Source organism: Lagopus muta, chromosome 5 (genome assembly GCF_023343835.1).
Source record: "Lagopus muta isolate bLagMut1 chromosome 5, bLagMut1 primary, whole genome shotgun sequence".
Lineage (NCBI taxonomy): Eukaryota > Metazoa > Chordata > Aves > Galliformes > Phasianidae > Lagopus > Lagopus muta.
Genome location: NC_064437.1, coordinates 52,856,914 through 52,965,536, shown reverse-complemented (window position 1 = coordinate 52,965,536; position 108,623 = coordinate 52,856,914). Strand labels below are relative to the sequence as shown.

Sequence of the window (108,623 nt, the reverse complement as noted above, 5' to 3'; positions counted from 1 at the left end):
TATTTCCACTGAATCCCATAATTGCAATGCTGTTTCATGGGGCCATTTTTTTTTCCTGCTTCTTCCTGGCCTCTGGTACCTCTGCGGCCATAACAATACCAGGTGTGGTGCATAGCTTATAGGGTGAGAAGACAAATTTCGGCTCTAATGCCTTCTTGTGTATGTTCTGTTCCTATGGCAGAACGGATGTTGGAGAGACTTGCTGTAGCATCTGCCTTGAAAGCCTTACCTCTGAGATGCCAGGCTCTGCTCGGTGTTAAGTGAAATTGTCTGCAGCTCATTAACATCAAAGCATTTTCTCCACTGGTCTGGGCAGCTCAGTAGTAACCAGCAGATGAACCAGAGAACAGATACGCTCTCTGCTAAACTTTGCCTGCAAACAATTAACATCAAAGGGGAGCCACTGTGAAACAGGGGGAAAACAATGCTTCTACTGCAGTGAGCCTCATATTTAGTGCGGAGCAGGGGGAGGCCAGAGCCCCAGCCCAAGGCTTTGTGCTGAGGTGTCTGCAGGAGCGAGCAGAAGAACGGCCACTGGCAGTATTGCCCACAAATGTGGAGCATTCACTTTGGTTTGAACAGAGCTCCCCAGAGCTGTTTGGAGCAGCATGATACAGGCCCTGGTGTATCAGAGCCCAGCCAGCCTAGTTTCAGGATCAACTTGGATCTGCTGTCACCTCAGCACGCCTGAGGCTTTCACCACATTTCACCACATTTGCCATCACTCTTGAAGACTCTCCTGAGAACAGTTCCACAGTGCTTCATGCCCCTCTCTACTCTTCTGAGGTCTTGGCTAGTGATTCCAGTGCTTCTGCCTCTTTCTAAAGCGGACTTTGACCCTCTGTTTGCCTTTCCTCACAGGAAGCCTATGGATTTAAGCCATTTTTTTTGGCTGCCAGACCATTCCCTTCCTCTAGCTCTCTAGTTCATGCCTTCCTCATCTTCTTCCTCTCTGGTCTGGCAGTGGATAAGAAAACCAGGCTGCTGGTATTTACCACACTAGCAGTGTGTGATTAGCGGTGGGGAACAGGAGGGGCTTGAAAACAAATTAAATCTCTGTCTCACTTTCTGCTTGTTTGACCACAGCTCTAACATGCTGCAGCTGCAGGTCAGAAGCTTTTTGTCAAGTGTTGCACCAGCACAGAATAGAAACATGGGGCTATCTCAAAGAGTTTGCAGTCTAAACATTGATCTAGAAAGAGAAGGTTGCAAACAACAATGACAACAAAAATGCCATTATGCCAAATGGTGCCTCTCTGATAATAAAAGCTGGGGTCAAGATCACAGACGATGCAACTACAGCGAGATGTGATCAGCCAGCACGTGCTTCCTTCCTGCCAGCTCTTTCATGGGAGTGCTCACTGCCAGCCACAAGCAGGGCAGAGCACTGCAGGGCACAACTGAAACAGTCAAAGGTTTGTGAGTCAAAGTTGTAGGAGGTGACTTTCAGGCACTCTAGGGCTAGGTACTTTCTCCAGAAGGCAGGCACACTTTGTGAAAAGCTCGTGCAATTCTGTCAATCAATGCACTGACAGATTTCTAATATCACCTAGGCAAGAGCCAGACCATTACAGAACTGTGGGAATTCGTCTTGTCCATCCTACAAAAAGAAAGGCATATGGAGGCTATGCACAGAATGGTGTTAGGATAGAGTAAGGGTTAAAAGCTGCAGGAGCAAGATGACAAAACTGCTTTGAACTGGAGATTCAACAATTTAAGACCAGCCTCATATGCATACCTGGGCCATCTCTGTCACAGCAGGGATGTGATCTAAGGGCAGAAGAAACAAGGGGTTAATGACAGCTCAATGGCCAAGGCCATGCTGCCACATTCATGAACACTGGCCATTGAATCTCAGGCTTCTACGACAAGATTGCACCAAACATATGCTGTGAGGATAAGGGGCTCCAAATGGCCCTGCACCCTATCAGAGCAGGCCTGGCCAAACTCTCGTTGCTTTACAGCTGCAAGGACACAAGCTGAAAGTTTTTCCTGCAATGAATTAGAAACCATCCCCTAATTTTGTGTATTAAAGGCCAGCTAATAACCTTTTCTTTTGCTACAATTTAGCTCCAAACAGCTCTGTCCCTTCCTTGAAATTTATCTCCTTTCTCCACTCGAGCTGATAGAGCAATCATATTTCGTCTTTGCTTTCTCTCTGCTGGACAAGCCAAGCTGAGCTGTCCTGGTTTCCTTTTGTAAGGCAGGCTTCTAGCTGCATGCATCATGAGCCCAGAGCTCTGAAGCAGGATGGACAGCACATCCCAGATGCGAGTGCTCCTGAATGGGGCACAAGCACTTCTCTGTCTCCACGGGAAGCGTCACCTCTGGGACATCCTACTTCCAAATTTGCATGCCGCCAGCATTGACCCCTCTGTCTTCCCAGCTCCCTAATTGGGTGCAGCTCGGCAAGGTCACGGGAGGGAAGGTAATGATGCTGGTGGCTGGGGTGGGGAAAAGAAGGTCGTGACTCCTGGGTTTCATCTCTGGCCTTGCTGCTTACCCAACTGTATTTCTACTTGACAGCAGAGGAAGAAGACCGTCTGCTGAAAAGCTGTGGCTGCAAATCCCTCCCGCCTGCTTTTCTAGCGTAACACAAGGCGAGGTGTTTCCTCCCTCATGACAGAAGAGTGGACAGCAGCAGCTGGTCCTGCAGCAGGCTCGGGGCAGGCTCTGGGTTGCAACATTTCACCGTTCCAAGCTCAATGCCCCGAGCATTCATAAAGCTGCTGCTGCTGCTGCTCTCCTCCTCCTGTCAGCGCGAGTCCGGTGCGCTCCGGAGCCCAGCCACCAGCATTGCACGGCACCCAGCAGCACCGACCCTTCCCCGGTCCCTCCAGCTGCTCACCGCGCGCCATCAGAAGCTGCGTTACCCCACCACCCACCCCTACAGCGCCTGAGCTCACGCCGGAGCAGCTTTTTACTCGTGGCCTAAGGCTGAAGGGCTAAAACGCAGGCGGCGGTCGGTCGAGGAGCCACGGCTGCCAGGAGGCAACCGAGGCACGTCTCCTTTTGGTCGTGGGTCCGGCTGCTTTGGCCGCCCTCACAGCGGGAGCGGAGATTTCAGTTCTCGGCAGAAACGCGCGCGGCCCTGGAGGCAAGACGCCCCCCCCTCAGTGACAGGACGTCCCCTCGGGGCCGGGACTTCCCCTCAGGATGAAGCGTCCCCCGTGGGAGCGGCGGCCCTTCAGCATGGGGACGCCCCCGCGGCTGCAGCGGCGACCGCCCGCCGTCGCGTCCCTCGGACCCGCAGGGCCGGGCGCGGCGTCCGCCCGGGACGCGGCGCGAGAACGGCGCCCCCCCGCGGGGCCCGGCGGAGCCCCTCACGTGCGGTCGGACGGCGGGAGGCCGCGCGGGAGAACGCGCAGGCGCGCGGCGGGAAGGGGCCGGCGGCGGGGCGGGGCGGGGCGGGGCGGCGCCTGCGCGGCGCGGGGCGGCGGGGCGGGCGCCGAGGGCGGGTGGGCGTGGCGCGGCGCGGCGCGCGGCCCTTCCTTCCCGTCCCTGCCCCCCTGGCCGTGCCCGCCGCCGCCCCCACCCCCACCCCACCCCCGCCCGCCGCCCAGAAGATGGCGAGCCCGTGCGGGCGGCAGCAGTGCTCCATCGAGAGGCGCGGCGTCCGCCACCAGCTCGATTCGTGGCGACACAAGCTCATTCACTGTGTAGGTGAGGGACGGGCGGCGCGGCGGGGAGGCCGGGCCGGGCCCCGCGGCGGCAGCGGCGGCGGCGGAGGCGGCGAGGGAGGAAGAGGAGGGAGCGGCGGGGCCGCGGCCTGCGGGCCCTCCCCCGCTCTGCGGGCCGCCGCGAGGCGAGCGGCGCCGGGCCGGGCCCCGCCCTTCGGCGGGAGGGCGCCGCCCGGGGGTCCTGCCCTTTTGTGCGGCCCCTGTCAGCGCCTCGCCCGCTCCTCCCCGCCCGGCCCGGCCGCGGCCCCTTCAAACTTGTTTACGGGCGGGCCGGGCCGCGCCCGCCGCCGGGGAGCAGCCGCTGTCAGTGCCCGGGCGTGGGGCGAGGCGGGGGGCGGAAAGTTGCGGGTGGGCGCGGGGAGCCGCGGCTCAGGGCTGTGTGATTGCTTTCCTCCTTTTTGTTTTCCTTCCTTTAGTGTTATTTTTTTTCCCCCTCGTATTTTTTTTCCTTCTCACCGGGCGCGAACCCTCGTTTCATTTTTTACGTACGCGAACGCGGCCCTAAGCTCGCCGTAGGTAATCTGTAACGACGTTTGCAGATTCACTTCTGTTCCTTGTGCGCAGTTAAACCTCTTATTGTGGGTCGGCCCCGCGCCCTGCTTCATTACCGAGGATTTAAAGCACCATTTTTGGTTCCACCCGGAGCTGTGAGTGCTGCCGTGCAGGCACTGGGCTCCATACGTGCCTTAGTTTGTGTATATGGACCTGTGCGTTAGGTGCTTGTTAACTCCAGATTAATAGAAGCAATTAGCTTGCTTGGAGCATAAAGCAATCCAAGGGCAGCCTTTGCCTGAAGGTGTTGGGTCCTCCTTCCAGCCGGTTATTGATGTTTCTAGATCCAGTTTGCAGGGGTTCATCTTTATTTGAGCTGGTAACTTTGTCCTGTGAGGTGTTTTTTGTTGGCTTCCCTCTCTGCCTGAGCCGGATTGGCTTTACTTGTGTCTCCTTTTCTCATCTCCTCTTACCTTGCTGCTGGGATCACCTGTTCTCATCCTTTCTCAGCTCCCTGCTTGCAGCATGTCGTCTCATCTTCCCCTCTGTCCTGCTGCTTTGTGCTTGGGGCTGGGAGCCTCCAGCACTGCTGTCCTGTGGGTCGGAGCCTAATCAGAAAGCTGTGAGAAAGAAAGAGGGGACAGAGCACTTTCACCCTAATGCAAGGTCCGCAAACAGCAGCTCTGAAGCGCAAGAATTGCCTGTTCATTATGATGCTGCTTGGGAAAATCATGGGTAGCTGAAGAAGTTGGTCATCTGCAGACCTGAGGAGAACACGTTGTTGAAGTTCTTAGCAGCCCTAAGTATTAAAACTTAACATCAGTGCATCCTCCCCATCATTCAAACACTCCCTGTCCCACTTCCCTGAAGCCATTTAAATCGCCGTCTCCCAGAGGAGCTGCTTTCTCCTTTATCCCTTCCCTGCACTTAAATTTGATATACATTTGTTTCCCTGAAAGATTTCGCTCTGAAAGTCCCTCTGTGTGCTTAAACAAAAGGTGCTGCAGACACTGCTAAGCACAGACTTGCTTGGGATTTTCTTTTTTTTTTTTTTTTTTTTTTTTTTTTTTTGGAGATAAAGTACAATAACATTTTTAATAAAATAAAGTCCAAAGTTTAACAGTGCTGTGTGACTTTTATCTTGATGGCACTGTGTCATAAATAGTTTCAGCCTCAAATTGATCAGCTTTATGAGGTCTTGGGACCTGCCCTGTTCCTAGTATAGATCTTGCATAAATTGTTTGATGGTATAAGTGTGTTAATTGTTACCTATTTTTGTTGTTGAATTTTTTTTTCTTTTTCTTGGAGTTACTGAACGTTTATTGCACTACTCCAGGATACACAGATGGAATTATGCTGTTATCTTAACTGCTTGTTCCAAATACATCAGTGTCATTTTAAGTGGGTTTGGACAATGTTCTTTGAGGCTTATGGACTGGCCTGTTAAATGTGTGATGTGTTTTTTCACCTTGATCATTTTTAGAAGTCTTAAGAATTTCTCCCTGAGTGGGAGAAAAAAGAAAGGTAAAAATGAGGAGGTAAGGAATGGTAAAATTCTTATTCCTTCAGAAATACCAATTGCTGTCTAGTTCTGAAAGTAAATCTGAGATGCGTGGGGTTCTTTGAGTTAGCAGAGTTCCCTGAGAAGTGATATTTTAGCGCACAGCATGGTAGTCAGAAATCATGAAGCCTGTGCATTGAACTAGAGCATTTGGCTATAAAATATGGCTGAAGTAATTCGCTTTTCCCTCTTGTTTCTGCAATAGGCTGCCCTGCTGTGCTGGGGCTTCGTGACAGTTTGTCCAACTGAAGTTGTGCTCCCAAGAGGAGCAGAAACACAGCGGGATTGAAGAATAGCCTTTGCCCCCAGCGAGCCAATTCAGGGGGTCTGTGCTAGCAGAAATCACTGTCTTCTGGGGGAAATAAAGTCATCTGCCAGCACAGTGCTCTGAACTGGCTTGCTGAGGGGCCAAGCATGTACCTGTGCTAGCACAAGGATGAGGGTGAGAATGCATGGCTGATGGAGGGGAGAAGAGTGAGAGCACAGAGGGAGAGGTGCAGATCATCTGGAACTGTGACACAGTTGTGCCAGCACAGTTGTGGTGGGAGGCAGCTTAGGGAGCTGCTCTGGCTTCAACCTCCATTCCTCAGTGCGCATTTTAAGCCCCCATTTTCCTTTCTTTGTGGCTGGAGATGAGGTAACTGGTGGGGTACGTGGCGGTGCAGAAGAGGTTTCTCAGCTCACTGTGCAGTGCACTGGGCTGTCAAAGCACACAGTAGGGGTGGTGAGCAGCATCTCAATGCCCTCTTAGTATTGTGATTCTGGAGATGTGATCTACCAGGTGATAACTGTTTGATGTTCGCGTACCTGCTCTCTGGTCCAACCCCAAGTGTTAGTGTGTCTCTCTGTGTCCAAAAGCAGATGCCTAGATGTGAATGTATCTTGTGCTTTTTCTTTTTTTGTGTATGTGTCTATTTCTCTCCAAGCCTCCAGTCACTTGCTGTTCAGGCACTTGCTGAATTGGAAATGGATGGTGAGGTCACATCACTAAGGAGCAGAGAGTTTGATGGCAGAGAGAACCCACAGATTCCTGAAACCCTCCTGACAGCTTTTAGGCAGGCAGTAATGGCATTGCAGTGCTGTGTGGTTACTAGAGTGATAGTTTCAGGTATTCGCGTGCATTTCTACTAGCTGGTGATGCTTGGCCCTTTGTTAAATATTAGCTGTACTCCTAGAGACGCCCTGACTGAATTACAGCTTGTGCTGGGGGGAGGGAGAAAGGGAATGTGCTGGTTCTCCTTAGCTGTGATGCTGGTTTGCGTAACAAAATGATCTAAAAGGAAAACCTGCAGCACCCGCGTTAGGTTTCCAACCATCCTGAACTCTGTCAGTGTTTCATTGAGAGATTACTTCATCTTATTTTGACAGCTTATGCGTAAAGTCAGCTGAACGATTTCCACTTAGCTATTTCAAACAGTCCTTGTCGGCGATATCCTGCAACCCAAGCACCCGAATGGTGCCTGTTCCTGGACACCCGTTTGTTCAGTGTGGTCTTCCAGGGCTAAGGGCAAAAGTGTGGACTCCGTGGAGGAAATATGATGTATCAGGAAGTATTAGAAGTTAATATTAATCAAGTGAATGTGTATAACAGGGAATAATTCTGAAATCTTTATTGCATTTCCTTATCTTGGTGATTAGTTGGGTTAGTTCCAGCCGGTATTCTAGCTGATAGAAACTGGCTGCAGCTTCCAAATTACGGAGCAGTTAGCCCCATTATCTTTTAGAAGTTTAGAAGTAGGTTTAGAAGTAGGCTTGAAGCTCCGGGTTTTTAGTGTAGTTCTAGTTCAAAGGGCAGGCTGTATTTCTTTGATCCAAAATAAGAAAGGTTATTATAACCCTGATGGTGGTGGAAAATAGCAATAAAAACAAGTTAGCAGAAATCGGGCTGAAGTAAAAGTTTAAATATAGAGCCGATCTGCACTGGTGTCTGTCTCCGTGCCCACAGCAAATGTGTAAGTGGTGCTGTTTGCCTTATCTCAACCTGCATGTAGCGTCGATGCAGCTTGTGGCAATTTGCATTAATATAAATCTGTTGTACAGAAACTTTACAGTGTAGTAGCTAAAGGCTTGTGTGAGAAGATCTGCTCTGTGCACGTTTTTGCCTGTTTGCAGTAGGAATGCAGGGATGGAGAATTACTCTTCTGTGACAGTTATGCCAGGAAAAAAAAAATTGAGGCAGCTGTCATTTAAAAATAAAAATCTTTCGTTAAAAGGAATGAAACTTACAGCTTGATATTTAGTTCTGCTTTAAATGCTCAGGGAAGGATGGTGTGCATCTGAGAAGGTGAACTGCGGGGGACGAATCCAGATCTGTTTCAGATATCACTTCTGATTCTCCACGAATCACTTCAGGTTTACCCTCGTTTTTCTGTTTGTAAATGGGGAATAAGTGCTGCTCTGCTAGGGGCAGTACCAGCCAAACCAAAGCATGCTCAAGAAGTCCTGATGGTCGCTTTGTGTGGTGCCATCTTGCATTCTTCTGCTTGCTGTCAGATGAAATTTTGGACAAGGCCAAATGACTGGGTTTGTTTGGCATTTTAATGAAAGTCTGCTTTAATTTGTGCAAAGTAATGACTGTCACTGCAAGGTGGGAGGTTTCTTTCTTTAGACACGGACATCCTGCAGGAAGTACGGGTTCTTTTGCTTAATTTTTAACTAAGAACTTACGACACTCAGAGTCCATCTACTTTTAATAGATCTTCATCAAAATGAATTGCAGCACAAAATAGTCCAGCTCCATCTAGATGAAGTCTTTGTAGAATTTGCATACGTGAACCTCCCCGCACAAATGCATCCTACAGATGAGCAGTTCTGTGCTAGTTGCACCATTTAAGAAGATCCCCATGGGGCTGTTCAAATTCCTTAAGCCCCTTCTGACAGTTTGTGCCACATCCCAAAGTTACACTTCTGTACGCAGCAGTATTTGAGTTTACAGCTGCACTTTCGTAAAGGATGGATGATAAGAAATCAGCACTCCTTTGCTGAGGTGTGTAAATCTTTATCACACAGCTCTTAAATGTCTTAATGCTCTGCCATCTTAGGCTGACGAGCCTCGTGTGCAGTTTTTGTCTGAGAACCTGTGCTCTTCTGTTGCTAGTGGAACATAGCAAAGAGAATGCTCCCTACAGGTCCGTTTAGGCAAAGCTTTAGAAGAACAGGCATGTCATAGGGTCAGAGAGAGGTAGCCATCTCGTGCCGATGAAGGTAGAAATGACACTGCTGCAGCATTTCAAGTGGGACTTTCCAGTCTTCTGCCTTGCCCTCCTGTGCCTGCGTATTCTCACTGTTAAGAGTATGAGGCTTTGGTTCTGGAAGGTTACGTGGATGGACACTTTAATTCCCTGAGAAATACGAGGCTTCCAGGGTTGTCTGAGGACAGGTTAGACAAGTTGGTCTGGGCCAATCCAGGCTCTGCCTCTTGCCTGGCGGTGCTCGTTGTCGCTGAACAGAAGGCTCTGCAGAACCAGCCATCTTCTGGTGCTGCTGGGTGACCTGAATCTTCTCGCTTAGGAGTGAGGTGAGCACCCAGCTCGTCTGAAGCACTGTGTGGAATTGCATCTACAGGGTGAAGGGGAGGGAGCGGACACAGGACAGCCTCTTCCAACACCAATCAATTTTTGAGCCCTTCTTCTGTCTTTTAATGGCACTACAGACTGTGGTTATATTTGCCAGCAGAACCATGTGAGCGGGCTCAAATTGTACCCTTGTAATGCACATCTCTGTGTGGCCCTTAGTGATTCTGTGACCTGACTGCACCTGGCTGGGAAGCAGTTGATATTTTTTTTGTTTTGTGCCACAACGTTACAGGGGATGGAGAGGCAGAGAGTGATGTGTGACATCAGCCAAACCCACGTACAAGTCTTAAGTTGTCTTTCTTTGAGTGCTAATTTCTATGTGCATTATGTTCACTTGTGTGAAGCAGTTTCCCTGGTTCTGTCTCTCTTCAAAGCTCTGTGTCTCATTCCATGCTCACTCCCTAATAATGTGGGCTTTGCTTTCCCAGCCATGCTGGCTGCTCTTGTCCAGTACTCCCATTAATAAGTTACAGCTTTCTGCTGTCTCTCCCCAGGGTCTCTGCAGGCTTTTGGGGTTCCTTAGAGCTCCTTCTGATAAATCCATGTGGCCTCAGCTTCCTGTGGGAAATGTGAGAGCTTCAGCTTTTCTTTTTCTCTTGAAGAAACTTGTGGTAATTTTTTGTTATTGTCATTTTATGACTTTTGTTTTTGTTTGTCCTCAGAGCATTATCTCTTACCTCAGATTAAGCTTCTCTTCTGTGCTGCACATGGAAGTGCTCTTTTATGGAGAGTTGACAGAAACTCAGCTCTCCAAGCTGAGTAGGAGATTTAAGTTACACATCAACACTGCTTGCCCATTGAGATGAAGTGGAGGTTATGGTGCTCCAACGTTTCTGCAGGACATCGCTTCCTGTGTTGTAAAACTGCTATTAGACGAAGTCTCCATTCAATTTTTCCACTTCTGTTAAAGAGAAGAGAAAAGATGGTATTCCTGCTGCATTTTCTAGAAACGGCTGCAAAGTGGCTGCACAGGGAGGACTTGCAGGGAGACAAAGGATGCTCCTTATGCCCTGAGGACCATGATATTTTATGGAAGGGAGAAGGGACAAGAGCCTAGTATTCATTAACAAAGGAAGCTTTCAGAAGCTGAATCCAGCAGTGTGGAAAGATAGCAGAGGCCACCAGGCAATCTCTTAACTCTTGAGTTGAGTTTACTAATGAAAAATTTCCTGGTTCTCTTTGAACTTTCTTTTTTTAAAATAAATACATAATGTGTGCATTTCAGTATCTGGCTGGAGAATGGCATAGGTCAGTCTGCAGTGACCTTCCTCCCACCTCAGCTGCTGTTGGAGTTGGGTGGTAGTGGTCGTATTTCGGAAGTGGAGCAACCGACAGTAAGAAGAGGAAGATGTAATCAAGCTACAGAGTTGTTCACTTCTTGATTTCTTTTTTTTCTTTGGTTACGTTAACAGAAGGATGTGGAAGTTTCACCCCACAGCCTGCAGTTCCCCACACTGCTGCTTCCACAGTGCTGATGCTCTTCACGTCCTGGTGTTGGAGTCACTCGTGCTCAGCAGCTTGCTGTTGGGCTCCCACTGGAAGGCAGGCAGCACCTAACTGCATTACCTGTGTAACTCAACCTGAGATCTGCCTCCTGCCTTGCAAGGACAGGCTAGGCCTGCAGCTGTTCAACTTTCCAAAACAATTCATGTGCAAAAAACCTCTTGTGTACTCTGCCTGTGCTTAATGAACCAGCAACTGAACCAGCAGCCGTTTGGGTCAGTTTTGGGGTAGCCTCAGATGAGTGGGAGCAAGCAGCTTGTGCAGCTCAACCAGGAGTCTTGTGGCCAGAAGAGCCCCTTTTTGGCCTGTGTTTTGCAGGCTTGTTCTTCTGAAGAATATGTGTTGCAATATACAAAATGGATTGTGAGTAGGCCTTATTAGCTTTGTTTAAATGCTCCCAGCAAATGGGCTTGCTTGGCTTTGGCCTTCTTCTCGATGCATCCATTTATTTGTATGCTGTTTTGTCTGGTTTGTAAACCTGTGGAAGGTAGGCAGAGGTTATTGCAGACTTTGTCTCAGGTTTGATTGCCTTCTGGTTTAAGTTTTGTAATTGTGGCAGAAGTGATAAAAGCTGCTTTCTTGGTGGTCCTTTATGTAGCCTCATGAAGCATCTCTGCAAATGTGCTGTTGGATCATTGGAGTGAAGAATAATTTTTGCAGAGGTGATGTGTAGTAACTTCTATTTTACTCTGCAAAACCAAGAGAATAGAAGTGCATGGAAATCATTTTACTTCTTGACCTAAGGAAACTTAAAATCAATCTTCCTAAAGCAGTGGTTCCATTTACTTCCTTTAGAAAAGGAGGAGCGTATCTACCTCATCCCTTGCTTTCCATTGAATATTTTAAAGTGATCAGTAGAATTTAAGTGTTTGTGTGTGTGTGATACTGTAATATTTTGGGATTTCTCAGTTTTCTGTTTGTCTTTTTGAATAAAAAAGGGGCCCTCTGCTAGACCTTGCTTCCAAAACAGACAGTGAGAGAAACATCCTTTAAAAGAAGCATCTGCAGTTTCCTTTTGCTTCTAGTTTGTCAGTCTAATTGATCTCACTGCTAAGGAAGGGAAGTGCCCTTTGCTGGTTGGAAATGTCCATTGGAGGAGTTGTTCTCTTCAGCAGGAGGTGGAATGTTTCTCTGACCTCGGTGGTTATTCATCTGCATTCACCTGTAGCTTAGACAAAATTATAACTACAGTGCAGGCATTGCTGCTTCTCACTAAATGCTTACATACTGCCTGCAGTCTTTTTTCCTTATACTTCCCTGCCCTCGTTGTCATCCTGTGCATTCATACAGTGATGAAAAGCATCTTCTGGTACTGTATGCTAAGAGGACCTAGTTCTCACATGTTACAGGAGTATTTTTGTAAACCCTTCACAAAATCTGGGCCCTCTGCAGTTTTCCTGGAGCGATGCACAGTGATCTGGGAGCGGGCAACTTCAGTGCTGTGTTGAGACAGGCCTTGCTGAGGCCTTTTGGATAACGCGCGCTTGGATTCAGCAGGAATGCTGTGTTTATCTCTTGAACAAGCCTAAACTGTCGAGAGAACTTTGTTTTGCCAGGGCTCTCTCAAGTCACTGATTTTCAACCTGGAGCTGGCAAGAAGCAACTGTGGAAAAACAATCCTAGTGCCAGCAGTGTGAGTTGTGTGGGGTCTTCGTGTTTTTCAGGAGCCCGTGGTTAGAAAAATTACTGTCTTAAATGATTTGTAAACAAAGGCTGCTTTCTTTTCCAAAGTGGCTGGAGGTATCAGATGATATTTAGTCATCTGTTAGATTAGGCTTGAACTTTCTTTCCTTTCTCTTCCCATGTTTAGCTATTTTGAAGTCAATTTTATCAAAAAATGGGTATCACTAAAGAGGATCATCCTGGAAGACCTCAGATTGAAAGCTAACTTGTGGAAAAAGGTTGGAATGGAATTACGTAGGTCTGTTTAAGTACTGCACTGCCTGTAATCAAGGCTTCTGTATTCTTTCCCTTCCAAGAGTTGTGCTGCAAAGGCCAAATTCCTGCTACAGAACCTGAAGAGTTCATTAGTACTCCCTGGCAGGGCTGTGAATGAAATGTAGAACACATAGGCTCCAGTGCATGCTGGTGTAGTGTCAGCACCACATGTTGGCCGATACTCAGAAACAAAAGATAAACTGCCCTTCTGGCCTCAAGAAGGGTGATTTATTTATTTTAATGGGCAGAGTATGCTAGAAGCACAGTAAGGACAGGAAGCCGTTTGGTAATCCCCACGTTTGTTGCTCTTCTGGGCACCAAAGCCCAAGTCGCACTCATCCTGTCCTCTCCTGCAGCTCACTCTATTTTACTGGAACCGTAGCTGAGCTCACAGACTGAGTGCAATAACAGTACAAAATTGAATGTAGAGTTCAGAGGTTACTCCGTTCAGCAAGTTACTCAGTTTCAAATTAGATTAAAAATTGACTTTGCAAGTTAAAGATGGTGCAGAATGGTAGTCCATCCTGCCATGGAGGCTCCTTGCCTGTAACAAACAGATCGGTTCTTGTACCCAAATCATCTGTTTGCCTGTGACTAATCTTGAATACATATCTTCCTGCTGCTTGTACTTTGAACTGAATTCTGTGCTTCCAAATGAGAAGAGCACATAGGACTTGCAATTTTTTTTCTACCCCAGGTAGCCCAGGGACTACTGTGTTAGGAAATGCCTTATGCAGCTCGTGTGTTCTGAGTGATGGAGGGGAAGGCACGCAGGGAGAAGTCGGTCACAGCTTTTTGGTCTATACTTACTGGCATGTTGATGAACTTTAGCAGCTAAATGCACTTGTGATGACACCTCACAAACTTCAGAAAGTAAGCAGTTATATTTGGAAACTTTTCATTTGGGTTTTTCGGCACTGAAACTACTAAGCCTACTTTAAAAAAAAAAAAAGTCTTTGTGAAAATGTTAGCTCCCAGGAAACCAGCCTGTCCTTCCTGCATGCTTGTGGGCATTTCAGCATCCTAACTGTACAGCCTGCTTGAGGTCTTCTCCTTTCTCTCTTTCATCCAGTACTGAAACTCAGAGGGCTTTGCTTTGCTGTAAGGGAAGAGGAGAAATAGTTCTTTCATGCTCAGTCTCAGGGAAGAGGTGAGTGATTTTCCTGATCTCATCTTTAAAGCAGACAGGTCTGAGCTCTCAGCATGCCATGGTGCTGCCTAGAAGGGTTTTTACGGTTCAGTCTAAGCAGCACACAGAGCTAATTGCAGAGCTGGTTTCTACTGGCAGACTTACAGGGTTAAGAGTGTTGAATTTATAGCCTAGTTGTGAGATTCTGTTGTTTGTGGCAGAGCTTTCTTTTAAAAATAACTCTTGCTCTGAACACTGCGATTCGCTGCCCCTTAGTTTTGCCCATGCATTTGTACCTGGCTCTGTTTGTAAACCGGGTCTGAAGTGTCTCTGAGCTGCCTTCCTTTGCAGGGGCTGTGGGAGGGCATGGGTACCAGCTGGAGCTTGGCTGCTGGGTGGGCTGTCCTGGGCAGGGATCCCTTCCTCAGGGCAGGAGCAGTCTTGCTGCTGGCAGTCCGTGCTCAGCATGGTGTTAGGAGCAAAAGCAGGTTTGGTTGTTCTTGGGTTCGTGATCTTTCACTTTGAGTGGCCTCACTGAAGTCGTAAGCTTACACTAATTTTTGGGAATAGCATGCAGAATGCTTGTCTGCAGCCTTTGGATCTCCTTGGTGATGCATTCTTTTACTCAGGTGGCTCCTCCCCGTTATCTTGGTGTGAGGGGGGGAGGATGAGACAGCTCTGAGATAATAGGCATCGGAGCATTGGGGTATCCCAGGAGTCCTTCCTCTAGGAACCAGTGAAGGAAAGTGAAAAGCTCTCTAAAACCAGGTCTCTTGGAAATTCACCATTAGCAAAAGTGGGGGTCAAACTTCACAAAAATGCTTTTAGGAGGGGAGATAAGTGTCAATAGCTGTGCAGCTACCTGGTTTGTTTGCATCCACTGAAGGACAAAGGTGCATCTGGGGCAAAATCAGAAGTTTTTGTTCTGCTTCTGGCATAAGTGGGCTGTGAGTACCATGCTGAATGGTATAGTTTAGCTGGGAGCTTTGTCTGAAATCCAGAAAAGAAAGACGGGGAGGTCAGCCAGAGCAACAGGTGCTGTGCTTTGTGTTTTGTTGTTGTTTTTTGGTGTTAGCTTAGAAAGCCTCATAGAGATGATTTGGAAAAAGCTGTTCTAAAGCCTTATTGTCTTCAATTCCTGAGTTACGGTTAGGGCAACATAGGGCTGCATCAGAAAACCTCTATTTTTTTGGACAAACTACATCAGAAAATGGTCCTTGAGAATACTTGATAGAACACAGTGTTGGCTGTTGAGCTAGAAGCTGTTCTTTTTCCAAGCTAAACATAGTGCTATCTTTTTTTAAACAAACAAACAAACAAAACTAGATTATATTACAGTAATAAAAGCAACTCAGTAGAAAGTTAAGTTTCTGAAAAGGAATGGAATCATTCTCTGAGGCATCGCTGTTTTGCTGGAAAATACCAAAATATGTTGGACATTTACCTTAGGGTGCATCAGCTCCAATCAGTATCTGCAGAAGATGCTACAAGCAAAATTCAATGTACTTTTTTTTAGGTAAGGGGGAGGGATGTGTCTGAGTCACCTTACACCAAGCAACTGTAATAATGCATTTCAGCATGACTGAGGAAACTGCAAATCCACCTGCAGGCCTTGCTGAAGTGTGAATTTGCGTTGCGTTCATGTTAGGTGCAGGTCTGGGCAGTAACTTGGACACTGATTTCTGATAAATAACAATGTTTATGTTACTTAGCCTTAATGAGCAATATGGGAAGTTACAGATAGAAAATCCTTCAGGAAAAGTCTTTGTCCTGTGACAGGAAAATAGCAAGCATGCAGGCAATGTGTAACACAAGCAGATTTTCCCGTGACAACGATTTGTGGTACCGATCCCTGAACCACCTTGTCGTGTTGCCTTGCAAATGCGAGATGAGTGAGCATCTAGGGGGTGGAGAGGATGAGTGGGATCAGCCCTGTCAGCGGAGAGGTGGATTTATTGTGGATGGAAGTGCCAGGTAATCGGCAATAGTAGCCTCGTGACATTGAAGGCATTGTGGAGTTCCTCGTAGCGGTAGCCTTCAGTTAGCAGTGATCCATCTTCTGGGAACTCTAGATAAGTGAGCTGTGCAATTTTGAGCAGTCTTACTGTGCTTTTCATAGTTAACTTACGCACTGCATTTTGTACGCATGTATTTTGCTGCTTTTGTGGTTTTTTTTTGCCCTTCCTTTAAAGCACTTGAGCTGGACAAGCTTCATTTTGGTGCCTTGCCTAGTGCATGTGCATCAAATTGCAGTACGTCCCAGTGAGTAGATAAATCTTTAATCCACTGTGTTGATTTTAATAACATTAATAGGAAATTGTAGACAAATGATACTATAATGAAGATGTTAGAATCATCATCACCCATTGTCAACAAAAAGTAGCTTCCAGAGATCAAACCAGCTGAATCTCACTGTCTTTATGTCCCCTTGTAGGATGTCATAGGGATTTCTTCATTCTGGTTCGCACAGAACAATGGTAATCTTCTCTCTAACCCAAAAGTAGAAGGCCTCGTTGCCTTCTGTTGGACTTTGTGACGTGTGCTGTAGGATCTCCAATAGGAACCTGAGCCTGGTCTGTTTGCCTGGTCTCAGCACACACCAAGAGCTCCTGCAGCGTGTGCTGCGTCTGGCTCCAGCTCCTCTTTTTTTTTTTTTTCCCTCATGCAGTCCTGTATCTTCACTGGAATATTTGGGTCCCATGCTTTTCATGTGCTTTGAATCCAAAGGCTTGACTAGAATTTGCCTCTATGTGCTTTGTCTCATGCTGGCACTGATCTTTCAAAAGGGATGACAGGTAAATACATAGTCCATGTGTCTATGTGCAAAAAGGACAGGATTAATTTTGGTTATGTCCTAAGTTTTGCATTTTCCTACAGTGCATGGAGCTCTTCCACGAGACAGTGTGAGTCTCAGCTCTGACCTGCGCTCCTGCTTTAAAATGTGCTGCAGTACTGTTACGTTCTGTGTGGCCCTGGGTTGGAATCTCCATTAAAAACGGGAGAATGAGCAGTTTGTCAAAGATAGGGGAGAGCAGGAAGGACCGTTTCTTTGTTCTTGCCATCACATCACAAACAGAAGCTGTAGGATGCCATAGGATGACTTGCCTCAGAAATCACTTAGCTTAGCAGTTGTCAAGAGGAGGCAGGAGGGAAAGCCTTCAGTCTCCTGTTTGGATGTGATGATGGTGTGCAAACTGAAGCATAGATCTCCATGTGGAGCTTGTTCTAAAAGGCAGTGACATGATAGGCAGAAATATGGCTTCTATTGAAAGGGGTTTTTTGTTCTTTTGTGGTGTTTTTTTTTCTTTTTCCTTCCTTTCCCATTTTGATCTGCGGATTGCCCTGGGTATAGAGCGCTTGGTTCTTCACCGAAACCTTGTTACTGAGGGTAACAAGTCCTGCAAAACTAACTCTGTTCTGTTTATTTGGAATGAAGTAGAGTAGATGTTCTGCAGTTGGTTTGCAGTTGGTGTCTGGAAGCCTTCCTGAAGAGCAAAGGCTTTGACAGTCCTCAGAAATGCACACCGGTTACTTAACTTGCTGCGCTTGACCTTAGGAGGTGCAGGGGAGAAGGAAGGCTCTTGAAGGCCATCAACGGGAGGAAAGAGCCAACTCTGCCTTTAGCTTGACCCTACAGCTGGGTAGTGCAGGCGTCCGCTGCCACGGACGAGTGGAAATCCTTGTTGTCAGAAAAGTAACTTGAAGGCTGAAGCGAAGGGTAAAAGGTTTTAATTCTCTTCTTGCGAGTGGTTGAACTAGCTGTTTAGGTTTCTTTGCTCGGGGACCACATGAATAAATCTGAACAATGCAAGGCTGAGTTGCACCTGTAAGAATGGATTCATTTTGTTAGCTTCCTCCTGTTCGTGCACAAAGCCTCGCGCAGCAGAAGTACTGGAAAAACCTGCTGCGTAGGCTTATGCTAACCGTATGTTAACTTTGCTTAAAAAAAAAATTAAACCCTACCTCCTGCAGAACTTGATTTGCCATTGAGAAGAGCTTTCCACTTGCTGGGAGTGAAGGGGAATTTTTCGGTCCCTGGCAATTGTGTTAGGAAATGGCTATTGTTACCGACTCAAAAGACTGTAGAAAGAACTTTAATTTCCCTGCTCTGTTTGATGCTTCTGCAACTCCAAACTGTTTTTCACTGCAAATATTCAGCTGACTGTCCGCTGTTGCTGCTTCTAGGTTTCTTTCATTTTACTCTTTCCTCCTGTATCCCCCACCTTTCCTCTCCATCGAGTGTTTGAAGTTATTTTCCATGAGATTTTTGTTTCAAAGCTGACTTTGTTTTCTCTTCAGGGCATTGATGTATTCGCTAATGTTTGCAACATCTCCGAACATAGTATCCTCTGTGAATTAACTAACATGCTGTTTACCCTTTCTTCCAGATCCAGTTTCTGATCCTACTTCCACATTTGGGAGTATGCAAGGGACAAACGCATCTCTTTGCGTAGCTTGACTGGATATCCCAAGACTAGGATGTTAGTATACTTAAACCATTTTTTGCATTAAAATGTTGCCAGTATCTTAATTGCACGTAGATTATTTTTTTGAAATGTAATTAGCTTTATTGGCGTTATGCATATTCAGAAGCCTGCTGGTAGGAACAGTTTTTCTGCAGTCTGACTGCTGCTTATTGATGACTTCAAAATGGGTGCAGGAGAAGGAAGAATTTCCTGGTTGCCTTTGAAACGAGCCAGCTTTATTTAGTGTTACAGCTCTAGTGTTCATTCTTGAAAATCTTGGCTCTTTGTCTAATGAGATTAACTGTAGGTTAATCCAGGAACATACACAGTCTTTAGACCGTGTTCAAGATATTTATGAAAGTCCACTTCAGACTTCTGAATGAGTGAACACAAGCCTAGGAGAGATTTTGAAATAGTCAACTATCTGTAGAAATACTTGCATCAGGTAACTGTAAGATTTTGCACGCTGTATTTCTATATATATATTATATACCTATATTTTTAATCCTCATATTGCAGGTTATGTTACTCTGGAACTTGTAAGGAACTAATTATCTGGATGAGTAAAACCCTATGCTAAGATGTTTGTTGCAGAATTGATAGCACAGCTACCTTTAAAATGCATTTTGTGATTGTGTAGTTATTGTAAAACGAGAGATTGCATGCTTTCTGTTATGTAAGCAATTATCTGGTGGTAATTATCAGCTCAATGATTAAGAAGTCAGTGTTAAACTCGTGTGCTATTTTTAAAATATGTATTTTTGAGTTGATCACTTCTTGGAATGTCTTGTATTCAAGTTATGACCATTTACTGGAATTATTTATTGAAGCTCTACTGTAAGCAACTACTTAAATGACTGAAGTGAACAAGATGCTGATGGCAATCCTCACTGTGTAGCTGTGGATTCTGCAGGTTCCTCTGCAGGCTTTGTTTTCCCATGAGCTTCTGTTCTTGTCCCCCTTTAAAAGAAGGGACCTCTCTCTTGGTATGGTTTGAATTTCTTTTGTTAAAGCTCTTACCAGTATTTTTGGCTGACACGTTGAATTAATTGGTTACAGTTTCTGTGTTTTCATGTCTGCTGTCCAGCTTTGTGTGAGGATGATAAATTTGGGTAAGACTGCAGTTCTTCCTTGGCTTAGTTACTGCTGGCAGATGTTCTCTGAAGACCACGTGCTTGAGAAGTGCAGTGTTTTGCAACACTTTGGTATTTTGCTGCGTTCAGTTTCCATGGTCAGTTCCTTCACTCACCCTGCTGGTGCTACTCCAGTGGTTCTATGGGAAAGCAAGTTGTGTTCTCTTTCAAGTTTTCAAGGGAACTCAAGGTTCATTAAGTCCTATTGGTTATTTTAATTTCATAAAATCTGGAGCACTGCGTGTGTTAGAAGTCTGATATTCCTTGAGCGTGGAGACATTTCTGGTATTGAAGAACACTTACGAAACATTGGCTGTAGAGAAGTAACCTGCAGAGGTGTGAAACTGATGGTAGTGGTGAGTAGGCTACGTGTGTGAAGTTATCTTTGCTTCTTGCCCTTGCTGTCTCTGGCAATTCCTTGTTCTTTCTTCATGTTGTGTTTGTTCATTACATGTGTGTGATACTCTCATTTAATAATACATAATAAAATTATGTGTAAATAATCCTGTAGGGAAGAATGCACTTCAGGGAAGATGGTTGCAAAGCCTCACAGATGTGAGGTTACTTTGCAGCTTTGAATATCGGAGTGCCACTCTGGCCTTGAAATCATTTAGAAGCAGATGATTTGCATGTAAGCAGCAGAAGCAGTTTGTATCAAATTCCTCCACTGTTTATACAGTTGTCCTGCTGGCAGCTCCTAGCCAGGGATTAGGAAATCCATTTATGGGATTCTTTTCTTCAGGGATTGTCCAGAAGTTACAAAAAAAAAAAAAGCAAAACAAAACTGCTTTGGATACCATAGAAGTGGATGGTGACCCTGATCTGAAGAGCTGAAGCTTTTCCAGTGAAGCAGAAGCAGCAGTGTTCCTGTTGTTTCTTCATACTGAGGTTGTTACAGATGTTTCGGTCTTTGCTGAATCCAGATGCACAGCATGGTGTGGAATACCAAGCTTGAGAAGCTTTGTTGGTGTATTACCTGGAAAACTGAATTCAGATTTTGAACAGTTTGTGGTAGGTGGCTTCTTAGAAAGCTGAGTGTGCAGCCAGTTTGCATTCAGTATCTTACCACCAGAGAATCATTTGAAGATCTGCCGCACATCCTGAACAGGGCCTTCATTCTTTGAGCAGACCTGAGGCAGTAACCCATCCACTAAGACTTCTTTTTATTGAGATTCCAGCTGCAAAATGGAAACGATTGCTGTTTGGGAAGGCTGACCTGCAGATGTCTCTTTGTTGATGTTCCTGAATAGAAACCCCCTAATTTGGTTAACTGTGAGTATATTGGAGATTCTGCTGTAGTTTGAGTTTCAGAAACATAGAGTATGGAAGCTTAGCGGGACTGCTGCCTCCTCTCAGGTTCAGATTGCACATGTTGCTTTCAAGCATCAAACTTCAACTGGAAGGAAAATAAGAGTTGTGAGAAGGATGGGGCTGCCTCAAGCCAGGTACTGTGGGTAACATGACTTTCTGAATTACAGAAATCTGATTGTCAGAATAAGAGGCGTGATGGAGACTGAGCTTTGTCAAACTGCATAGAACTACTTGGATTGGTGGAGACTTAACGATGATAGTAGGAGCTGAAAGTGATGCATGTGTGACTCATCTAAGTGCAACTGAAACTGTTAAATATGCTGGTAGTCACCAAATTCACTGTAGTTGCCCAGGAAAAGATACTTGGATGTAACTTTGGTATCTTATGGCCATCATAAGGAGTGTTTCCTCTGTCGTGTTACTTCTGCATCAACCCAGGTGTGAAGATTTTTGTTCTGAATGTGATCCTCAGTTCTGGTCCAGTACCTGTTTCACACATCAGTCTCCCACCTGAAGAAGACCATCCCACAACAAGAAAGTCAAGTGGAGGTCTTGATTTCAGCAGTGTTGTTATCTCAGATGTCCTTGGTCCCGCCACTTGTTCCTGCTGGCATAACTGGACTACAGCAGGAAATTGTTTCTGTCTAGAAATAATGCAGGGGGAAAAAGAAAGGTGTTTTTTCTTCCTTTTTTTCTTCTGTATGCGCTTGTTCAGTTGTTTATATTGCCAGTGAAAGGGGAAAAGTGTGGATAGAAACAAGAACAACGTTAAGCATCTTATCTTCTATCCAGTGTTGCTGTCAAGGAGGAAGAAAAACTCGCTGTAATCCCACTTGTAGTAAAATGCAAAATACCCTGCAGAAACTGGGTGCCTCTCCCATGAAGCATATCTGCAGGAATAGCTTATGGAACTGATGATGTGTGTCTGAAGCTGAAAGGTTAGTAAGAATTGCTGTGTGAAATGATGGCAAACACCGCGTCTCAGTGAGAAGTGAGAGAGATTTATTGGTGACTTTCTTTGAGGAGAATTTCCACTGAACACCAAAGGTCAGACTTTCATCACTCCTTACTGCAAGTTTCTTGTATCTCTGTGTAGGTTTTCCTTTTCAAAAGAAAGCTCCCTGCTCCTGGTAATGCTCCCTCACATCTGGCAATTTCAGTTCCCACAGCTTATTTCAGCACCAGAAGTTTGGCTGCTATAACTTCTCCTTATGAAGTTGTCAGCAGCCCTGCTTACTTCTCAACATCTGGAGGAGGGTCAGGGCTCCAGCTTCTTTGTTACAGTGGTGCAACCTCAGGTGTTCGGTGAAGGAGGAGGAGGAGTATTTCTGCCCTGTTTGTTTTTCCTGGCAGGAGAGTGACTGTGCTCTGTATGAGTTACAGTGTGCTTACTTTGTACCATTGTGCTTTTGCTACTGTTATGCTACGGGCCCTGAAGCTGGCTGGGTTCTTAGGCTCAGCAGCGCTCCCTTTGTGTTTGCTGCTTGCTTGGTGGGCGCACAGATGCATCACTTAAGGTACATTTTGAAACACAATTCCAGCTCTGACAACTTGTAAGTTACAGAACACAGTATCACAATGTCTTTTGGTGTTACCAACCTTTTCTCCGTGTATGGATTTGTTTTTAATTATTTAATTTAAGGTGAATAGCTTCCCTTCTGCCCCCACTTCTAATGATCCTGCCTTGTTTCTGTTAGCTGCCTGGAACACCCAACGATTTCACCTAAATCATCATTTCTGCCCCAGTTGAGACTGAACCATCGGTCTGAAAGGGCTAGGGATTCTTTCCAGAGTTTCTGGGAAGCCTTAAGATGTCAGGTGTACTTTACTGTAGTCAAGATACAGCTTTGTTTCTGTGATGGAGATCCTTCTCACTATTGTTGTAGTAAAACAATCACTTGACTTGATAAAGTGGTGTATCCTTGCATGTCTTAAGAATTGTCAGGAAGCTGTCAGTTAGCTGGAGTCAGAAGGCCTATTCTTCATTGGGGCAATTATGTAATGGCTTACCCAGAGGTTCCTTTAGCATAACATAGACTCTTACAGTCACAGATAACAGAGTCAAATGGCTCTTGGCTTACCTGTAAGATAAAAGCTGCCTCTCAGTTCAGAAGCATTCAGCAAACTTTCACGGGTCCTTGCCATTTCCTGATCATCATCACATTTTAAATGATGGGTGATGCAACTATACTTAGTTTTCTAAGTGGAATCAAGCTTCCAGTCCACTTTGCAGACTTTGTATGTATTTGAATCTCTGCCTTTGTCATAGAGATAGAGACGGTGAAGGACTGTGTATAACCTGGGATCAAGACATAGGAAGAGATACAATGCATTGAGCTAAGCTAGTAATAAATGATGATGTAACTGATCTGTTTAAAAAAAGGTAAAACTAAGACACACTCCAAATGTTTTCTGGAGCACAATGATGGTTTAATAGATGCTTTTGCTGCTGGTGGTCTGTGTTTAGGTGGGTTCAGCAGCTTGTGCCTACCCTTCCTGGGCTGTTTTCTAGCTGAATTGTTTCATCTGCTCTGGTTTCACAGGGTGGCTCCCTTGCAGACAGAATGATGTGGGTCAGCATGGAGTTGCTAGGAGAAGGGAACCTGTTTAAATAGGAATGCTGGGAAATATGAAATAGAGCTATTGTCGCAGTCAGTTTAACTGGCATGCTTCTGTACCACACCAATACTCTGCTTGTGGCAGTCTGTTCCTTGCCTGCACACCTGACTTTGTGGCATGGACATTACTGTGGCCTCATGAAATGAAGCAGAGCAGTGAACTGACCCTGCTGTCTCTTCTGTGTGAGGTACTTTCCAGTCAGAGCAATTCCATCTACTGGCAGGCTGTTACTACCCTGTGCTGGGATAGCATGATGTATGGAGGCAAATGCTGGTAGGTAGTGATGTCCCTCTAATTTTGTCTGGCAGTGAAACCCTAACAGCTTGTCTGTGCTGGATAGGAAAAAATTGCTTTAAGATTGAGAAATGTTTGGGATTCTGACAAACTTCTGTTCTCTGATGTTTTGTGCTATTGAGTGCTCATTCTTGGGTAATTTGGCTCTTTGGATCTGTTAAACTTGTTGGTAGAGTTTCTCTCCATTGGAAGTTGCATCTGGTTATCTGAAACTTCACACTTGGAAGTCAAAGAAAAAAGAGCACAATTTTTGAATTGAGGTAGATCTCAGAAAATAAAAATGAGCAGTGTATGGTTTTTACTGAGTTGTGTGCTGCCACTGAGAGAGCTGCCTTTACTTCAGGAGGAAATGGTAACTGGGTAGTTATCTTTCTGTGATGTCTGTGTGCTCTGCTTTATTTCCCAGAGTAATAAAATGCAAGTATGCACATGGAAACACTTCAGATTTATGCCCTGCCTTGCTGGTGAGTGGCGATGGGGGAGACCAGGCTGTCTTTTAGTAAAGCTGGCAGTCTGCAGCTGACTTGGAAACCAAGAGCCCAGCACCCCGACCTGATCTACCAGCCAGATTAACGGTGCAGTATGTGCACAATGGAGGGTCTTCCCAGCCCTGCAAATCTATGTGGCAGTTCAAACTCAGAGCAACTGCTGTAGCTTGAGGGTGGCGTTGAGACAGCCATGGTGAGAAATCTTCATCTTGTCTTGAATTCTGCATACCTTAATGTTATTCTTGGCTTGGTAACAAATCCCAGAAAACCCCATCGGGTAGGGGTCAGGAGATGATCCATGTTACACCATTTGTGCTTTTGAGCAAGCTTTATAACTTATCCCTTCTGTTTATTTTATTGGGTTTTTCCTTTTCTGTTTTTCTTCTGTGAATGATTTTTCTCTTGCTGTGAGTGGTGAGCTCTCTACCATAACAGTGCTAATGTTGCATTCTAGAGAAGACCTATTTCAGTTTCTTGCACCACAAAACTGCTCAATAAGCAGTTTATTCTGCCTCTCAGTTCTCTCCGTACAGCAAGAGGGATGCACCTTCTTTCAGGTGCATCTTCTAGGAGATCTGTCATGGCTCTTTCCTGTTGTGAAGGCACGAGCTTTGTGGCTCTGTTGATGGATACATAGCTGTCTTACTGCCATGCTTAGCTCATTAACTTTTAAATGCCTTACTGCAAGTTTGATGTCCATCAGAGGAAATGCACTTAGGCTTGATTCTCAAAGGAAAAGGAATTGCTTGAAAGGGATGCTTGAAGAGAAGAACAGGGCTGGCCTGCTGCAACTTCTTCAGTAAATCTTCAGTCCAGTGGTGGAACGAGAAGGAAGTCTGGCAGAATGGGTGGTCAGAAGCACTTGATATCAGCAGTATTTCTCTACTGCCTGAGAAGTTCTTTGTCCCTTTTTTTTTTCCCCCAGCTTCCTACTATGGTAAGGTAAGGTAACAGTGAAGGGCTGTTGGACAGAACACGAGCCTTGTTGGCTTCTTCATGAAGCTTACCTCCTGGAGAAGCTGTTTTTCAGTGGAAAATGTGTTAGGGCAGGAGGATTTTGAGCTTCAAGGGCCTCAGCCAATGATACTGCATACTTTGTTTTGTGTTCCAAGGTCTTGTAGTACAATCAGAGAGCTAAGTGTGGTCATACAGGGCTTGGTTGCACTCCTCCTTCTCAACAGTTCCTACCTAAGCGTCCTTCAGCAGGTTGTTCTGTGTGCACGTGTCTGTTCTTACAGAACCAGGTTACTGGTGTGTAAGGTCCCTGGAAAGCCATTGTGTTTACAAAAGCATCTGTTGTCTTTGAAGCAAGGATGTCTACAGTGAGTTCCCGAGAAGTGGAACTTCATTAACAAAAATGCAGAAATGTTGACTTAGAAAAACTAAAGCATTTCAGCAGTTGTTCCCCAGGAAGCAGAGATAAAGTTGTTTTCACTCATAGTTTAATCTGACTCCATTCAGATAAAAAGATTTCTCATCATAGGTGAGAAATGTGGACGTTCCTTTATTCGAGCAGCAAAGCAACTTGAATAATTATATGTATGTCCTGAGACTTGGTGTATATTAATAACTGTCCTGTGACTTTTTTCCCCCTCCCTTGTTGCTTGGTCTTGCCTTTCTATTAAGATGCTTGTGACTGAAATGTTCAAGTTTAATAGATTTTTGTCCTAAAAGGGACAGAATTCCCGTGTTGCACATGGATTGTAGGGTTTTTTTTTTTTTTTTGAATTAATTTCTGCCTCAAATCCCATAGCTGTGGATAAATATATCCAGTCTTGACCAGAAAATCTTGGCACGAGAAATCCAATAAAAGCTTGATATGCTGGTAGTGACTGCTTCCTGCTCATTGATGAGATCCCAGATGTTATGAATGTAAGTAGGGGCAGAGTACAGAGGGAATGTTGGTGGTCAGCCTGTGCTTCCCAAAGTGCCACAGCCAGGGCCCTCGCCCAGGGAAAGCCTTGTGCTGGTCGTGTGCTGGGCTCTGTCTTGGTGTGCCCGTGTAAAACTGAGGGTGCCTTACATCTGGCTGAGCTTGACCAGCTTTCAGTTTTAGCCACTGGATCTCATCATGTCTTTCAGAAGCCATTTGCTCTTTTCTCTAGATTTGTTTTCTGGCCTCCACTATCTTTCCCCTTCCAAAGCAGTCTTTGATTGCATTTACTTTGCTGAGCAGCCCAAGTGACCTGGCTCCTTTGCTATTTACTGCTCTTCCCATCTTTGTATCTCCTGCAGATTTCATGACTGCTTTCTTCCAAGCCAGTGACCAAAATATTGAATGGCACAGGGCCAAGGTTCGATACCTGATGGACCTCAGTGCAGTAATTTCCCATTGACGTAACATTTCAGGAACTGTCACTTAATTTTAATCTATGTGTATTGGGCTGATTTTTATTTTTTGGTTGGTTACAGTCAAAATATTTGGTAATGTGCCAAAAATGTTTCATGTATTTGATAGCATTATAGCAAATCTGTTACTGCTAATCACACTTCCAGGTTTGTAACATTAACATTAGATACTTTTCATGAGCCCACATTGACTGACACCATTTCTACTGTTAACTCCTTAGTGAGCTGTTCTGTGGATCTTGAAAACCTTTAGCAAGTTGAAACCTCAGTACCTGTGTGCTCAGTGTTTTGTCATTTCAGAGGGATAACCATTTTTCCATTAAAAAAAGAACAAACAACAACAAGCAAGCAAAGAAACAAAATAAATCACCCACCTCAATAGTATTTGAAGGCGTTTAACTGAGGAGTGTGAAATAACTGATAGGTTTTGTAGCTGTGCCGTTCTATTGAAGGTTTATGTACCACCATATTCTTACAGACTTCTTAAAGCTAATATGCATAAATGCCTTCTTTTTGGTTTCATATTTGCTTACCTTAAATCCACGTGGATCTCTTTGCTCAGACCTTTGTAACGCTTCTGGGTTTTGACGTGTTCTCTACATTCCTCTGCTGCTCCTCCAGCCTGTTGACTGTGACTGTAAGAGTAAAGAGGAGACTATTTATTTTTAAGTAATACATTATTTCTTTTCTTGGTCATCTTTAACAATGTAAGTAGTAGCAAACAGTGAAGGCAAACTGTAGCCCTTTTATTTTCTTTACTGCTCTCGGATCTGGCTCCTGTTAAGTGGTTTATGCCTTACTGCTTTGACAAATTATGTGCATCTTATGTAGAGAGTATTAAATAACGTGTTTAAGCTGTGCTGTTTCAAGAGGAAAAAAGCTTTGTTTGAGAAGCAAAACTCATGACGACCGTGTCAGTGACAGCCCAGAAATGTACCCACACCTCCTGGCCGTCTCTGGCTTTTAAGGGGGAGAATGTGTGTTTGGTTAATCCATGCAGCCAGTGAAGTCCTCTCCTCAATCATCAGCTTCTCCAATAGCTTCTCTGGGAGCCTGGTAGCTTCTCAAGAGAGAGTCAATGGAAGAACTCTCTTCTGTAAGGCAGAAGGCAGTGTGAAGCTCCAACTGGATCTCTTCAAGGCTTGAAGATAAGCTGTTGTGGTCTTAAACTGTGAGCCAGTAAGCTTCATTTAAAGTTTATATTTGTGCCTTGAAGTGTTTGGTTAAAGGAGAGAGGATGAAAGTGTCAGAAAAGATGAAAATGAAGTAGTGAAATTTGACCATGCAGGAAACTGAATGCTCAACTTTCTTTCAGTTGGATTTTCTGTACAGTTTGAAAATGGCACATCCATATTCTGATTATTTTTTTTTTGTCAGAAGATATTTTAAAGAATAGAGTTCCTCAAATACTGCTTTACTTTTAGAGCCAATAATTGCCAAATTGTAAATAATGCATGTAATTATCTGTGAATTTAACAGCATATTCCACCTCTGCTTCAATACAAAGAGTTTTCTTTGTTCTCCTGGTTTCTTTTTAATTTTTTTTTTTAATTTTGCCAACTCTCCATTTGCTGCAAAGCCTACTAAGATGGAAAGCTTTTTTTTTCTAAAGCTTTGCTGATGTTTCATTTTTATAGAAAGTATATACATAATAATTTTTACACAGGCACCCAAAATATGTTTTTTCTTTTAGTGGGTCACTAGGAACATAAAAGTTAAAAGCGTGGCTGCTTTAATTGTGGTGCTGGAAAGCGGAAGCCCCTAAAATCTTGGTGTCTTTCCCCCTTTTGCCCTGGTGCCATTCAGTTGTCCTGCCCCTGTCCCACTGGCCCCGCTGGGAAGGTTGAGGCGCTGAAGTGCAGATGATGGAATTTAGGAATTTAGCAGAGGCAGCCATGTTGATTTGTGTTCCACTTGAAATGCAGGAAAATATCATCTGCCAAATGGACAATCGGTGGGAAATGTTCTTTTCGAGCTTCTAACAGTAGTGACAATGGAGAGAAAAATACTACAAAAAGTAGCAGCTCCTTTTTCAAGATTTTGTTTTCGATGTATTATGCATGATGAGCCACACAGAGTGCACAGTTGTTCTTTTGGAGCCCTAAGTGAGTGAGCATTACGAGGCAGGGCTTAGATTGTCCTTACTGCATTGCACCTTGCGTTTGGGGGGAACAGGGCTTGGCTTCGCGGCAATTTCACCAGTCTTTAGTATAATTTTTGAATACATTCATGCTTCCCTTATTTGCCTTTTTTAATGTCAAGCATTGCACATAAGATGTTCTGCTGTTGCTATGCAACTGCTAAATCCAATATTTAATATTAATAAAAACCGAGTGGCATTAGCATCACTGAGAACAGTGGGCTAGCAAACTATGATTGTACAACATCCAAGCTGTAGAACTTGGCAGGGACTTCAGTGTGCGATTGCGTGCATGGCAAACTGTGGGGCATGAGTCACTGGCGGTTACTATTTTAAGAGTGGTGAGTTTGAGTAAAATTCTGAGCTCCCTTGATTTTTATTTATTTATATATGCGCTCTATTTTGAACAGAAAGATGAGGCGTGAGGTTGGTTGGCTGTTTCATTTCAGGTACGAGTTCGGAGGGGTCGCTACACGTGGAAGGGTCAGCGTTATAAACCTCTGGGTCAATTCCCTGATTCTCCTGTTTTTCTTCTAGGTCAGGTTGGTCGCCCTTTCCCACTGTTGCTGCCACTTCCCGAAGCCTGAGTTGGCTTTTTTTGGAGGCAGTGCTTCTCTGCCTGACAAGGTGCTGTTCAATGGGGTGGATAGTTTTTTGGCTTCTCCTTTTCCACCTTGTTTAGTAGTGGTACCTCCCCTGTTTCTATTTGCTCTTGACTATAATTTTACCATTGCTCTTTCACTTTTTTCTTTGTTTGTCCTCTGCTCAGTGCTTTCTGAGATGAGATTTTCAGTGTCAGCCTCTCAGAGGTGTTAGATCAAGGATGATTTTATGCTCAGGCAGTGCTTTGGCTGTTGAAGTCACATTGCAAACTACAAATTCCACAGGGTCTTGCATCTTGTGTGTAGTGACGTAAGCGCACCGTAAGTCTTGCTGACGCCCAGAGGAATGTGATGCTGCTTATCCCTTTCTTTTGAAGCCAAGACTGTTGTCTATAAAACAACCATTAGATCTATATGCAGACTGAGTTACTTTATTATTGCTTTCTTTTTTTTTGCAGTGTAATAACTGATTTCCTTCATAGCTCGCAATCCTTTGAAGTGGCTTCTTAAAAGGGCATTTTCAGATAGTTTGTCTGTCCCTGATTCCCCCGTGCAAGTTTCTCTAAATTTAAAACTGTATTTGCATCTCTTAAGAAAACTCTTTTATTTCTTCTGCTGCTCTCATGCTCAGGCAAGTAGAAGTTACCCAGTTCTGTGCAAACTGTCGTTAAGCCCGCAGTGCAAATGTATTGCAGGAGTAGGGAAGGAAGCACAGTAAGTGATAATCCTGGGCTTTGTGGCCATGGTGGAAATGTGTTTATGTAAGGAGGTGGACTTGGTCTGTGCCACTCAAAATAATCCCTGTACTTTTCATTTCACTCCTGTTAACTTGACTTCTCCATAGTATTGGGTAGTTGATAGCTCTGTAGATTTTACTGCCAGCAGGAGTTTAGTGCAATATTGATTTAACGTTTCCAAATAATGGCAGTAATTTCAGTAAAGGCTTTCCCTCTTTTAGAATAAACTAAATTGGTTAGATTTATTTTAAGTGTGGCATCAATCATGGCATTGAAGTAAATCAGACTGTATTTTAGATGCAGATCTTTGACACGAGTGTGTTGGTGATTAGAATCTGGTTCCTTAGGGGCATGGCATTGCTGAATCCCTTTTCTTTTAGTTTTCTCTCTTCAAACCTGTAACTGCAGAAAACGTTGCTTACAGTATTTGTTGAAATGCAGGAAAGTAGCCAAATGCCACTCTGAGATGGAAGGATGTATTATAATGTTATTCCTAATTGCAAAAGCATACCTTTCTTCTGCTTTGAGGCTTAAGCAAGGTAATTTTTCCCAGTCGCAGTCACCTGGTGCTGTGAAGCACACTGTAGAACCTCAAACTTCCCATTTTCTTTTCAAAATGGCCTATGTCAGTGTCATAATGTTTTTTGTTTTTAACCCAGCTAAGTGCAGGAGTCAGTGGGCTCTAGATTCTGCTGTGGTTTGTCAATAGTTCAGTCATCACAATTGACCCATGCGTCTTGTAATGCTAAGAGAAAACACATTGAGCTCTGTTCTTGGAACAGATAAATATAGAACTGCTATTGTGAATATTCTTGTAGTGACGTACTTAATCTAGAAAGCTAACAATTCTTTTATTTGCTTTTAGGGTTTGAAAGTATTCTAGAAGGCCTGTTTGGACCTGGATTATTAAAAGATCTCAGTTTGTTTAAAGGTATTCAATCTCTATGTTTGTATCTTGTTCTGCATTTCTAATGACAGAAGCAGCCCCAGCTCTGCCTCTAGAAAATGTGTGTTACCGTGGTGATTTGTGCTTTTCCCCCTCCCCCAGGCAGTGCTCACAGTTAGTTTCATATTGGCTAAAATTACTAATGAGTGTGCGTTCATCTTTATGTAGCTGGGAGTGTATTTGGCAGTGCTCAGGAAAAAAAACACATTTGTTGTGCATAGATAAAATGTATACAGTTTGGTAATCTGGGGATTTAGAAATATGGCTGAAATGAAGCTTGCATCCTCAGAATGCAGGCAAGAATGTTGTGAAACAGGTATTTAATTTGGCATTTCTCTTTTGGCTCCAGTTATGTCGCGGTTTATGAATATGAAGTAATCTGCTATTCCTCTGATTTACAGACTGTGAGCCTGAAGGTGTTTCTGATTGGTCTTTTGATGAAAATTGTCTTTTCTGCTGCCTGAGAAGAGAAAAAGTGAAGGTAACAATGCAGATGTGTGAAGCTCGTAGTTGTAGGGGAGGGACAAAGGGAGGGAGTTTGCTGCTCCTACTTAACTGAGCACAGAAAACCTGCAGCCACCTACACCTCTCCCCTCCTTTGTAAAAAGACTTTCTTAAATTAATACACATTAATGAAGAGACTTTTTCTCTGCAACTTTTGCTTTGTGGTACGTGATGAAGACTTTTCAGTATGTGTGTGTGTGTAGTGACTTTTTATTTTTAATTTGGTTTACGGGTTGTTTTGTGTTTTTCTTGTTTTTTGAGTTCTTTATAAAAGACCTTGTTGGGATCATGTAACTCTTCCCAAGGGAGCCAAACTGTGGCTTGTGTATGTTTACCACAGTCAGACACTGGGCTTATCTTCAGTATGGAAATGTGGTCCATTTTAACCACCTAGAGGCTTATTCCCTATCTCGGAATCTCTTTCCCCGTGGGCCATATCCTTTTATTAAAGGGCTTGTGTGTATGGCAGGTTTGCTATTGTGCTTGTTTATAACCATGTCACAGCCTAAATGTGGGCAGGTCAGCTTTGCCAACATTTTACACCTGTAGTTTGTTTTCTTAAGCAGATTATAGCTGTGTATGAAACAAAGGTTACCACGCTGTACGTGATTGCTGCTCAGCCCGTGTGTTGAAATAGTGATTGCTCTATAGTGTAAGAAGGAAGGCTCATCTGTCTTGGGAAAACATCATTTCCTGGATCTCTTAACTGCTACTTCTTCCTGCACAATGTAACTGTAAGTGCAGAGGGGTTCTCTGTAGACCTGTGAATGAAACACAATCGCCCTTCCCTCTGCAGCAGCTAACGTATGACCTCATGGTTTGTTCATAAAGGAAGCACCTTCTTGTTAACAGGGGACTTGCCATGTTGCCAGTTTATGCTTATTTTTATATTACACTGTTTGTTGAAGCACTGGGAGGAGGATTAGAAATGCTTGCTTTTAGAATAGGCGTAGCACGTAACACTTTGTTGAGGCTGACAGCAGGTAAGCTCTGTGTGTACTTATGCTGCTAGGAGTTCTGTCTTATTTGACTTACGTCACTTCATATAAAGACAAAATTCAGCACTGAGCATAATTCTAGGTAAGTTCAAGAATGAACTTTATGGTGTGGTCAGTCTGCTTGTAGGCTGGGAGAGTCTTATGATGTGTGGGTATATCTTCAGAAAGACTGCCTACATCTCATCATCCTCATAGGCCCACAGTAACTAAGATAAAGCTTCTGAAAACCCATTATTTAGGTGGAGACTGGGAACACCATATAGAGTGCAGATTAGATTTGCTCATCTTATTCTCCTCCAACTTCTGCATAACCTTTTAGTCAAAAGCTGAGATACCACTATTTACATTTTCAGTGCACTCTGCTAGGCTTTCTGTCATTGAGAACCAGTGACGTTTTTATGCTGTAAATAGCTGCTCCTCTGTTATACTGTGTGATGATTTTTAAATGGACAAAAGAAGGACGCAGATTTGGTCGGATCTGGTGTTGCTCTATGGGGCAGTTTTGGCATTGGGTCTAAGGACGTTTTAGGATTGTGCACGTAAAATGATGCAGAATGCAGCAGGGGCATGCAGCATCATTTGCCAAAAGCATGAGGTGAGGGGAAGGAGGTTATACGTCTTGATCTGCCCAGAGACAAATGTGAGTTAACAAAGGCTGCATTAGTGTCAGTCACAATGGGTTTGGGTAGAACAAGTTGTATAAATAAAACCTATATCTGTCGCTTTACATTTCAGTAGCTAAAAATGCTTCTTTAAACCCTTTTACTAACAGCCAATTGATAAATAGAGACAGCAGAGAGTGCTCCGTATATATGCAATTTTGCTGTGTGTCCAAATATCACTGGCTGTTTGGTGGATGGAGGAGCAGGGAACAGAGGTGAAGCAGTCCATTCAAACCAGACTTGTGACCTCTGTTAATCCTGGTGATTCTTCTTGCACTGGGCTGAGAGATATCTGAGTCTGCTTTGCAGCACATGGAAGTTTCTTGCTCTTTTCCTGCTCTCCCGCAGTGTTAACATTTCTGTTGTGCTGCTGGTGGTTGGGTTTTGTTTTTTGTTTGTTTGTTTTTTGTGGGAAAGAGAGTGAAGAATATGGCTCCTTTGAGACCTTGTGAGTGCTTTGTGTGTTAGCTGTGGTGATGGCAAGGTGGGAATGTCTCCTTTCCTTTGTGGGCATGCTGAGTTGCTGCCCTGCTGGTCATAGCTTATGTCATTAGCTTGCAATATGGAGATAAATGCAGCTCTCCTATGGAGATCTTCAGGTAGCATGAATTTGATGTAGTCATCGTTTGAAATAAAGCCTGAGATCTCATTGTTACTCAGAAGTTGGTAACTCCATTTGATATTCAGCCAGATGATGAACAGGCTTCTGCTGGCGGCCTGATTTAAATTGGGAATGGTACCAATTTTATTGGAAATCTCTTCTATCCAACATTTGTCGTTTGTGATGATAACTTTAACTCTTTCTTTTGAAGGAGTTGAAGACTTAAGCTTCCAAAACTACTAAGACCTGTCTGTTCCTGTGTGTAATATGGTTGCAGTTGTGTTTTCTGTGCCTCAAATTCTGATCTGCTTTTTTGTTGTTGATGTGCTTCTTTTCAATTTGGAGTGTAAAGAACTGAGAGGATGGGCTCATCTGGGTGTGTGCCTACATAATAGTGGGGACAGATTTAAAAGGTGTGTCACTGATGGTGCAGCTGGGAGCAAGATAGCCACAGCCATGTAGTATTCTGTGTTCTGGGGCTGTGGCTGACACCTCTGTTGGTGAAATAGTCAGACAGTGTAATCAGCTCTCACCTTTGGGTGATATGGAGGCACTTGTTCTAACAAGTTGAAAAATAATAAAAATGGTGGGTTTTTTTTCTGGATTTGCTTGTAAGAAAGCCGTGTAACTCAGGAGGCAGGTGGCTGTGTTTAAGGAGACCTTGGTGCTGGACTGGAGGATGAGAGCTGGAGGCCTTGAGTAGTTTATTGGCTGAACCATTTGGGAAAGAAAACTGTCCTTATTCTTCCACCCCTTTCAGTGATGCTAATTCGTGCTTTTCCAAGCAATCAGATTCAATTACATGCATTCTTCAAAGGAGGGGAAGCCATCTGCTGAAGTATTCTGAAGAGATTAATTTATTTGTAGCAGTAGTTCTACTTGCAAATGCATGGAGTTTTTTTGCCAGCCAAAATACAAGATGGTATTTGATGGAGGGGTAGACTTGAGTGTGTTCACTGAAGAACGTCAGTAAAATACATACAAAGTTAGGAGCTAAAATCTCCAGTCCTATTTTTGCCCATATCCTAAGGGTTGTATGCAGTAACATTAGAATTTTTTTCTTCCATCATAGAAAGCAAAATAACAATATCACAATTGTTTCACTTGTATGATCAGAGAGAATAATTAGTTAACTAAGAAACTGCTTCCAGATCATTAACACATGTACACTGACAGCATGAAAGACAGAGTTAGCAGCTCCAGCAGCATGCTCACAGCGAAAGGAAACAGATCATGTTCTGTGGGGCCCAACTCAGTGAGCTCTGTTTGGCTGATCTGCAAATGTGGCAATTCCCAGTTCCCTGTGGGCTTCATCCTTCGTAGAGAAGACTCTATACGTGCTGTCCAAGCTTTTGTTTTTTTTGTGGCTCTCTAACTTCTAACAGGTTGTAGTGCAGGTAAGCCCTGTCCATTCAGATGAGTTGAACTTGAACTGCAACTAAGAAAAACACTTAATTTTTCATTGCTTCTCATAAGAAAACCAACAGAGCTATCACTACAGAAGAAGTCTGTGGCTCTATCTGCAGTGTTTGTATCCAGTCAAATGGTCTTGGCTGTTATTTGCTAGCACGCAGAGCTCAAGCCTAGTTCAAGATTTTTATTATTTTTCTTTTTTGGTGAAAAGCTGGAAATAGGTAATGTCAAAAGCACCAGAGGTGAGGAAACTGGGGAAAGAATCCTTTAAGAAGAATTCAGTTGAGTGTATTCCTTTGGAAGAAAATGGATTGTCTAAAGCTACCTAAAGAAATTTGTACACATGGGTTTTGTTTTTCATTAAAAAAAAAAAAAAAAAGCTGTGGGGTAGAGGAATGACACTAATCTCATTTGTTGGTGAGAGGAGAACAAGAAGGATAATACTCCTAAGCACATTAACTATTTCATAGATATATTTAAGCTATAGAAATAGCAAGAGAGAAAACAACAGGGAGCGTATTCTGGAGTCTGCTGCTGCTGGTGGCAGAGGGCTGAGCTGCTGCTTGGAGCGCCACAAAATAGCCTGGCTGCGCTGCAAGGAGCTCAAGCAGCTCTGGGAAGAAGTTTGTAGTGTGCAGCGTGTGAGAGCCACACCAAAGTGACTGTGAATTTTCAAACAGTGATTATGGTTAGTCAGAACAGCAGCCTCTGATGGGGTGTCCGTTCAGTGCATGTTTTGACTTCCATAAATTTGAACTGTTACCTTGGAGAGTGAGGAAACAACGCCGTTTCTCACTAGGAAATCTTGCACTCCCAGTAAGTGAAAGTTGTTCTTTAAAGTAATCCAAGCACCTGAATTCATTGCTGGTGCTAAACTGGGAGCAGTTGCAGGTGCTTCAGATGGCGTGTTTGGAATTGAACTTCAGGAATGGGACAGACCAAAACTTATTTTATCAGTCAGAAGTTACGGATAACTGAAAGGTGATAGCAATGCAGAAGTGATAAGCTATTTTGGGAGATATAAGAATAGAGGCACGTCTTGATGTTGGGAGAGGGAATTCTTCTCTTGCCAGATAGTGATGCTGCAGGTTCAGGGAAGGGATGCTAGTGATGCATTGAGCCATGATTCCCATGTGAAGAGAAGCACAAAGAGAACAGAATGGGGGTTATAGATATGGAGAAATGACATTTTAACCCCTATGATTTCTGATCAATGCCGATTGGTTAATTAGCGTTAATCATTAAATAAAAAAAAAATCCCCCCAAATCTCCAAACAAATGCACACAATGGAGAAAAACTTTTGGAAGTTGACACTGAATGATAATCACAATCAAATATTTACCATGGAAGTTTCCCCTGAGCAATTAACCTACTGCAAAGATTGCTGGAATCATTGTTACAGGCAGTGATGAGAAAACAACAGGAAACAAAGCAGTAAGCAGAGATCTTTCTGGTGAACTGTGTCATGAGGTCGGTACAGGAGTGCTTGGCTGTGTGGTACTTGCTGTGTGATGTCTCAGCTGTCAGAGATGATGGGAACCTGAGCAGCGCTTGATGGTGGATGGAGGTTGTCTTGATTTTTAAGCAGCTTCCAGAGTTCATTGGATCAGGCTGAGGGGATGATGTTTCCTTCAATTCTGAATTGTTTGTCCTTTGAATTGGAGGGAAGTTTTTTTTGCAATGGCCTGTGGGATTTCAGCCAGAGGATGCTCATCAACTTCAGTTGATCTCATTTAGCCGGATCTCTGTGCATCAGATTGCAGAGATTGCTTTTAAATAAAGCTTAAAAGTTTGTCTTTAAAAGTGCTAACACTTGTGTATTGCCTAGGCTAGTTGTGTTGATTTAATTTGTCCTTTAATGCCTCCTTTGACACAAACCGATGGGTTGATGGGTTTGTGCCTATCCTCATAACCTGGAAGGGTAGCAGAGCTTGGCTGAGGGTGGCAGTCAGTGACGGGGACAGATCCTGCCTGAAACTTCATCAGACGTGGAAACACCGTTTTGAAAAAGAGAATGGAAGTATGTTTTGAGTCTCACCTAGAAGATAACTCTACCAAAAATATTTGGTTTACTTTCCACGTGTGTTTTCACTGTGAAATCCTGTACTGACACCTCGTATTTTAAGTATCAGAGAACTGTAAATGTGTGCTCAGCCTGTTTATACAAAGCCTGGAGCCACAGCATGCTGCTACGGGCGTTCCTGGCACAGAAGTGAACGCTCGTCCTCCACTTTGAGTTCCCAGCCTTCTGAGGGCTAGCTTAGAAGTGCTGGCCTTTCCTATGGGAGCAAGCCTGGGTTCTCTCTGGTATAGAAAAAAGGCTCAATCTGTTTGTGAGAGCTTTAAGTCTGCACAACTATGCTTTCCCAGCGAGCGTGCTGTTAAGCTCATCTCTCACCTCGGTCGCTGTACTCATCTGTTAGTTTGGCACAAACTTCTGCTTTCTTTGTAGCCTGAGATGGGTATCCCCTTTTCTCTTTCGACAGAGAACTTTTGGAAGCTGGTAAATGACAAATCTTACGGTGAAAGCCTGTGCTGTACAGGCCAGAGTCCACAGCGTCCATGTGATTGCCCTTTGCACGTAGTTCATGTGACTGCTGCGTTCGTTAATTTACTATAGGCTGCTTATGTAACCTCCTTTCATTAAGCCTCTTGGAGCAGAGACTTACAAAATTAAAAATGACTTCTTGTTTTCATTTATTGTGAATTATAAGTGAATTGCCAGCTCTCTCCTCCTTCCCTTTTAGTCCCATGAGAACATGAACCTGAAATCAATTTGTACGTTAGAGGCCAGAAGCTGGCTATAGCCAAGGTATTATGGTAACTGATACTATGTAAAGGTTAACAAAACAAAACACTCCCTCAACCCAAAGAGAGGTTGTGTATGCATTCCTTCAGTAGGTAAATACAGGTAACTTCAATATTGCTTAAAATGAAAGTGGGAGGAAGGGGCCCCAAAAGGGATTATTCTCCTGCGCGAGAGCAAGGCGTTAAAATGAAAGAGGACAGAGGAGGGTGGGTGGGGAAATCCAGGCAGTTGTATTTGGTATGTTTGTAACCATTGTCTTCCAGGTTCCCTTTAATTATCCTAGTAAATGACTGGTTCTGAAATATTCTGGAGATAACTTCCAGTTGTACAAGAAAATGAACTTTAATTCATTGCGGGTATTGCGAACAGTGAGCTTGCATTTATTTCACTAAGAAGTCACCGCTGCTGAGCCTCTTGACAGAGGACCTTGTTTGTTGCTGGTGCTTGGCCATTTATTGCTCAGTTCACATGAACACTGTGTGAATGAAGGTGAATTTTCTCTGTATTTTGCCCTCGGTGTTTTTTTCTTATAGAACTGAACTTAAGAGCCAAAGAACAAGTGTTAGATACGCAATTTGCAGCCAAATGTAGTAAAATACAGAAACCTTCCTTCTGGTGGGCTGTTATTTGCCATAACGCTATCAAATCTTCCAGTCTTCTGCTGCATTTACAACAAGAGAACAGGACAAAGTACAATGTTCTGGAGCAGTCAGAAATTTGAGTTTTGATTTAAATAGATACAACTCTGTGCTGAGTATCTAACAAAGCTTCGAATTTAGTAAAATGTGCAATGCCTAAGGAGCTTTATTTGTTTTGGAGGCAGGAAGATCTTATAACTATTAAATATCTTTGCAGGAGCACTTAGTCTGTCTGGATGAGCCAGCCTCGGAAGCTGGACAAGAAGCTCTGCTTAGACAAGAGCAAGCAAAAATCATTCGTTTTGAAAGGCAAGCGGAAGAGTTCCTCAATGCAGTCTTTTACAGAAAAGGTTGGTTTTAATGTGGGGTGAGGGGGGGAGTGACATCTCTTGCTGGTCTTTTTTGCATGTGACGCAGGTGTCAAAGACTGGATGTTGAAATTGTCATTGTATGGTCAGTACTTTTCAATTGCAGTCTTCATTTATCAAGAAAATTAAGTCTCCAACAATGTAGCAGTACAGCAGCATGGTCTTGAGAGAGAGGAAGAGAGCATAAGAGCTTTAAGCCCAAAGTAAAACTCTCCATGGGAACACAAGTATTCTTACAATTATTATTCAGCTCTTATCCAGCAGAACTGCTGCTCTGAAGCCAGTGTTTAGGTGAGTGAGCTGTAAAGAGCAGCAGTGGTGATGGAAGATGGGAGATATATATACACACACACACACACACACACACACACACACACACATAAACACATATATATACTTTCTAAAATTAATTTATTGGTGGGACCTATATTAATTTTTAAGAAGCTAGCAGTCTTCTCACTCTGGTCTGTGGTGATTTCCACCACCGCCTGCCCCAGCAATCCGCAATCCAAAATATAGTTGGAATAGTGTGCAGGGGTTTATATGGAAAATTCAAAAGGGAGCAGCACAAGAACTGGAAAATCAGTACTGTACAATATGCTGAGAGCAATAATGGTAGCTCAGTGTTAGAAAGTCTTGTAAATCTGTTCTGGAGAGTTACATCAATTAAAGCTCACCGTTCAGAAGGCGTGGAACTCGCTTCTCTGCTTTCTGTCAGCCTGAGAAATGGGAATCCAGAGGTTGCTTCCAAGTGCATCCTGAGTGGAAGTACATTGTACTTATCAGGCTAACCCACGTGTGAGAAAATCTGCCAAATCAGTAATTCCAACCTGTCTGCTGGGGGACAATACAAGGCTTCAGTTTAACAAATTAGAAATTGCTGTAGCCAATCTTCAGCCCATCCTCACAGTAACCAAAATATTTAAAGGTGTTTTAAGCAGATAACAGTATTTTAGCCTTTCTTTTATGACTCAGATGAATAAATACAAACTATATAGTATGATGAATTGCATGAAGTATAGCATGGAGGATGGTAGGAGGGGCAGTTACTTGCATGTTACTACCAATAGTTCAGATAATGCTTTTATTCCAAGCCTGCCTTTTTAGTGGCTTTTTTTCTTTTAAAGGTAATTTTAAATTTATCCCATCTCTCTTTTAAATCCGGAACCAATTTAAGAAAATAAAAAAACATGTAGAGTGTATATTTTTTTCCATCCCAGTTTTCTGGTGGGGATGGAAGCTGTGCAGAAGTGCCTTTTCAGCGCTTCCAAATGCTTTGTTAGGTATCTCATCCCTTTAACAAAAAGCGTAACTTTGTGTGTGACCTGTGCGCGTACTTCATGAGAAACACATACTTCCTAAATCATAGGAAAATTGTTTGATGCTTTCTGTGGTCAGGTACAGAATAAGAACTCGGGATTCATTTTAGATTAAAAAAAAAAAAAAAATTCTCAAAGATTCTTAGTTAATGTGTTCTTGGTTTCCCTTCTCCATTCCAGCAGAACTGAGCTTGGTGCAAGAGTAGTAAGGGAGGGGAAGGAGCCTGGCAGGAGCTCAGTTCTGAGTCCTTTATGCATTGTTGTCAAGCTTGGCTGTATTTAGATTGCTTAAAATGTTATTCTAACTCATGCCACTGACACGAGATCCCCAAGCACAGTCATACCAGAGGGAACACAAAGAATGGTGCAGTTCTGATGCTCCTCGTTGCTCAGAGGTGCTTGGATCTCCTGGCTTCATGCCAGTAATTAGTTCCTTTTTATTTCCATCCTGACTGCCAGTAACATTTGAGACTGCTGTTTTGTAGTCAGTGTAGGTCAGGGAAGATGCAGGTGTTCTGTGAACAGATGCCTGTTGCATGTCAAGGACGTGAATTTGTGTGCATAACATACAAAGATAATGAGCAATATCAGAAAACTTTCAGAACAGGCTGCCCAGTAATGCTAGCTGCTTCCTCTCTGCTCTGTGCCCATGGCACTCTGACCCAGTAATTCTTCCATCAAGTGTTCGTAATGCCAGTGAAAGCAGAGTGCTCAGTTCTCCATTACCTTAATGTTGTGACGTGATAGGACTTTGTTTTGGTGGTTTAATGAAATTATACCTCTTTTTTGGTTGATGTTTCCCTCTTGAGATTTCTGTGTAGGTAAAGTACACAAAGGCTATTGAGTATTTAAAGCTGGGTTGTATTAATTGAAATAACTTACAGTAGATAAATGTTGGCTGTGTTTATCATCTCTGAGAATCTCTATGCCTTAAGTTAAAATTTCTTTCAAATAAATGAGATATTTGAAATCAACATGAACGTGTGGTTGATTTCCAGTGATGCTGCAGAAACACCAGAAATACTTTGCTTTCACTTTTGAACAGTTTTTATTCTGGACATTTAAAGATCAGGCTTTGTATTAAGCAAGAAGCTTTTAATGTGCTGGGTAACTACCCTTCTGCTTGCAAGTTAGAGTCCTGAATTAGTAAGTTTATCTTGAGTAGCTCTCAGTAGTTGCTCTTTGCTGCTGCTTTGAATTAGCAGGGTAGAAAGATGCATGCCTGCAAGCATATACAGTATTTTCTCCATGAATTTGGAAGCACATTCAGCTGCAAGCTTTATTGGCTTGTATGTATATGAATGTGTGTGCACAGGAAAAACATGATTCTGCAGTAAATGTAATCTGTATAGATCTCAGCATTCATTTCAGCCCAACACGTATTCACTGCAAGCACGTGTCAAATGGCTGGAATCAGTGTGATCAGACTGTCAAGCTGTGCTCTTCTGGGCTTCCTTAGAGCTTCTCACATCCTTCAACGGGTCATAATAGAGAGCTTAGAAAATGGAAGGCATGTCATACTTGGTGGAAAAAGTTTCCACGCTTCTTCCCTGTTACAGCTCATGTCCTCGTGAGCCTTTAGAAAGAAAGGGAGGGTGTAAATGTACATAAATAAGTTTGGCTCATCTCGTGGTGGCTTCTTAAAACTTTGTGTTGTGTGCTTAGCAATAAAATATCTCAGACTCTACAATAAAATGATTAACTATTTACATAAACATCCCAGAAATTTAGATCTACTGTGCCACTGTAAGATCATACACAATGACTGTATAAGATCTTAAATTTGAAAACCTGTACTTAACAGGAGGGAACTGTGGCTCAATAAGTACTTAAATCTCAGTGTGGTTTTCCATCAAGAATCACAGTAGCTGCTTACTGCTGCTCTTGGGTCTATGGGCAGCTCTACCCTCAGTCCCTCATGTCACTCATCCTTAACAGATACTCTGCTGCTAGTTGTTGGATTGATGTATGTTTGTCAAAAATGGTGGTGAAAGGCAAATTAACACTGAAATGCCCCACAGTTTTTGCTCCATCTCGATTCTGATAGCTCCATCTCGATAGATTGCCTTTCAACCTAGCAATTAAAAAAGTAAGCACTCTTCTATTGTTTCTGCCTGAGTGCAAACTTCAGATTTATTTGGTCTTCCAGCACACAATTTTCTCTGTGGAAATAGAAAATCAAATCTTCTGAGAATTCCATTTCAGGAACTGTTTTTAACAAACAAACAATGACAGCAGCAAAAGAGCCAGCACCCTGATTTGTCCAAAGAAAACACACAGTGCTTACGAGGAAGTGGCAGGAATTGGAACCTGTGACGCAGGAGCTGTGGCTTTGCTTTGACATAATGAATTGCTACTGGTCTACGGCAGTCATTTGCATTATTACCTTTGTGTTGCCCATACACCTAAATGCCTTATGTATTTCTGTGCTTTTTTATGGGGGAGAAAAAGAAAAAAACGATACTTCTAACTGTTCCATTTCATGTTCTTACCAATAGACTTAGCAGCACTTCTAGAAATAGAGTTACTTTTCATTTGACACCTCTTGGTTTTTGGCAAAGTTCTTTGGGTAGCATCTCGTGCTGTACTGTAACGCAGTGGTAGATGAAATGAGATGGAAGGCACACTTGATCTTCATTCAAATTATTTGGAAGAATCAAAACTATAGAGCTTCATTTCCCAGTAATTTTATAGGGTACTGCTGCAACTCTGCTCTCCCCCCACCCCTTCCTATAGTTACAGGTAAGTTACTCAATTCTTCCACTGAATAACCTGTTCAGTTTTTCATAATGAACTTCATTACTTGATGCTTTTCTTTGTGGTTCCAGCACTCCTTTCCACTTCCACACCTTTTAATGGTCTGGTTGGATATACTTGAGAACAAAAGATGAGATTGCATATTTTTCCTGGAAAACAGTTGCTTTGAAAGTTTGTACCAGAATTAGCTATGATTCTTGTTCAGATATTCCAAGAGTGAAGTACTTACTGTATAGAAACACATTTATCTTTTGCTTGCTTTTTGTTTTCTTTTTAAAATAACCAGTGACTTAATATAAAAGCTGTTTTATTTGAAGTGCTTCCTTAAAAAAAAATTCTCTGATGTTTCCAGACAGTCCTAGGGTCTCTGACCCCAATATTCCCCTAGTGGCCCGTGAGATCATGCAGCGAATGATCCGACAGTTTGCTGCTGAATATACCTCAAAAAATAGCTCTACTCAGGACTCCAGCCAGCCCAATAGCACAAAGAACCAAAGCCTGCTGAAAGCATCTCTGGTCGCCTCCTCTCCCACGGCTGCAACTGCTCAGAACCCTGTGCTCAGCAAACTTCTCATGGCTGACCAAGACTCACCTCTGGACCTTACTGTCAGAAAGTCTCAGTCAGAACCTAGTGAACAAGGTAGGACTGTTACCAGTGTCTTGTGTCCTGTGGCAATCCACTCCTGGCTTTCTTGTTAAAACCATGGCAAGTTTGCACTTTTACATACAATGTAAGTGGAAAAGCAGTAGATGTCGTCATGGTGAAAGACTGACTAGCTAGATATGGCTTGCAGAGGAGATAATTCTTGAAAGAAGGTAGGCTCACAGACACGAATGATTTTTGTGAAGAAGGGCAAAGGGGATGGACGCGCTCTGACCTCTGGGAACAATTGTGCTGCAGGGAGCTGCGAGAAACAGCTGCTCAGTGGGCTGTGTGCTTGCTGATAAGGTGCTGTGGTCATCAAAACCTTCCTGAAGATCCGTGCAGAATCCAACTGAAGGACTGGTTGGATTTATTTTCTCTATGATCGCAATGTGAAAGTAGTCAAATTTGGTGAGAAATTGCTTTGTGACGGCTGGCTCGTGCATTTGGAAAAAGTCTGGTGTTTTTTTTTCCACCTTAAAAATAGACTTGTTCAGCAAAGCACAGATTGAGTGACTTGTAACAGTGTTGCAGAGCTTGTTTTAAGGTGAAAACCTTGCTTTCCATAAAAAAGAAAAGTTTTTAACAAGCAAATTCTGCAAGTGATTTTTGTGAAGTGAAAGATTTTTTTTTCCTGAAAGTCTGGATTAGAGTTTATGATAACTGTATTTTACTGAGAGGATTCGAATTAACCTCTTTTCCCTTCTTTAGTAATGTGATTAAAAGTGCCTGAAATCATTCTGCTAAATACAATGTAGACTGTGCATCCTCAAGCTGTCCAATGCCTTTAAAACAAACGAATGCCAACAGCAAAATAAAGCAGCAGAACCCTTTAGCTCACTGGTACGTGGTTGTAAACATTCCTTCATCTTGTCTGCATGTATACAGATATCCTGTATCTGTAAGAAGGTTAATTTTTATGTCCAACCATGTTCAGATTGGACATCTGGGCACTTCTTACACTTCTAGTTATTGCCACGTGTCAGTCACAAAATTGCATTGAAAGATTATATGGTACTTTTTCTAAGTGAGGATCTGTGCCTTTAGTTGATGGGCATTTATTTCTAGCTAACGTTATTGCAAAGCAAATGTAATTCACTCATGTCTTTTTTGCATGTATGTTTATGGATGTTAAACTGTTCTGATCTTGAAGCTTTTCCCCAAAAGGGAGGAGAGAATTGGTTCTGTGTTTGGTTGTTGTTTTTTTAATTTGAGGTTAAGAAGGAAGTATATATGTGAACTGCTCTTAGTGGTGAAAAAGCGTGGAGATGATTTATAATGTTTTGCTCCTTCTTGATACACACGTGTTCCAATTCAATAACTTCTAAAGCGATCTGTTAGCTGATGTAGTTGTTTTTCCTAATTTACATAACTGGGAAGGGTTTTGCCAAACTTTCTAAGGAGGGATTTAAGAGGCTGTCACACAGACTGCTGGGGCAGCTTTTTGGTGTATTTCCGTCCTAGAGGGCTGAGGGGAAGAAGCCTTGTGAGCTCAGGGCATGGCTCCTGCTTGCCCACAAGAACCCTTCAGTCAGAGGAGTGGGGATGGAGCCCCTGCCTGAACTGTGCTGTTGATGTGTCCCCTTGAAGAGTGGGTGCTGCTCCATCCCTCCCTGTGCCCCGTGGCTGGGTGCCGCAGCGCTCAGAGGGAAGGCTGAGCTCTCTGCTTGCTTAGGTTTGGGTGGCGAGGTGTTCCCACATGCGGTGGGTGGAACAGCTTTCTGTAAGTCAGCTCTGTTTCACTGCTTTTCTTGTGGGTTTTTTCCTCCATATGTCAAATGAGAACTTGAAGCAATCTGAAAGCCATCTTAGATTGTTCTTGTGTTTGAAGGTACTTGTGTTAATGAGCAAGTAGCTCTGAAACATCTCTTGTTTGCTTTGCCAGCAGCTTTCATTTGTCTTTGCCTCGTAAATTCCATGTTTCAGGGTTTCCAGGAATTTCAGATGGCTGTAGTGCTTTTAAGGCAATATTGCCTTTATTAAAATGACCAGAATTTGTTTCAGTGCAATGGGAACAAGGCTTTTCTAGCATGAAGCAATCCCTTTGCTGTTGCCTAGAAATGCAGAGTTTATGTAAGGGCTCACAGAGGAGTGCAGGAGAGTGCAAGGAAGTGCCATTAGTGTGTGTCCAAGGGAGAATGGGAGAAGCAGCCTATATAAGTGTGAGAGGAGAGGGAGTAAAGCGACACAGTAAAGGGGAAAAGCAGCGTCTGTGCCATCAGGAACCCAGCAGGGACACAGGAAGAACAGGACGAAGCTACTTGCTGGGGGAGGAGTCCAGTGCTATGTGGGTGCTCCTTTGAAAGTGAGCTTCCCATATTAAATTCTTACGTTAATCCAAATCTATGCAGGAAAATTGAAAATAATATGTTATGTCTCTCTCTATATGCACAACACTGATTTAATGCCTCCAGCACGTAAGTAATTTGTAATATCTCATGCCCGAGACTGTGTTGCATCCTGAACCATCATTTGTAGGCAATTATTTATTTTCTGGCCCTTGTAAAAGATGCCAAATTTTATTGTGACTTCTGAGGATTGTGCTGGTCATTTGTAAGCCAAATTATGACCAAATCCAAGCCTTGAGTCACTGAAAAAACCGAGATGTTATGTGCTGAACAAGACGTTAGCCCAAAGAAGTGGCTTTGTCAGCACGACCAATTCTGTTTCTTCAAACACTGAAGCGATTCTGTCATTTCTACAGACGGCGTGCTTGATTTGTCCACTAAGAAGAGTCCTTGTGCTGGCAGCACCTCTCTGAGTCATTCTCCAGGATGCTCCAGTACTCCAGGAAATGGGTAAGAGAAAACGACTTTCAGTGACGTCTTATGACCGTGATTTTAACTAAAAACGTATGTTTACCACTCGTCAAAACTAACTTATTTTGGTGTTAACCTCCTGGAGTAATGTGCCTTTCAGTGTGCCTTTTGGTGAATCCCTTCGTCCCACCTGCCAAATAAGGGTTGTTGCAAACTGAGACCAGTTTACCTGAGGTGAAGAGCTCTGCTATCTGTTATTTTGGCCAGCTTAGTTCTTAGCCAAAAGCACTGCCTGCTTCTTGGATTCAGTGGAGAAGTAATATTGGTCAGATGTCTGAGCACTATTGTTTGGGTTTTTTTTTTAAATGCTTTGCAATGTGACTTAGATTTTGTTTCATTTAGATGGAAGTTAACTAACAAAGAAGCTTATTTTACCAGTAGCAATAATTTGGATGATGAACCAGAGTGATTTGATTTTAAATCACTGCATGTTCTGTGTTTCTATTTTCTTGTACAACCTTAAAAATATATATATAAAATACATATAAAACAAATAGAGAAGTTGGGTGGCAGTGAAGTCTCCTAGTTCAGAAAACTCAAAGTATGGTTTGGCTTTTTTTGGATTTGCAATTGCACTGAATTATTTTTTTCTAAGGAAATACAAAATGCATGATGTGCTTCTCCTGCCTTAATTCAAGGTGTAGAAGAATGCTATCAGTGGTTACTTGTAGATTTCATGTTTCTAGTGGTCACTTTTGCATAAATTTAGAAACCCTTTATTGTAGTTAGGTTTGAATTGATTGTACTGGAGAGGTGGGTTGTGAGTAAGAGGGGTTTTGGGTGTTGATAGGAAAATTTTGTTTGGAAGCTGCTGTGAACTACAAGGTTCATTAGTGAAGTACAGAAACAGAATGTGATTCATACTACTATTTAATTGCTGGATTTAGACCTACAACAGCATTTGGAAAACTTGAATTTTTAAACTAACAACCCACTGCCAGTGCCAACCTCATGTACTGCTAACAACTGGTTTAACTGTTGCATTTCTTTGGGGAAAAATACTGCTGTCTGAGAGTTTCTCTCTTCAAGATTACATTTCCCATTTAATATTTCTAGAAATAAAATACTTCAGTCCTTGTTTAAGAGTTAGCCTGAATGCTTTTGCACAGATCTTGAGCATAATCCTTCCCCACCTTTTCAGAATTGCATCATTTCCAGCTTTGTTTTCTTACAAAGACTCCATCTGGAATCTGTCAGGACAGCAAGTTGTTGTTTTTTCTTCCCTGTGTGTGTGCCTGAAGTAAGAGCTGAAATCCAACACGGGGAGGGGTGGCTTTGTGGGTCAAGAGAGGGTGCTCTTTACTGGCACTTGTCACTTGTACAGGTGTGTGGTAGATGATGGCTGAGTCTGTTTAGCATCAAGGAAATCTGATGTAACCTTCTGTTATAGTTAGCTGTCAGTATGACCTTTAGGTGTAAAAAATACAAGTGTGCATTATGATGCTTTAATACGTGCTGTAGGAGGGATGGAGGATATGCAGTAAGTTCTCTGGAATAGCAAACTTACTTGTCTGGATTTTGTTCTGAATTCATGCTGACTCCTGTTACTCACTTCAGCTATGACCTATCGCATCCTGGTGAGAAGCTAGCAGCATATATGTTAAACACTGTGTGTGTTACATGCCAGGTCCTTTCAGTGGATGCCTTTGCTCTAAAGATTTATTTTTTTCTGATCTTAATGTGATGTTAAAAACAACGATGTAGCTTTTCAGTAGCGTTCATCCTGTAGTTAAATAACAGAGATCTATCTAGAGGGCTTTGCACCAGCAAAGTCTCCCGTAGCGTTACAACACTTGTAGCCTCTCTTAATGGGTATATCAAACTTGGGAAGAGTTGGAGGTGGATTGTGAAATTAATTTCTGGCTGATGGGACTTAGTTACTACGAAGAGGTTGAGCAAGCAGTGGTAGTGCTTCTTGTCATTGAAAACACTTGTGACAGAAGGAAAATGGTAAAAGTACATGCTTTTTTTTTTTTTTTCCTGCTATTAACCTTTGCTCTGGACTAAAGCATATAGTCTGAATTTGGGATAGTTTTTGTGGTTTTTTTTTAGCCACATTAAGCTATGTGTCAAATGAGATTCAGGCCCATGCATATATGCAATTAGTTGTTAAAAGGGCAACTTGGTAAGTCTAGTGTTCTACCTTGTGATCTGCAGTATCCCGGCTTTCATGTTTGGTGCTAAGCATTTCTTTATTCTGAGCAGCATTTCTTCAACGTGATGTAAGCAAACATCACCCAAGGTTTCCTCCTACTCGTAGATACTGCAGGTGGCAGTCATATTTGCATGTTGAATATGTTGCATTTCTGGCTTACTCTTTTATTACTGTACTTGTTTAGTGGTAACGTCACACCAGTAACACAGTTCTGTATAGATCTATGGCGATTGACTCCTACTTTGTAATTAAGGTGCTATTTTCAGACGCTTGCGCGAAGTCTTTTCTACTCCGAGAATTTGTGAACCCAACCAGAGACCAGCCAACAGGTTTCATTTTTCTTTGCCCAAAAAGCTTCTCTTTTTTTGTGAACAAGTTTTAAAACTGACTGATGCTGAGACTTAATAAAAAAATAAAATAAAATTAACAAATTAAAATAAAAAAAAAAACAAAATTTAGAGAAAAATAAATAACGCAAAAAGTGATGTTACCCAAGCAAGGCCTTCTAATAAAGGAGTGGCCCCCTCACCCATCCCTCCCTACCTGTGCAAGTCCTGCTCACATCAGTTTCCTTCCATCCAATTAGGCGACCTGGGAGACCCAGCCAGCACCATCCAGAGGGACTACAGAGTGGTGATGGGGTACCTCCAAGAAGCTTGCAGGATGGAACCAGGGAAGGTTATGGCCACTCTACATCTCTTAAAGTACCGCTGGCTCGATCACTCCAGATTAGTGAAGAACTGCTGAGCAGAAACCAGTTTTCTACAGCTGCCAGCCATGGGCCATCTGGACTACAGAATCATGGACAGCACTTAATATTATCCAGGGAGGCTTCTTGGGCAAAACCACACTACGAATTCAATTTCAGCCGCATGAAATTCAGGGGAAATGGTGCACTCAGCAACATCAGTGACCTTCCTTTTCTTACAGAAAACTCTGCCTTTCAAAAAATGGCACTTCAAACTAAACAGGATGGGAAAAAGGACGTGAGCCATTCGTCTCCTGTGGATTTAAAGATACCACAAGTTCGAGGCATGGACCTTTCTTGGGAGTCCCGCTCTGGTGACCAGTTCAGCTATAGCTCTTTGGTAATGGGTTCACAAACGGAGAGCGCGCTTAGCAAAAAGTTAAGGGCTATCCTTCCAAAACAAAACAGGAGAAGTTTGCTGGATGCTGGACCAGATTCCTGGGGCTCAGATGCTGAGCAGTCTACCTCTGGACAGCCATATCCCACCTCAGATCAAGAGGGAGATCCTGGCTCCAAGCAACCTAGGAAGAAAAGAGGGAGATACAGACAGTACAACAGCGAGATCCTGGAGGAAGCAATCTCCGTGGTGATGAGCGGGAAAATGAGTGTTTCCAAAGCTCAGAGTATTTATGGGATCCCCCACAGTACACTGGAGTACAAAGTTAAAGAGAGGCTGGGCACTTTGAAAAACCCTCCAAAGAAAAAAATGAAATTAATGAGGTCGGAGGGGCAGGATGTTTCAGTAAAGATTGAATTAGATCCCCAGGGAGAAGCAGCACAAAGTGCAAATGAATTGAAAGATGAGTAGGGATGTTGTAGAGTGCCAATTACTTTGCAAACTGGGTGAGCACTACTGCATAGTTCAACCACCATTGAGCACACCTCATTCTCCCATTTACTGCAATGCTCTTTTCCTTGCAGTTCAGCATAGACTTGTGTGGACACAAGTGAAAGGCGTGCTCTGAATGTCACACTTGTAAATTTTTTTCTAGCCTGATACGGAGCAGATTCCCTCCTTCACCTGCCCACTTTCCCTTTTTGACTTTCTTTTCTTTATTTTTTCCATTTGCCTTTTGCATGTTTCTCTGTAATAGAGAGTTGAGTTACCTCATAAAGATCGCAGGTCTGTGGAAGTGGACATCTTGCCTGTACAGCCCACCTCAACTCCCGCTGTTGGATGTTTTTCACATCGGTCTTTATAGAAACGAGTCCACTTTGTTAAACTGGTAGCCTCTTAAAACCAGGGTTTTTGAATGAGAATCAGACTGTCGTTCTTCAAAAAATGTTTCAGAAATTCTTTTTCCCCTTCCTTTTCTTCGATCCAGTTGACTTAAAGATTTAAGCTAAATCAAATTATGTAGGAAAGGCACCTCTCTTGAACTCGGAGATTTGCTTTTTTGGTGGCTAATCAATTGGGTCTAATTAGGCTCTCTGCTATTTTCTTTCTAAATTCAGCATGCTAACCATTTGCTGTCTGCTTAGTGCTCACCCGGAGGGGAGGGGAGGGAAAACTTACAAACACTACCTTCAGAATATGTCAGTGAATTATTTGTAACACTACCTTCGCTGTAATTTTGTTAGATATTTTTGAAGGGTGATATTTGACTCACCTGCTTGAGGATGTAGCCTTATCTCACGGAAGACAAGCTTCTCATGGTCAGGAGCAGTCAGGGTACACTAAATGATGTATTAGGGTATGCCTCATTATAACAGAATTAAGGTTCTCTGTGACCTTCATGCTTTTTACAGACTTGATTCTGAGTTTACTAAACTACGTGGTTCCAACAACTAGTTTAAATGACTCTAATCTGGGGATGGGGGAGGGGGGGATATATGTAACAAACTACTGTGATCTTGTGCAAAAAGAAAGAAGAAAAAAAAAAAAGCCCACTAAACAGTGATCTCAAACGTTACAACCTCAGTAGTCTGCCCAAATATCCACATTAGTGAAGGAGCTTGTTAATGTTCAGGGAAGAAGTAAAACACTGGTAGCCTGACCTGGTTCAGGTTCTGTATCATATCTAGCTGTAATACTGTCAGGGTCGAACACTCAATGAATGGGTGTTTCCTTTTTAAATATTACAGTTGCCAGTAGCAGGAAATAATCTAAGTCCTGCTTTTTTTGTGTTGTTTTTATTTAGCCTATTTTGATAGTGGTTCAGCACATGCTGGAATAAGCATTTGGACACCGTAGAAGCACTCCTTAAACCACAGATCCTGTTTTTGTTTGTTTGTTTTCCAATCTTAACGATACCTTTATCGTTACGAGGAGATCCAGGATGAGTTTTGTACAGAACTTTTCTCTTTGATACTTTCTGCGGGAGTGGTCAGTAACCAGGTGGAGCTTACTGGACTTTCCACAACGTGACCAAATCAGAATCGCTGGTTCTTCAGGTAGAAACAATTTGGTCTTAATCTGTGCAAAAGGTAGATAGAATTACCGCTTGTTTTCCCCACTTGCACAACCAAAAGAAGCATCGGAGTTTTTGTGTGAGAGCATTAAGTGACGTCAGTGATAGAAAATGGTTTCTAAAAGTTCATGGGAGGATGGCCTTAGGTAGTGCTAGGGGTGCTGGATGACCTCGGGAACAGTTGTTTCTGTTAGCCTCTCCCCCTCCCCAGCAACTTCGGATTTTCAAAGGTTAGGCACACCATTGCTGTCGTTCTGAATATGCACTGCTCGTTCTTGAAGCGGGCTGGGCGTTTGGCCCCAGCTATCCTTTGTTTTTGTTTACTTACTACGTTGTAGGACTCAAAACCTTGGTTCCCCGTAGCTCTCTAGTTGTAGCGTGGCGTTTCAGCTTTGAGCTGAGCTTGAGCTCAGTGGCAGTACGAGAGCTCTGCAGCACGTTCCGGTGTAGCTGAGGATCGCAGTACGGTGCGGTTACACTCGTGGTTTCATCTGCTCTAGGAGGTTTGCTGCAAGCTTAAAAGAAAAAGAAGTAACGCAGTTTTACTGTTCAGAGAGGTTTAACCTTTTGCAGTTGTCTTTATTTAAGCAACATGAGTTGAGTTTTATAAAAACTTGTCACTGTAGTGTACGTGGAGTGCTCATCTTACTAACCTAAATATTTTGTATGTGTATGTTGAAGTGGGTGACAATCGTGCAGCAGAAGAATGGTGTGCCTACCCTTTAATGCTGCAGTTTTAAAAGAGAATTTGTCTTGTCATTTCAGACTGTAGGCTAAGAGTTGTAAATAGATAGTGAGAAGTCGAGTACTCTTTATTTGCTTTGGTTAGAAAGTGGATATTAAAAAACAGAAAAACAAACCAAACGCGTAACTTTCTCAGTTTAAATGTCCTGAGACCTGAAGATTGTAGTACTCACGTCTGCAAAGCTTTTAAACACAACACTTGATCTGTGATAACTTGATATTCAGGTAACCTTTCTTTTTCGAGAAGCTTTTTGAACAACCGTATTTCCTCCAAAGGTCTCTGCTGAAAAAGGAAAAAAAAAAAAGAAAGAAGTGTAGATTATTTTTTAAGCACTAATTGCATTACGTCGGTAACTGCAATATAAAATAGCCATTATTGTTTTGTGAAGCATGGTTGAGATTAGTTAGTGGTCCCTTTTTAAAATTTCATGAGCCTCTCAAAAAAATAAAAACAAATTTAAAAAAAAGCTGCTGAATATTCAAAAGATATATATTTTACCTTATGGTAGGTTTTGTAAATTTAGTCTGTAATATTCAGGTGCACCTTTTAACGTTAACGTTTTGTTTCAAAGTCCCACCCGATGTATTTTCTCCGAGGTGATTCATCACGTGAGACTGGGATCACTCCGAGTGCTGCAGTGATCACGAATATTTCCTTTCCTTTTTCACTACGGATTTTTTACGGGCGCTTTCAGTGTAGCTAACTAGTGGTAAATGGGATCATTTTAAATATATGATTGGGATTAATGTTTGTCCATGAGCATGCTTGATTTTCTGCTGACCAGCAGTTTGCATGGCCAAAATCCCCGGTTGACCATATTTTGGTGTGGGAAGGTGTGGTTCACTGCTGTCTTTGTAGCAAAAGCCTCGTTTCTCATGTTATTTCTGCTAAGTGGATGCTTATGTTACTTGGATCGCTTGGGCAGGAGCTAAGGTTCAGAATCTTCCTCCTGCCGCCCTTTGGGATCGCGTTGGTGTAACGTAGACAAGCCGCAGCCCTGCAGGAGCGGAGGCGTCGTTAGGAGGAGGCCTTTCGGGTGCTTTGTGTCACTGGTTTTCTCTTACTCCCGAGATCGTCCAGCCGGGGTAGTGATTGGACTTAACAGTATTGTCGTGTACTGCGTTGCTGTAGCTGAAGAAGCCTGACAGCGGGAAACTGTGAATAATATTTGTGGCAGTCTCTGAAAACTAGTTTTTCAGTCCAAGTATCATGAAGGAGAATCCCTCTCCCCTACCCCCGTCCTAGAAAAGTAATTTTATATTTTGTGTGTATAAAGTTTTAAGACTCAAGTTTCATATTGTACTGAAGTTTAGGTGTCGCTTGGTAAATCTTTGCTGCAGCATATAATTGAAGATGAGTAAGGCTTAGTGTGGTAGGGGTCCTGGTGTGGAGTTAATTATCGTACAGTTCTGGTGAGAAAGCCCAACATGTATGAAATGTCTTTTTTTTTTTTTTTTTTAATTTTATTTGGACTTGTAAGATGTAAAAGTGCTTTTTTAGAACTCTGACCTATTACAAACTATTACCTCACTTTCAGCCAGCTGGATCCTCATTCCACAGTGTTGTAGGCATTATGGTGGCTGTAATGCTTGAGTACAGCCATAGAGTTGAACGTTTCCAGTTGGGTATTGTAGGGACGTGTATCTGGACTTGCTTTTTTATTTCCATCAGAAGGCTTTTTGTTTTTCCCCAGTCATTTGCTAATGTTTTTTTAAAGGCTCAAGATGGTTTCCTTGAGAATTTCTCATTTCTTCCTGCAAAGTGGAGATAAATAAGGAGAGGTAGCTACACGAGCGGTGCATGTACGCCTTTGCTTTCTCCTCTTTGCAGATCTCCTAATCTGACACTTGTATGACCAACCTTATTGCTTGACCCGAGATTGAGCTCTGAATTCTCACTGAAATGAACGCTGTTAACGAATGCAGGTGTACAGATGAGGTGGTGCCTCTAGAAGGGAACACATTCAAGCAGTTCTTGTACCATCCTTTTTGTGGAGCTTTCTGGTGCTCAAGGATATTCCCGAACATGAGAGGCAGCTGCAGCTGTGTTTAGACCGGTTGGGAACAGTCAAGGAACGCTCTGTGCTTTGTCTTGTGGCAGGCCAATATTGGAGTCTGAGTATTTCTTTCTGAGGACCCAAGGGTACATTGCCTTCCCCCAGAAATTCACAGGAACCGGCAACGTGATTCAGAGGCTGTAGGGCTGAGTAAGCTTTGTATAGGTTGGAACAACTTTTTAGTTCTGATTGAATTGCTTTTTATATCATCTGCAATGAGTGTTATACAGGCAAAACTGGAATTATCGTGTTTCTTTTCAGTTTACTTTGGATTAATGCTCTTAAGATGTCCTTGAGTCTTAGCAGGAGAACACGGTGCCCAAGCAGTGAAGGGAACACTGCGCTGTTCCCTCGTTTCTCAAAAACAGCGCGGCAACATCTTGTAATGTAAAGAGCTTTTCTTCAGCAAAGACAAACTTTTAACTCTTCAGTGTAAGAATGCATGCACCTCTTGCAGTCCCAACTCTTACGAAGGCGAATTTATTGATCTGTACTGGAAACTCTATCACAATATTTTAAATATCTTCAGTTCTCTGCCAAACGTTAGAGGTAGGATGGGAAGGCTGTTTCTCTCATTCTCAGGAGGATCAGAAACTTCTAGGTTTTTCCCACAAACGTTTCAGAAACAAAATGTGGCCTCAGTCTATGTCAATATCGCTCGGCACCAGTAGGTAATGTTGGCTAATATTGCTTTTAAAATCTATACCTAAAAGAACATGTTTTAAGAGCAATTTTGGTACTATCAAGGTTTCCGCTTGATCTTAAGTTATGTGGAAAACTCAGTGATTAGAACCTTCAGAAACTTGAAAACCTGCACTGCTAGTTCTGTTAGATGTAGCAAACGTAATAATCACCACCGTTACTCATTTCTAATTATTCGGTATATAAACATGATGTGCCGTGATGATCACTAAGCAGAGAGAGATTGTAGACTCAGAATGATCCGTAGATGCACTCCACATATACGAGATAAAACCTGCAAGTAGCTACAGTGTTGCAGCATCCATCTCTCTCCTGGTCTTGGTTTGACCGGGCCAAGTCTCTATAGCGATAGGACAGCAGCAGTTTCACATCCTGTCAGATTTTGCCCTGCATTCAGGTATTGTCGTGGAAATCTTAGTATTAGGGAGCTGTACCCAATCCTGACAAGGGTCTCTTACCCAGCTGCAAAGTTTCCCTGGGCTAGGTGCTGGAAGGCTGGTTTTTCTTCAGCCTGCCCCGGGATATTTCATTCACCTTCAGAAACAAGCATTCCCTCACCCCCGCCCCTGTGTTGGTCTCTACTTCATTGGTGAGTGTAACCTGGAAGTGCTCAAAAAGCTGATTGTACCTGATGGATCAGGGATTAGGGGACAGACTTCGTTCTGACTGGAGCGGGGAAGGTTCATGTCCAGGTAATTTCTGTAGTCATTTCCTAACACGGCCTCAGTGCGTGTTCCTACTCAGAGGAACGAAGATCTACTGCAGTGACTAACACAGTTATCAACTACTTGGTGCTACGTTTCTCAAATATTTTTGCAGATGATATTTTTTACTCCTGCGTGAAATTACGTAAACGTTGCTGTCACTGTAAGAAGCGCTTGTCTGACCTGTTCAAAAGAACCAGAAAAGGGATAAGTGACTGCAGCACTTTTTCTGTTACAATGCCAGAGTCTTAATTACATCTGGTCTTCAGGTTATGAGAAATCTTAAACGTACAATCTAGGATCGTTAACAGCTTTTCAGGTCAGATCACAAAGTTCTCTTGGGATACAAGTCTGTCTTTTAAGGAACAGGAGGAGATGTTCAGAAGTTCAGGCAGGGGATGCATGCGTGCCTGATGTTCGTAACCGATCATTTCAATGGGCCGTTCCAGGGCTTGATATTTGGAATCTGGGGTGATGGGTAGGGAAAGGGAAGTTTTCCAAACCGAGGAATCATTTTGGACCATTGTTTAATGTTCAGTTTGAAAAGTATATCACAAGAAAAATGGGTAGGGATTCTTTCTCCCTTATGCCTTCAGGGAATGAGTAGTATTTAGAATCTCTGGCTGAAATTCAAGCCTTTTTACCGTGTAAATTTTTAATATAAACTCATTGACATGCTTTTTACATCTGAGGACTGAAAATGAATCTTAATGTTTAAGTTGTGGAATGGTATATTTCTTAAATGAAGGGGGAACGTTAAAAAAAAATAGATTAGAATACCAGCATTAGTGAGCTTAAGGAATTTTAGTATGTAATAGCAAAGTAGAGCAAAGTATTTGATTAAAAAAAATAATCTTGAATTGCTAGTCTGTAACTAGGTGCATTCTAATTTAGCAGGTGAATATTCTTTACTTATTGATATATGATGGGCTTTTTGCAAATAGAAACCTTTATCTGAGTCCCACGTGTTGCTTGTACTGATGGGATCTATGCTTACAGCAGCTTACTGCTGCTTTAAAATGTATAAAATATGTTTTGAGTGTTTGCTCATAACTCTTTCTAACCTCCACTTGTTAAATTGTCAGACATTGGTATTTTATCAGTCCGCAATGTAAGTGAAACTAATGTTCTTAGGAATCCAACTTGTACACACACTGTTTAAAAACCCTCAGGGACAGTTTACACACTATCCTCACTCAATTCAGGTACTTGTACTCTCTTCTTAAACCTAGCAGTGACTTGTATTTTGTTTTGCTTTTCTTTTGACGTGCTGATAGCACATCCTTGATGAATGTCAACTTAAAACTCAGTTCAGGTATCCAGGTATAACTCAGCCAAACGGATTTTAAAGCTGCATATTTACTCTCCAGCACACAGTGCCTCAGACACTTATAGTGGCATTCTGTATATTCAGTTATTACTACTGAGCAGATCGCGTGGGGGTTCCTGGTATGTATTGTAAGAAATTCCTATGTATATTATATAATATGTATTATATTATATACATATATAGTATATATGTTATCTTAAACTTATATATTTTAAAATGCCACTACTAGCCAGCGCAGCTAAAAAAGAAATACATTCCCGGCCGCCTCCGTGCCCTGCGGGGCGGCTCCTTAACGTGGCTCTTGCTTCTCTCTCACCATAACTACTTCTAACCTCAAGCACGGGTCCTTGGCTGTCTGACCTCTACACTCTAGTTATGCAATGTCCTTAGAGAATTCTGTGCACTGGCCACTGTGATGGAAACCAATGGGCCGGGAGTGCTTTGAGTTTATGAGTAATTGTTCTGCCAAAGTTTGGTGTTCGTGTGACGAGCGCGTAAAGCAGTCGGGCGATGGGCAGGGGCGATCCCCAGCAGCGCGGGGAGCCGCGGCCTCGGCAGCCGTGTGCTGCTCTGCTCTGGCTCTCGGCCGCTCGGCGCCGCCTCTGCTTTGTTGTTCGACGCTTTACGCCCCAAAAGTCTTCTCTTTCTATTTATGTAACCCATAGTCTCTGCAGAGTATGGAAAATGGCATTTCTCTCTGACCTCTAGAAGTTCAAGTGTCATGGGAAAAAAGAAAAAAACAGGAACCCCCCCCTTTACTCTTATGGACCTCATTTCAATATACTGTTTACAGTTTGACGGAATTGTATAATTTAATATTTCTCTTGTACTGTAGTTTATATTTATTTACAGATTTTTTTTGTACTGTGTGATTTGAATTTTTTTGTTCCTTGCTATGATCAATGTTTTATGTAGTAGAGCACTTATGATCACAAATTAAGGTTTTTGGTTTGATTGCACTACGTTAATTTTTTTAATGCAGTTCTGATTTTTTGACTGGACTAAATAAGCTGTGTCTTAATGTATGTGATAAGTACTTTTAAATTTTTATTTCACGTGGTCCATTTATTTTTTTGCATTGTATGTCAAAGCGCTAATTCTCTTGTTGTGCATGTGTAAGATTTAATGGCTCCATTGTATTATTTGACCATGTCATTTTGGAAACACATTCCCAGCTGTAACGTTGTGTATGGTAGTTTTCACTGGATGCTAGACTTTTCAAAACCACTATTCTTCTAATAAATTTTGTTGTGAAAAACTTTCAGGGGTTCCAATTCTGTTGTTCCTAGCGTGCTTTCTGAGCGCCCGCACTGCCAACCCGAGGTGGTGAAATGCAAGTGATGCAACTAAAGAGAGCCAGGGGAGGAAGGGAAAATGGCAGGTAAAGCCCAGGCTGGGAGTCCACGCTCCTGTTGTTTCGTGCTCCTAATTAGGATTGGTGATGGCGCTGCTCCGGCAGCCGGGCAGGGAGCGCTGATGTAAGCTGGCGTGCAGCTCCTCTGCTCTCATCTGCTCTTCCCGACTGGTCACTTTAATTTCGTTCACAGTAAATAATTTATTTGGTGAAGAATGAACGGTCTCTCACGAGAGAGAGGAAAAAAGAAAGTAGCCTTGTCTGCTGAGCACTTAGCAGTGAGTCAAGGTGGGAACCACAGCAGTCATTCCTGCCTGGGAGTCCTCGCCCGCTGCGCTTCCCTTCAGCTCACTCGTGGTCTCCCGAGCGCAGGGGGTTCTGCAGGTTTGTTAGCGTGCCCTTGGAGCACCGCCTCCCTAACAGGGCAGCTCGGTGCTGCTGTCCTGCCTGGTCTGAGGGGCCATGGAGCAGCGATGCCGCTCCGCACTGCTGCCTGCCGTGCACGGCTTGCTTTCCCCAGCCACGCTTTGCGTCAGGTTGAACTAGTTCTAACGCCATGCATTATTGATACCTAAATGCTGAATGCTAAAAAGTAGGTTACAGTAAGTGTTGTGTAATGGAAGCCACGTGGGTTCAGGCACTGCTGCTGACCTTCGTGTTCAGTCCGAGGGCGGTGTGGAGAGTAGCACACAGGAACCTCCTGGCTTTGGGAAGGCTTGTAGAGCACTGCAGCCTGTGCAGCCCAGCTTTCTCCTGAGAGCTTGCTTTCTCATCTTGTGCTGTTGCAGTGTAGGCTTCAGCAAAGGGTTTGCATTTACTAACGTGATTTCAGTGCTTTATTTTTTACATTTTAAGACTCGTAGCTGTTACATTACGAACAATTGTATTTCTTGTATGCAAATCCTGGTATTAAAAAAAAAAACAACACACACACACACAAAAAACCCCAGCAAAATGGGAAGGTAGCTTTGTACCGTCCTTGGCTTCGCTTTGCTTGGCAAGTAGCACCTAAATGAATACTTGGTTTGCTCAGAGCTTTACACTGCTTCAGGAATAGTGAGTCTTTGTGTAAATAGCTTGCAAGCCCCGTGCTGTAAACTAATGTTTATCATATATTTTTCTGTGTGTCTGAATACATCTGTCAGATCTATGAAAATAGCCTCTGAAAGTGACAAACCGTGTTCCCATCTGCCATTCTTTCGGATCTATTGCATGTTGCAAGCTTTTCCCAGAACATTTTAAATCGACACTTCATCCTGCGATGACTGGAAAAAACAAAGTTTTGTTATTTGTGTTTTCCTGGAAGCCTTGCTGATGGTCTGGCACTTTCAAGTTGAAGTTCTTCAGCTGAAAGGAACGAAGTGTCAAATTCTTCTCTTGGAGCGTTCTGTAATACAGCTCCATGTAACTAAGAGAACGCCGTGCCCCGAGCCAGAAAGAAGCATCCACACTGTGCTGTAGAAGTGGAAAAGAACTACATTAGAACTGTTAGGCAGCTGAAAGAGTCTGCCAAGTTCCCTTATAGCTAGATGTGAGTTTCTTGGACCTGCTCAGGGATGGGACAGCACGATGAACTCCTGGTGCTCTCAGTGCTGGGATAAGTGAGAACTGAAGGTATGGTGACAGCACAAAAGTGATGTCAAAGGCAGAGTTTGCGGTGGTGGAAGCAAATCTGGGAATGCACAAGTTGACACAATGAAGATAACAAAGAGATTAAAATAAAAGGCCATCTTCCTAATGTAGTAATTCTCAAGAGACTGGAATAGACGTTACGGTGCTGGAAGGATCCCAAATAATGCTGTGTGTGGGAGTGCTGATGTTTCCTCTGCTCTGGTTCCTTCAATGCAGCCTCTGTGCTTTATAATCCATCACGTCCTCAGTTGTCCAGTGGGGAACTCAGAAGAAGTAGGACTGATTTCACAACCAAATCAGTTCTTGAGTTCCTTCTCACCCACCTCCCAAACGCAGAGCCACATCTGAGAGCTCGCTGCTGATACCAGGAGGAGCACACGGCCATTGCACCTCACTTTCCTAAGTTGCCTTTGAAGGATCAGAAACCACAGGTGACATTCAAAAAAAAAAAAGAAAGCAACAAAACTGTTCTGAAGTCTCTCTCTTCCTCATCTGCAGGTGCCCTGCATGCTGTTCTGTTAGACTGGCCATGCTTTGTTCTTTGCTGACGTGCACCAAGGTCCCAACATCACGTGTCCTAAATCCCTCCTGCCCAGCTCACTGGTGCTCAGGCTCACTGGAGCCTTGGTATGACATTCTTGACTTTGAAAGGGGCTTTTGTGATTCCCCTTCTTAATACCAAACCTTTGGCCGCACTTTTCTCCTAGCTGAGCTAGAAGTTGCTCAGAGTGTGTGGGGGGAAAAGCCAACGGAGGAGCTCCCAGTGCGGCACTGCTCTGTGCTGTGCCCCTGCAGGGCTGGGACAACTGCGGCTCTCACAGAATTCAGTCCTGTTCCTGACTTGCTTAGTGTAACATTCAGTCTTTCTACTCATGCAGACATCTCGTAGCTAACAGTGTGTGGAAGCCAGGCACAGCTTGGTGTCTCCATGCCCTTTGAGTGAAGGTGGTGTGATTTTCCTGGGTTTTCTGATGTGCTGTGCTCAAGGTGGTGTTTATGAGAAATTCCCATAAAAGCAGCTGGCCGCATCTGAGATGTTAGTACTGGCTTAAAACAAGTTATTTGACTGTAAAGGGGACTCTATAAAGGAGATGCCTTAGGACTATGGTTTTGTGTAAGAACCTTCCATAGTAAGTGTACTCTGTATGTAAATGCAAGCTTTCCTCTGGTTTCTCAGCATCAGGCATGAGCTTGAGTGCTGGAGGCTGTGCCAGCTCACTCTGTACCCAGGTGTTCTCTCTTGTTGGATGTGTGACAGCCCCGTGACCTCACTGCTGGCTTTATGGAGCCGTGACCTTGTGCTGGTGCATCAAACTCAGTAGACTGTTGCTCTTGTTTCAGGCCCTGTGCTGGCTTTTCCCTGCTATGCACACACCCACAGGCATGTTAGGCAGCCATACCTGCTGGCTGCTCCTTCATTTCAGCCTGTTCCCATTGACATCCTCTGTCAGTGCCTTTACATCTGGTTGAGCATAGACTGTGCACAGCAAAGAACAACAAAAATGACATCGCCCTAAGTGTAAAGGAAATGTGCTTTGTAGTGCCTTTAACAAGCTTACTGCTAGGTGCAGAAGAGGGGCAAGCAGTGGGGGCACTGCCAGGTTCTGCCTTCCCCTGGCTCTTACTGTGCGTGGAGATGGTGCACTGCTTTGGGTTTCTCCAAGGGATCTGCTCCTTTGTAAGGATCCGTTGTTGATAGGTAGATTTTTCGTTTTATTTTCTCTCTATCTGGCAAACAGGCATTTGATGGTTTCCATCCCGGGCAGAGAGAAACAAACAATACCTGTCATTATGCTGCGGGGAGGAAAACTGCAGAGATAAAGTATGTTTTAACTGCAGCATCCAATTACAAAGGGTAAGCTGCCCAAATCAAGAATGTTGTAAGCATGATGAATAACCCTAAAACAGCCAGTCACATCTGTAACAGTGACAGCATTACTGAGCAGGGTGTGCTGCCATGCCTCTGTTTGCTACGTGGCTGGACAATATGGGAGACAGGGGGGAGATGGGACCTGTTTTGGTGGATGCTGGCTATGGCTGGACCAGATCTGCATTCGTTTGATCTTCCTCTACCGTTGGGGTGCATGGAGGCATAAATGATGGAGAAAACTGTGGGATGGGATACCAAAGTGACTTCTTGAGAGGAGAATAGGGGAAGGAAGCGTAATAGTGTGTAAAGGCAAGGAGTAGCATAAAGGAAATAAGGTAAGGGATGCACAGAGCTTAAGGGAAGGACAGAAGACTGCAGCTGGGGGGGCACATCAGTGCGGAGGAAACCTCTCCCCATTGGAACGCATGGAGACATTCCTTGCCAGGTGTTTTGGTTTCTTAATCGTTATCTGACTGTGAAATTAATCTCCATCACTTAATGGTAGCTGAGCGGCAGCTGAATTAACCCACTTTCCAAAGAGCCCATCAGCTCTGTGCAGCCCGTCCCCTGGGCTCCCAGGGCTGAGATCTGTGTTTTCTGCCTTAGCCCATTTCCCAAGCAGCGAGCCTCAGCAGTGTGCCAGGTGTGGGGCTGGCTGCTCAGGACACAGTTTGCAGATCATACAGACCCGAAGCAAAGTGCTGGTTCTGGAGTCGCCAGGCATTTTTGCGTGATGCAGTGTAGTATCACCATGGGGAGACCCACTATTAGGAGCTATGGTACTGTTTTTATTAACAGCACGGCCTTGATTATCCCAGGCCCAATTACCTGATTCTCCAGGCTACCCGAAATGGGGCTGTGTCCCCCAACATCTGTTAATTGCACCCAGGATACCCTCTGCTCTATGGATGCATCCCAAGCTCTGGCTGTGCTGAGTGTTTTGAGCTATAGTGATGGCTCTACCCAGCTGCTGCATTCCTTTTATCTCACCCTCTGGGGCAGAAAACATTATATGTATATATAACATGTATATATATATTCTGCAAGTGCCACCATAGAGAGAAACACTCTTTTTTTTTTTCTCCCCCAGAAGTCCCCAGTAATTAGAAAAATTAACAAGGACAATTCTGGGAAGTCTTTGAAACCTGGTGTGTAGAATAGTGTTTCCAACGTGATGAATTTCCCTTGGTTTTAAAGCAATAGCTCAATGGTAAGGTTTTTAATTAGCCATTAAATATTGCATTGGGAGTACCACCAGAGGTGCTGAGCTGCTGCGGAATGCGGTCAGATCATTTTTGTGGGAGAGGAAGCAATGCAGGAACGCAGGAATGCACCGTGATCAACCCACCTACCTGAGGCTGTGCGTTTTGTTTAACGTAAAACCAGTTTCGGTGTGTTTGGTTTTTATTTGGCAGCAGGTGGGGAGAAGGTTGTTGTAAGCGTGTAAATGCTTTAAAACCATAGAGACACTACTCTGAAGGGTTAAACGGCTGACTGTAATGGATGGACATTGTCAGTCAGTCGGTATTTGGTACCACCTGCATGCAGCTGACAAAATCCAACCAGGCCAACACAACCAGGCTAACCCCATCCATAACTTTTGCTTCCTGCTTTTCAGCTGGGTGCGAGCTGTAAAACCCCCCTGTGCATCACTGCATCACCAAGGATGGTGTAAATTCAGGGGCCTTGAAAGCTCAGCAGCTCTATTTCCATCATCATTTGGGCTGTGCTTTGCAGCTTTTAGTCTAGAGAAGAAAACTGCTTTTCTCTTGGCTGTTGTGTGGAGCCTCAGCCCTTCTTGTGCTGTTTTCCCGTTTTGTCAGTGCAGCAAGAGAGAATGCCTGTAGCACCCACAGAGGTGTGAAGGGACTCATTCATCTGTGTGGGGAGTGTGAGGTGCCAGGCAGATTTCTGAGGATTGAAATAGCGTCATTTAAACCGGTACACCCGATGTCAGCCTTTAGCTGGGGCTTGGGAAGACGAGCTGAGGAATGCCTGCAGCATCCCTGCCCATGGCTGCATCCCTGCCTGCAGGGCTCTGGAGGGGACCAACGTGAGGCAGAGTGGTGGCAGTGGCTCACTGTGCTGCCATGGAGCTCTGGAGGATTTGGCTTCTCCTCAATCATGATCAGGTGCCATGTTTCCAGTCCCTGCTGGTTTGGGGTGGTGCGAGGCTGGCGCTGCAGAAGAGGGAGGGGAGAGGTCATCCCTTAAAAACACAGAACTGGATTTTATAAGTTTATAGCTATGTTTTGTTTCTTTTACAGAACTATAATCCTTGTGCTTAGAGTGATCTGAAAGGAACAGAAGCACTTAGCCTTGAACTTTTGTTCTGCCTCTGCTTCTTGTGCCTCTGAGGTACAAAACATACCTGTAAACTTATAATCCATCCAGCTGCAGTTCACGGGCTAAAAAAAGAAACCCAAAAAGGGTTTGTGTTCAGCAGTGAGGCACTTGGGGTGGGCAAACCAGAAGGTTGCCGTTGGCAATTGGCAGGTTTTTGGGGGCCAGCATTGCAGATAGGTTAGTGTGAAACAGCTCATTCCTTTCTCCCTCTCTTTCTTCCCCTTCTACCTTCAAACATACGCTCCTGAGTCACAGGCTGGGTGGCCGCAGAGCTTTAAAGGGGAGAGAGAGCACACCACGAGCTGGCTCTGTGGGGTGAGCAGCGCACCATGGGATGAAATCCAGAGAGCACGTGGCATTTCCCCCATGTAAATCCCATACCAGTGCTGGGGGTGTCCCCACAATGCAAGCCCCCAGCCCCACCACCATGGCCATATGCTCTTTGCTGGCAGCCCTGTGTCCCCCCAGCAGCAGTCGGGGAGGGCTGGCTCTCAGCCCCGCAAACCGCCAGTGCCACAAAGCAAACAAATGTATTGCAGCACGCAGCTATGCAAATAGCTTCAGAGCACAGCACGTTTTCCCCAGCGTTAATTGCTACACCACGATGGTTGCGTGGCAACAGCTCTGTGTGTCTCGCTGACAGCTACTGCCCCTTGATTCCTCTGACACCTTCTGTGACAGGCAGAAAGGAAGAGAGGGAGAGGAGAGCTGGGAGGGCAGCGGGGGATCGGGTGGCAGGGTGTTGGTGGGACAGCAGGGTGCCTTCTGCTGGCAGGGAGAGGTGGCAGCCTGGCTGGGGTCTCTGGGTGGGTGAGTGACTCAGCTGGAGGCACAAAGGGTGGGTGCCCCAGGAGCTGCCAGCAAGCTGATCATGGGGCTGGGCTGGAGGCTTCTGCAGGTGTTGGGCAGGATGACATGTTCCTCATAGGCAGCCCAGCTCAGGGAGAGCTGTGCTGGGGGGAGGCTGCAGAGGGCTCCCTGTGTGTCCCCTGAGCCCTATCTCTTCTGTCTCCCAAAGCCACATTCCCAATCCCCACCCTCTGTGGTTCTTCCATCCCGCTGCACCTCTGTCATCAGGACAGAGGGGACCATTGGTGTCCGATGCATCCCCCTGGCAGGCACTGCAGGGCTATGCTCAGCCCTCTGATTCTCAGAATAAGGAGGTGCCCATCTGGAGGTAGGCTGAGGTAGGGGCGGATGGGTTCAGAATTAGGAATTGTGGTCCATCTTTGGGTCTCGGTGATGTGAAAGCAGAGAACCCTGCAGTTATGTGACCATAGGCACAGGTGAATGGTGGCATTGAAGGCGAGATGTGTCTTCTGAGGACAAAGGACATTGAGTCTCAGTGAAGTTATCTCCTTTATCAACCAGGAAAATGATCTATATCTGTTTTTTAAATTTACAGCTTAGCAAGCTGTGTATGTGTAGGATTAACTCTTTGGAGCACAGTAGGGCATAGAGCAGCAGTGAGAGCCGTGGTGTCAGCCAGACGTCAGAGGAAAAGAGGTGAGAGCACGGGGAGATGCACCCGAGGCCCTGGGTGCCAATGGTGCTGGGCAGGACATGGCACATCCCAGCTCTCTGGGGCCCATGTGCCTGGGCAGAGCCACAAGACCAGCACTGCCCCAGTCTGCTGCAGGACCGGTGAGGGTGCTCCCAGAGCAGGGATGTTGCTGACAACCGGGAGCCCCCTCCCCAGTGAGGGATCTTGGCCCCTCTGCCCGCCTTCCCCTCTCACTACCCACTGCTGCAGGCTCTCCCTTGGCACCACAAGCAGCCAGGTTAAGGACGAAGTGTTCTGCTTGGCCTTCATTTCCCCGTCCTGTGGCATCCCAATCCCAGTGAGGTGGCGGGGGGGGGCGGAGAGGCTGCAGTGATAAATGCAGGAAGATGGCTGCCACTGTGCAGAGCTGGGCTTCCGGGCAGGTAAGGGGAGACCTCTGCCCAAAGGAAGGGGCTGTGCAGGGCCCTCCTTTCCTTCCTGGTGGTAGGAGAAAGGTGTCGCCCCATTGTTACCCGCAGGGCGAGGGGAGGAGCTGAGCCATGCAGGAATCCTCTCTGGGACAACCTTTCCATGCAGGGCTCTGGAAAAGAGCCAGGCTGTACCTGAGCGCTTTCATTTCTGTTCACCCTGGGTAGAACTGGCTGGGGCTGCTGGAGGGTGTTCAGCTGAAGGCAGCGGGCTTGGTGGTGGCCACACAGCGTGCTCTGGGGTGCTGGGGGCACATTTGCCAAGTGTAACCTGCTCAGCCATTCCAGGAGGTGTTGGGAAAACATTGTCTAAGAAACGGAGCTTGGAATTTAGGCACACTGGGACACGCAGGGTTGGCTATTGGATGCTTGGAGCAGCATTTCTGGGAGAAGTGGCTGAACTCACAGGGCCAGAGTAGCCTGTGGGATGCTTCCACTTGCTGAGTTTGGGAGCAGAGCCTAAGAGCCAGCACCCCAAAAACTTCCTCCAAGTGCCACCCAGCAGTTGGAAGGAATGACTTGTGGCACTTCCCCGTGCAGGAGCTGTGAGTCATGCCAGGAGGGGAGCAGGGAGCAGCCTGCCCTCCCTCTGCAGCTGTGCTGGTGTGGTCCTGTATGGGGCCAGTACTGAGCCCCCACTGCGGGAGTGATGGGGATGGGGCAGGATCTGTGTGTGCTGCTGCTGGGAGCAGGCATGGTTTTGGCACCACGCTCCTGACAAGTTCGTGCAAACACTGCGTAATTATCCCTTAGCCTCCCCACCGATGCATTCTAATTAATTGCTTCTGCTGAGCAGAGAAATGATAATCGCCTTGTTTAAGAGGTAGCTCGTGGCTGCAATCCTGTAGACAATGGTGCCCACCTTCCTGGGTGAGCACTGCAGGTGGGCAGAGTGAATTTACCAAATGGCAGGGCACAGCAGCATGGAAGGGCGTGTGGCCGCAGGCATATCCTGCGTGCTGGGAGCCCTCCAAAATGTGTTTGTGTAGATGTGTGAACTCGCGCTGGTGTGTCCCAGAAGTGTTGGGCCTGTGTGCATCACAAACCTGATTCTGAGAAGTGCAGTTATGATGCTCCAGCAGTGTGTGACAAACAAAATGCAGTCCATATCCTGTGCTGGGGGCTGCCAGCCTCATGGCACCAGGGTGTCCAGTGAGTGATGGGTCCAAGTGGGAGGAGAAGGGTGTTCCAGTCTGCAGCATAAACTTTTGTTCCTAAGACGTGTTACTGACTGCTTTTCTCTTTGTCTCTCTAGTGAGGATGCAGCAGAGGCAGTAGCAATAGACTCTAACAATCAGCCCAAGTCTCCACTGGAAAAGTTTATGGTCAGACTGTGTACACACCACCAGAAGCAGTTCATCCGCGTGCTAAACGACATATACACTGAAGTACAACCGGACTGTGAAGGCCAGCAGTCATCTGAATCCGAAAGCATGGAGACCTCCACTTGTGGCTCTGCTTGTAGCCAGCAAAGCACTGAAAACCAGGATAAGGGTGCTATGTGTACTGACCCAAGGCCCCTTTCTTCCTCGGAGCCCGGACAGCCAGGCACTGACAGCACAGGCCAGCCTGCAGAGCTGAAGCCCGTGGACAGGGCAGAGAGCTCCAGCCCTGCTTTGAGGAGAGACTTCCCTGACCCCCCCAGCACGCGGCTGCGCTCCGCCAGCCCAAAGGACAGCTCCACTCAAGGATACCTCAGCACGTTGAACTCTTCCTCGTTGAATTTCCACCATGCCACAAAAAGCCTGGAGGGGCAAGCTGCTGGCCACGAACAAGATGCCGGCGTCAGAAGGTGTGAGGACAGCAAAGAGCAGGGAGCAGGTAAGGCGCTAGTGGAAGGCTACATCTCTGTCAAAGTGGCCAACGTGAACGGCAGTGAGGAGGGCCTGGACAGCTGTCTGGGCTCCCAGAAGAGCTCTTTCAGGGCTCTGCCGGAGGAACCCTGGGACCCTGGCTTTGCAGTCAGCTCTCCTCGCCGTGCGGACAAAGAGAATGCGTTACAGTGTGGCTCGAAAGCATCTTTGCACCAGGACCTCGATGTGAAAGAACAAGACACAAGACCAAAGCAAGACAACCACCTGCACGCTGTGGCCAAGGGCAAGGTAGGCTGCCACCTGCACCCGGCCGACAAGGGCCCACTTGACAAATCCAAAGAGGGCTGGCTGCCCGCCGGCACCGCACCAACCTCCCAGCGTGCCCCTGCTGGGCACCCCCGTGCCAAGACAGCCTCCCTTCGGCCCTCCCGTAAGAGCAAAAAGGCCTCGGGGCTGCGGATTAATGACTACGACAACCAGTGCGACGTGGTCTACATCAGCCAGCCCATCACTGAGTGCCACTTTGAGAGCCAGCGTGCTGTGTCATCCCGCAGGACAGCACGGAAGAGCACGCGGGGGTATTTCTTCAATGGGGAGTGCTGTGAGCTGCCCACTGTCCGCACGCTGGTGAAAAGCTCGCGGGCAGAAGAGCGGGGCGGCAGTGTGGCGCAGCGGACGCAGGCGCTCGTAAGCACAAAGCCGACTCTGATGCTTTCGGGGGGCAGCTCCACGGGGGCAGGACGGGATGGGGAGAAAAGGGTTTCGCTCCGGCTGCTGGCCAAAGCCACGCCAGCCGGCAGAGAGACGAAAGGCAGGGGTGAGCTGGGCTCCCTGCAGCGGGAGCTGCGGGACATGCGGGTGCTGCGGTCACGGGAGGCCTCTGCAGCTGTGCCCCTGTTCTCACTCTCGGCACCGCCCAGCCCTCAGACGGAGGACAGCACGGCTGGCTCTCCACCCCCAGGTTCCCCTTGTAGCCAAGGGGCTGGTGGCTTGGCTGCCCCGGAGGTTGGTGCGGCTCCCTCTGGGGATAGCAGCCCCAAGGACAGTGATGCTGTGCCAGCTGCAGGCTGTGCTGCCCTTCCCGCCTCTGAAGCAGCCGTCGGGGAGAAAGGTTCCCCAGATGTGGGTGTGCAAACTACTCCAGACCTCCCCGCCAGCCCAGAGCCAGGGTCCCCCATGCAGCTCTGCCCTGCTTTGGATGCGGCACCTGAGGCTGACACCAGGGACCATGCAGTGCTCCCAGGCGCCAGCAGCACAGAGCCCTGTGGTGTGCATCCCGCAGAACCCTCTCCACTCTCTCCAGAGCTGCAGACTCCTGAGCAGCCCCCTGCCACTGACAGCAGGAATTGTCCACAAGAGCCCCCTGCCACCTTGCAGAGCATGGAGGTGAACAAAAGCATTGATACTTTGCCAGATGTCGAACTATCAGTTGTACCAGGTGACACCTCCCTTGAGCAAGAGGAGGCTGCACCAGCCAGCATAGCTCTCCCTGTGGACTCGGAAGGCGAGGCAGAGCAGAACAACAGCCTGGCAGGTGAAAAGGAGCCTGCTGAAGAGGAAACACTGCCTGAACCCGATAGCTTGGAAACAGCAGAGAAAGACTCCATCTCTTCCAAAGACAGCCTAGAGAAGAAGCGAAAGAAAGGAAGGAGAGCGCTTGTGGCATCTGACCGGCGTCTCCGAAGCCAGCAATCTCAACCACCTACTGAGGGCAGCACTGAGGACGCTGGTTCTTCCAGCCCTGTGCACCTTCCTGGCCTTCAGATCAAAGCCTCCAAGAGTCCTGGTGCTAAGCGGTTCAAGAAAGAAGGGAACCTGGATGGGACAACACCCGCACACTTCCCAAATGACTGCTTCCATAGTGCACTGCTCCAACACAACGAGGGGCTAAGCACCGGGCAGGCTCCAGAAAGCACTGCTGAGGAGAATGGTGTCACCACCAGGCAGACCTATAAAAGCATCTTAGCAAAAGAAACTGCATCCGAGGGAGAAAATTCCCATAAAGACAACCCCACTGCTACAGGTGGCCAAAGTCAACCAGGTGAGATGCTGGACATGTGTGTGCAGACTGATGCTGAGAAGAAAAGCATCCTCCTCCCAGCAGAAAGCAGTGCGCCTGCAGGCAGTGTGCAAGCAGAGGTGAAGCTGGGTGATGCTTGTGCAAAGGAGGAGAGCTCTGACAGTGCCATAGACAGAGGGAAGCTGGAGCACTATGAGCCAGTGTGCAGCCAGTCTCCGTGTCCCACCAGCAGAGGTGGAGGAAGCAAGCATCTCCCAGCAAAGGCTGCCAAGCACAAAAAGGTCACCCTGCAGTTTTACAACTTAAGACACACACCTGCAACAGCTGATACTGCAAAAAAGAGCTTGCCAGGGAAGGAGTCTGTGCAGTCTGTCCCTAAAGTGAGGGACGAGTGCAGTTCGGGGAATGATGATGCCCTGGCGCTGGAGGATATGGATGCAGAAGACAGCAAGCCAAGGTTCATGGAGTGGTGCGCTGAGGAGGAGAACCAAGAGCTGATTGCTGAGTTCAACGCCCAGTACATGAAGGTGCAGAAAGGCTGGATCCAGCTGGAGAAGGAGATGCAGCCAGCCCCCAAAGTGAAGAACAAAGCCGACAAGCTGAAGGAGATCTGGAAAAGCAAGAAAAGGACACGGAAAAGCAGAGGGGCACTGGAGGTTCAGAAACTGTCTCCTGTCCAGATGCTGTTCATGAAGGCCTACAAGCTGTCCGACATCTGCCAGTGGTTCCTGGAGACCACCGAGACCCGCTCGCTGGTGATTGTGAAGAAACTCAACACGCGTCTCCCAGGGGAGATCCCCCCCATCAAGGTGCCCATGCAGAAGTACTCCTCCTCTGGCCTCTACCCCAGCTCACTGCAGGCTGAGCGCTTGAAAAAACACCTGAAGAAATTCGCCGCGACCACACCAGCCCGCAACAACCTGAAAAACCAAAAGCTGTGGGCCAAGATCCGCGAGAATGCCGACAAAGCTGAGGCTGAAGAGGGCAACGTGGCCGGCCAGCCTCCTCCACCTGAAGCCAGCTCCGAGGAGCTGAGCCAGGAGCGGGGTGCACAGCCCACCCCCAGCCTGCCCACCCAGGCCAGCACCCGCATCCTGCGCAAGTACTCCCAGCTGAGGGGCAAGCTGCGGGCCCAGCACCGTGCCACCCGCACCGAGCGGCGTGGCGACGTGCCCAGCGAGCAGCCGGGCCCCGAGGGCAAGGCCAGCCGCAAGAGCCTGTGCATCAACCCGCTCATGTCCCCCAAGCTGGCCCTGCAGATCAAGGCGGATGCTTTCCCCACTAAATCTCCCTCGGTGGATGGAGCGGGGAAAGGGCGGAAGGGGAAGAGTAAAGGCCAGGAGGAGCCCTCGCCCAGGGCTGAGCAGCTCAGCAGGAAGAAGAGGACTCTCAAAGAGAGCGAGGCCACGCAGGAGCGGGCTGGCTCCTCAGGGAAGGACAAGGTGCCGGCCAAGAAGGCTGGGAAAATAAAGCATTCAGAGGCAGGTACCAGGGCCCCCACCACCCGCAAGCAGGTGGAGAGGAGCAGCAAGCTGGCCAAGAAGATGTCTTCAAAAGAGAAGAGAGCCCCGAAAAGGCAGCCGGAGAAGGTGCGGCTGCCGGTGCGGAAGGGCAAGGAGAACACCAGCCGCCGTGCCGCACCGCCGCCCGGCCACGAGGAGCTGGGCCCATCCGCGCGGCACAGACCGCTGGGCGAGTCCTCGACGCGGGCACAGAAGATGGCCAACAAGAAGGCGGGCGGGGGGAAGGCCCTGCCCAGGGCTGTGAGGAGGGGGCAGGAAGGCAGCAGTTCGCAGGGCAAGAGGAAGCTGCGGGCGAAGGGAGATTGCTCGCACAGCAAGCGCTCGCGGCTGGATGCCAAGTAGCAACGCAGCGGTAGCCATGTACAGAACTCTTGTATAGTAGTAACCCTTACCATGCATTAACTAAAGCTGCTTTTATAAGCTGTAGCAAGCCTTTAAAATCCGCAGTTACAGGATCACGCACGTGATGTTAGGCATCGGAAGCTGTGTCTGAGGCGGAGAAGAGGTCAGCCTGTCTGGCTCTGCTGTTCCGAAGGAAGCGTTTGCAGTTCCGATGGTCCTGGGGCTTTTGAACTCAGAACCAGGCAGTTTTAGTTAAAAGTACAGTGCCTTATTTATCACTTTAAAAATAAAATTAAGAAGCTCGTCTGTGTGATTTGGAGGCTTGCGTTTTATACTTGAGGCACAAGCACTTGTACTGTAGCAGAAAGAAAACCACCTTTGTGCACATGAAGTAGCTTTCGGCAGCCTTTCGGTGCACGCCAGCATTTCCCTTCCCTTCAGTGCCCTTCTGTCTGTCTGTGAGTGGCATTTCAAGCAAACCCAAACCCCTTTGCCATCGGTGAGGGAGACGAAGGTGGATGGGACACGTGTCGGTTCTCCTGCAGCTGCCGGTGGCTCTCCAGGTACCCACACATGGATGTCACCCTGTGGCTCTGCCCCTACCCCTGTCCCTTTGCACGGCTGCAGCTGATCTTCCCTATAGTTTGCATTCACTTTTGTACAAACACGCACCTTGCTGCGTGCAGGAATCCCCTTGTGAGCGTCCGGTGCAGGAAGCAGTGAGGCTTTGGTTTGAAAACTTTCCCTCCCCTTTGAATCATGCGAAAGTGAGCTCTTTGAGCAGCAACAAAGTGATTAAATCTAGCCTGTCAGACCCTGTACAGATTAATATGGAGTTATCTATGATTTTAATTTTTACTGCATGTATTAAAGATGTCAAACATTCCATCAGGAAAGATTTAAAGGCATTTCAGGAGAGGCACCGGTGGCAGCCATAGGACTGCTCTGTACCTTCCCCACGGGTCCTCTCTCCGCCTGCGCCTGCCTTTCCCTCCCCTTGGGCTGGGGTAGAAATGCAGGACCCCCTCCCCACATTCTGCATTTAATTTCTCTTTGACTTCTGGGGGCTGTCCCTTGCTGCCCCATGTTGGGATGGCAGCTCCAGATGTTGCTCCCCAGAGTTGTGCTGCAGCCTTAGCACGTGTCGGATGGGATGCTGGGCATCCCGTGGCATGGGAGGAATATGAGTTGTCAGGCTGAAAGCTGAGAGCAGGCCAGGTGATGGGGTGCCTGGCAAGGCTGCAGAGTGCTCTTCTGTTTTATTTAACAGTGACAGCTTTGGTCTTCAGAAAGGGCTTTGTCTTTGATGGGTAGAGTGCGGCTGCCACCTGTGGCCGAGTGACTGCAGCCAGCACTTGGGCATGGCCCTGCCCAGGTCAGGGTGGGCACAGAGGTGCTCTATGCGAGTTCTCTGCATCATAGGTCGGCCAGGAATGCTCTCATCTCCAGAAAACCAGGGCGGCTTCCTGCTGGGCGGCATCTCCAGCTCTGTGCTGCCCCTCAAGAGGTGCCATCTCCTCCTCATCTCCTGTGCGTGTTCTCATGCTGACACCAGTTGTAGCTCCTGGATCTTGCAGCCGATGAGACGTGCTTTCACCATGTGCTTTGTGCTTGTGAGTGCTGTGTTTTGGGAAAGAACAGAGGGGCATTTTAATTTGCTGACAAATGAAGGGATCTGCATGTGAGGTGGCCAAGTGGCAGGGTGGCATCGCCACCATTTCTTCATCGGTGCCCAGATTTGATTTTCTTCTCCCTCTCTTCCAGGCAGTGTTGCGTTGCTCTGTTCCCCGCTTACTCCCCGATGTCCTCCCTCCAGCCCTAGTGCTGTGCCCCCAGTGCCCCCCGATCACAGCAGTGCCGGCTGCTGCTGCCACCGCCACCCCTTCAGCTTTCCTTGTTGGCTGACTTCTCATCCTACTCTCGGAGTTTTCCTCCACCCCCGCTCCCTGCTCCGCGTATCATAGCGTCCGTTCCGCCCATCCCTTCGCTTGGTGGTTGTGAAATGAATCCATCTGTTCTAAGATGTTCTCAGGAGTTTGTATTAAGATCACCCCTAGGCTTAGCGGAATCACGGTTCTCCCCCTTCCTCCCCCCCCCAACCCCCCCCTGGTTTGAGAGCACTTCCACCGGGCCGCGGGCAGCTGGCGTTTGATTCAGGGCACGTTGGCAGCTGTGGGATGGCCACAGAGGGCACCGTGGTGGCCATTGTGGTGTCACCTGGCCCGCCAGGCCACCTCGCTAGCCAATGTTTTCTAAGTCTGTTTGTAAGAGTACCTAATTTTAAAATGAAATGTGAATATATATTATGTGTAGGTGCCATGTAAGATAGTGTTGTGCTAGGCGGCAGGATGCTAACCTACTTTTTAAGCTTTTGGGGCAGGTAAAGACATTTTTTTCTCTCTCTCTCTCAATTCTCACGGATTTAATATTGTAAATAGTCGGGTTTTTTATATTTATTTTGTGGGCTTTCTGTAGGTTCTTGTTCCGACTGGCGGTCGCTGTGGCTGCCTGATGGCGCAGGGGGACAGGGCAGCTGCGGGGTCCCGTCCCATCGGTGTCCAAGCATTAACTCTTCATCTCATTTCTGATGATGTCAGAGGGTGAGAGGGAGCTGGGAGGGAGGGGTGGGGGTCTCCATGGTGGGGGCACTGCCAGCAATAAGATTTTAGTAATAATGTCTTCTTGGGTGACGGGGGCTCAGCCCAGTGCTGGGTGTGGGTCTTGAGGAGCTGCCCCAGGGCCGTTCCAAGCGGCTGCTCTGACCCCAAGGTGCCCGCGAAGCAAGGCAGAAGGGCAGCTGTCCGCAGCCAAGCTGGCCCCATAAGGTCATTGCCTCTTTGCTTGCTCTTCTGCCATGTTTATTGGAGGGTTTGAGGTCGGTTGCCTGTTTGTGTGTGTTTTTCCTACGTGTGTGTGGCTTTTTTCTGGCTGTTTTTAACCCCGTTTTGCTGCACCCATCCCATAATGGGATCAGCCCCGCTGTTTGGTGACAGGTCCCTCATTTCAGAGCATGGGGTGGGAGTGAGACAAAGGGGCTCATGAGAGCCCTTCGCCTTTGGAACTGTAGTGTGAAAAAAAAGAAAGGAAAAAAAAAAAAAAAGAAAGAAAAGCACCAACCCAACCAACCCAATATGTTTCTTTTCGTTCTTTCCAAGATGCTCAACGTTTGAATCTTAGTTCCGCCCCGATAGCAAATGCTTTCCCTTCCTCTGTGTCCACTTCCCTGGAAGGAGTTTTGTCGCTCTGTTCGTTTCTCTAGGATGAACTTTAGACACTGATCCGAACGGCCCTCCTGTCCGGTACTGTATGTCAGAGCCTGACCAATGTGAAATGTCAGAACGGTGTGCAGGGAGCGCGGCCGCTCGCCCGGCTCCGTGCTGGGGGAAAGCAAAACGTCTGCTGTGAATCCTCGGTCGGAAAGGTGCAGAGGGGTTTCCATTAGATGATGTTTACATACCTCACCTGACGAACCTTTGAACGTGTATATAAAAAATGAAATAAAGTTATATTAAGTTGCTTTAAATCGATATGTATAGCTATAAGAGCTGGGTCATTTGAACTTTGGCTGTGTATCGACTCTCTCAATGTTGACATTTTGTGAACTCTGTGCTCCTGTCGTTTAGACTCTCAAGGAAGCTGTGTTCTTGTTCCAGGTAAAGCTCCCTGACTCAGATCTGAGCTCCTCACGGACTCCCACCGCCTTGTTTTCTTTTCTCCCTCTGTTGTTGATATTCACCCGATGATGAGCTTTCTAAAGGTCCGTATTTTATTGCAGCTTATTAAACGTTTCTTTGATATCAGAGCCGCTTTGCTGTGATAAATGGGGGGAGGGTGGGGGCGTGGATGGCACACGCGGGCCACAGCGATGGGGCACAACCTCCTCCCAGCAGCACTGGGTCCCCCCATTGCCCACGCCATCCCCACCCTGTGCCCCCTCCGCCTGTCCCCATAAAGACAATGCCGGGCCTCTGAATGAATCAATGTCATGTTCACGTGGAGGACAACATAGACAATACCGAACATCTCCTAAAACAACACAGCCTCTGCCGGCGGAGGGTGCCCTCCCCAGCCCAGCACAAACCGGCGGCTGCAACAGTGACACACACACACACACCGCGCGGGCCAGACAAAGCCACCGTCATGTTCCTGCCCAGTAGCATCTGTAAACAAAAAGAAAACAGCGTTTGTTGACCCCGAACATAGAAAAATACTATAACAAAATGAAATACAAATATATATTAGAATCTGTAAGTATTCTGTATAAAGAGATACTTTAGCGGTTAGCTTACAGCAAGAACAGAAACACAACACAACTGAGCCCCGGCCGGGGGCTGAAGGAGAGCATCCCGCCGTGCTGTGCAGCACAGGGTGCTGGTGGCAGAGATGTCCCCATGACGGTGGCGTGTCCTGGGTGCGTGGGGACAGCGATGGCACCCACCAGCGGGCTGCACCCAGCGGGACGCGGCAAAGCTGTGGTGTGATGTGATGGGAGAGCTGCAGCCACAGCCCTGGGGGTGACACGGTGATTTGCACCAGGTTGGCCCCACACCCTCGGTCCTGGGTTGCCAATGGCCGGCACAAGGCGTGGTGCCCCTGCTGCCCTGCCAGCATGTCCCCCGGCACAGCGGTGTGGCGAGGCTGCAGCCCAACAGCTCGCACCTACTGGGACCTGTGCTGGACGCTGTGTTGCCTCCAGGATCTCCAGCTTCAGCTGCCTCAGCATCCACAGGGCTGACAACATCACAGACCTGTGCCCCAGCAGCCATCCAAGGGACATCCTCTGGGGGGTTCCAGCACAACCACCCCCTGCACACAGCCCAGCAGGGAGAGGGGCCCCATCCCTGTGCGCAGGGCAGGGCTGGCTCTGCATGGTGAGGCTGCTCCTGGCTCCATCCTGCTTGACCCAACGTGTCCACAGTGCCGCTGAGCTGGCACCGTACACTGGCCACAGGGGCTGCTGCAGTGCGGCCAGGGCTATTTGGGAAGGGGGACTTAGGGGTGCTGGGAACTAGGGGTGCCAGCATGGAGCTCAGCCCCCCTGGCAGCCGTGGCACACAAGGCACTGCAGTGCCAGGTCCAGCACAGGGTGTTGGGAAGGTCCCAGCTGGATGTGGGGCTGCTTGGGGGACACACAGAGAGGGCACACGTTCCCCTCAGCGATGAAGAAGGCAGAGATGAAGGGAGAGCAGGTGGAGGGGCAGAGCAGCTCCCACATGAGACACACTCGTGTAGCTGCAAGTTCTTAAAAAAATCCTCTATCTACACACTTGTTTTGTGGTTTTTTTTTTCCTTTTTTTTTTTTTTCTTTTTTTTTCTTTTTTTTTCTTTTTTGTTTTCCATCCCTCTAGATGCAACACATCTATCCTCCTCCAGCCCCGACGGGCTCCTCCAAGTGGTGGGAACTGCGCTGGGCTTTGGCAACATCCCGGCCCCTGGCTGCAGGGCAGAGCGAGCTCCCGGTGCCGGCGGCTCCTCACTGCCCCCCCCGCTGTCCGCAGCAGCCCCCGCACCCCGGCGCTCAGAGGCACGGGCTGCAGCCGCACTTGCTGGGCTTCTCCACCTCCTCCACGAAGGTCGCGCCGTTGCTGCACTCGAAGGCGTATTTCCTGCGCCGCGGCCGCAGCCCGATGCAGCAGCCGGCGTCGGTGTCACCGCCGCACGTTCCCCGGCACTGCACGGAGGGCACCGGCCGCGTGGTCTGGCAGATGGCGTAGCCCCTCTGCACCTGGTGGTAGTCCCGCACCGGCTCCCCGCGGCACTCGGGCTCTGTGGTCAGCGAGGATCAGAGTGCGGTCGTCCCAGCGCTGCTGCCCCGAACCCACAGCCCTGCTGCCTACCTTGGTCGCAGAGGGCGCCGCTGTAGCCGCTGTGACACTCGCATACGGGCTGGCCGCTCGGGGTGAGGCGGCAGCGGCCGTGGTGGCAGAGCAGGAGACGGCAGGGGTCGGGCGGTGTGCTGGGCTGGTTGCACAGGGCACCCTGGTAGCCCTGGTGGCACTGGCAGCTGTAGGAGAGGGCGTCGAGGGGCAGGCAGAGCCCGTGCACACACCTGTGGGCAGCCACGGCCATCAGGTGTCTGACACAGGACATAGCAGTGCCTGCACCGTGGTGTACCAGCACCAGCTGCTATGGCATGACACGTGTAGGTGAGGCACAGCGTGGCTAAGGCATGGCATAGGTAGGGCACGGGTATGGCACATCACACCATGACATGGGTAGGCGCAGCACGGCATAGGTCAGGCACAGTCACTGCATCCACAGTGCGGCACCAGTACAGCACAGCGTAGCAATGAGCCACAGATTCATAGAACCACTAAGGTTGCAAAAGACCTCAAAGTCCAACTATTAGCAAATCCACTAACCACAACCCTCAGCGCCACAACGTCATGGTGAGCTGTGAATGGGGCAGGTGAGCCGCTATGGGGCACCAAACGGGACAGAGCCACTGCAATGGGGCACAGCCCTTGCTATGGGTCAGCAGACAGAGAGGGGAGGGGGCACTCACTTGTGTCCCTGGCAGGGGCCACCACGGGGTTGGTCACAGTGAGGCCCATCCCAGCCAGGCTCGCAATGGCAGACGGGTCCCTGGGCGCCGGTGGGCTGGCAGATGCCGTGCAGGCAGTACAGCTTGCGGCAGGGCTCACAGCCCGGCACCACACCGGGCGTCATCCGCGTCTTGGTGAAATCCTGCAACTCGTTGTTGATGTAGAGGTTGCGGATGCAGCCGTGGAAGCTGGTGCCGTTGAGGAGCTGCCAGAGGCGGAAGGCGGCTGAGTTGACGTCCACCGGCATCCCTGGGGAGAGCGGGGCCGTCAGCACACACCCAGCCGACCCTGCACCCCGTGTGCCCCACAGGCCCCGTACCCCCGACGTAGAGCGGGGCCTCGCTGTTCAGCGTGTAGTGCTTGCCCGAGTTGTCCATGGTCATGGGGCTGCCACCATCAATGGAGAGGTTCACCATCTGGTCGAAGGTCACCAGCTCCACGGTGTGGAACTGCCCATCATTGATGGTCTCGGCACTGGTGGGGAGGGCTGTGTCACCAGGTGCGCTCCGTCCCACATCAAATCACCATGCCCATGCAATGGGGTCAGGGCACAGGGCGTGGGGGCCCATGGTACCTGTATATGGCTGAGCTGGGGTGAGTGCCGGGGTCATAACTGACCCTGACATGGCCCTGGTACAGCTCTACAGCCATGTGATCGCTGTCACCGTTGTACAGCAGGATGCCGTTGTCCTCAGCCGTGGAGACCTGGAGGTGGGAGAGGTGAGACCCCCCACCCGGTGGCCACCCCCCATCACCCTGCATCGCCCTGCGTCCTCACCTGCAGCGTGATGTTGGCCCGGGGCCAGTCCTGCAGGTCAGTGAACTGCAGGTATGTGTCACGGTCCACGAAGTTGACGCTCAGCAGCTTCTCACACTTGGGGCCACCGAAGCCAGGCAGGCACTGGCAGAGGGCACGGGAGCCCCGCTCCACACAGGCCGCCCCGTTCTGGCACTCGGCACGCTCGCAGAGCCCAGGCTGCCCAGTGGCGCGGGGCGGCATCTCGCACAGCTGTCCACTGCGGGGCCAAGGGCGTGCTGGGCATGGGGCCGGGGCAGGCCCCTCCCCACCACCCAAAGCACCCACCCACTTTGGGGTCCCCACCAGCAGCAGCACCAGATGGAAGCATGGATGCTGAACCCCGCGTGTCCCTTCTGGGGTCCACAATAGGATATGTGGTGGCCAGGATCACCTCCTGCGGGATGACACCTGACCGGCCCGTTAGTGCCCCCGGCAGTACCTGTAACCCTCGGCGCAGAGGCAGGAGTAGCCATTCACCTCATCCACGCAGCGAGCGTTGTTCTGGCACCGGTGGTCCTGGCAGTCATCAAAGTCCTCGCTGCAGTTGGTCCCCACGTAGCCGGGTGCGCACTCACACCTGGGACAGCATGGGGGGGTTACAGACCCCGCTGTGCCTTCCCCAGTGCCTCCCAGCTGCCTTCAGCCCCCTGAAAGCAAGACCCAGGGGCTTGGGCTCACCTAGGCCCCTGGCTGGTGGGGATGCATGTGGAGTCGTGCTGGCACGGGCTGAGCTCGGCCGAGCAGAAATCTGGTGGCTGCTCACAGAAATCTCCTGCGGGGCAGAAGAAGGGGTACCAGATGGTACCTATCACATACCGCAGTGGGATGGCAGTACCCTTGCTCCATGTACCTGTGTAGTGAGCAGGGCACAGGCAGGTGTAGTTGGTGGCACCAGACACACAGGAGCCCCCATTCTCACAGCTGTGTTCCTTGCAGGGGTCACTGGCGGTGCGGCAGTTCGGGCCCTCGAAGCCTGCTGCACACAGGCACCTGTTCCGGGGTAGGAAACACCGTGTTGGGGTGATATCTCCAAAACACGGGCAGAGGACCATGGTAGAGCCTGCTCCCAACGGAGCGCTGAGGAGCACAGCCTCGTGTGCCCCTACCTGAGAGCCCAGGACTAGTGGAGGATGCTGAGGACGCTCAGTTGCCAAGACAACGGGCTGAGAGAGGCCATTTAGTGCAGAAGGATGAGCAGCCTTCCTCCACCCACAGCCCCACCATTATTTCCAGCTGCTAATTGCACCCCACTTCCCAGAAATGCCTGAAATGTTCAGGGTAGGCAGGGTTGCATGGGGGCATGGCTGCATTCTGTGCTGGCTCTCAGTGCCACAGTGGTGAGGGCACAGACGGATATCCCAGGTGAAGAAGACCCCAAATCCCTATAAGATGCTGCCATCCCAATGCCCAAATTCCATCGGTCTCCACAAACTGCTGACCTGAAACTGTCCCTGTCCCCATCCTGGGGCTGGCAGGTGCCCCCGTTGGCACAGGGGTTTTGAGAGCAGCCATCCAACACCACCTCGCAGTCCCTGCCCTGGGGACGGAAGGAGACATGGTAGGAAGGGGTACCGTGCCTTATTTCCCATTCCCCATCCCTCCCCCAGGTGCTGTGGGCAGGCAGAGCCTTGCACCATGCCTCTGCACCATGCACCCTGGGCCGGGAGACCCATTGCCACTACCTTGTATCCAGCGGGGCAGGCACAGCGGTAGGAGCCGAGCGGGTCATTGTGGCAGGTGCCCTGGTTGCGGCAGGGGCTGGAGAGGCAGGGGTTGCACTTGGCCTGGACACTCAGGGCTGGGGGCCCTGCGGGGAAGGGTAGAAGGAAGGAAGGGGCGGTGCGGCTGTAAGCACTGGGGGGCAGCGGTGAGCAACGGGGCCATGTGGAGCATCACCCTGCTGTACATGGAGCGGGAGGCACGGACAGACATATGGATAGACGGACAGCACTCACCTTGGCACTCAAACTTCTTGGCAGGGGTGGTGAGCAGCAGCTTGCCCTCCATGTCGGGGGGGCCAGCGCAGCGGGCAATGCCCGGCTCCTTGTAGCCTGTCTTCACCCAGCTGGAGAGCCAGCGCAGGTTGCAGCTGCAGTACAGTGGGTTGGCCCCGATGGCTCTGCAGGGCAAAAGTGAGGGCACTGAGCACTGTGGTACTCCCCCTTCTGCCTGTGTCCCAATCCTAAAGCATCCCAAGCCCCATCCCACTGTGATGGTGGCAGAGGGGAGTGGGGAGGGCACGGCTGTGAACGGGCACTGAGGTCGGGATGGGTGTGCACCACATTCAGTCTCCTTTAGGAGAAGCTCGAGGAGGCAGCAGCGGCACGAGCCGGCAGCGCTGGGCTCTGCAGGGCTCTCACTGCTGACAGATGGAGGAGTGCTAATCCTGCAGCTCACAACAAAGGGCAGGGGTGGTGGGGATGTGGGAGGCAGGAGCAACAACTGGGCAGGTGTCAGGAGCAGGAAGGGGAGCAAGTCTAGAGAAACCCATGGGGTCTTGAGGTCCCCAGCCCTGGACTCACAGGTGGGACAGTGAGGTGACATCTGCGAAGATGCCCTCGGGGAGGGTGGAGATGTCATTACCATGGAGAGACCTGTGGAGGACAGAGAGCTGCATGATCCCAGTGGCTCCAGGACAGCAAGGGCAGCCCTGGGCTGTGCCCAGCCAGCCAGTGAGGCCAGAGCCCACTGAAGAGTCACTGCTGCCCATGGTGCACAGGGGACACGGACACTCACAGCAGCCGCAGGGAGCGGAGGCCCTCAAAGGCCAGTGGAGGGATGCACTGCAGGGAGTTGTAGCTGAGGATCCTGTGCAAAGGAAGGAGGCAACACAGAGAGGCCACCCCGAGCTGCACGCTGCCCCCCCCCCCACCCATGTCCTACCCCCTCATCAGCTCAGGGCACAGCTTCACTCAGGTGGAAGGTCCCCTGGTCTTTGGGGTCCCCTAGGAACACCCTCCCTCAGACAGGGCAGCCTGCAGCCCAGTGCCCGCACTTACAGGGTGGTGAGCTGGCTCATGTTGGTGAAGGAGGAGTTGCTCAGTGAGCTGATCTTGTTGTTGCTCAGATCACTGCAAAACACAGACCCAGCAGCTGTGGCCTCTCCCGTCCCTTCTCGCTGCACATCCAGTGGGGCACAGGGACACACTGCCAGCCAGCCATGATCCCACACAAAGGGATCTGCAGGGGTCCCTCCTGGGGAGGGCACACCATGGGGACAGCCCACACTGCCACCCCCAGGTCCCAGTGGTGAGCCCCGCTCTCAGCCACTTACACCAGCTGCAAGTACTTGAAGGTGGAGAGCTGTCCTGGCACCTGGGTGAATTGGTTTCCATCCAGGTAGCTGGAAGGAGAAGGAGAGTACCTCGGGGTTATTACTGAGCAGCAGGATATCCCCTTTGTGCACCGAGGCCCCATAGACTTTGTGCTGCAAGAGCACGTCCAGCATAACCTCCCTGCACCCACAGGGGACCCCCTGGCTGGCAGGGAGCTGCACATGTGCCTGCCCACCCACAGACCCCACAAGCTGGTGCCTGGGGCTGCTCCCCAGCCGCCTGCGTGTGTGCACAGCCAGACGCACCGTGCTGCGAGCGTGGGTGGCCGTGTTTGCAAGGCATGTGTGAGAGGGATCTGAGGATGTGGTGAGAGGAGGGTGTGTGAGACGGCACTGGGGTGTGAGGGGGTGGCATACATTCTCATGGATGTGTACAGCGTGGGCCAGCACTGGTGGCAGGCTGCTGGGGACTGCAGAGCCCTGGGGTGTGACAACAGCCCCTGTACATCACCCCTTGGACATGGCCATGGAATCACAGAATGGCTGTGTTGTAGGGGACCTTAAAACCCATGCATTTCTGCCCCCTCTCTAGATCAGGGACCCATCCAACCCTGACTTGGGCACCCCAGGGGTGGGGTGCCGCCCCCTGGGATGGTCCCTACGTCCTCAGCCAGAACAGGGGTGCACCCCATGTCCAGGTACCCTGCGGCACAGACCCCTGCCCACAAAGCAGCAGCAGGAGGAGGAATGCAGACCCTCGGCAATGCACTCACAGCTCGGTGACATTCTTGGGGATACCCCTGGGCAGGGCCTTGAGGTGCTTGTTGCTGCAGCGCACCACAGTGTCGAGGCAGGTGCACTCCTGAGGGCACTGGGGCCGTGGGATGCAACTCGTCTCCTCCTGACCTGCACAGGACACAGGAGACAAAATGTCACTGGGTCACAGCTTGTTGTCCCGCAGGCACTACGTGATGCTGGGTTCAGTGCCTTGCACCTGTGACAGGGCATCACCCACACTCATATCTCCCCTTGGCAGCAAAGCAGGGGTGCAGTTTGGCAGTCTTGCAGCTTGTGGGAATGTGGGTGCATTGCATTCCATTCTATTGCTTTAGGGGTTACGGTTTCAAGGTTAGGGTTAGGTTTGCATTGTAGTCTATTGCATTGCTTTGCATTACATTTCTTTGCATTGCATTAGGGTTGCAGTTAGGATTAGGGTTGGGATTAGGGTTAGGACTGCACTGCATTCCATTACATGGCTTTGTATTGCATTGCATTTGATATCATTGCATTTCATTTCATTGGATTGCCTTGCATTTCACATAGCAAATGCATTTCATTTCATTGCATTGCATTGCATTAGGTTTAGGGCTAAGGTTAGGGTACCACAGAGGGACCTGGGGTATCTTTGGGGTGGGCACCATGGGCTGGGTGACCTCAGTTCACCGCGGGGACAGATGTGAACACGGGAGCAGGGATGGTGCTGGGACAGGAGGGTGCGAGTTACCTTCCTCACACCTGAAGTCAGGGAAGGCCACGTCCTGCAGCGGGATCTGACGGAGGAAGTCAGGGTGTTGGCACCGCGGGTTGCCCGTCACGATCTTCCTCTTGCGCAGCCATTCCCCCAGCCAGGCCAGCTGGCAGTTGCAGTTGAAGGGGTTGGCCAGCAGGTTCCTGCAAATGGGAGGGCATAACTTGAGATCTGGGCCCGAGACCCCCAGCAAGGGGCTGTTAGCATCCCCGGAGTGGACATACAGTGTGGAAAGGGACTGCAGCGTGTCAAAGGCACCCGGTGCGATGGTGCTGATCTGGTTGTCGTACAGCGAGAGCAGGCGCACGTTGCGCAGCCCCGTGAAGCTGTCGTTGTGGATGCAGCTGATGCGGTTGTTCCTCAGCATCCTGCAGAGGAGAGGACACCCCATAATCGTGGGACCCAGCAGATCCTGGGGGACAGGAATCCACCCCCAAAGGCTGCAGCTGCACCCAGCAGACAACAGCTCCAACTCTGGATGCAGGCAAGGGATGGCCCAAAAGCCACAGTGGTGCCAACAGCACCAGCCTGGTGGCATGGGCAAGGCTAGGGGCAGTGGTAGCAAGGGACAGCCCCACCCCCATGGCTCAGGGACACTCACAATGTCCTCAGCCCGTCCAGCCCCCGGAACATGCCGCTCCTCACTGACTCCAGCTGGTTGACGGTGAGGTGCAGTTCACTCACTGATGCGGCCCCCTCGAATGCCCCGTCCTCGATCTCTGACACCTTGTTGTTGCTGAGGTTGCTGCAGAGAGGGGGGACCATCAGGCTGCATCCTGACCCCTCCCTGGGTCCCGCAGCTTGGGTGGTGTGCCTCTTTCATGCTCCACACCATGCCCCTGTGTACCCTCCCAGCCCCCTTGTGCCTTCAGATCCTCACATTTTCTTCAGGTGAGGCAGCTTCTTGAAGATGCCTGTGGCCTCCAGGACGGAGATTTCATTGTTGTTCAGGCGCCTGGGGTGGGCGGCAGGGAAAAGAGATGGCTGCGAAGGGCCTGGCACAAACCAAACCCTCAGCAAAACCCAGCGCCGGTGACATGGTGGCTGCAGGAGGGGAGGGCATGGCACTTACAGCTCGGCTGTGGACTGCGGGATGCGCTCTGGGATCTTAGTGAGCTTCAGGTTGGAGCACTCCACCACGCCAGCCTCACAGCGGCACTTTGGAGGGCACACCACGTCGCTGTTGCACTCACTGTTCAGCTGGTAATCCTCTGTCCCTGTGTGCCAGACAGGGCAGAGTCTGAGGGCTGCAACTGGCTGGGTCCTCCCACACCCCAACTGGTCCCAAGTGTGCACCATAGCCCTTGGTGTGCACAAAGGAGGGGCCACAAGAGGACATTATCCGCAGGGACATCTGTCCTGGGTACACCAGCAGGCCCCGTATGCACACACACACGCTCACACACATGTGGTTCCCTCCTTACCTGGGATGAAATACTGCTCTTTGGCTGCAGAAAGAAAAAGCACATCAGCACCACTGTGTGCACAGCAGAGATTTGGCCACAGCCCCCAGAGGGGACAAGGGTGGTGCTCACCTGAGCAGCGGAACTTCTTGCTCTTGATCTGCCCAATGCGCTTGTTGGCCAGGCGCCGGGGGCTGGCACAGCGGGCACCGCTGGTCTCAATGGGGTTGGCACGGAGGAAATCCGCCAACCACTTCAGATTGCAGTCGCAGACGAAGGGGTTTTGGGCCAGGTGCCTGCATCGAGGACAGCGGGTGACTGGTGGCCAGCACCAAGACCTGCTACCACCGCACTGGGATCCCCCAGGATTCCCTTCTGCAGCCACACGGGCACTCACAGGGTCTGGATGGCACGCAGTGAGCTGAAGGTGCCCTTGGCCAGGCTCTGGATCTTATTGTCATACAGTGAGAGCAGCGAGAGGTTTTGCAGGTCCTGGAAGGCATCTGCCCGCACGCAGTTGATCTTGTTGGCATTGAGGAGCCTGGCACAGGAAGGAAGTGATGCCAACCCTGTGTCCATTTACCATGCCATGACCCACAGCACTAAATGTATCCCTGCAGTGTCCCACCAGAGCCTTACAGCAACTGCAGGGCAAAAAGTCCCCCGAAGACGCCCTTGGGGAGGTCGGTGATCTTGTTGCCATACAGCACCCTAGAGAGGAGGGATGGCAACAGGAAGACAGGTGGCAGTGGCATGGGGCAGCACCCAGTAGGTGCCCTGTGTGCCCCTGGTGTGAGCACTCACAGCGAGTTGAGCGAGCGCAGACCCTGGAAGGCATCTGGGGCAATCTCCGAGATCTGGTTGTTGCTCAGGTCTCTGAAACCCAAAGGGAGAAGGTGGGCTGAGCCCCCTGTCCCCAGCCTTATCCTCCTGCTGAGGTGCTTGCGGCAGCAGGATTTGGGGTTCTGGGGTCAGAAGTGCTGCAAGATTACATCCGACGAAGCTTCTTGTAGGGGGAGAAGGCACCTGGGGGGATGGACTTGATGCCATTGAGCTCCAGGCGTCTGCAAAGAAACAGGGGAGAGGTGAGGCTGGGGACTGGCTGAGCCTCAGCACCCAATGACAGGCTTAGGAGACTGCAAGACCCTAAACTTGCATTAAATCATCCCAAAAGAGCAGCACCTTTCAACCCAGGGACAACTTGCATTTTGTAGTTGGGGCTTTTTCCATTAGGGAGAGTGATGTGAGGGGAACTGTGGTGGTGGGGGGCACAGCAGGCAGCAGTGGGGCTGGGGCAGCACCTACTGACCCAGCAACATGAGTCTGGGGGTGCTCCGCCTGCCTCGCATCCCAATGGGGGCTTTGCGTGGTAATTGGATTCCCTTAAGGAGATTATTTCTCTATTTACATTTTTAATGCAGCTAAATCCAGGGCTAAAGCTGGGTAGTATGAGAGCGGGGTGGCTGAGGCCTGGGACGTGTCCCCATGTCCCCCAGCTTCAAGTGGGGACGGCGGGGTCCCATACTCACATCTCTGTCATGGTCTCAGGCAGGTTGGCGGGGATGGCCGTCAGCCCCTTGCCCCGACAGTCCACGATGCCGTTGCTGCAGGTGCACATGGCCGGGCAGGAGCCAGAGGACAAGCTGCAGAGCTGTGCGTGCGCTCCATCCGCTTGTCCTGCAGGCACAGAGCTCCGGGATGAGCCCCAGCCCGTCAGCAGGGGTGGGCTGAATCAATGGGACACCCGCTCTCCAACACCGGGGACCCCTTACCAGAGCAGCTGAACTCATTCTTCTGGATCTCAGCCACATTGAGGCCGCGGAGCTGTGCCGGCGCCGCGCACTGTGTGAACAGCCCGATGGTGGGCCGCTGGCGGAGCCACTGTGCCAGCCAGGCCAGGTGGCAGTCGCAGAACAGGTGGTTGGAGTGCAGGCGGCTGCGGGCGGCCGGGGCCGTCAGTGCTGTGGGATGGCTCCTGCCCACCACCACCGGCTGCCCTGATTACCCCAACCCCCTCCGGCCCCTCCCGCCCCGCTGGGTGCCGCACTCACAACGTCCGCAGCTTGGGCATGTGGTTGAAGCTGGAGACGGGGATGGACGTGATGTTGTTGTTGTTCAGAGTCCTGCAGGAAGGCAGAGGGAGGGAGGTCAGGGTCGGCAGGTTGGAAATGGGAGCGCGAGATGGTTCAGGGGGCACTGAGCCCGGGAGCAGCAGCACCCAACCACCTCCCCGCGTAAGGTGGTTGGATGGAGAGGTGAGGGCTGGGGACTCCAGCCACCCCTGGCCACTTACAGGACTTCCAGCCCCCGCAGGGCCCGGAAAGCCCCATCCTCTATGCAGCTGATCTGGTTCTTGTCCAGTTGCCTGCAGGAGAAAGGAGTAGGAGCATGGCTGGGATGGCACAGGTGCAGAGTTCCCCACATTATCCGCTGCTGAGCCAACCCAAATCCTCCATATCAGCCCGTGCCTATCCCCACTGCCACTCACAAGTTCTTGAGGTCTGTGGCCCCACGGAAAGCTTTCCTGGGGATGGCCTGAATGAAGTTCTCGCTCAGGTCCCTATGGGAGAAAGAAGCAGGAAGGAAAATGAACACTGCCTGCAAGACAGAGCGCTTCATGGGGCTGCTGTGTTCACAGATCCCAGGGAACTGCAGCCCCACAGCCATGCCAGAGTGATGTGGTTTCACCTGGGGTGGCTGCATGTGCCTGGGACTGTCCAGCGCTGGGATCTCCAGCTCCAACACATGGAGCAGCAGGGCACAGCTCTGGGAAAACTCTCAGTGCTTAAATACCCTGTGTCTGCTGTAATTACAGGTCCCGCTGATTAACTGGTAATTACACTCAGTGGCTCCTGCAGGCATTCCCATGGAGCCTGCCCCATGCGGGAGAGGGCACAAATAATGGGGTCATTAATTTATCACTGTCCATGTAATTGCCTGCTCTGCTCATTCCTGACATCCCACTGCAGTGGAAATGGGTCAGGACAGTGGGACAGCATCCATGTTCTTATCCATACTCCTAATTCCTTGAGATAGCACATCAAGCATTGCCCAGTGTGTGCAAAATACCTGGAAGTCTCCAAGCTGGAGTTTCAACTCAGCCAAAAGCACCACTGCTATGGGAAGGTTCCAGAGGGAACCATCAGCCTTGCTTGCACCAAAGCACAAAGGAAAGGAGAAGCCAAGGAAAACAGTCCCAATCAGTGCACTAGTGGGATGTTCAGACACCGCATGGCTGTGATCTGGGACCGGATGCACAGCCTCCTTCCCACCACATTGCATCACTGGAAGCCAACTGCTGGGAGAGCACCTTTGTGGGATGCAGGCTCCAGAAAGTGCATGTGGTACTGGTATCAGTACAGGTACTGGTACTGGTGTGGTGGTACTATCCTGCCATGGCCCCAGCCTTATTCCCCCTCTGAGCCGCATGGGGCCAGGGCTCACCACACAGCTGGGCACCCAGAGAGGAAGGCAGTGTTGCTCTAAGCCCTGTCTCCCCCCAAATAAGGACTCACATTCCACTGTGGCTGCTCGAGGAAGGAATCCCCCAGAAAGAAAGCCATCTGGGTACCCCCAGCACACGCTCACTTCTGCCACTCACCATGCAAACACTGCACTGCACTGCCATGGATGCAGCCTCCTATCTCTCACCATTTACCCAGTCACACTGTGGCCAAGCAGGGGAAGTTCCCAGCACACTCTGCTCCCAGCAATGCATTCAGATCCCCCAGACAAATCTGGCTCATGGTTCCACACTCACCGTGCCCAGCGGTCCCAGTGTACCCACAGCCTGCAAGCTGTTCACTTACGGCTCAGGAGCCCAATGCAGCATGAGGGGTTGCAGCGCACTTTGCAAGGCCTCCCCCCTTTGCAGTTTTTTGTGACAGGCACACCAATGAAGTGCTGCCACTCAGGTGCCAAAGCCAAGTGGGACAGATGCTGGATGCGAGTCTTTCAGCAATGCCCAGTGCCGGGTTTCACTGCCCGTGCAGTCACACAGCTGACGACAACACAACAAACACATGCTCCGCCTGCGGGATCCTCAGTGCCCGGCACTAGAACGAGGCACGGCCCCTTCCCTCCTGGTGTTGCATCGCTCCCAGCTATGTTTGCTTTACACTTTGGCACCGAGGAAACAGCAGATGGCACGGCTTCGCCTCTCTCCGTCACACAGCTTGCAGCACCCTCCACCGTGCTAGTGTCACCGCGCAACACTCCTGCCCAGCGCTCCTAAAGCCCTGAGTTCAGGAGCTCCTCCTTCTGACCCCCAAGCAGCTGGCTCACCCGCAGCCTCTCCAGCCCTTGGCCACGGGGACCACGCGGCTCCTCGCAGTGCTGCGGCGCTGAGCCGGGAGCGCGGCGCGGTGCCAGACGCGGTGCCAGGCACTGTGCATGCCTCCATGGGGCTGGCAGGGGCTCGGCGGCAGGAGCCAACCCCCCGGCGCGCCGCCCTGCCCGACGCTTAGCGGGGCACCCGAGCAAAACTGTTCGACATCACTTCCCAGTGGGGAGTCCACTCAGGCAAACAAACCCTGGCTGCATTAATTTCCACTGCCAGAGCCTGGCGGGCCGGTGGCAGGGAGGCCGGGGCTATTACCACGCTCCCATTCTCCCTCCTAATCCTGACTTCACACTTTAACCTGATTGAGCCTTGTTTGGAGAGCTGGCTCCCTGCGCGCCGCCAGGGGATTAGGGCTGGACGCAGCGGGGAGGTAATCGCTTCCTAGTGGCGTCGGCCCCCGTGGCCCCTGAGCCCCCCACTGCCTGTTGAGTGCTGCAGAGCCTGGCAGCCTTCAGTTTGGGGCTCCCCGTGCCATATCCTCACCCTATAGATCCCTGTACCGTAGATCTCCATGCCATAGATCCCTGTGCTGTGGCTCCTCAACTTGGCAGCATCCGCTGGGGTGAGCAAGGTGAGCGGTGGAGGGGACCCCATACCCTACACAGGCCTTTTGGGCTGGAAGAGATGCTGCTGCACCCCAGACTGTGGGTGTTGCACTGGATGAGATCATGTCGGAGAAGGCTGTGAGTTCCCCAGGACAGCTGTGAGGGACCATCAGCCACAGGACCACGGCGCTGTGACGCAGCCTGCTGTCCCCACATGTGCCATTTGTCCTGGGGCACAGGGTCAGACAGCAGGGGCTGCCCCACCAGCACAGCTCACACCACCTCCGCCACCTGACAGATGACAGGAGCAAGTGTGAAGGGACAGAACGAGCCTGCTGCATCGAAGGAGATCAATAGACCCATCAGCACTCGCATCAGCTGCTGACAGCCACGTCCCCCCAGGGTTCCCCACCGCAGCCCTGTGGGCGCAGGTGAGAAGTGGCTGCACCCAGCGCGAGCACCCCGCAGTGCCAGCATGATGTCAGGCTGCTGGATTTTTAATGGGCTCCGCCAGCCCAGCTGACAGCAGGACCAAGGGGACAGGGCAGCACTGTGTCTGACTCAAAGTGCCACCCCTGAGGTCAGCAGGAGTCTGCGCGCTGCCAGCTGCCATCCGCCACCCACTGTGTGCAGGACAGTAGAGCTCGAAGCATTGGTGCTAACAATACAGGAAAGAGATTGTATGGCCTCTGGAAGTACCACCTGGGCACAGCCACCACTCAGCTGGCAGAGACTGCCACCAACCAGGATCCCTCTTCCCATCAGCCCTCCGCAGAGGGACCTGCAGCACATCCCATCCCCACCAGATGCTCACGAGGGATGCAAACTCAGGGTGACCCTGATGCTGACACCCCCTGCCCAGCTGCAGCTCTAACCTCTTTCTGCCCCTCCTGGGGCTGCTCGTATGGAGGTTGAAGGGCGAGCAGCTGGCTGGTACAGGGAGCATCCACCCTCCCATTGGCAGCCAGAGCAGGAGCTTCGTCAGGTGGCCCCAGCCACCGACAATTACGTGCTGAGTAAATCGATGGGATGTAATTGGACTATTAAGATCTCATTATCCTCCTGGCTCCCGGTGCTGCAGCCCGCAGCGTATTGGTGAGACCGCGACCTGCATGCAGCCAAAGAGGCTGCGTGCTGCCTCGTGAGTCTGGCTGGGCAGAGGGGGTGGGATGCAATCGCTGCACCCCAACATGCGACCTGGGCAGCTCCAGGCTGTGCCACTGTCCTGCCAACGGGACAGGAGGATGGCAAGTACCTATATGCAGCTTCCCAGAGCTGATGGCGTCAGTGGCACCAGGACTTGATGTGGGCACAGGGGGACATAGGGATGCACAGTGACCACAGTGTTTGTGCAATCTAGGATTTGCTGAGCGGCTCCTGCGTGGGCTGAGCTGCATATCCAGAGGCATGGGCCTCAGCTCCGCAGGAGGGAGGGTGTTGTGCTAACAGAGGAGCTGGCTGAGGAATAGAGGGGAGGGTGGGCGGGAGGCAGAGGAGGAACAAAACATCTGCCACCCACCCTGGAGCCTCTTCAGAGGGGGGAAACAAGTTAAAAGCAGCAGCTCTAATAGCAACACAAGCAAAATAACAAGCTGCACGCCCTGCTTGCCTGTCACCGCCCCCTCCCCACGCCGTCCCTTTGTTCCAGCAGCTCCTTACCCATGGAAGGGGAGTGGGCACGCGGCCCGACGCACAGCCAATGCGGCTCCAGGCTGCCCATCGCAACCCCATACGCCGTGCTGGGCTGGACCCTGCTGGGTGCAGGCAGTGTGCCATGCCGGGAGCCGTGCTGGGCATCGGGGAGCATCGCACCCTGCGGCACGCAGCCCTGCAACGCTCCTCCAAGGCGTAAATGAAAAAGCAAACAGCTCTTCTGCCGAGCCCTGTGGGGAGCTGGCTGGGCCTCTCGTTAGCAGCCTTATCCCGGGGTTTGCTGAGCTCAGAGCTAATTGACTCCCAGCCTCTGAGGCTTTTAATTGCTAATAAGTGTGAAGCCAGCCCTGCCAGCCTTCCTGGATTCCTCCGAGGTGTGAATCAAGCAGCCCGAACCAGCCAGGCTGAGACACCCGGCCAGGCGAGGAGCTGTGCTGCCCAGGGCTCAGCCGTGCCAGAGCGGAGCTCCTGCAGTGGCGGCTCCCAGCCCTGCTCCCAGCTCTGGGAAGGGGTGAAGCAAACTCCACCCACCGTGGTGGCAGGGTGCTGCTCTGCACCCCATTTTTCCCCCCCCTAAAAACAGTCAAATTCCAACACACGTAGGCTAAAAATACACCCTGGTCTATCGGGGGCTCTGCCCGCTCCTGCATCTCTTGGATGATTCTACCCAACTTAATTACATTCACGGGTATGAAATCACCAGTAAGTAATTAGACAGCCCCGTTCCCACTTAATACGCCAAAAGCTGCCTCCTAATTAAATATTATAGGGATTTAAAAGCATTTCTGACAACATATTAGATATGTAAAATGCTGCAAATTAGCTGGCTCCGCCACTGAAACGCTGCCAGGGAACAATGCGTCTTCGCGGCTGGGAAGAAATCTGGGACATCGCTTCATGTAAATTGGGAGAAGGGCCCATTCTTCTGGCACTGCTTCTCAGTGGGGTTTGGCATTGGTGGAGCACAAAGGCTGCAGCCCTCTCCGTGGCGTGCAGTGTGAACATCCCACTGGCAACCTGCAGGGCCAGCACGGGGTGAGCCATCCCTGCCGCAGCCCCTCTGTCCAAAATGCAGATGGCTTTGGACTCATCCTCACATGCAGCCCCTGCACGTGGGGGTGTTGGGATGGAGCCAGTGGCCACGGCATGCTGCTGGGCAATGCAGCCCAGCCCAGCTCATAGCTGAGCTAGTGCAGGGCTCTTCCCCTGAAAGCAATACAGAGATCAGGAGGTTTGTAACAGAAACAGCCGGGAGCAAAGGAGGGGAACGGCACCAGTTGTCTGCAAACTCACAGGGTGTTTGAAATTCACACTTCAAAGTTAATATCCAGCGGCCTGGGTTGCCTTTTCTGCACGTGGAGGCAGGGAGCAGGATTGCACCTACTGCAAAAGCTGGGTTTTCCCCCAGAAGCATGGCTCAGAGCCAGGCTGGGATGGGGGATGCAAACCAGGCCAGGCTCAGTGTGATAATGCCCTCTTGCTAATCCCCTGGGATTCAGAGTCTAAGTGCACCAAAGCTGGGCTTTGGGCTGACACCCTGATTGAGAATCTGCCACAACAAGATCCCCCCAGTCATCTGCAGCCTCTGTGCAGCCTCCCAAAGCCTTACATAGGGCAGCAACTGGAGACAAACCTCCCTCTGCAATTGGGCACCAAGCCCTCTGCTCAGCCCTGAGCTGGTACAGAACCTCCTCCAGGGCTGCAGCACCTTTTCCAGGGAGCAGCAGCCTCATCCCCTTGATCCAGGGCTAGACCAGGGCATGGGGATGTTGTGCACAACTGGGGAAGCGGTCCCACCTCCTGCTTTGCAGTAGGAAAGGGATGTGCAGCAGCGCTGCCAACAGCCTCTGCCCCTCATTATTTTTTCACTGCAAGAACTATCCTATCCCTTATCAATAATTCACAGGTACAAACGATAATGCTCACTGCCCCGGTCTGGGAGCCACATGCTCCTGGCAAGAGGGATGAGGCCCAGGCGATCGCTATTGTTAATGCGCGCTGTGCGGGGAGGGGGGAGGTAAGGAGGATAAATATTTAACACCGCGTCTCTGAGCAAACATCCATGAGGGCTGAACACGGGTTGTACACAGAGCTGCTCCCTGTTAGCATGCTTAAACCCATTAGAACGGGAGGACCCCCCTCCAGTGCTCAGCTTTGAGAGGGCAGCTGGAATAGGGCCCTTCCCTGCCCATTCCCCCATGCAGAGCACAAAGACGAGGCTGTTACCTCAGCCAGGAGCACCCCCAGCTCCCCGCAGGGGCCGTACCTCGGGCCCTACCTTGGTGCTGCTGGGTGGCCACGCTGTGCGGCAGCGTCACAAAAGGGACACAAAGAGCCACACACCGCTTCCTCTCCCAGCCTTTCTTTTTGCCGTGTCGAGGGGCAGCTTGGAGTGTAATTCCCGGGAGTGGGAGGGGAGAATAGGTGTCATTGTTGAAGAGGCTGGAGGGGGAAGAAAGAAAAAACACCCACCAAAAAACCCAACAAAACTAGCACAAAACCCAAGCCTTACTGATGGGAACACAAAGATCCCCAGAGTGTGCAGGCAGAGGACCGGGGAGCAGCGGGCTGCAAAGGACACTGCGTCCACCTCCTGCCCTCTGAGCACTCAGTGGCGAACAGCTCTCCTTGGTGCAAGAGCCAAATGTATGCCTACTCTGAATTTGTCTGCTTTCAGCCTCCAGCTACTGAGCAATTGCATGCTTTTTCTCTTTACATTCCCATTGGGTTTTTTTTTTGTTTGTTTTTGGCTTTTTTTGTTTTTTGTTTTTTAAGAGAATTAATGACACGTTTACAGTCAGGTTTCTCCCCACACAGGTAGGCAGGGACAGTGATGAAATCCCTCCTAGCCTTCTCCCACAAGCACTAAACAGGTCGAACACTGCAATTCCCCTCACTTGGAGGCAGCTTTTCCAGACTCCCAGTAATCACTGTCTCGTTTCCCAGCATCTCAGCACCACGGGCCCTAAAGCAGAAGCACTGCTCCCACCGGTCCCACGCAGTGCCCCCCCCCTCCCGCTCTGCCCACCCATCTCCCCTAACCCCACATCCTACAGCAGGCTGTGTTGTCGCTAAGTCATTTTCAGCATCCCCAGACGCTGCTCCCCGCCGTGGAGCCTTGACCTACATTTTTCCCAGCTGTGTGACCTCGCGTGCGGCTGACGCCAGTGCGGGTGTTACAACGGAGCTGCACGCTCCCGTTCATCCTGTAGGATGGGCGCTGTGCCGCGCCACCTGCCCCAGTCCTTTCGCCTATCAGTCCAAACCTGTGGTTTCTTCCCCAGCAATGCTGCTTGCACAGCACTCACCATACACTGGAAGAGCAAGGGGGCAGCCAGAGGGTTGGCCAGAGCCAAAGTTGTCCTAAAGGGATGGGGAACCCAATGGGGCGGGAGCAGAGCCCAGCCGTGATTTCCCTGCGAAGCCACTGTCAGAGATGCTATGCTGATTTTGCAGAATATTAATGTTTTCATTGCCATATCCTTCAGGCAAGAGGAAAATGACTTGCAGAAGTCTCGGTATATCATGTCAGCGCCGTCGCTACTTATCAACCCAATTTGTCAGCTCGTAAAAAAAAAAAAAAAAAAAAAAAAAAAAAAGGATATCTGGTTTGTTTGACGAGAGCAATTTTCCATGTGGATTGGCATTAATTATCCTTTAATTCCTCCCTGATTGCCATCCGTGTCGCTGCCAGCGCTGGGACCAGCAGTGCTGCACTCACTCCAGTGCAGGACCTGCTGCTCTCTAGGCAAGGAGTGGGGTCTGTGCATCCCTTTGGGGTCCTATTGGGATGGGGACCTGCCTGTCCTGCCAGAGACCCTTTCTTCCCAGGACTGGGAGCCTCCTGGAGAAGCCAAGCTTTGCTTTCTCTCTGGTTAACCCCCAGCTGGGGTTGGATTGTGAGGCTGTTTCTCAGTCCGGGATGCCCATCTGGAAGCCATTAGGCACCTTTAATCCCCCTCATCCATTCTGGTGCTGTCTGAGCTTCCCCCAACCCAACACACACAAACGCTGCCATTCAAGCAGTTAATTTAAACAAATTCTGTCCAGCCGCCACCTCGAGCAGCAATGAAAAAGCCGAACAGGGCAGCTCAAAGCCAAGGGGGAAGAATGAGAAAAAAATAATAATGAAAGAAAGAAAGAAAAGAAAGAAAACCCACTCAGATACCCAGAAAGACCAGCTGCATCCTCCCGTCCCAGCCAGTCCTCCCCTCTCGCAGGCAATCAGATAGCATGCAGGCTGTGTAATTGGATGGCAAAGGATAGAGAGAGACATCTTAAAGCTCGGGTCTAATCTTATTAACACCCGGCTGCGGGGATGCTGTGAAATTGCGGGATGCAGGAATGAGCAACACACTGCTGTGCCTGTGGGGAAGAGAGCAAGCGAGGCGGAGCGGGATGAGGAAATGCCTCTGGTCTGAGAGCATGTGATGGAAATGCCACCAAGCGTTGGGAATATGGCTTTTCCATATTTATCCTATATGCAAAAGCCACTGCCACAGACTGGCACGTACCCAGCACATCCATGCATTTTGCTGGGTATGTGCTGGCCTGCGGCAAATCTGGACCTTGAGCCCCCCAGGAAATATCCCAAGTGGGGATATTTCAGCCCCCAACCCACATCCCCAGGACCCTGTTGCCCAGGCAACCCACAATAGCACCAGCCCCTGAGAAAAGCCCAGGACTTGGTTGGGGTGTGGGGGGGGAGGTTTGAGGGGAAATACCCACCCACCTGTGGGGCTGAGGGCTGGACAAAAGCCCCTTTGAGTGCCGCAGCCCCTATTGCTGTGCATGAGGATGAAAGGGATGTGGATTCCAAACTGGCACTGGATGAGTCTGGGGGCTGAAAGAGGTTTTTTGGGGGGCTGGAGGGAGCATCACTTCCCAAACACTCAAGGGGCAGCCAAGCTCCTCTCACCTGGAGAAAACATCCTACCTCCAGCCCTGGGATCTTAATGACTCTTCTCTGAGCAGATCCACCTCAAACTCCATCTCCCACCAGCACAAGGCGGGGGAGAGGAGGGGGGGATGAGGAACACATTGCATGCCCCTACTGCCATTTCCTGGTTTATGGACAAGATGACAGTGAGACATCTTCAGTTACAAACAGCTCCCTTGGGAGCAGTAAAAATTTATCCAGCTTTTCCTGTCCTGAAGGGAAATACACACACACACAAACGAGGACCAGTGCCTCAGGGAAGTGCAGAAACCTGGGGGAGGGGGTGGGTATGACCCTGTAATCCACAGCTCTTATGGGGGACCATGGCGGTCGATATCTGGCTGGTTAAGTGAGGATAAGCCTGGGATGATCATTCATTTAGCACAGCCGAGGAGCTGGCCCACACCTCCCCAAACCCACCGCCGTGCGTGGCACATCACCAACCACATCTGTGGGATATGCGTGCCGGGGCACTGAGCTACCATCTCCTTTAAAACCAACGCAGAATGCTCCTTTCTGCCACGTCCTGGAAATCAAACTACCGAAGGATAAGTCTGCTCACAATGCTTTAAAATTGCTTTGAGCCTTCCTACGAACAGAGCCATTAAAGCAGGAGGAAGGAAATGCCTTTATTCTGCCACCAAAACTCACAGACAAAGGGATCTGCTCCTGTGAACGCTTTCTAACTCTTTCAGAGGAACAAAGGTGGCACGGGGCACAGTGCAGGCAGCGAGGGCTGCAAAGTGCAGTGCTCCCGTGGTTAGCACCCAGCACTGGGAAGATGGGTCTTTGCTGTCTGCTTGTTTGCCTTGTAGGATGTAAATTCCCATTTGCTGGGGCAGGGAGGTGAACAGGGCTGCCCTGCATGGGACAATACACAGAGGGGCCCTCTTGCTTCAGCTCCTTTGCCTTAATAGCATTGGGAAAGTTAAATCTGGGATGTGCACCAGTGCTGAGAGGTGGTGGGGCAGATCTGAGGGGTGAGCACGGTGCTGGGATGAGGGTGGGAAGCGCCGGAGCACCACAGCAGCCCCTCGCCGCCCGCCTGGCAGCATCCCCACGAGGTCACCTCCCCACCTATTAGTGGCACATTTGTTTCCCCGCGTTTCCTTAGAGCTGTCACGAGCCACACTGACTCTTTGTTCCCGGGGGCTGCGGTGGGGCCTCTTTTCCCCCTCCCCAGCTGGCTGGGGGGGTCCCACCTCGCACAGACCCTGCAGCCCCCCCCAGCCGTTCCCCTCCTGATTGGTATTCGGGGGGACGCGTCCCATCCCGGCCCCCCCAGCCCCACTATTTCCCCGACAGAAGGGTCTTTGTTGGGGAGCGCAGGGGGATCCAACACCCAGAGCGGCTGTACAGCACAGCATCCCCTGCACCCAGACGTCAGCATCGGGGCACACCACCTCGCCCCAGTGTTTCTCCATCTCTCTCTCCCGGGGTTTCTGAGGAGCGGTCACTGCTGCAGTCTCACGAGCAACGCCTCCCACGCGCAGCCAGCCCCATCCAAGCAGGGCCCGCTTTGTTATCCCTTCCTCCGACAGCTCCTTTTTCACTTGTCACCCTGTTTTGCTACTATGCAGCTCACAGCTTCCTTCTGCGCGGTCGTGGTCTCCTTCTGAAGGAGGCAATTTGCATTTTCTCAAGTTATTTATCATCGCCCGATTTTTTCTCTGCCTGCCTTAGTAAGGGCAATTTGGGCTGTTTTGGGGCCAGACACAGAGATGGCAGTGAGGAACTGCCCCACAGCTCACTGCAATGCCCCCTCCTCTATCAGAGCACCCAGCTGCAGAGGTCACCTTCTTGCCTGGGTGATTTTCCCCGGTGGAAGCAAAGATGCATGTTTTATCAGCTCGCCACTTTGCGGGAGACGCACCCCCCAGCCCGCCGCGCTTTGTTCTTCCGTCCGGCGCTGACAGTTTAATTAAACCCGGTTTGAGATGGGGTCACCTGGGTCAGGCGCTCTCCAGCAAAACCTCAGATCAGCGCCATTTCCAGCCAGAGGCGCTGCTTAATGAGCTGTCCGCTCGTTAGGGCGGGTAGGGATAAGGGAGGCCACGCAATACCCCTTGCCACCATGGGTCCAGCACAGCCCTTTTGCTGCCACTTCTCCTGGAACCACCCTGGGGGCACCAGGGCAGGATCCAGCCCCACACACAGCCCTCTGCATCCAAAACCCCAACCCAAATCCGTTATCTTGATGCAACAAATGCTTTCTATAGCCCAGATCTGAGCAACTTATTGCAGCTCACATGGAGCTGGGAGACCACAAAGCACCACCAAACTGAATTCTGTTTCGACACTGTGATTCAGGAGGTGGAATAAGCCTCCCTCCATCCTGACCCGAGCAAAATTCTCCTTTCTGTGCCTGCAAGAGATCCCCACGGCCATTGTATGGCCAGGGGCAGGGAAGGGGCGGTGGGGCCACCTCAGATCCATTTCATAAGGTCAATAAGCACAGAGCCTGGCAGAGGCTCCAATTTCAGCTCAAGCAGAGCCAATTTCGATTTACCTTGAACCCATTCCCCACTGACTCATACCCCCACAGCCCAAGCTGTGCTTGCTGCAGTTTCAGAGTGTCCTTATGACCTCCGGCATCACCGCAGCAGCGTGGTTTCAGATCTCACCTCCCGCTAAGGCAGCGTGACGGCTCTAGCCAAGCTCTGCACTGGGCACCCCTTCCCTGCCGTCCCCAGCACAGTCCTGGGTCACAAAGCCACCAGGAGAGCCAGCAGCAGGTTCCCTAGTGCTCCCAGGACCCGGTGCCACCTATTGCTGGGGGCTGCAGAACTCAATGTAAACGTTAATGTTTTGCAGTGTTTTTGTTGCACAACGGGCGGCTGGAGGATGGGCCGTTGCTGGCGCCGTGCTACGGCACAGCTGAGCTCAACAAATGCCATTTGATAATTAATTGAACGCCTGTGCTATCAGCTGCCATTACCTAGGCCCATCACTGGCTCTCAGCCACCATTTCACACATCCCACGCTGGCAAACCCACACGGCAGTTTAACCCTTCATTAAACACCGGCACCAACTCCTGGCATCAGTCACAGCCAGCATTGCCTCTGGGCACAACCACACCCTGGCAGCATGGGGACCAGAGATGTGGAGCATCCATCCATGCTCAGCGCCCAGCCCAGGCCACCACAAGTTTAGGACAGGGCAAAAATAATCACCAACCACCCCCCCAGGGGCTGCCCCTCCTGCCCCACACACCCCTTGCAGGGGAGGTACTCACAGCCTGGACAGAGCCTGGTTGTGCTGGAAGAGGAGCTCGGGCAGGGTGTGTAGCTGGTTGCGGTTCAGTCGTCTGCAGGAAGAAAGAAAGGGTCATGGTAAGGAGGGAAAGCAGCCAGTCTCACCCAGGATACAGCTTTGGGTCGCTTCTGCTCCCAGGTGATGGGAGCCAACTGGGCATTAATAGATTTACTCACAATATTGCAATTATATGCAGACAGGACTCCAAGCTGTTAAATGCTGATTGCTGTTTAACTGTGCCGTTAACCTGCTGCTCACTCAGCTCCTAATATTTGCTTGAGCAGCCTTGATAGGGTTTAAGCTGCTGAGCTATTTTATTGAATGCTGAACTGTAGCTTACAGCTCCCTGGTTCACATGCAGGACACAACTGATAACAATGGCAGTGCTTTGTGTTTAACCTGCCCCTCACCTCAAAGGCATCAGAAAGGGCGTTAAGATCTATAGAAACAGCACTAGGTTTGCTACCCACACTGCTGTGCATCAGCAACGCTGTTTGAAGTCAAGCAGCACAGATGTGCTATGGGTTAAGGCAAAAAGTAAAGGATGCTTGCAACGAGCAGAACTGGCTGCCCCATGCCACCTGCCCGCACACCACCACTCACAGCCGCTCCAGCTCCTTCATGTCATCAAACGCCCCACGTTCCACCACACTGATCTGGTTCTCCATCAGCTGCCTGCAGAGGGACATAGAGAAAAGGGGTTAGATTTTGGAATAGTGGTCCGCAACCCAGCCTAACCACTCCCAACCCAGCTCAGTTCAACCCAACACATTCCAGCTCATCCTATCTGAATCTAGACTCTTTCTTCCTGCTGGAAGCCCACCATGCCCCAGCCCAAAGCTGATGCCAACCAGCCGGCACCACCTGAAGGACTCAGCCCCATCCCTATCCCTCCTGGGTGCCGCAGGCTGAGCACACTTCCTGCTGGGAACTCACAGGACACGGAGCTGCTTCAGTCCGGAGAAGTCATTCTTGTGGATACGTGTGATGTTGTTGCCATTGAGCTCCCTGGGAAGAGAAGAGACAGAGGTCAGCATGGAAGCACTCAAGAGCCATGCAGTTACCTGGAAATTCCCCCAAAAACGGACAGGCAAGGGCCAAAGTACAGCAGTGATCACTGCATCTTTGATTAGGAAAGGGGGCTGGCCCTGGAGAGGACACAGCCCACAGCCCCTGGCCAGCAGTTGGCTGGCCACGTTGGCATTGCTCAGGGACTACAGAGCAGCAAGGGGTGCCTTGCTCCCCCAGCATGCCTGTCTCAGTGCTCATGTCCCCCAGGACAGGCATTCTGCAGCCATCATAAATGCAACGTGCTGCCCAGCGAGGCCAGCAGCCCCTGCCTGGATGTAAACCGCCCCACAGGGCAATGCAGCAAATGTCTGGCAGGCTCATCCTGAATTCATGGAGCCACTCAGAGAGGCCAGGAGCAATGAGAAAACCAACAGCTGCCCCCAAGAAAAGTAGGATGGCTCCAGGCACACAGCTGCAAGTCACCCACAGGCATTAGGATGGGTTCAGTGCTCGGCCATCTCACACCACTGAAGCAACTGCCGGGAGATAAGTCACACCCCAAGGACTTCTGCCAGCCCAGTCAGCCCCTATGTCCCACCTCTTGGTGGAAATAAGGAAGAAAGGCTTTTGCATGAGTGGTCCCCAACCCATCTCAACTCAATCTATTCCAACTCATCCCATCCCAACCCATTCCATCTCAACCTCTTTCTCCATCCCGACCTGACGCCTGCCTCCACCAGTTCCACAGCCATGCGAGGAGCCGGGGTCATCGCCGGGATGGCCCCAGAGGCAGCGAGCAGCGTGTAGGGCTGCCCGGTACAGCCTGCGCAGCCGCGCACCCCGGGGTGCTGCCATTGTCCCGCTGAAACGGCTGATAATGGCTAATGAGTTCCAGCTCGGCGTTATAGCCTCATAATTACACAGCTATTCAGCGACTGAGATTGCCGGGCTCCTGCCATTATCCAGCCGTGTGTGCCTGTGTTGGGAAGGAGGCGGGAGGGGGGGTACGTTACTAGGACACAGATGAATGCAAGTGGGGAATGAATAGAGGCTCCCCAGCCCCAGCGATTAAACCGAAACCCATGCTCAGGCTCCACAGCCCCCCGGCTCGCTCTGCCCAGCACTGGGCTGCAGTAAATGATGACCCTCACAGCAATATGGGAACAAACAGCAGGTAAAGCTTACTTGTAAGGATGCCGAGGCAACCCTGCCGTTTAACTTTGTGCCATTTTTCCCCCTTGGTTCTTCCCGCAGATAAATCACAGCCTGCCCTGCCCAGCACACCGGCTCCCCACGGTCCAGCTGCATGCTGTCGCCGTGCTTCCCTCCCCAAGGTGTCTGGGGACCACTTGGCAGCACTTCTGGGAAAGTCATTTTCATTGCAACCTTGAAGTTTCAGAACCCCCTTCCATTTCTCCCCAGGAAGAGGAAAGTCATTACAGCAAGCGATCCCCTCGCGACGCCACTGGCGGATCATCCCGCTCCCAGATGGGATGTCGGCGCTGCGCAGGGCTCATTGCTGGATTTGCATAGTCTGGGTTTATATTTGGTTTCTATCTTTGGATGGCTTATTCCACTCCCGAGGGCTCTGCTGTGTCTTTTCTCCTTGCAGCGCCTCAGCTACACCAACTCCGCTACAAACTCAGAGAGTACAAATGCTGAGCAGCAATTCTTTAAATACAGCCAACGTGAGCAATATTTCCCCTGGTGCTGATTTATTGGGGAGTCACAGTGCTGGAGGTAATGCAGCCTATGTGCGCCCCGCTGCGAAGAGGGGCAGAGCTCCAGCACACTCACATCTCTCCCAGCCTGGTGTCATCTGCAAACACCATAAGCAGCTCTCTTCCCTCTAATGGGGACGCCAAGGAGAACGAGACCCCAGACTGACCCCTGTGCTCAGCACTGGGGGACAGAACAGCTGCAATCTTTCATCCTACACTTTTATTGCATTTTTCAAGACTTTCTGAGATTTCAGCCGGCTGCTTGAATGCCACCGGGCCGCAGCGCAGGCTGTGAGCTGCAAAGCCCTCCACAGCCTTGGGGAAACAAATCCTTCCAGTGCCAGCGCAAAGGAATCCTCACTGTGTGGATGCCCCATGGAGCAGGGCTCTGCGCTGTCTGGGCTCATTTCAGAACAATTGCTCTTTGGTGAAGAAGAAATCAAGCCCACAGCTCCAGCCCCTAGAGCTTGAGGCACTCTGTAAGCTTTTACGAGGTACTAACCCAGGTTAGCATCGCGATAAATTTTTAAGCGCTACAAACAGCATTGATTGTGCCACCAGCGCCGAGGAACGGGAAGCCTTTCTGCTCTCCCTAAGCTCTCTCTGGGGTTTTCATGCCAGAGCCATTATCTGCCGGCAGTCAGATGCGCAGCGTTGTGGTGCATCTTCTCCAACCACTCTCTGTCCTACAAGATGCAACTCTGCCCGCACCTCGCTTTGCTCAGCCCTCCCAGCATGGGGACAGCAGGACACAGCACCCCACTGCTGGGATGTGGGGTGGGGATGCTGATGCCCAGCCCTCAGCTCCGGATCTCCCATAGCATCCCATGCTGGGGCTTCCCCCCACCGCAAACCGTATGGGGGAATGTGGGGTACCCCCACCTCCCCAGCTCTGTGTGCTCACTTCTCTCCCACTCTCTGTGCCAAGCGCTGCTCCTTGGCTGCATCGCTTGAAAAATTCATCTTCCCTCTTTTCTGATCTTCCTCCTCCTAGCAGCCTCTCTCCCCCATAGGATGCTCGCCTCTGCTATTTTGAGAGGCGAGTGCATCCGAAATGCACGCCAGGAAGGCAGGCGCTCAGTTGAGTCTTGGAGCCTGGATGCCCCAACTCCCCCCCGTGGGCTGCACTCCCCTCAAGCATCCTCCTTTTATAGCTCACACAAACTGCTCCATGCTTCTACCACAGGAAAATTCATTAGAAAACATCGACAGAGGAAACAATGAAATAAGGAAGCATGAAACTCAAGGCAAATGCATGCAGCGTAATGAGCCTGGCTGTGCAGAGTGCACAGCTGTGAGCATGGGGTGCCTCCTGCACGGCTGCCACCAGCGCTCCAGGACTGCAGCAGTGGCATTTGCAAGCACACGCAAGGGGCTGGCAATTAAGCTGGGAGCAGCTTCCCTTCCTCACGCAGAGCAGCAGAATGCATCACCCCAGAGGAGCGAAGTGGCAGCACGTTTAAGGCAAAAATATCTATTTTAAAGGATGCTATAAAACAGGAGCGGAGAAGGGTTTATTGGGAAGCAATTGCTGTGTGAGGTGAGAAGTGGTCACCAGAGGCCAATCCGATGGACTTTATTGCCTGTTACCCGTGACTTCTCCCAGCCAGGGGACAATAGATCCTCTGCTATCAGCCTCAGCTCCATCAATACAAACACGACATAGTTTTTTAAACTAATATTTTTCCAGCATGCAATTCCACGGAGAGCGAGAACACACCGTTACCATGGCAATATATAGACAGCATCTGCCTTGGACGTAGCTGAAGGGAGAAATTGGAATAGAATTGCAAATTTCCTCTGTCCAGGAAGGCTCCTAAGGAAGCACAGCTCTGGGCTGGCAGCGATGGGGTGCTGTGGGGTGCACAGTGGGGCTTGGCCCATCGGAGAGGGGGAAAAGGGGCAAGAGGGACAATGCTGTCATCAGCTGAAAACTTCCAAAGAAGAAGCAACTGCAAGGCAATCAGCCTCAATTCAGCCCTCATTAGCAAATAGCCGTGCTGGAAGCAGCCATTTGACAGCGGTGAATTTGCAGCGATTCTGCTGCCACAGGGAGAATTACCTAACAGGGCGACCTGCTCTTTGGAGATGCTTCCAGAGAAAGCCACCAAAGGGTGTGATACAGAAGCAGCGTGAGCTCAGACCTCACCCCTGCTGCTGCTGCCTCGATCCCATAACAGCAGAACCCAACACCACCCAGGGGGCACTGCAGGACACCTGGGAGAAAGCCTGCTGCCTGCAGACGCCGTGCCAGGTGCATGGTGCAACAGGCAGGCAGCCTGGCAGCAGGGACAGCCTGCTCCTGCTGCATAGCCTGGGGGCGCGAGGTTGCAGCTCATTTCTGGGGAATCTGAAGTGGCTGCTGAGCTGCACCACCACAAACGCGCTGCTTGGAGGTGGGACCTGCTCTGCACAAACACCTTGAGCACCTGTGAGGGCGTGCAATAATGCTGCGAGTAGTTTCCTGGCAAACAACACCCACGTGAGAGCAACACGTCTGCCTCAGCTCAGCCACCAGATCTGACTTTGTGAGAACACAGAAACCCCACGTCACCCCACAGGGATGGGCAGGGTGCCCAGCGGGACATCAGACATGAGCAGGACCAAGGGGAGAGGTGCCCGTGGGGCAGCAGTGAGACACCCCAGGGTCACAGCCCACCCATTCTCTGCATCAGAGTGATGCTGAGCACAGCCCAGTGTGGAGCAGCTGCTGCAGAGCCCACCATGCTCCCCAAGGAATGGATAAGGCTAGTGCAGGAGTGGCTGTGCCCAAGCCATGCTCCAGCCCTGGGCACCCCAGAGCTCACAAACCAACTCTATAGGTCAGCAGCTCATGGTCTCGGAGTAATAATCACTTGAGGAGGATAATTACAGCAGGAGAAGAGAAAACCCCATGAAAGCAGTGCCTCACAGAGCTCCTGGCGCTGGGTGCAGCCCAGGCGGCTGCCAGACTGCCTGCACACACAGTCCCTGCCTGCCAGCCCCTGCCGTATGCACAGAGCTCATTCACAGCCCAGTGTGCAGCAGAGCACAGCACTGGGGCAGGAGGAGCAGTGTGTGGCTGCCCAGGGCCACAGTTCATGGTGCATACTGCCAGGGGGCAGAGGGAACACTCGCTGTCCCCAGGCAGAGCAGAGAGGCTGGGAACAGCCCTGCTGGGAGCAGGGTCACCCATACACCAGGAACCTATATGGCTACACTGTGACTATAGTCCATAGGAGAAAAGTTCTCCCTACAGGGACCCACTCTGAGGACCCCTCAACGTTTATGGGAGGGGGGCTCAGCAGGGGGATGCTGGCGCAGAGGGCTTGTGGGGTTGGAGGCTGCTTACACTGCGGGACACAGAAAGCACAGGGATGGGACCCGATCCCTGGCACCACACATATCACTTCCAGGAGGGATTCCCAGGGACAAAGGGGTGCAAAGGAGCTCAGGGTGGTGAGGACCCACAAGCAGCCTCTCCAGCCGCATGGGTGTCCAAGGACAGGTCACAGTGCGGACAGCCGTATACCTGCTTGCGGGCACACATCACAAGCACGGGCACCGGTGCAAACATCCCTTGGAGCACGCAAGCCCCTGGGCGCTGTTCTGACCCCCGCCAGCTCCACACATTACACACGTAGACACACGCGGGACCCCTCACACATCCCTCCCACAGCCAGCTGCACAGGCACCGTGCCCCGCCGGGCGGTAGGCACACACAGATCCCTTCTCACCGCCATGGACGGGACGCTGTGGGCGCACTCCCTCCGCGCGCGTCCCCTTGGACTCCCGCTCGCAGCCCCCCGACGGGCTCCCTCCGCCGCGCCCCGCACAAAGGAGCCCCGCGGTACTCACAGGCGCTCGGTGCCGCGGGGGATGCTCTTGGGCACGGCTCTCAGGGCCGTACCGTGGCAATCCACCGTGGTGCCGCTGCAGGCGCAGAGCGGCGGGCAGGCTGCGGCGCGGCCCCGGCACAGCGCGGCGAACGCCAGGAGCCAGGCGGCGGCCCGCAGCCCCGCCGGGACCCCCGCTGCCCCTCCGGGGGTCGGGGCCGCGCCGGGCGGCACAGCCATGGCAGCGGGCAGCTAAACGGAGGGAGCGCTGCGCATCACCGGGAGCGCGGCTCGGTTTGGCACGGCACAGCCCCGTCGAAGCGCGCCCGCACTCCTCACTGCCGCCCCATCCCGCAGCCCAGGCACAACCTCCGCGCTGGCTCCTCCCCCCCTCCTCCCTGCCCGCCCCACCGAGCCCCCCCCGCCCGTTGCCACCGCCCCTCACCGCGCCTCCGATACGGTAGCGGGAACCGTCGGGGTTCCGTGCCGCGCTAAGCACGCGGCTCCTCTCGGGACGCTCGGGCTGGGCACAGGACGGGGAACGAGCGGTAGAACAGGGCAGCCGCATCTTCTCCTTGGAGGGTACCAAAAGCTCCTGCTTCCGTTGGACCATTTCCCACCACTCCCCAGAGTTTCGTACCCAGGTGAGACGGCAGAGATGCCGGGTCCGCTCGCAGGAACCCGCAGCCATGCTCGAAAATGCAGCTCAGCTCTGTCCTTTGCTCCATGCACAAACGACAAATCTCATAGTCCTGGCTGAGCTGCTGTCTGTGTCCTTTTCCATTCCAACGGAATATCTCAAGAAGTAAGGCAACAAAAAAAGCCTTTGTGACCAATCCACCAAAAAGGCAAAACATACCTGTTTCAATGCAAAACAAACAAAACAAAAACAAACAAACAAACAAAAAAAACCAACAAAAAAAAAGCAAACAAAAATGAAGCCAAGAAATCTTCTGAGCTTGGCCCCAAACTGTTGACATTTCAGAAATGAGAATGTTGCATCCTTCAGCAACACCTTCCCCAAGGTCCACAGGTGAGAAGCAGGAGGGTGTAACTGGGAGGGCTGTGTTAACAAGGCACCTGCAAAACCTTCCAACTCTCACCTTCCCACCCTCCAGCTGTAGGGAAACCTGCAGGCATTCTGTAACAACAGGCAGAGCCCTGGCTGCTGAAGCAACTGCTGCAGCTTTCCTTGGAGGAGGAATGCACTGATGACAGCAGGTCCTGAGGCCAGCAGTGCCTCTTAAATCAGTGCTACCCATGCAGCGTGGACCAAACCAATGGTCATTAAGCAGAAAAAGTGAAAGGTATGCTCAGGGTCTCTCTCTGAGCAAGAGCCACCTTGCACACACGGGACTGCACCGGCTTGGCGCAGACTGGCAACCCTTTCCCATCCCAAATGTTGGCTCCCATCATCTGTCTGCATTTTCGTGACATCTCCTTCCTCTGGCCCCAATCCCAGGAGGAAGCTGTGGCTGAGTCTCATGAAAGGGATTTGTTCCCCGTTGCTACACAGCAGCTCTGACAGCGAGGAAGATGAGCAGCTTCCCAGGGGCTGGGAGTTGACCTCGTGC

At 49.2% G+C, this 108,623-nt stretch overlaps 2 protein-coding genes across 8 annotated transcripts; one reads left to right on the top strand and one right to left on the bottom strand.

Moving 5' to 3' along the window:
* Nucleotides 1-3,546: 3,546 nt before the first annotated feature.
* LCOR (ligand dependent nuclear receptor corepressor) lies at nucleotides 3,547-74,824 on the top strand. Of its 7 annotated transcripts, none has more exons than XM_048944462.1 (7): nucleotides 3,547-3,663; nucleotides 30,883-30,948; nucleotides 31,365-31,444; nucleotides 38,807-38,939; nucleotides 43,386-43,673; nucleotides 46,381-46,474; nucleotides 67,775-74,824. In XM_048944462.1, exons 1-7 carry the CDS (start codon nucleotides 3,567-3,569, stop codon nucleotides 72,216-72,218), a joined length of 5,202 nt encoding a protein of 1,733 aa, XP_048800419.1. In that variant the 5' UTR covers nucleotides 3,547-3,566; the 3' UTR covers nucleotides 72,219-74,824. The 7 variants fall into 7 exon arrangements, with proteins under 7 accessions (XP_048800419.1, XP_048800425.1, XP_048800421.1 ...); XM_048944468.1 differs by lacking the exon at nucleotides 67,775-74,824 and adding an exon at nucleotides 49,237-58,605; XM_048944467.1 differs by having other exon boundaries at nucleotides 3,555-3,659.
* A 2,712-nt stretch (nucleotides 74,825-77,536) lies between these two features.
* On the bottom strand, nucleotides 77,537-107,304 carry SLIT1 (slit guidance ligand 1). Its single transcript, XM_048944461.1, has 37 exons — nucleotides 107,072-107,304; nucleotides 101,439-101,510; nucleotides 101,106-101,177; nucleotides 100,483-100,554; nucleotides 88,256-88,327; nucleotides 88,061-88,132; nucleotides 87,819-87,890; nucleotides 87,540-87,703; nucleotides 87,297-87,444; nucleotides 86,760-86,831; nucleotides 86,572-86,643; nucleotides 86,407-86,478; nucleotides 86,165-86,308; nucleotides 85,900-86,063; nucleotides 85,789-85,812; nucleotides 85,437-85,581; nucleotides 85,245-85,319; nucleotides 84,966-85,109; nucleotides 84,589-84,732; nucleotides 84,341-84,507; nucleotides 83,610-83,742; nucleotides 82,837-82,905; nucleotides 82,562-82,633; nucleotides 82,299-82,370; nucleotides 82,085-82,156; nucleotides 81,518-81,681; nucleotides 81,245-81,369; nucleotides 81,002-81,099; nucleotides 80,413-80,552; nucleotides 80,241-80,334; nucleotides 80,002-80,139; nucleotides 79,542-79,779; nucleotides 79,338-79,468; nucleotides 79,083-79,237; nucleotides 78,724-79,012; nucleotides 78,056-78,267; nucleotides 77,537-77,984 (listed from the first exon to the last, which is right to left on the bottom strand). The coding sequence occupies exons 1-37, from the start codon at nucleotides 107,287-107,289 to the stop codon at nucleotides 77,737-77,739; spliced, it is 4,635 nt and encodes a 1,544-aa protein (XP_048800418.1). The 5' UTR covers nucleotides 107,290-107,304; the 3' UTR covers nucleotides 77,537-77,736.
* Between the last annotated feature and the right edge of the window lie 1,319 nt (nucleotides 107,305-108,623).

Bases quoted from the DNA above. Each gene is read 5' to 3' on its own strand.
- SLIT1 (XM_048944461.1), bottom strand. From the start codon at position 107,289: ATGGCTGTGCCGCCCGGCGCGGCCCCGACCCCCGGAGGGGCAGCGGGG. The intron at 82,634-82,836 runs GTAAGTGGCTGA...TGTGTTTTGCAG, and splicing joins TTCAAGTACTTGCAGCTGGT to TGATCTGAGCAACAACAAGA. The intron at 79,780-80,001 runs GTACTGCCGGGG...TTGGCCCCGCAG, and splicing joins CTCTGCGCCGAGGGTTACAG to TGGACAGCTGTGCGAGATGC.
- LCOR (XM_048944462.1), top strand. From the start codon at position 3,567: ATGGCGAGCCCGTGCGGGCGGCAGCAGTGCTCCATCGAGAGGCGCGGC. The intron at 3,664-30,882 runs GTGAGGGACGGG...ATTTGCTTTTAG, and splicing joins CAAGCTCATTCACTGTGTAG to GGTTTGAAAGTATTCTAGAA. The intron at 38,940-43,385 runs GTTGGTTTTAAT...TGATGTTTCCAG, and splicing joins TGCAGTCTTTTACAGAAAAG to ACAGTCCTAGGGTCTCTGAC.